This window comes from Homo sapiens, chromosome 17, assembly GCF_000001405.40.
Source record: "Homo sapiens chromosome 17, GRCh38.p14 Primary Assembly".
NCBI classification, from domain to species: Eukaryota; Metazoa; Chordata; class Mammalia; order Primates; family Hominidae; genus Homo; species Homo sapiens.
In genome coordinates this window covers 47687172-47806779 of record NC_000017.11, presented here as the reverse complement: position 1 = coordinate 47806779, position 119608 = coordinate 47687172, and the positions used below count along the sequence as shown (strand labels likewise).

The window sequence follows — 119608 nt, the reverse complement described above, 5'->3', positions numbered from 1 at the left end:
ACCCCAGGTGTCTCTCTGCACTGGCCCCTTCTCTCCATTGCACTGGCTAGGCTGGGCCCTCATCAACACTTGTCTGGACTATTGTGGTGGCCTCCAGGGTGGTATTTCTTCTTCTTCTTCTTTTTTTTTTTTTTTTTGAGACAGAGTTTTACTCTTGTTGCCCAGGCTGGCGTGCAATGGCGCGATCTCAGCTCACCGCAACTATGCCTCCCCGGCCCAAGCAGTCCTTCTGCCTCAGCTCCTGAGCAGCTGGGATTACAGGCATGCATGCCACCATGCTTGGCTAATTTTGTATTTTTAGTAGAGACGAGGTTTCTCCATGTTGGTCAGGCTGGTCTCAAACTCCCGACCTCAGGTGATCTGCCCGCCTAAGCCTCCCAAATGGCTGGGATTACAGGCATGAGCCACCGCGCCTGGCTTCCAGGGCGGTATTTCAAGAGAAAATGTGACACCTCATGTCTGCTTAAAATACATCCCCTGCTTCCCAGTGCCTAGAGGAAAATCCAAACTCTTCAACCGGTAGAAAAACCACATGGCCCCTGGCCCCCTGTCTGGCACAGAGTGCTGGCCCCCACACTCAGCACCCTAAGTCAGGTCTGTGCTAGTACTCCACTTTGACCCCCCAGGATCAATGAGTGTTCAAGGGCGGAAGGGAGGGAGGAAGAACAGGACCAGCTGCCTTTCCTCCCCGCTGCCCTCGCCCCTGGGGCCAGCTCTGATTCTGAAGCTGTGTGATCTTGGTCAGGTTGCCTTCCCCTTCTGTTTAGAGGCTTCAGTCTCTCATTTGGCTCCTTTTGTGTCTTAAAGAAGAACATCTGTGAGGTGACCCAGGCTCCTCATTTCATTCGTTCTCTCTTAACCCCTCTCCCCCACTCCCACCCCACCACCTGCAGCAACAGCGACCCCAGTCCTGCTCTGGTCCGATGAGTGTCCCAAGAGGAAGTCATGCTTTCTTTGGGGGGGTGGCAGAGTGGCAGGAACAGAGGGGACCCCTGAGCTACGACAGCCCTTCGCATTGTCATCTTTTTCTTCCTCCTCATCCCCTGCGGAGGAGCAGTGGTCCACATTTCCAGTTTATTTACAGAGAATGTCAAAGTTAAAATGAACACACTTGTCCTGTCACCACATGCCAGAAATAACCTCAACCCATTCCAAAAAAAGCCAAGGCCCTCACACATTCAGGATATTTTTAAATAGCATGTGCTGCCCTGCTCCGGGCCCTTTCCCCTCAGAGCACCACAGCACCTGACCGACCAGCCCGTAACAAACTGCCACGTATTTTAAGAACCAGAGTTTAGGCTGGGCACGGTGGCTCACACCTGTAATCCCAGCACTTTGGGAGGCAGAGGCGGGTGGATCACGAGGTCAGGAGTTCAAGACCAGCCTGGCCAAGATGGTGAAACCCCATCTCTACTAAAAATACAAAAATTACCCAGGTGTGGTGGTGCACACCTGTAATCCTAGCTACTCGGGAGGCTGAGATAGGAGAATTGCTTGAACCCAGGAGGCAGAGGTTGCAGTGAGTCGAGATCGTGCCAGTGCATTCCAGCCTGGGCAACACAGTGAAACTCCATCTAGAAAAAAAAAAAAAAAAAAAAAAAGAGAGAACCAGAGTTTAAAAGAGACCAAATTCCCAAGTTATTTTTTCAGAGGAGACAAAAAAAAAAAAAAAAAACTCAAAACTCCTCTGCCTCTGTGGCTGTGCCCTCTAGACCAGCATCCTCCCCCAAGTCCTTTCCCAGGCACAGCCCAGGTGCCACCTCAACAGCTGGAAGTGGTGGGTAAGGTTGTTTTTGCTTCTTCTGGGGCCCAGCAGATGAGGGGGCAGTCCCATCTGAAGGACTGTGGTCTCAGAAATGTTCCCCATCTGGCCAGGGCTTTGTGGGTCACCGCTGATGGGAGCTCAGGCCAGGCTGAGGGGAGCCTGGGGTTCTGGCCCCAGTCTGTGCTCCATGGACAGAGTGTGAGGGGCCCACACCAGCCAGGGGTTCAGGGAGCGGTGCCAGCTCCTGGCTGCCAAGAATCCCAGGGTGGGGTGCTCAAGTCACTGATCTGAGAAGGGAATGGTGGGCCCCCTTCTCAAGCCTGTCAGCCTAGTCCAGATGTCCCACAGGAGTACTCATTACCACTGGGTCGTGGGGAGCCAAGCACAGACCCAGATCTCCTGCCTTGGTTGGAGGACATGGTGGGCTTGGGACAAAGGGGAGAATTTGGGGGCTTAATGGCCCTTGACTAGGCTTGGAGTGCAGTAGTTTGGAGAACCAGGGATCCGCTTCCCTGGATGAGCAAAGGAGGATGGAGCTTGGACAGCAAGGGAAATGGTCAGGCCAAGCAATGCTGGCAGAGGGAGAGGAAGGTAGGCAGGAGGTGTCTCAGTCCTCATTTTGCCTCTTTGGACCCTCCACCCCCAAACTGCTCCACCCAGAGGGATTTAAGTAACTTTAAAAAATTTTATTAATCATTATTGAATAGCTGATAGGGACACCTAGGTTGGAAGGAGCAAAAAAAAAAAAGTCAAATATAAATAAAACCCCCAATTCCTTGCATCTTCTGAATAAAGTGTGTGTGTGTGTGTCTGTGTGTTTGTGTGTGTGTGTGTAATAAACAGAGAAGGGAAAGAGTGCTGAACCAGGTGAGAGGCCCAGGCATTCACATTCCCTCCATGAGGTCAAAGTGGAGGGGTGTTCAGGGCAGGAGGAGGCTGCTGGGCCAGCACTGTGACTCCCAGCTTCACCTGGATGGCATGCAGCCCAGGGGGATGTGTGCAGGGGAGTCCCACCCTCCCTGTTTCGGGGAAAATGAAGGTAGTGGGGACAGTGGTGGGGTAACCCCCAGCCCCTGACCAACACCTGCTGAGAATGCAGAGATCTTACGTCCGACCTCAATTCCACCGGCTCCAGTCTGCCCCTGGAATGGTGCACAGCTCTCCTATTCTACGCTGCCCTGGTCTAGTCCCAGTTCTGACACAGGCATTTTAAAGATCCTGGATTACATTGCCCGGCCATATCCAATCTCTTTAGGGAATGCTCAAGGGACCTTGCCATTGGGTCATTAGTTTAATGGTGTCTCCTTACTGCAAAGGACACGTTTTATAAGTGATTTCCCCTTTTAGAGACCCTCTAGTACTAGCAGGGGTAGAAAAGGAGGAGAGGCTTAGCACTCTCCCCCTGGGACCCATCTCTGTTCCCCTTAAGGTGGTCAGGGAGGGCAGTGTAGGACTTCAGAGAGACATTCACAGGCTGGCCTGGGCCAGGTCTCGCTCATCCAATGACCTATTTCTGGTACAGACACTTAACCAGATCACCTGGCCTTATGTGGTGGACCAGGGACTGGTCTTCCTGATTCTTGCCACACATACCCTCATCTTCTCCTCATCTGTACCTTAAGAGGCATTACCGTCAGAGGGGAACACTGAGAGTTATCAAGATCCCGACAGGCCAGAGTCAGGTCTGCATGGGACTCAGGCAGGTGGTTCCAGGGGCTGGGAGAGCATGGCTCCACGGTTGGGGGTTCTAGAGCACTACTCGTGTCTCTCTCTCTCTTCTTTTAGAGACAGGGTCTAACCCAGGCTGGAGTGCAGTGGCACGATCATAGCTCACTGCAACCTTGAATACCTGGGCTTCAGCAATCTTTCCGCCTCAGCCTCCCAATTAGCTAGGACTACAGGCGCACATTACCACATCTGGCTAGTTTTTTTTGTTTGTTTATTTAATTTTTAGTAGAGATAGGGTCTCACTATGTTGCCAAGTCTGGTCTCAAACTCCTGGGATCAAGCAACTTTCCAGCGTTGGCCTCCTAAAGTGCTGGGATTACAGGCGTGAGCCACCTTGCAGGGCCCACGTCTCATTAACACATGTCATCACATGGTGCAAAGTCTTCAGGTTGCTGAAAGATGCCTCCAGGCCCTAAGGTATGTGGAGGGGTGGCTTTGATGAGCAAGTCCAAACCATGGGCACTATGGTCCAGGATGCCAGGCCCCTGGGGATGTTGGGCCTTGCTGACCCCTAATATGAGAGGCCCCTCAAAATGAAGCATCTGTCCAGAGGAGGGTAGGTGGGTGGGCTGGGCTCTGGGAGGGGTGTGGGTGAAGAAGAGATTGGAAGGGCCGGGGCAGGAGCAGGAAGAAGAGAGAAAAGCCTGAGAGTCAGCCACAGTCTGTCTAGGACGAAGGTGGTGAGATTCTCCAGGCATCCTCAAGAGGGCACCCCGGGCTCTTGAAAGAACCAATTTAGTCTCATCCCAAGCCCCACCTGACAGCTGACAGGTGGCTGCACCACCATCTGCGTGGAGTATCAGGCCTCCAAGGATGTGGCCCTGGCTGGACCCAGCCCAGCAGTGATCAACAGCAGCAGCAGACACTGTTACAGCCGCATTCCTATGGACTGCCGGCCATCCCTGCCTGCCCATCTTCATCTTCAAAGAGAATGCACAAGTCAGGAAACCCCTGTTCTGGGAGACCCAGGTGTCCCTAGCCACTCCCAAAAGCTGCCCAGATGGTCTGGGGGAAGGAGGTCAGGCCCCCTTTGCTGGTGCCTCTTCACGTCCAGGTGACATCCCTCCCAAGGACAGCTGGCCAGGACACCCCTCCTCCAGAGCCCTCATAAGATGGTCTTTTCCCTAAGTTTCCACTAGAACCTCTCCTGCTTCTGTCACCCCAGAGCCCGTCACACACTGGGATGGGAAACCCTGCATTTAGTTCTGTAGGCTAACGTTGGGTGAAGTGTGTGTGTGTGTGTGTGTGTGTATGTGTGTGTGTGTGTGTGTGCGCGCACACATGGTTTGAAGGAGGGAGTGTCCACGGTGCCCTCCTGGGAGGGATGAGAATGAGGACAAGAAGGAAGGGAGCTATTGAGCCAGTGCCAGTTTAGCAGAGAAGCCTTGGGTTCTGTGGGAAGCCATCTGACCTAGGACCCTGAGGAGGGAGGGCGAAGGTGGGAGATGCGGAAGGCAGGTCACATTGGCCTTCCCTCCCTTCTCCTCCATTTAGCAAGATGTTACAGGCCCAAGAGAGACACTCTCCTCCAAGCTGGGCCTAGTGGGCCGCAGCCCTCACAGGCTGGCACATTCACCTCCCACCACCTCCCATGCAGCCTGGGCGGGGAAGAGCCCTGGACCAAGAGCTAGGAATCCTGAGTTTTGGCCCTGGCTCTGTCATTTATTCCTTTCACCTCCTGAGCCTCAGTCTCCTCCTTTGTAGCTTGGGGATGATGCTGCTGGCCTTACCCCTTCACCGGTGTCTTGTTTGTCATAGGACAGAGAGGACTGAGGGTTGTTTTAGCTGTGGAGCACAGGACAAGGGTAGCTTCAGATGACCTGGGCCAGGGTCACCACCAGCTCTGCCACTCCCACACCTGGGGGCCTTCCCAAGGCAGCAGCAATTCCCCCTGAGAGAGACAGAAGCAGAGTTTAGCGTGTGAACCTGCAGACACCAATTGGTGCCTTAACTCTCCTGAGACTTTTGCCAAAAATAGGAGGATGCAAAGTGTCTCCCCAGAAAGGCTGGGGGCTCTGCCATTGGTCAAAGGGGAGGGGACTGCACCCCTTATCTCTGTGGTCCCTCTCACCATCAATTCCTGAGACAACTGAGCATCCTGTGTCTGTCAGGTGACTGATCCCCCTCCCCAGTTAAGGAGGCTCAGGCTGTGGGAAGCTCACACACAGGAGAGACATCTCCAGCTACAAGGGGGCAGAAAGTTCTGGAAGGGCAGGAAGTCCCAGGCTGGCAAAAATACAGGTTGAGGGGGCAGAAATGGCACCTGCCCCCAAGTACCACACCTGGGACCGACATAGGGTGGCCCCAGGATGGGATGTGGCCGGGGGACACATGGGTCCCGAGGTGCCTGCAGGCAGGCGGGTGTGAAAGTCAGCCTCCCAGGAGCAGATGGGACAGAGCCCGGCCACCCAACCAGACTGGCTCAGGTGCAGCAGGCCCAGTGGCTGTGGGGCAGAGCCTGAGGACCAGAGATGCCCAAGCCGGAGGGACGTGCCATGCCGCAGCCTCGGTCGCCTGTGCCTGGAGCGGCGAAGGCCCCACAAGGGTATTTTATTTTCAAATACCTTTGCATTTCTTGAATAAACCCACCTGGTCATGAGGTATTATCGCTTTTATGTGTCACTGGAATCAATTTTCTAATAATTTACGTGGACTCTGCATCTATGCTTATGAAAGAAATTGGACACTAATTTTTCTTTCTTATAATATTAGATTTTTCTGTAAACGTTTTCCTGGCTTCACAAAAGAGTTCAGAGGAGTTCCCTCTTCTTTTTCTATTTTCTTGAAGACTTTGATTATATTGCTGATATTTCATTCTAAAATGTGAAAATATTCACACCTGTAATCCCAGCACGTCTGGAGGCTGAGGCGGGAGGATGGCTTGAAACCAGGAGTTCGAGACCAGCCTAGGCAACATAGTGAGACCTTGTCTTAATAAAAAAAGAAAAGAAAGAAAGAAAATATTCACTATAAATCAATCTGGGCCTTTATTTGAGGAAACACTTTGAATAACAGAGACAATTTGTTTAACAGATATTGAACTATTCAAGGCTTTTACCTTTTCTTCTGCCAGTTTTGGTAAGTTTTTGGTTTTTATTTGGAAGAGTGTGTCCATTCAAATTCAAATAGTCAAATTTGTTGTTAAGTTGAACTTCTTTTAATGCCTGTAGGATCTTTTGTGATTATCCTTTTTCATTCTTGATATTAACAGGGATTTTAAAAATCTCACACTTAACCTGAAATGAATTGATTTATAATATAATCTAAATCATAGTAACATTTGCACAGTGTAAAATCCTCTTCCTGTCAAAGAAAACTAGGACAAAACTCTTTTAAGGGTTTTCTATTTTTAAATTTACTTTTACATTTATCATACATATGTGTGTGTTTTAAAACTTATAAAATATGGCTGGCCACAGTGGTTAATACCTGTAATCCTAACACTCTGGGAGGCCAAGGTGTCAGGATTGATTGAAGCCAGGAGTTTGAGACCAGCCTGGGCAACATAGCAAGACCACTCTCAATGTAGTTGTTTTTTTTTTTTTTTTTTTTTGAGACAGAGTCTCACTCTGTCACTCAGGCTGGAGTCCAGTGGCACAATCTCGGGTCACCGCAACCTCCACCTCCTGGGTTCAAGTGATTCTGCCTCAGCCTCCCAAGTAGCTGGGATTACAGGCACTGCCAGCATGCCCAGCTAATTTTTGTATTTTTAGTAGAGACAGGGTTTCACCACGTTGGCCAGGCTAGTCTCGAACTCCTGACCTCGTGATCTGCCTGCCTCGGCCTCCCAAAGTGCTGGGGTTATAGGTGTGAGCCACTGAGCCTGGCCTATCAAGACTACTATCGATTAACTAAAAATAATTTTCAAAAAATGTTAAGTGTATAAATTGCTTATTATAAAAAACAATGGTTCTTTGCTTCATTCTTTCTCAGCCCCTTTGTCATTCACCCCAAACCCTTTCAGCTATTTTTTTCTGGTATTTCCTCCCTATATAGGAATACCACACTCCTCCTGATATTAATGTCTTGATTTATCAGTTTTAAGCAATATTATTAATAATTGATCTATTAAGGAAGATGAGGATTTAGCACTCTTACACTAGCCGTATGCTCGCTTCATCCCCATTTATCTTCTCCATATAATTATATGATAATTTTTGGTTAAAACAAAACTCAGGGCCAGGTGCAATGGCTCACGCCTGTAATCCCAGCACTTTGGGAGGCCGAGGTGGGTGGATCACCTGAGGTCATGAGTTTGAAGCCTGCCTGGCCAACATGATGAAACCCTGTCTCTGCTAAAAGTACAAAAAATTAGCTGGGCGTGGTGGCAGGCACCTGTAATCCCAGCTACTTAGGAGGCCGAGGCAGAAGAATTGCTTGAAGCCCAGAGATGGAGGTTGCAATGAGCTGAGAACACACCATTGCACTCCAGCCTGGGAGACAGAGTGAGACTGTGTCTCAAGAAACAAAAAAACAAAAAATAAAAACACAAAACAACATTCAGTGTTTATCTTACTGTGACTATGTATGAAAGTGCACTTCCAGCTTATCATTTACAATTATCACCGTATGCTGGAGGTGGCACCCATGCCTATGGTGTTGGGGAAGGCAGGAAAGCTTGAAAAAAGGAGGAGCAGGGCAAAGGTTGTGGTAATGATTTAGGTCAGATTTGGTGAGGACAGCCACCTAAACCAGTTAGGAGCTGGTTCAGCTTCCTATAACAGGAAGAGTAATTCCTGGGTGATAACGCTGACTGAGTTAATTTAGGGGAATAATCCATAATCCAGTGTCATAAAATTCCTCTTGCTTGAGCTCAAAAAAAATTTCTGCAGCCCAGAAATCTTCCTGAGACTTTGAGATATCCAGAGAAATACTCCATGGGAGAGATCCAGGCCTTGATAATGTTTCTGTTTATTCCCCTGATTGATTTTTTTTTAATTGAAAGAGGCCAGGTTGGGCTATAACTCTTCTGAGGATGTTGTTGGAAATACTTTTTTCCCACTATTTTCTCTCTGCCATTTGTGGTGAAGGGGTAACAATGAAAACTGGGATCTTTGTCCAGGATTGGGTGGAGAAGGAAGGCCTAATCACCCAAGCCCGGACCTAGTACAAATTCCTTGACTCTCACCTTGGGAAAAATCCAGAACCAGCAGAACCAACAGGTAAGGGCCTGGAACAGGGTTGCAGAATCCTGAGGCCAGGAAGGAGGAGAAATTATTTTGACCTCAGGGAAAGGGAAGGTAACAGAATACTTGAAATGACCGTGATCTGTCCAGGGTGCTGATTGGTTGGACCCATTTAAGGCTAATTATGAAATTGGCTCCCATGGCCTCTTGACTTCTGGTCTCAAGGAGAACTTAGGGTCCAGATTCTTCTCCTCCCAATTCAATTAACTCAAAGACAGCCTGTCTTGAACCCAGTAGACCAGGAACCCAGTAGACCATGTGTGTTAGTCCACTTTCATGTGGCTGATAAAGACATACCTGAGACTGGGCAATTTACAAAAAAAAGAGGTTTAATGTACAGTTCCACGTGGCTAGGGAGGCCTCACAATCATGGCGGAAGGCAAAAGACACTTCTTACATGGCAGTGGAAAGAGAAGAGAGCTTGTGCTGGGAAACTCCCCGTTTTAAAACCATCAGATCTTGTGAGACTTATTCACTATCATGAGAACAACATAGGGAAGACCTGCCTCAATGATTCAATTACCTCCCACCTGGTCCCTCCCACAACACGTGGGAATTCAAGATGAGATTTGGGTGGGGACACAGCCAAACCATATCACCAGGGAAACTTGAAAAGAGTTAACAAAGCTCAAAAAGAAGCACAACTAAATAATACTTTGTTGAAGGATATATGAATATTGGATTAAGAATTTTTTTTTTATTTTTTTGAGACAGGGTCTCATTCTGTCACCCAGACTGGAGGGCAGTGGCACTATCTCGGCTCACTGCAATCTCGGCTCACTGCAACCTCCGCTTCCTGGGTTCAAGCGATTCTCGTGCCTTGGTCTCTTGAGTAACTGGGATTACAGGCACCCACCACCATGCCCAGCTAATTTTTGTATTTTTAGTAGAGACAGAGTTTCACCATGTTGGCCAGGCTGGTCTGAAACTCTTGACTTCAAGTGATCAGCCTGCTTCGGCCTCCCAGAGTGCTGAGATTACAGGTGTGAGCCACTGCACCTGGCCGGATTAAGAATTTCTTAACAAAGAAATAACAAACTCAGGCCGGATGCAGTGGCTCACACCTGTAATCCCAGCACTCTGGAAGGCCGAGGTGGGTGGATCACGAGGTCAGGAGATCAAGACCATCCTGGCTAACACAGTGAAACCCCGTCTCTACTAAAAATACAAAAAGTTAGCCAGGAGTGGTGGCAGGCACCTGTAGTCCCAGCTACTCGGAAGGCTGAGGCAGGAGAATGGTGTGAACCCTGGAGGCGGAGCTTGCTGTGAGCTGAGATCGTGCCACTGCACTGCAGCCTGGGCAACACAGCGAGACTCCGTCTCAAAAAAAAAAAAGAAAGAAAGAAAGAAAAAAGAAATAACAAACTCACAATTCAGGATAGTAGTAAACTCTCGGGGAGACCTAGGGGAGACCAAGGGATTTGGAGAGGGAAGGAGTACACAGACAGATGCAGAATTATTGGTACCGTTTTGGTCTTAGGGTGTTTGATTCACAGGAATTTATTTTAATATTATAATTTATATCCCAAATATATGCCACAAATCTTATTTTATATGCATCAAAAATGCAAAATAAAAGATAATAAAGATATATAATATACCTCAAGGGAATCTCAAAAAGAATTAAACCTAGAAATGTGTTTATCTGGTACTGGAAAAATTGGGCCACCCAAAGAAATGAAAACTATCGCTCTCTAATCCTCACATCCTTGGTTTGTTACTGTTGAAAATATTTAGATTGGTTTTTGTTTTTTGTTTTTTGTTTTTGTTTTTGTTTTTGAGATGGAGTTTTGCTCTTGTTGCCCAGGCTGGAGTGCAATGGTGCGATCTTGGCTCACTGCAACCTCTGCCTCCCGGGTTCAAGCAATTCTCCTGCCTCAGCCTCCCGAGTAGCTGGGATTACAGGCATGTGCCACCACACCCGGCTAATTTTGTATTTTTAGTAGAGATGGGGTTTCTCCATGTTGGTCAGGCTGGTCTCGAACTCCCGACCTCAGGTGATCTGCCCGCCTCAGCCTCCCAAAGTGCTGGGATTACAGGCGTGAGCCACTGCGACAGGCCTATATTGTTAATTTTAGTAACACGTTCATATTGAAAGTGACATTTTGTAAAATAATATAGTACATTATAGACTAATCTAGAAATACAACTTTGTCACTCTCTCATTTTATGAAACTATTTGATCCAAATTTTTCCTTTCATATCCCTTTTATTTTCACTGCTAGGGCTGTTTAAGCTCTTCTATCTCAGCTATTTGAGAATAAGCAATTTTTACATCATGTATGGTGGTATCCCTGGAAATTTTATCCCAAGACACCCATTTGCTATCTGTAATCTTTATAACATAACCACCTACTGTATTTCTTTTAAATTTTTATGAAAACATTATAAAATAACATTATAGAGGGAACATATAATAAATCCTCATATTTCCATCTCCTAGAATGAGCAATCGTCAAACATTTGCCCCACTTGCCTAATCTGTTCATTCTGTTTTGTTGTTTTAAACTCCAGACCTCACATCTTTTCAACCCTACATATTTCACTATTCATCTCTAATATGTGGACATTTTCTTCAGAACCACAGTGCCAGTATCATGCCTTAAGAAAATAACATTCTTTGGCTTTCTCTAACATCTAAACCATTTTCAAATTTTCCCAAGTGTTCCAAGCATATCTTTTTATAGTCAGTTGGTTTGAATCTAGATCTGGTTAAGGTCTGCAGATTGTATTTGATGACGTCTCTTAAATATCTTTTAACCCAGACTATCTATCCTCTCCTCATCCTCCTTCAAACTATTGTCTTGTTGAAGAAACCAGGCCGGTTGTCCTGTGGAATGTCCCATAGTCTAGATTAGCCTGTTTATGCCTTTGTGATGGCATTCAACTTTTCCTTTACCCTCTGTATTTCCTGAGAACTGGAAGTTAGATCTAAAGGCTTGATTCGATTCAAGTTTAACTTTTCTTTTGGATAAGAACATTTCTTTCAGAGATAGTACTAAGTACTTCACATCATGCCACCAGAAGGCACTGAATGTCAGGTTGTCCCATTCTTAGTGATACCAAGAGTGACCTGTGGCTTCAGTTGGTAACATCTTGAAGCCTCCATTATAAAGCTACCCATCAACCTTTCTGTTGCCCAGGCTGGAGTGCAGTGGCACAATCTCTGCTCACTGCAGCCTCAACCTCCTGGGCTCAAGAGATCCTCCCACTTCAGCCTCCCAAGTAGCTGGGACTATAGGCATGCACCACCACACTCGGCTAATTTTTGTATTTTTTGTAGAGACAAGGTTTTGCCATGTTGCCCAGGCTGGTCTCAAACTCCCAGGCTCAAGCGATCCACCTGCCTGAACCTCTCAAAGTGCTGGGATTACAGGCATGAACCACTGCACCTGGCCCCAACCCTCTTAATATATAGAAAAATGCAGAAATGCGGAGAGGAGAAAATAATCACTCATATTCCTGCCACCAAAGACAATGATAAATGCTGTCTTTTGATGGGTTCCTCCCATTTAGTGCATTCAATTTTTTCCTTGCTGTGGTCATACTGATGCAAATTTTTATAAACCACATAAGCTCTTTCAGGCATGATTAAAACTTTATGAACATCAGTTTAATTGCAGCAAAGTACTGACTGTCAGCCATTAGTAAAACTTTTGAGCCTGAGGTAAGGTTGGCAGGTAATAGGAAATAGACTCGATTTCCTCCCGGATGGAGGGGTGGGTAAGCATGGAGGGCTCTGCTGCAGCGGGGCAGCTCCACTCACCCCTGCCGGTCCCTTGGGATTAAAGCCACACTCACTGCTTTCATCCGCTCATGGAGAGAATGGGGGCCCTTCGACACAGAATCCCAATTTTAGAACTGTATTTCATATAATAAATGCACAAATGAGAAGGAGGTATTTATTGTAGCATTGTTTGTTGTTGTTGTTGCTGTTGTTTTGAGATGGAGTCTTGCTCTGTCGCCAGGCTGGAGTGCAATGGTGCAATCTCGGCTCACTGCAACCTCCTCCTCCCAGGTTCAAGCGGTTCTCCCTGCCTCAGCCTCCCAAGTAGCTGGGACTACAGGCACCCACCACCACACCCGGCTAATTTTTGTATTTTTAGTAGAGATGGGGTTTCACTATCTTGGCCAGGCTGGTCTTGAACCCTTGACCTCAGGTGATCTGCCTGCCTCGGCCTCCCAAAGTGGTGGGATTACAGGCATGAGTCACCACACCTGGCCTAGCATTGGTTTTAATAGCAAAAACCTTAATATCCCATATGGGAATAAGCGAATAAATAACACAATGGAAATTCTAAAGCTACATTAAATATGCATAGAGAACGGTGTTCATATAAAAACTACAGATGGAACACATGCATGTACTTTTGTCTCCTGGCCAAACACAACTAAATAAGATCAAATGGATTAACTTTAGCATTATTTAGAGTACAGTGATCTTACAGCAAAATTCTTCCTTTTTAGAGGACAATTCTATTATTTTTGACAAATGCACACAGTTATAATCCACAATCACCCCCAAATTCTCTTGTGCCCTTTTGTTGTCAGCTCCCTTCCCCACCTCCAGTTGCTGACACCCACTGATCTGTTTTATGTCTCTAAAGTTTTCACTATTCCAGAATGTTACATAAATTGAATAACACAATATATAGCCTTTTGAGTCTGGCTTTGGTCAGTTATCATACTGCATTTGAGATCTATATCATCGTGTGTATCAATGGTTCATTTCTTTTTATTGTGGAATAGTTTTCCATTGTATGGTTGTATCATAGTTTGTGTATCCCTTCACCAGTTGAGGGACATTTGGATTATTTCCAGTTCTTGGCAATTATGAAAAAAGCCACTATAGACATCCATGTCCCAATTTTTTTTTCTCCCTCTGTCACCCAAGCTGGAGTGCAGTGGTGCAAATCTCAGCTTACTGCAATCTCTACCTCGCAGGCCCAAGCAATCCTCCCACCTCAGCCTCCCAAGTAGCTGGGACCACAGGCGTGAGCCACCATGACTAGTTAATTTTTGTATTTTTTGTAGAGTCGGGGTTTTGCCACGTTGCCCAGGCTGGTCTCGAGCTCCTGAGCTCAAGTGATCCGCCTGCCTCAGCCTCCTAAAGTGCTGGGATTACAGGTGTGAGCCACCAAGCCAGGTCCCATGTACCAATTCTTGAGTGAACCTGTTTTCTTTTACTTGGATAAATATCAAGGAGTGAAATTGCTGGGTCTTATGTTAGGTGTATATTTGACTCTATAAAAGTTGTTAAGTGTATGTTTAATTTTATTAGAGACTGCCAAACAGTTTCCTAAAGTGGCTGTACCATTTTGCATTCCCACTAAGAACATATGAGAGCTCCAATTGCTCCCCATCTTCATCATTACTTGTTATTGTCAGGGCTTTAGAGTGTTTGTGTGTTTGTTTTTACTCATTCTAATAGATGTATAGTAGTATCTCATTGTGGTTTTCATATGCATTTCTCTAAAGAGTAATGATCTTCGCATCTTTTCATGTGCTTATCATTAATGTATCTTTGCTGAACCACCTGTTCAAATCTTTTGTCCATTTATTATTGGATTGTTTGTTACTTATTACTGAGTTTTAAGCATTCTTTATATATTCTGGGTCCAAGTTCTTTATCAGATACATGTTTTGCAAATACTTCCTCCCAGCTTGTGGTTTGTCTTTTTATTCTCTTAATGTCATTTGAAGGGCAGAAATTTTTAATTTTGATGAAGTCCAATTTTATCAATAGTTTCTCTTAGGGCTCATGCCTTTGGTGTGGTATTCAAAAATTTTTTGCCTAACTGAAAGTAAAAAATATGTTATACGTTTTTTTCTAGAAGTTCTATAGTTTTACATTTAAGTCTATGATCCATTTGGAGTTAATTTTTATAGTAAATTATCCTTTAGATAAATACAAAATGTAAAAGATATAAATTTTATCTTGAATATCAGCCATTTTTACCACTCTTCATTTCTTTGGGTAGAGCCAAGGTTCTGTCTGGTTATCACATTCAAAGTGTCCTTTTAACAAGATCTTTGTAGACCTTAAAAGGAAAAGGAGGCCAGGTGCGGTGGCTCACACCTGTAATCCCAGCACTTTGGGAGGCTGAGGCAGGTGGATCACTTGAGGTCAGGAGTTCAAGACCAGCCTGGCAAACATGGTGAAACCCCATCTCTACTAAAAATACAAAAATTAGCCGGGCGTGGTGGTGTCACCTGTAGTCCCAGCTACTTGGGAGGCTGAGACAGGAGAACTGCTTGAACCCAGGAGGCGGAGGTTGCAGTGAGCCGAGATCACACCACTGCACTCCAGCCTGGGTGACAGAGAGAGACTCTGTCAAAAAAAAAAAAAAAAAAAAAAAAAGACAACGGCAAACACAGTGATTGAAATAGGAGGCTGTTGTGGAAGCTGGAAACAAACAGTGGGTGATAACAAACCTAAAATAACTGACTCTGACACGAGCAGTGGAGAAGGCACAGTCAGAACTCTGCTTTGCACATAACTCCCTAAAGACCCTGGTATATGAGGTACCAGGTACTTCTGGAAGTGGAGAAGAAGGTAGGGTTAAAAGAAAAAAAAAAAGATTGTTTAAAAGCCTATTTAAGAAACAGGTACATTCTCAGATTCTCTTCCACACTCAACACAGCTGGGCAACTTCCCCTTCCAATTCCCAAAAGATGAAGGTTTATTGTGGAGAGGTTAAAATAAACAGTCTCTAGGCTGCGAGATGCCAGATGCAGCCGAGGGTTGGGGCTACCATTCAGGAAACAGGGGGACAGGGAATCTTTACAAGTTAAAATTCGAGACCACCCTTCCCAAACCTCTTCTTCCACTCAGCACCCAGACCCTGCCCACATTATTAAACCCCATAGGGGAGGGGTTTAAGAGTCCTTCTTACAGAATCAGACCAGCTCATGAGGAAAAAACTCTGAAGGGTTCCCCCTAAAAGTTCCAGTCAGATCACTACAGTGACTCCATTGTGGGTAAGCCCAGCCATGAACTCAGCCAGCCTTGTAAGTGTTTAGTGCCTTGTTCTCAAACAGGGGCAGACAAGGCATTCCCAGAATGACAGCAGATCACCAAGTGTGGCTTGTGACATTTCAAATGGGAGCAGGCTAGAAGACTTCAGAAGAGATTTCTTCAGAGAAGTTAAAATTGACTGAAAACCTGAAACATCTAAAGAAACCTTATAATGTGAAAAATGGGACCCAAAATAAACACAGTGAAAAGAGCAACTTGGAGGAAACAGAGACATCCAGGGAAAAGAAAATCTCACTAACGCTGAGATTAGATCAAAGAGATTAGGTCAAATATGGCATTCAAGAAACAAGATAGAATGTTATTTTTAAAAAAGAATCTTCAGAGAATAAAAATATTCTCTTGGAAATTGAAAACAGGATAGCAGAAATTAAAATTTCAGTAGGAGTTGGAAGATAAAATTAAATCTCTTAGAAAGCAAATGAAACAAATGGAATGGAAATGGGAGAGAAAAGACAAGAAAATTACAGGACCAATCCAGAAAGTCCAACTCCTGACTTTCCCACCCCTTCTCCACTTAAGAAGCCCGGGGCTGTGGGGAGTTCCTGCCCCACCCATCTCAGACACAGGAGAGACATCTCCTTCTACCAGGGGCCCGAAAGTTCTGAAGAGCAGTAAGTCCCAGGATAGCAAAGATGCAGGTTGAGGGGGGCAAAAATAGGCACCTGCCCCCAGGCCTCACCTTGCGCGCACGCTCTGGGATGGACACAGGTGGCCCCAGGGTGGGATGTGGCCGGAGGACACGTGGGCCCCGAGGTGCCTGCAGGCCGGCGGGTGTGGACACCAGCTTCGCAGGAGCAGCGGGAGCAGAGCTCGGCGCGCTCGCGTGCAGCGGGCCCAGTGGCCGCGGAGCGGAGCCCGAGGACCAGAAGACGCCGGAACTGGAGAGACCCGGAGCGCCTTGGCCTCGGTCGCCTGTGCCCAGAGCGGCGTGGGTCCCCGGGCTCCCCCAGAGCTGGCGGTCTTTGAGTGCACAGGGAAGGCGCAGGGTCGGCGGCTGCGCTCAGACTCGGTCTCCTGCTGGCGGGAGAAACGCAGAGGCGACCGGGGAGGGAGGGCGCAGCGAGCCTGGGGCCGGGGCGAGGGGCAGCCGCATCACCGTGTCCGCGCTCCGGGCACACGTGCGGGGTCCCCTCCCCAGCACTGCTGGACCGGGGAGGTGGACCCCAGCCTGCACTCCTCCTCCTGGAGAGAGCAGGCCCGGGACACCTCCACTCTTGGACGGCCTCCCCACATCCTCTACCACTTCAGTATTTCCTCGGCAGCGTCCAGAGGGAGGGACGCGTTGAAGATGCCTGGACGGAACAAAGACGCGCCGGCTGCTGCGAGGAGGAAGCAGAGGAGGAACTGGCTTGAGGGAGGCGCAGAATTTTGGAGTGGGGGACGTGGTTGAAAGTACAAGTAAGGCCGGGCGCGGTGGCTCACGCCTGAAATCCCAGCACTTTGGGAGGCCAAGGCGGACGGATCACGAGGTCAGGAGATCCAGACCATCCTGGCTAACATGGTGAAACCCCGTCTCTACTAAAAATACAAAAAAATTAGCCGGGCATGGTAGCGGGTGCCTGTAGTCCCAGCTACTCGGGAGGCTGAGGCAGGAGAATGGCGTGAACCCAGGAGGCGGAGCTTGCAGTGAGCCGAGATCCCGCCACTGCACTCCAGCCTGGGCGACAGAGCGAGACTCCGTCTCAAAAAAAAAAAAAAAAAAAAAAAAGAAAAGAAAACTCACCCGTCGTAGTACAAAGACAGTAAGTAGCATCTCCGTTTATAGAAGGAGTTAGGATACAGAAGATAATGAGTAAAATGAGATTTAATAAGATAGAATAGACAAATATTGTTGAGCATCTTTTCATGTGCTAACTGCCATCTGAATAGTATGTCTTTTTTGGCGAAGTATTGTTCAAGTCTTCTGTCCATTTTGATGAAGCCCAATTTATTCATTTTTAAATTTTACAAATCAAGATTTTGGTGTTGTGTCTAATAAATCTTTGGCTAGCCTAAGACCACAAAGATTTTCTTCCAGGTTTGTAGTTTTACATGTATGTCTACGATCCATTTGAGGAAATTTTTGAATGTGGTTTTTCTTTTCTTTCGTTTGTTGCACGCAGATACCCACACTTTTTAGCATTTTTGATTAAAAAACTATCCTTTCCCCCCTCAGAATTGCCTTTATGCCTGTGGGGAGTTGATCTATGTCTGGATTCTCCAATCTGTTCCACTGATTTATTTGTTTATATTATGACACTATCACACAGTCTTGATTGTTGCAATTTTATGTATAATGTCTAATCAAGTAGTGTAATTCCTCCAACTTCATGTTTCTTTTTCAAAATTGTTTTGGCTAGTTTCGAGTACTTTGAATTTCTATATAAATTTTAGAATTGGCATGTGATTTTTTCTACCAAAAAAAATGCCTGCTGGGATTTTGGCTAGGATCACGTTGAATTTATAGTTCAATTTGAAGAGAATTAGTGTGGTAACAATATTGAGTCTTCTGATCCATATGCATGGCATATTTCTGTGTTTATTTAGGTCTTTAATTTTTTTCAGGAAGTTTTATAGGTTTCAGTGGTGTGTAGATCAAGCACATCTTTTGTTCCATTTCCCCAAGTATTTCATATTTTAATGCCATTGAAGATGGGATGGTGTTTTTGTTTTATTATTTATGTATTTATTTATTTATTTTGAGACAGACTCTTGCTCTTTTGCCCAGGCTGGAGTGCAGTGGCGCGACCTTGGCTTACCGCAACCTCCATCTCCCAGGTTCAAGCAATTCTCCTGCCTCAGCCTCCAGAGTAGCTGGGACTACAGGCACCTGCCACCACATCTGGCTAATTTTTGTATTTTTAGTAGAGATGGGGTTTCACCATGTTGGCCAGGCTGGTCTTGAACTCCGGGCTTCAGGTGATCTGCCTGCCTTGGCCTCCCAAAGTGCTGGGATTACAGGCATGAGCCACTGCACAAAGATGGTGTTTTAAAATTTTTCAACTTCCTTCCTTCCTTCTTTCCTTCCTTCCTTCTTTCCTTCCTTCCTTCTTTCCTTCCTTCCTTCCTTCCTTCCTTCCTTCCTTCCTTCCTTCTTCCTTCCTTCCTTCCTTCCTTCCTCCCTCCCTCCCTCTCTCTATCCCTTTCTTTCTTCTTTCTTTCTTTCATAGGGTCTCACTCTTGTCATTTAGGCTGAAGTACAGTGGTATGCTCTTGGCTCGCTGCAGCCTTATGGCAGCCTTGACTTCCCTCACTCAGGTTATCCTCACACCTCAGCCTCCCACAGGTGTGTGCCATGCCCAGCTAGTTTTTTGTATTTTTTGTAGACAGGGTTTCGCCATGTTGTCCAGGCTGGTCTCAAACCCCTGGACTCAAGCAATCGGGCTGCCTCGGCCTACCAAAGTGCTAGGATTACAGGTGTGAGCCACTGTGACCAGCCACAATTTTCAATTTCTGATAATTCATTGCTGGTCTATAGAAATACACTTAATTTTGGGGCTGGGTGCGGTGGCTCACACCTGTAATCCCAGCACTTTGGGAAGCCGGGGCAGGCAGATCACATGAGGCCAGAAGTTTGAGACCAGCCTGACGAACATGGCGAAACCCAGTCTCTACTAAAAATACAAAAATTAGCCAGGAGTAATAGCGCACACCTGTAATCCCACCACTTTGGGAAGCCAAGGTGGGTGGATCACCTGAGGTCAGGAGTTCGAGACCAGCCTGGCCAACATGATGAAACCCCATCTCTACTAAAAATACAAAAAATTAGCTGGGCATGGTGATGAGCACCTGTAATCCCAGCTACTCGGGAGGCTGAGGCAGGAGAATCGCCTGAACTTGGGAGGTAAGGTTGCGGTTAGCTGAAATCCCACCATTGCACTTCAGCCTGGGCAACAAGAGTGAAACTCCATCTTAAAACAAAAACAAAAACAAAAAACAAAAAAGAAACATTTTAACAAAAACAAAGCAAGATACCTTTGCTAATACCTTCATTTTTCTGTAACATATTTCATAAAGATAGCACAAATTTCTGAGGGTGTTTTAACATACTGTTCCATTCCAAAATTGATAAATTCAGGATTATATACTTTAAAATAGAGATTAGGTTTCTGGTTCCTGCCAAAATGTCAAATTAGCTTCACTAGCTCCTTCCACAACTTCATCAACCTTGGATTCTAAAGGGAATGCTTACATTTCCCCATGTAGGATGGCATTTATTATAGGATTTTTGTAGACATATTTTCTCAAGTTAAGAAAGTTCTCTTTTATTCTTAATCTTCTAAGGCTCGTTTTTTAAATCACAAATTAACATTGAACTTAATTTCTTTCTGCATCTATTGAGTTGATCATATGTTTTTTTTCTGTTAATCTGTTAAAAGGATGAATAACTTTTATACCATTTTATCATTTAATTAAGTTCTAAGTACTTTAAAATTTTCACTGTGCTTTCTTCTTTGACCTATGAATTATTATTATTATTATTTAGTGTCTCGCTCTGTCACCTAGACTGGAGTGCAATGACATGATCACAGTTCACTGCAATCTCAAACTCCTAGGCTCAAGGGATCCTCCCACCTCAGCCTCCCCAGTAGCTGGGACTACAGCATTATGCCACCACACCCAGCCAATTTTTAAATTTTTTTGTAGAGACAGGGTCCCACTTTGTTGCCCAGGCTGTTCTTGAACTCCTGGCCTCAAGCCATCCTCCCACCTTGGCCTCCCAAAGTGTTGGGATTACAGGCGTGAGCCACCATGCATGGCCCTGTGAATTATTTAGATCTGTTTTCATTTTCAAATATTAAATTTTAACATAATTGCATTATGGTCAGAAAGTAAAATGTATATAATTCCTGTTCTGTGAAGTTTGTTGTAACTTTCACTTTTTCCCCAATGTACAATTAGGTCACTGCCTATCAATCTCACTTTTTTGTTTGTTTGTTTGTTTTTTGTTTTTTCAAGCTTACTCTAAAATATGATTCCCAGGACCCTACATCCCAGTGGGAGATTCGAAAGGTTAGTGCAGCAGTCTAGCTGAGGTCAAGATGGGAGGCCTCCTCATGGAGTGATTTCACATGATCCTAATGGGGAACCTTCTCAAATTATTGACCACTAGGCCATATGTCATAATTAGCTCCCTATCAGTCTCCTCTGCTCCAAAACTCTTGCAGCCTCCAGCACCATGGACAGCGGAAAGCGCTGACCTGGGGTCTACAGTGCTTTGGATTCCTCACTGTTGTACTTGCTAGGACCTCATCCAAAATCTTTGCCTTTGAACCTGGGACTTCCTAGAGAAAGTTTCAGTAAAAGTTTCAATTATGGCCAGGACTATATTGCCTCTCCTGGAGCTGACTGTCTTCAAAGAGGTCTTGACTCAGCGTTTATTCTCCAAAACAGATTCTCAGTCCCATGGAACCTCCATGGGATATGGGAAGAGAACGGTGTTGGACATCTGGGACAGGGTGTTGATGCTCCACTTCTCTGTGCTGGGCCTGGTCTTCTGCAACAGCAAAGATGAGAGAAGCCTCTGTCTCATTTCTTCTACCCTCTTCCAGACAATTAGGTCACATGGTTCCTCTACCAGTCATGACTTTCCTGATGGGGTGTGAGCTATGCCTTATAAGGGTCTTTATAAACCTAGCACAGTTTAAGGGACATCTGTAGTCTGCTCTGATTAGTGATCCACTGGCCGAAAGGTAGGAATTCTAGGAAAGCTGCTAGCATAATACAGGGATGTCTAAACCCTTGTATTCCTAAAGTGATCAAAACTAAAAATAAAAACAAAATATGTCTCAGTACTGAAATGATGGAGGGTGACACCCACAAATCATACACAACCAGAGAGGAGCTCCTCATGGGTCGAATTCACATCAGACTGTGGTGTGTGGCAAAATCAACCTCCCTGCTTTATACAAGACACACACACACACACACACACACACACACTCACACACACCTTTACCAAGAAAATGTCAGAATATATAGGAATTAGAAAGAGGAAATTCTGGTTTATCTTCACTATCAGCTACTTGCTGGTAAGGCTGATGCTGATGAAATGGGCTTTTGAAGATTTACGAGCACTCTGGAACCCCTTTCTAATGCCATAGCTCATCTGTTTTCAGTGACAGATGCAAATTGGTGGTGTAAGATGGACCTACAGAGAAGGAAAGATATCTCTTGTCTATGCGCAGATCTTTCTCTGACCTTACATCTCATTAATATAGACACTGGGCATGGTGGCACACATCTGTAGTCCCAGCTACTCCAGGAGGCTGAAGAGGGCCAATTGCTTGAGCCCAGGAGTTAGAGGCCAGCCTTGGCATTTTAGCAAGACTCTGTGTCTCTCTCTTTTTTTTTTTTTTTTTTTTGAGATAGACTCTCGCTCTATTGCCCAGACTGGAATGCAGTGGCATGATCTTGGCTCACTGCAATTTCCGCCTCCTGGGTTCAAGCGATTCTCCTGTCTCAGCCTCCCAAGTAGCTGGGATTACAGGCATGCGCCACCACACCCCGCTATTTTTTTAAATATTTTTGACAGAGATGGGGTTTCACCATGTTGGCCAGGGTGGTCTCAAACTCCTGACCTCAAGTGATCTATCCGTCTTGGCCTCCCAAAGTGCTGGGATAACAGGCGTGAGCCGCTGCGCCCGGCCAAGATCCCATTTCTAAAAAAAAAAGAAAAAGAAAAAGAAAAGAAAGAAAAAAAGAAAGAATAGGGACTGACACTGGGCCACAGTTTCCTGAGGAGTTGTTAGAAGTGAAAATAAGAGCCAGAATAATCCCAAACCTCCCCCACTGTCCCTGTGGTATGAGGGGCTGGGGAAGATGCGAACCTCATCCAGAGAGGACCGTGAGGAAAGAAGTGTGTTCAAAGAGAAGTACATGTCAGATAAGTTACAGGGACAGCAGAAGGCCATTGTGTGTACAAGCTGGGGAAGGAAAAATTTTTTACATCTTAGAATGGAGGTTCTACCTGCCTCTGTGGAAAGGGGTGTTTGTATGAGATGGAAGAAGGATGTGTTGGGAAAATGGGAGCCAAGTGCAGTAGGATGGGAGTTGCTACTTGAGACAAGGAGAGATGTGATTTGGGGCATACTGAATGGGATGTGAAGAGGACATGGAAGAAATTCACCTGTTTTTATGGGGTCTGCACACTTGGGGATGGCAAGGGTGTGGCCTGTAAGGACCCTACCTCATGGGTCAGGAAGGGTACTCATGGCCAAGTTCAGGTCAGCTTACCATTCCATGACATTTTCTTACAAGACAACATGATGGTTTTTCCATTGAAGGAGGGGCTGGGAAAAGCCACAGGGAATGAAGTGATGTTCACAGAAGGCAGGTATCAGAAAATCTTGTCTTCAGTGTCTGTTCTGTATTTGCAGACCTGAGACTGGGGAATGGTATGAGCTGAAAATGATCTGCCCCTGGAAAGCTGGGGCAGGAGAAAGACCATCCTTCCAGAGACAGGGGATTGATAAAGAGGCTTAAAACGGTAGCAGGGATGATGGTCTGTTGGTTTGCTGGAGAGGCGGTGGGAGAGAGGGGTTGAGGAAGAATAAAGGTTTCAAAGCCAGGTACCATAGTACATGGCTGTAATCCCAAGTACTCGGGAGGCTGGGCAGGAGGATCACTTGACTGGCCTGGAGTTTAAGACTGGCCTGGGTATCATTGTAAGACTCTCAAAAAAAGAAAAAAAAGAAAGAAAGAAAAAGAAAAAAAAAGCCAGGCATGATGGCTCAAGCCTGTAATCTCAGCACTTTGGGAGGCCAAGGTGGAGTCTCGCCAGCATGGCGAAACCCTGTCTCTACTAAAAGTACAAAAATTAACCGGGTGTGGAAGTGCGCACCTGTGGTCCCAGCTACTAGGGGTGCTGAGGCAGAAGAATTGCTTGAACCCGGGAGGTGGAGGTTGCAGTGAGATGAGATCGCACCACTGTACTCCAGCCTGGGCGACAAAGTGAGACTCCATTTCAAAAAAAAAGAAAGAATCTTTTCATGTACACTTATATGGCAGTACGGTATAGACCAGCCCCATGAGTCTTCATCCTGGAGAAATCAGCCTCTCCCCAGATAAGGCAGAGAGAGAAAAAAGTCTCTTGTCGGGTCAGATAAAGGAATCCCCCAGGCTCTCCCTTCAAAACCACCCCCATCCTGACACCATCTTATGTGAGGTATTTTAGGGACCTTTTCTCAGAGCTCTAGCTTTGGTGACCTTGAGGATTGGCTTTTTTCCACTCATTGTAATGTCCTGGTGATTCATTGAGTTGTGTGTGTCACAGTAACCCGTTCTGGTGTGTGTGTGTGTGTGTGTGTGTGTGTGTGTGTGTGTTGTTTGTTTGTTTTTTGTTGTTCTTTGTTTTGTTTTGAGACAGCGTCTCACTCTGGTGTCCAGGCTGAAGTGCAGTCATGCGATTTCCGCTCACTGCAACCTCCACCTCCCCAGCTCAAGTGATTCTCCTGCCTCAGCCTGTTGAGTAGCTGGGATTACAGGCGCTTGCCACCACACCCGACTAACTTTTGTATTTTTAGTAGAGACAAGGTTTTGCCATGTTGGCCAGGCTGTTCTCAAACTCCTGACCTCAAGTGATCTGCCTGCCTCGGCCTCCTAAAGTGCCGGGATTACAGGCGTGAGCCACCTCACCTGCTGAACCCGTTCCTTTTTACTGGGAGTGGTATTCCATGGTGTAGATGAACCACAGTTTGTTCATCCATTCACTCATTGAAGGACGTTTGGGTTTTTCCTAATTTGGAGCTCTTATAAATAGAGCCACTATGAACATTTGTGTACAGGCTTTTTTGTGAACAGAAGTTTTCATTTCTCTGGGATAAATGCTGAGGAGTGGAATTGCTGGAGCATATGGTAAGGGTATGTTGAGTTTTATAAGAAACTGCACAACTGTTTTCCAGTCTTTGGGCTTTCTTATTTTTCTTTTTTGTTAATTTGTTCATTTCCTCTCAGGTGATTCCAGGGACAGTGATCTTTGATTTGATGATCACTGACAGCTCATCTCAGGGATGTAGTCAGTCTTAGAAGTGACAACCCACATGGAACTTTGTTCTGGTTTTTCCAGGTTTTCCAAGCAATTTGCTTTTGTTGTCATATTAGGGTAAAGTTATCCTTGTTATAATTTCACTTAAATGTAAAAAATATTATATAAGTCTTTCAAAAGTTTTAAGAACATAGAGAAATGAAAAACATGAGCCCCAGCCCATAATCTGCTACTGATTTTTTCTTGGTTAAGTTACTGAATTTCTTTGAACTTCACTTCTTCTTCAGTAAACCAGGGAAGAGTATTTACCTGGGAGGCAATTATAAACACTAAAAAAGTAAAAAGCGATGTAAAATGCCTGGGCCATTGTAGGCACCAAACAGAACATAATTGTTGTGATAATGATCAGCTTCCTCAGACTCCTGATTTAATTCTATCTCCATGTAACAGCTGAGCATTTAATTAGCAGCAGACTGAGCTGAGATGCGTGGTCACCTACCTAGAGTGAGTAAGACCTCACCCTAGGGGTTGGAAGGAGGATGTCAACCATAGCCTCAAGTGTCAGAGCAGAACTCCCGGGCAGGAAACCCACCCCATTGGACCCACAACTGTTAATATGCGACATGGAAAGCATCTCTACAGCACGGTCATGGGTATCATCTAAAAGTCCCTCAAGTGACAGCCCCTCACACAGGTCCTTGGGGACAGTCCAGGGTGCGATGGCCTGGGGGTATTGTCCTTCACGGGTGACCCATGCATGGTCCAGCCTTCCTCAGGTCCCGCTTCATGATCTCTCCTTTGAACCACAGTCATCTTAAATGGCCTGGGATCTTTGCCCACTCATGGTTCTTCTCAACTAGCTGCTTGGGTTGTTGGAATTTCCTCAGCTCTGGGGGTTGGCATAGAGGAGGGTCTTCTGCTTGAGGAGGGCAGAGGAGGCCTCTGGGCTCTCAGACTAGTAAGGGAGGGCCTGAAGGGTGGTGGCCCAGCTGTGTGCAGGAGAGCAGTTCAGCCCAACAGAGCCAGAGCTGTTCGGATCAGGTGGCCCATGTCCAGGCAGGGAGGGTCCCTTTAGTTTGCTGAGAGAGTTCCCTTGGCTTGGAAAGCCGTGCACCCCAGGCAGGCCGAGGACCTGCAAGTCTTTGTTCCAGGTTCTGCCAAAGAGGCCAGTCCTTCCCCTGCGACTTGGGTCCCCTGTCTCCCCAGAATCATGGACCTTAATGGCACTGAGATAATGACTTCCACCCAATCTACACGCCCCCCCCCCCCAACTCTGGGGTCTCCCCTCCAGCACTCCAGCCTCAGGAGTCTGGGGACCTCTCCTGATAGGCACTCACAGGGAGTATGCCAGGCTCGCATCACTGTGACCACTCCTACCGACACAGCGACACAGGGACACTGCAAGTCCGAAGAGGCCTTCAGTCCCCAGCTTTTCACACTCTACTCTCCTTCCCAGTTTGATCTGATTCGTTGTTGTTGTTGACAATTAATGTGTGTTTTTCTTTTTTTCTTTTTTTTTTTTTGAGACGGAGTCTTGCTCTGTCACCCAGGCTGAAGTGCAGTGGTGCAATCTCCACTCACTGCAACCTCTGCCTCCCAGATTCAAGCGATTCTCGTGCCTCAGCCTCCCGAGTAGCTGGCATTACAGGCACTCACCGCCACGCCCAGCTAATTTTTGTATTTTTAGTAGAGACGGAGTTTCACCACATTGGTCAGGCTGGTCTTGAACTCCTGACCTCAAGTGATCCACCCGCCTTGGCCTCCCAAAGTGCTGGGATTATAGGCATGAGCCACCACACCTGGCCAAATGTGTGTTTTTCACAAAATGATGTATTTAATTTTAAAAAGAGAAAGAAGGGGTTATAAGTGTGATCTGCTGTTCCTTGCCATATACATATATATACAAGAGTATGTCTACCTCACAATGCACACAGGAAAATCTTGACCTCTTCCTGGAAAAATGAGGGCTCTGTCACCTCCGGGGAGTTTACAAAGAGTGGAGAGAGACTTCAGTGTTCTTTTCTGGGTCCTTTAGGACTGGTTATATCATTTACAAGGAGCTGGTACTTCTTTTGGAATAAAAATAAATTTGAGAAAAAAAATTCATAATATTTCACCCAATGGTTCTTGTCTTAGTTCTTATCCTAAAAGAATAGGCATATGTTGGCACAGATTCATGTGCAAGGATGTTGGCTGTGGCAAAATTTAGAGACTATTTAGAGATTGACAATCTAACCTTCTATCAATAAGGAATTGACTAAATAAGTTGTCATCTACTCTTCCAATTAAATATAATATGGACTTTAAAAATCATGCTTTTATAAATTATTTGATGATATGGGAAAATGTTCTTGATATAATGTTGGTTTTTTTGTTTTTTTTTGTTTGTTTGTTTATTTTTGAGACAGGGTTTCACTCTGTCACCCAGGCTGGAGTGCAGTGGTGTGATCACAGCTCACTCACTACGGCCTCAACCTCCCAGGCTCAAGCGATCATCCCATCTCAGCCTCCCAAACAGCTAGGACTACAGGCACACACAACCACACCCGGCTAGTTTTTGTATGTTTTGTAGAGACGGAGTCTCCCTATGTTGCCCAGGCTGGTCTCAAATTCCTGGACTCAAGCGATCCTCCCTCCTTGGGCTCCCAAAGTGCTGGGATTACAGGCCTGAGCCACCGTGACCAGCCAAATTTAAATACAGTGTGATTTTGTATATATTAATTTAATATTAATAAAGACAATAAGATTGTCTCTTGGTGATAACATTAGGAGCAATTTATAATTTTCTTACTTTTGTTGTAAATTCTCAAATTTTCTAAAATTGACTTTCATCACTTTGATCTGCAAGAAAAAAACAACAGTGATCAAAAGAAATGCAAAGGAGCATTTGAGCCTGGAAAGAGGCCATTGGTCCTTGACCCCTCCTAGCCATAAAAAAGGATGAGTTCATGTCCTTTGCAGGGACTTGGATGAAGCTGGAAACCATCATTTTGAGCAAACTATCACAAGGACAGAAAACCAAACACTGCATGTTCTCACTCGTAGGTGGGAATTGAACAATGAGAACACTTGGACACAGGGCGGGGAACATCACACACCGCGGCCGGTCTTGGGGTGGGGGGCTGGGGAAAGGATAGCATTAGGAGAAATACCTAATGTAAATGACGAGTTAATAGGTGCAGCACACCAACGTGGCACATGTATACATATGTAACAAACCTGCACATTGTGCACATGTACCCTAGAACTTAAAAAGTAAAAAAAAAAAAAGGGTCTAACCCTCCTTCGTCTAATCCAACCACCTCTTGATCCTCAATACTTTAATTGAGGGGACCTGAGGTGCCTTTTCTGTGGCCATCCTATAGCCTCCTCAGCCTCTTCAGTAGCTAGGGTGGTAGAGGGCCACCAAGATGACGGCTGCCAGGGACCTGCTCTCTCTGCGGGTCCCGCCGCGCCCCTCGTCACTGTTGGTGAGCGGAACCCCGCTGTGTGCGGACGGACCACGAATAGACTCTGCTGCCTCCCTGGCCCCCGGCCCGGGTCCCAGCCGGTCTTCCCCGCCATTGGGGGACTGAGTCCGAGCGCTGCTGCGAACCCTGCGCCTTCTCCGCGTGCTCCGAGCCCGGCAGCCCCCAGGAAGCCGAGAAAGGCAGCGGACTGGTCCGCGCCGCTCAGGGCGCAGGCCATCGAGGCCAAGGCGCGCCGGGTCCCTCCCGCTCGGGCGTCTCTGGTCCTCCGGCTCTGCCCCGTGGCCACCCGGCCTGCTGCACCGAGAGCCCCGGGCTCTGCCCCGCGCTGCTCCTTCCTGCAAGGCTGCTGTCCACACCCGCCGGCCTGCAGGCGCCTCGGGGTCCACATGTCCCCGCCACATCCCACCCCTGGGCCACCCGGGTCGGTCCCAGAGTGTGCGCTGAAGGTGATGCCTGGGGGCAAGTGCCCATTTCTGTCCTCTCAACCTGCATCTTTGCCAGCTCTTCTAGAACTTTCTGGCCTCTTTTAACCACATTGTCTTCTGTATCTGAGGTGGGTGGGGCAAGACTCCCCACAGCCCAAGCCTCTGTAGCTGGAGAGGAGGATTAGTCAGATGGCAGACACGGGATGGTGCTCTGTCCCAGGAACTGATGGCGAAGTAACCCTGTCTTTTAAGAGAGTGATGGTGGACCTTAGACTCCACTAAGGGTCTGCTCTGCTCCTGCCGCAACTAAACTGGTAGGTAATTTTAGGAACTATGGTTCCCATCTACAGTTGGCAGGGCCCTTATCCCCGCTCCCTTCCAAACTCTGATTCCATCATCCATGAGAGCCAATCTGCCATTGCTGGGGCTGGATGGTGTCATATCCTTCCTTACAGATGAGGAACCTGAACCTCAGCGGGGCGATGACAGTGCATGACAGAGCAGGCCTAGAACCCAGGCCTCCTGAAGAATTCAGTGCTCTTTCCTCTGCCCCTCACTCCCTCTACGCATGTGAGAGCTGGGAAAGGAGGGTGAGGGGTCAGGAGTGACTCCGCTACGTCTGGATCCCTGCGGGCTGCATCCCCACAGAGCCCAGCTTCAGGGAGGTGGCCTGGGCCTGCATTGTAGGGAGGGAGGGTTGCGTGACCTCTCTTCTGATCTTCCACCTTCTCTCCCGCTTCCTAGGTACACGCCAGAGCAGTGGCGTCCCTTGTCACTCATGAGTTCTCTGCTGAATTGGGCAGTGGGCCTAATCACCACCCTGTTCTCACCCCAATCCTCACCCTCTCTGCAGGACACAGGGATGTCTCCCATCTCCCCACCTCACTCCCATCCCACTAACAACTCTCTCCCAAAAACCAGAGGTGAGGGCCAGAGCTAGACCCACATGACCTAGCCCAGACCATGGTCAGGCTCAGGTAGCTGGGGAGGCAGGAGTGGTTGGGGAGAGGTCTGTGGCTGCTTAGGGGCCAGATCACTATGAGGGCCCAGTGGGTGAGGCTGGTGGAGGGGCCTGACTCCCAGGGGTGGGCGTGGGGGAGGGAACAGGCATAGTTTTCCACAGAGAATGTGACTTTCCCTCTCCCCAGTGTCCTGGGGGACAGGGCTAAAGGTTGGGGATATCTGTGTCTCTGCGGGATAAGAGGTGGTGTGTATTGGGGTGCACACAGCCTGAGTTAGGAGATGCTTCTATATGGGTCATTTGCCATCACTAGGCGGCACCTTCAGCCATCATCACACATTTGTGGCCTGATTCTCACTGACCTGCTTCGATAGATACCCAAGTAGAAGAAAAGGCAATGAGTCCTACGAGGCTCTTCATCATAGTGAAGTGGGTGCTTTGGGGAGATTGGGGAGCCCTCTTGTGGATGCTTGAGGAATTTCACTATGTCTTTTCCATCTTCCATGCACAGTCATGCACCGCATAATATTTGTCAAGAATGGACCGCATAAATGACAGTCGTCCCATAAGATTATAATATGGTATTTTTACTGTGCATTTTATATGTTTAGATACACAAATACTTACCATTGTGTTACAATTGCCTACAGTATTCAGTGCAGTAACATGCTGTACACGTTTGTAGCCTAGGAGCAATAGGCTATGCCGCATAGCCTAGGTGTGAAGTGGGCTATACCATCCGGGTTTGTGGAAGTACACTCTGATGTTCCCACCACAATGAAATCACCTAACGACGCATCCCTACCCGTCATTAAGGGACACATGACTGCAGTTTCATAACCATTTCCATCCCACCCCCACTCTGCTCATGGGCCCATTGAGTGGTCTCTTTATTAAGGACAAAAAGAATTCATGGGTCCCAAGATTAAGTTTCAACACAGGAAACCCTATTATTGTATATATAAGCAACTAATAGCAGTCATTATGTGCTTTAGAAATAACTCTTCTTCCTCACAAGCTACCCTGTGAGGTAACTACTTTTATCATCCCTATTTTACAGATGAGGAAATTGTGGGACAGAGAAGTTAGGTGACTTGCCTAAAGCTGCACAGCTACTCTGGATTCCAGATTCTCTGCTGTTAAGCACTCCACTATACTGCCTCCCACTGGTGTGGGAAGGCTCATACAGTAACACAGTCACAGCCAGGGACTTGAGTGCATGCAACAGAGAGAATTTTCCCAGTCCTCTTCTCTGACTTCCCCAAAGCTCCTCCAGCACCTCCCCAGGATGTCTCTGTCCTGACACATGAATGGAGGGTCAGGAGACCTCCTAGAACCTCCCCTCTCTTTTTGTCACATCTGGTGGTGGAAAATGAGGGAGGAGACTGGGCTGCTCAAAGCTCAGAGACTCTCAGGGAGAATCAGGGTACTCTAAGTTAAATGGACCCATCATCAACTGTACCAGAAGCCAGTGTAGACACGGGCTAGTCCGATGAGGTCCACAGTGTCTTTCTGCTCTCCACCCTCTTGGCATGGAGTGGGTCCTGATGGATGATCATAAGACTTGCCTCTCTTCTGAAACCTGAAACCTGGGGGTGTGCAGGGTCAGAAGAACTCCCTTTCCACCATTTTATAGAGAAGGAAATGAAGTCTCTTCCCAAGACCAGTCACAACATGTGTTTGTTGACAATATACTATGAGTGCTGGGAGACAGGGCTACAAAGGCAGATAAAGAACATGCCTCTGCCCTTGAGGGACCCTGCATAGTAGAGGAAGGACAGATGAGTAAGCAATGACTGTGATTTCATGTGATGGGTTTGCAGTGGGGGGTGATTACTGCAGAAAAGGGGGCTGAACTATGCTTGGGTGGGGCAGGAAAGGCTTTTGAGGAGATGCCCTTGGGATTGGTCTTGGAGGGTGGGTCAGGATTAATCAGCTAGGATAAGAGCATCAATGTGAGGCACATGCAGCCATCTGAAACAACAGGGCAAGTTCAGTGACCTATGTGCAAGGAACTGGCTGGAACAGAGACTGCCTAGGAAGAGCATGGGAAATTTGCTGGGGAAGTTGAGGTCAGATCACAAAGGTCTCACTTGCCATGCTGCAGAGTTCAGACTGGAGACTGCAAGTGCAGGCAGGGGGTAGTATCAGCCTCTTCAAAGAGCATAGATGAGGAGGTCTTGCTGCACCACCTCAGAGGGTGGGAGAGAGGCGCCTGAGATGGTTCACTTAGTTTATGAGTGTTTTCATTAGATTTGTGTGGAGTCCTCTATTAGTCAGAACTCTTTTAGTTACAGGCAGCAGAAACCCACTCAAACCAACTTTAAGAGGGAACTTGCTGGCTCACACTGGGAGGACACTGTACTCTAAGAGTCTAAAGGGCTGAAGGAGGGCAACAGGCACCAACAGGACTGGAACTCAGGACACAAGGCCACCAGGGCTCCATCCTTGCCCATGTCTCATCTCCACTTGTGTCTGCTTGCCTTTTTTCTACACACCGACTCCCTCCAGAAGGCGGGAAGATGGCCACCTGCAGCCCCATGCCTATAACATCTCAACTAGCAATCCCAACATGAAAGGGACCTCCTTCCAGTGTCTGTAGGGTAATTCCAAAAAAGAATCTGATTGGTCCTGCTTGGGTCACTGATACCCATTGGTCTAACCACTGTTGCCAGGGACATGAAAAACTGATTAACCCAGCCTGGTCACATGCCCGCCTTTGCAGAGGAGGTGGAAGTAGAAGACAGCACCACAGCTCAGCTCCTCAGGACCATGTAGAGGGAGAGAGGCAGTTCCTCAAAGAAATGGGGGTGCAGTTATCAGGAGGTGCACAAAAAATGGGCTGGACAGCAAACCATAGAAGCTGCTACCTGTCGGGTGCCTGTAATCCCAGCTACTCGAGAAACTGAGGCAGAGAATTGCTTGAACCCAGGAGGCAGAGGTTGCAGTGAGCTGAGATCACACCACTGCACTCCAGCCTGGGCGGCAGAGCGAGACTCCGTCTCAAAACAAACAAACAAAAAAGAAGCTGCCACTTGTATGTGCCAGATGTCCCACTATAGCTGGAGATTCGAAAATGAGATCCAGTGTCTAACTTCACATAGTTCACAGTCCCAGTGAGGGTTCAGATGATTAGAAAGTATACAGTGATGGGCCGGGCACAGTGGTTCACACCTGTAATCCCAGCATTTTGGGAGGCCGAGGTGGGCGAATCACCTGAGGTCAGGAATTTGAGACCAGCCTGGCCAACATGGTGAAACCCTGACTCTACTAAAAATAAAAAACTAGCCAGGTGTGGTAGATGCCTATAATACCAGCTAGTCGGGAGGCTGAAGCAGGAGAATTGCTTGAACCCCGAAGGCGGAGGTTGCAGTGAGCCAAGATTGCGCCATCGCGCTCCAGCCTGGGTGACAAGAGAGAAACTCTGTCTCAAAAAAAAAAAAAAGGAAGTATACAGTGATGATGGGGCACAGGGACTCTCCAGACATTGGGAGCCCAAGAGAGGACACCCAACACAGACTGAGGCAGGAGGAAACCAGGAAACGCTTTCCTAAAAACATTGTCCCTCAACTGAGTTATGGAAGATGAATGAGAATTAGCAAAGGAAGAAGAAAGTTCAGGGAGGGACAGTAACATACAGAGGTATAGACCTCAGAAATGGTAGGTTCTGGCTTGGGATAAAGGGCAAACTTGCCCAGTTCCTTGAGACAGGGACAAATGGGAGGTTCAGCTTGAGGTGAGAGGCACTGGAGAGTTGAGATTGGCACATGGGGGGGATGGAGGTGCTTGTCGGTCAGTCGGGTGGAGATACCCAGTGGATGACTAGATAATTTTGTACCTTAGAGGTTGAGAAAAGGGATTAAGCTGTGGAGATAAATTTGGGATTCATCTCACGGGCGGTAGCTAAAGCCACAGGAGGATGCCATCACTCAGGGCGAGCCAGAGCTGGAGGACATCCACGTTCACTGAGCGGCAGACACAGAAGGCAGGCGAACGACGGAGTCTGGTGGGGAGGACAAGCACCACGAGTCAGTGGCGAATGGTGAGGAAATGGTTTGTGCTCCCGCATCCCAATTGCTCTGCATAAGTCATTCTCTCTCATTTGAAGACTTCTAGGAGGAAAAAGAGATGACCTACAAAGGTAAAATGAAAATCAGATTTTCAGTTGACATCTCATAAGCAACACCTGATGCAAGAAGAAGGAAGCGAGCTAGGCGTGATGGTGCACACCTGTAGTCCCACAGCTACTCGGGAGGCTGAGGTGGGAGGATCATTTAAGCCCAGGAGTTCCAGGCTGCACTGAGCTATGATTGCACCACTGCACTCCAGCCTGAGCAACAGAGCCAGACCTTGTCCAAAAAGAAAGAAGGTGGAGCAAAACCCTCAAAGAGTATAGGGTGCATTAAGACTGATAGTTGGCCAGGTGCAGTGGCTCACACCTGTAATCCCAGCAGTTTGGGAAGCCAAGTCAGGTGGATCACCTGAACTCAGGAGTTCGAGACCAGTCTGGCCAACATGGCCAAACCCCATCTCTACAAAAAATACAAAAATTAGCTGGGCATGGTGGTGCATGGCTGTAATCCCAGCTACTTAAGAAACTGAGGTAAGAAGCCCTTGAGCCCAGAAGGTGGAAGCTGCAGTGAGCAGAGATCAAGCCACTACATTCCAGCCTGGGTGACAGAGTGCGACCCTGTCTCAAAAAAACAAAGAAACACAAACACCTGATATTTGGCTGGGTGTAGTGGCTCACACCTGTAATCCCAGCACTTCAGGAGGCTGAGGCAGGAGGACTGCTTGAGCCTGAGAGTTCAAGACCACCCTGGGCAACATGGCAAGACCGTGTCTCTACAAAAAATAAAAATTAAAAATTAACTGGGTGTGGTGGTGTGCATTTGTATTCCCAGCTACTTGGAGGCTGAGGCAAGAGGATCACTTGAGCTCAGGAAGTTGAGGCTGCAGTGAGCCGTGATCAGGCCACTGTACTCCAGCCTGGGCAACAAAGTGAGACCATGTCTCAAAAAAAAAAAAAGAAAAAAATCAGCTGGGTGCATGGCCATCCAGAATGAAGGTTCCACATCCAGGCTTCCATGAAGCTAAGTGTGGCCATGTGACTAAGTTCCGGCTGTCCCTTCCTTCTTTGCACCTTCCTCCATCCTGCTGCCTAGAAAGCCAATATGAGGGCCGGATGCGGTGGCTCACGCCCATAATCCCAGCACTTTGGGAGGCCAAGGTGGGCAGATCATGAGGTCAGGAGTTCGAGACCAGCCTGACCAACATGGTGAAACCCTGTCTCTACTAAAAATACAAAAATTAGCTGGGCGTGGTGGTGCGCGCCTGTAATCCCAGCTACTCAGGAGGCAGAAGTGGGAGAATTGCTTGAACCCGGGAGGCAGAGGTTTCAGTGAGCCGAGATCACACCACTGCACTCCAGCCTGGGCAACAAAGCGAGATTCCGTCTCAAAAAAAAAAAAAAAAAAGCCAATATGAGGCCATCCTCTTGAACCATGAGGAGAAGGGCCACATCTTAAGTGTGACACACTGGAAAACTGGGAGGAAACTAGTCCCCTCCAGTCTTTCACAAAAGAAAGAAATAAACTTCAACTTGTTTAAGCCACTGCTATTTTGAGTCTCTTATTTATAGCTAACCTTAATCCTAACTGATATTGAGAGGAAATTATACCCAGCCAAACTATCAATCAAGTATGAGAATAAAACAAAATCATTTTTGTACAGGCAATGATCCAACAAGAAGTCAGGAAATAGATGTTGAAATATATTATTTAAATTTCTAAAAGTAAATAATAGAAGAAGAAGTAAATAAATATGTGACTGGCAGGGACTGAAAGAAGGAAGCAGAGAAAGCAAGCTAAATTCATCACCTTTCATTACATGGAGTCAGAAGCTACTGTTTAAACTTGATGGATTAAGCACAGAGATAGAAGCATATTTTCTAGCATCATGGAAGTACTATCAGGAAAGCCAAAAAGAGAAATAGTTAAAAATAATTACTTCTGGGAATGGGCCTCAGAATTGATAGAGGGAGACTTTTTCAATTTTACTCTCTTCTATGGTTTAGATGTATACTTGTATTTGTATGTATACAGGGAAAGCACTGGAAGATTCACACCTAATTCTTAAAGGTGTTACTCTCTAGAGAGTCAGAGTGGACCTAAAGAGGGAGGGTCTGGGGACAGACTCAGGTTTCACTTTGTAACTTTCTATGTTGTTTTGTTTTATAAAAATGAGCACTTAAGGCCGGGCACAGTGGTTCATGCCTGTAATCCCAGCACTTTGGGAGTCCGAGGTTGGTGGATCACTTGAGGCCAGGAGTTCAAAACCAGCCTGGGCAACATGGCAAAACCCCGTCTCTACTAAAAGTACAAAAAAATTAGCTGGGTATGGTGGCAGACACCTGCAGTCCCAGCTATTTGGGAGGCTGAGGCACAAGAATCACTTGAACCCGGGAGGCGGAGGTTGCAGTGAGCCAAGATCACGCCACTACACTTCAGCCTGCGTGACAGAGCAAGACTCTGTCTCAAAACAAACAAACAAACAGCACTTAGGATTTTTGTTTTAAAAAAAAAAGTAGTGTATATTTTTAAAAAGGAAGGGGAGAGGAGGGAAAGTAACAGTCGTCCACAGTCTAGAAAATTCACTCCAGGTGGGAGGATAGGACCTGCAAGAACTCACTTCCCTGGCAGTGAAATCAGTTGTTTCTTAGCAGATCAGATTGCCTTGATTGTGGCCACTGCCTAAATTTACCTCGTCCTTTGCCCTCCATGGCCAGACCTAGGAGGAGTTTCAAGTCCTCAAGTACCCCACTTCCTGCTGGCATAGAGTGGGAATGACCTCAGGGCTGAGCCATCGGAGGCCCCTATTTGCCAGGCCTGGGATTTCTCTAGTGACACAACTCCCTTAAATCCTAGCTGACTGTCTGCCATTTCAATTCCTGGGGATACCATGTTCAAGGAACCAATGCTAACAATTTTGCCCAGTTATGAAATTTGACTCTGAACCTGCCTATGGTGGTGCCTGTCTCCTAGAAATAGGCCTGGAGGCTCTGACGATGCCATCTAGGCCTTAGGTTCAGGTTCTTTCTTAGAACATCTGGGGTTCACTTCCCAGCATCCGTCTGGGATTGAGACCTTGAATTTCCTTTGGGGAACCATCTCCCCAGTCCCATTCTCAGACAGGATATTTAATCTGGGATTGTTTCCACTCCCAAATCTAGGATGTGCCACTCAATATATTCCCATCTCCCAGTCAAAATGATTGCTTAGGGATGGGCACTTGATCTACAACGGCCCGGAGTGAATCACAGGACTTTTGCTGGGTACACTGTGAAATGGACTTGCTCTTTCTTGCTGGTATCAAATAAGTCTATAGCCCCAGGAGCTGCTGAGACTCCAATAAGGGGAGGGCTGCTGGGACTGCAAGGCAGTTTATTCGACACTGTGCATGTAGAACAAAGAGATATAAAACAAAAAATAAAAACAAAACAAAAAATAGACTATGGGTATAATAGATCATTTCCTCTGATGACTCCTAACTTGAGCATAGAGAAGAAAATTCAGCTTTTGCAGTTACGCACAGCACACAATTGTCTCTTGGTGGTATTAGATCATTGGCCACAGATAGATTGAATCTTTCTTAACAAAGCTAATTATCCAACCTCCTTGGATGGTCCAGCTTAAAAGAAAGATTTTTATTATCTTGTAGCACTATATTGAAGACCACAGGAAGTAAATTATGTTCAATATCTAACATTTTCCATCAAGTCCACCAATAATTTCGGCACTTTTGGCCACATAATCTGACTCCCAAGGTACAACAGGAAATGGTTAACCCAGCTGATCCACTACCATGAGAATAGCTACCTTCCCAGGATGGAAAGAGGGAGTTTTCATTGCATTCCACACTACTTGTCCAGGTTCACTTTTCAAATTGCTTACATCACCCAACTTCTGGTACCAGTTCTGTATGGTCAAGATTCTTTTAGTTGCAAATAAACAACCCACTCAATTTAAACAAAAGGGGACTTACTGTGTCATGAGATGGGAAAGGCAGGAATATATTGGGAACAAGGACCAAATACTGCTAGTTTATCTCTCTCTCTATTATCTTGGTTTCCCACTTTGTGTTTCAACCTCATTGTCTCCTAAATGAGAATGGGTTTCTCCATGCAATTAGAGGACGCTGGCTACCAGTGGCATCCAGGATGGTACCTGAACACCATAACTAGGGGAAAAAATAAGCCTTTTTTTTTTATATCAACTGCAGCCATAAAAATCCCAAGAAGGGTTTTGATTGGTTTGTCTTGGGTCATGCGCCAACCTTTCATCCAGGAGCATGGGACGCTATGATTGACTTGTACTGTATTGTATATGCACTCCTGCAGCTGTTACCAGAAATGTGGGGGAAGAGGATGCTTAGTAGGGGGGAAAAAAGCGACTGGAAGAATTAATGAAAAGACATAGTAAAGTGGCCAGATATAAGATGAATATACAGAAACTAATGACTCTGTAGACATTGACAATTACTGATTAGAAATAGCTAGTTAATAATATCCCACTTCCAATTTAAAAAAAAAAAAAAACCTGTGATGATATAAGAATCTATCTAACAAGAAATTTAAAAAAACTATGACTTTTCAAAGTTGGACATAAAATACAGGAGTAATAAATATAAAGAGTCGTTGGTATTAAATGGAATGACTCAATATTCTAATGCAGTAGATATACTCCTCCAAGGCCTGGCACAGTGGCTCACGCCTGTAATCCCAGCACTTTGTGAGGCCAAGGTGGGCGGATCACCTGAGGTCAGGAGTTCAAGACTAGCCTGGGCAATGTGGTGAAACCCCGTCTTTACTAGAAATACAAAAACTAGCTGAGCATGGTGCTGGACGTCTGTAATCCCAGCTACTTGGGAGGCTGAGGCAGGAGAATTGCTTGAGCTGGGAGGCGGAGGTTGCAGTAAGCCAAGATCGTGCCACTGCATTCCAGCCCGAGTGGCAGAACAAGACTCCACCTCAAAAAAAAAATATACACTCCTCCAATTAATCTATAAATTCAATATATTCCTAATCAAAACTCTAATGGGATTTTCAAAAGGGGGATTTTAAATGCTGAGTCCAAAGTTCTTCTGGAAGATAAGTACGTGAGTATAACCAAGACCATTCTTTCTCTTTTTTTGGATGGAGTTTCACTCTTGTCGCCCAGGCTGGAGTGCAGTCGCGTGATCTTGGCTCACTGCAACCTCTGCTTCCCGGGTTCAAGCAATTCTCCTGCCTCAGCCTCCCAAGTAGCTGGGACTACAGGCGCATGCAACCATGCCTAGCTAATTTTTTTGTATTTTTAGTATAGACGGGGTTTCACCATGTGGGCCAGAATGGTCTCAATCTCTTGACCTCATGATCCACCCGCCTTGGCCTCCCAAAGTGCTGGGATTACAGGCGTGAGCCACTGTGCCTGGCCTACATCAAATTCCCAACTCCGGGTCCGTGGCCTGTTAGGAATCAGGCCACACAGCAGGAGGTGAGCAGTGGGCAAGCCAGCAAAACTTCATTTGTATTTACAGCTACTCCCCATCACTTGTTGATGCACCTCCTGAGCTCCGCCTCCTGTCAGATCAGCAGTGGCATTAGATTCTCATAAGAGCGACCTACATACGCGAGGGATCTAGGTTGCATGCTACTTATGAGAATCTAATGCCTGATGATCTGCCACTGCCTCCCATCACTCCCAGAGGGGACAGTCTAGTTGCAGAAAAACAAGCTCAGGGCTCCCACTGATTCTACATAACAGTGAGGTGCATAATTATTTCATTATATATTACAATGTAATAATAATAAAAATAAAGTATACAATAAACGTAATTTGCTTGGATCATCTTGAAACCATTCTCTGCCCCAGGTCTGTGGACAAATTGTCTTCAACGAAACAAGTCCCTGGTGTCAAAAAGTTTGGGGACCACTCTTTTAGACAATAGCCATTCTACTGTAGCTAAATATTACAGAAAAAAAACTATGGCTCAACTCCCAAACATGCCAGCAAAGACCAAGTGAGGAGTCTAGACTTCCATCTTTGCAAGGCTGTAGTGAGGAAATTGACCCTCCCTTCCCCCATTCATCCACCCAGTGGAGCAGTGTCAAGGGAAGGCAGAGTAAGGAGTAAGGACTTTCATCTCCAGTGAGGGTAGTTCTCCCCGCAGTGTCAATAAAAATGATGTGGAGGGCCTTGCCTTCTACCCCTGTCTGGCAGTAAAGAGGTGAAGGCACCCCTTTTCTTGCCTTGGTAGCATCAAAGAAAGCCAGCTAAAATAGAAGGTTTAAATAAGATCAAGAGTATCATATTACTCAAAATGTACACATTTTGGTAGAAAATCAATTGCCATATGAAGAACCAGGAAATTTTCAACTGAATGAAAAAAGAAAACTGATAGATGCCAACATTGAGACGACAGGCATATTAACATTATCTGACAAAGATTTTTATGCAGCTATGATAAAAATACTTCAGTGAACACACTTGAAACAAATGAAAAACTAGAAAGTTTCAGCAAAAAAATAGAAGACATAAAGAAGATCCAAATGAAAATTTTAGAACTGAGAAATATAACAATCAAAACAAAGAACTCGGTGGATGAGTTCAACAGTAAAAATGGAGAGAATAGAGGAAAAATAGTAAACTGAAAAAAAAAGGAAAATAGAAATTACCCAACTCGAGAACAGAGAGAAAATAGACTAAAACAAAAAAAAAATGAACACAGTCTCAGGGACCTGTGGAGCTATAACAAAAGATCTAACACTCTTGTCATCAGAAGTCCAGGAGAGGAGAAAGAAAGCAAGGTTTTAAAAGTACTTAAGGGCTGGATGTGGTGGCTCACACCTGTAATCTCAACACTTTGGGAGGTGAGTCTGGGGAAATCACTTGAGCCCAGGAGTTTGAGACCATCCTGGCCAACATGGCGAAACCCCGTCGCTAGTAAAAATACAAAAATTAGTCAGGGATGGTGGCGTGTACCTGTAGTCCCAGCTACTCTGTAGGCTGAGGCAGGAGAATCACTTGAACCCAGGAGGCAGAGTTTGCCGTGAGCCAAGATGTTGAAATTGCGCTACTGCACTCCAGCCTGGGTGACACAGAAAGACATACCCAGATCAACACATTCAATACAAACAATACCTTTAAAAAGAAAGAAAGAAAGAAAGAAATACCTGAGGCTAAGCTCAGTGGCTCATGCCTGTAACCCCAACACTCTGGGATGCCAAGGCAGGCGGATCTCCTTGAGCTCAGGAGTACCACACTGGCTGGGTAATATGGCCTGTAATCCCAGCACTTTGGGAAGCCAAGTGGGTGGATCACTTGAGGTCAGGAGTTCATACCAGCCTGGCCAACATGGTGAAACCCTGTCTCTACAAAAAATACAAAAATTAGCTGGGCGTGGCAGTGAGTGCCTGTGATCCCAGCTATTTAGGAGGCCGAGGTGGGAAGATCGTTTGAGCCTGGAAGGCAGTGGGAGGTTGCAGTGAACCATGTTTGTGCCACTGTACTCCAGCCTGGGCGATGAGACCCTGTAGGGGGAAAAAAAAAAAGTACTTGAAGAAATAGTGTCTGAAGACATCTCAAATTTGGCAAAAGACATAAACCTACAGGCTCAAGAAGTCAAGTGGATCCCAAATAGGCTAAACTCAAAGAAATCCACACCGAAACACATCACAAACTTCTGAAAACTAGGCAAAGCAAAAGACTTTAAAGCAGTGAGAGAGAAGTAGTATCTTACCTATAAGGGAGAAACAATTTAAATGACAGTGGATTTCTAATCAGAGACTAAGGAGGCTAGAAGGAAGTGGCATACTTTCCAGATGTTGATAGAAAATAACTTATCCGAGAATCCTACGTTCAGCAAAAATACCCTTCATGAATAAGAGGTTAATCAAGACATTTTCACATGAAGAAAAACTAAGAGACTTTGTTGCCAGCAGGTCTACCCTTAAAAATGGCTAAGGGAAATTCTTTAAACAGAATGGATATTATAATAGAACATCTTGGAACATCAGGAAGAAGGGAAGAACATGGTAAGCAAAAACATGAATATATTTAATAAACTAACTTATCCTCTTGATTTTTCTAAATTACATTTGATGGTTGAAGCAAAATTATAAGGCTACCTGGTGTGGTTCTAAATGAATATAAAGGAAATATTTAAGACAATTATACTAAAAATGGGGAGAGTAAAGGAACTTAAAGATAAGGGTTTTTTTTTTTTCAAGATGGAGTTTCACCCTTGTCATCCAGGCTGGAATGCAGTGGTGTGATATCAGCTCACTGCAACCTCCGCCTCCTGGGTTCAAGCGATTCTCCTGCCTCAGCCTCCTGAGTAGCTGGAATTACAGGCATGCACCACCATTCCTGGTTAAGTTTTTTTTGTTGTTGTATTTTTAGTATTTTGTATTTTTGTATTTTTTGTTTTAGGCTTTTGTCATGTTGGCCAGGCTGGTATCAAACTCCTGACCTTAGGTGATCCTCCCACCTCAGCCTCCCAAAGTGCTGGGATTACAGGGGTGAACCACCATGTCCAGCCAAGAAAGATAAGGTTTGTATGTTTCATTCTAACTGGGAAAAATTACATCAGTAGAATGTGATTAGATTGATAGATAGATAATATAATAGTGAGAGTGACTATTTTAAAAACTATACAAAAAGATATACTCAGAAACACTATCAAAATGGAATTCTAAAATATGTTCCATTGAGCCACAGGAAGGCAGGAAAAAGAACAAAAATGAGAAACAGAGAGAATAATCATAAAACAAGAACAAATACCCACAGGTTTAATTCCTAACATATCAGTAATTCCATTAAATGTAAATGGTCTAAATACACATATTAAAAAATGGAGATTGGCAGAGTTTATAGAAAATAGGACCAAATTATATGCTGTCTAAAAAAAACTTACTTCAAATATACAGTAGTCCCCGCTTATCTGCAGGGGATATGTTCCAAGATACCCAGTGGATGCCTGAAACTGAGGATAGTATCGAACCCTATATATATGATGTTTTTTCAGTCTGATAACCCTCAAGACTGACTACTAAGTGACTAACGGGCAGGTGGTGTATACAGCATAAATACACTGAACAAAGGGATGATTCACATCCTGGTGGAAGACAGAAGGATGGTGAGAGAGCTCATCATGCTACTCAGAATGATGAGCAATTTAGAATTTATTGTTTATTTCTGGAATTTTAAACTTAATATTTTTGGACCACAGAAAGAAAAACTACAGATAAGGGGGCACCACAGTAACTGTATAGGCAGGTTGAAAGTAAAGGGATTTTTTTAAAAAGATATATCATGCAAATATCCATCAAAATAAAGCAGGGGTGGCTATATTATTATCAGATAATGTAGACTTCATTTTTTTGTTGTTGTTTTTTGAGACAGAGTCTCACTCAGTCGCCCAGGCTAGAATGCAGTGGCATGATCTTGGCTCAGTGGAACCTCTGCCTTCCAGGATCAAGGGAATCTCATGCCTCAGCCTCCTGAGTATCTAGGATCATAGGCATGCACCACCACATCCAGCTAATTTTTATAATTTTAGTAGGGACAGAATTTCGCCATGTTGGCCAGACTGGTCTTAAACTCCTGGCCTCAAGGAATCCATCCGTCTTGGCCTCCCAAAGTGCTGGGACTACAGGTGTGAGCCACTGCACCTGGCATGGGTAAAGTAGACTTCAGAGCAAAGAAAAGTACCAGAAGCAGAGAAAATGAAAGTCAGTCTCTCAAGGAGACATAGCAATCCTAAATTGTATGCATCAAACAACAGAGCTACAAAATATGTAAATAAACTGATGTTCAGAGCTGTCCAACAGAGAGGGGAAAATTGATATAACTGAAAGGGGAAATAGACAAATCCACAATTATATTGGAAACTTCAACACCCCTCTCTCATCAATGAACAGGACAATTAGATAGAAAATTAGCAAGTGAGGCCAGGTGCAGTGGCTCATCCCTGTAATACCAGCACTTTGGGAGGCCAAGGCTGGCGGATGACAAGATCAGGAGTTCAGGACCAGCCTGGCCAATATGGTGAAACCCCATCTCTACTAAAAATACAAAAATTAGCTGGGCATGGTGGCATGTGGCTGTAGTCCCACCTACTCAGGCAGCTGAGGCAGGAGAAGGTGGGGGTTGCAGTAAGCCAAGATTGCACCACTGCACTCCAGCCTGAATGACAGAGCTAGACTCTGTCAAAAAAAAAAAAAAGAAAAGAAAATCAGTAAGTGTACAGAAAAACCTAACATCATCAACCAACAAGAACATTACAATTGAAAACAGCAGGATGAACATTATTTTCAAGTGCCCACAAGATACATACCACATCCTGGACCATAAAATTATCTCAATAATTTTTTTTTTTTGAAACAGAGTCTTGTTCTGTCACCCAGGTTGAAGTGCAATGAAGTGATCTCGGCTCACTGCAACCTCCGCCTCCCAGGTTCAAGCAATTCTCCTGCCTCAGGCTCCCAAGTAGCTGGGATTCTATGTGCCCACCACCATGCCCGGCTAATTTTTATATTTTTAGTAGAGATGGGGTTTCACCATGTTGGCCAGGCTGGTCTTGAACTCCTGACCTCAGGTGATCTGCCCACCTCGGCCTCCCAAAGTGCTGGGATTACAGGCTTGAGCCACTGAGCCTGACCAACAATGTTTAAATAATTAAAATTATATAGAATGTGTTCTTCAATCACAATGGAATCAAACTATAAACCAATAATAGAAAGATAACAAAAAAATCTCAAACACTTGGAACTAAACAATACACTTCTAAATAATCCACGGATCAAACAGAAAGTCTCAAGGGAAATTTAAAAATACATTCAACTAAATAAAAATGCAATATCAAAATATGTAGGACAGACATATGAAACAGTGCTTAGAGAGACTTTTTTTTTTTTTTTTTTTTTAAAGACAGGGTCTCACTCTGTCTCCCACACTGGAGTGCAATGGTGCAATCTCAGCTCACTGCAGCCTCCACTTCCTGGTCCCAAGCAATCCTCCCACCTCATTCTCCCGAGTAACTGAGACTACAGGTGCGTACCACCACACCTGGGTTATTTTAATATTTTTAGTAGATATAGAGTTTCACCATGTTGGCCAGGCTGGTCTTGAACTCATGACCCCAAGTGACCCACCCACCTCAACTTCCCAAAGTGCTCAGTTCACAGGTGTGAGCCATAGGGACTGGCCATGAGAAATAAATATATAGCACTAGATACATATATTAGAAAAAAGGAGGCTGGGTATGGTGGTTCGTAGCTGTAATCCCAGCACTTTGGGAGGCCAAGGCAAGCAGATGACCTGAGGTCATGAGTTCAAGACCAACCTGGCCAACATGGCAAAACCCCATCTCTACTAAAAATACAAAAATTAGCTGGTCGTGGTGGTGTGTGCCTGTAATCCCAGCTACTCGGGAGGCTGAGGCAGGAGAATTGCTTGAACCTGGGAGGCAGAGGTTGCAGAGAGATTATGCCATTGCACTCCAGCCTGAGGACAGAGCAAGACTCTGTCTCAAAAAAAAAAAAAAAAAAAAAAGGAAAAGTCTCAAATCAATAATCTAATCTTCCTCCTCAAGGGCCAGAAAAAGAAGAGCAGAATAAATGCAAAGCAAGCAGAAAGATAAGAGCAACTGTCTATTAAATTTAAAACAAAAACAAAAACAATAGAGAAAATAAATGAAACAAAGAGCTAGTTCTTTTAAAAATGAATAAAATTGACAAACCTCTAGCAAGACTGACAAAGAAAAAAGAAGACTCAAGTTACCAATTGCAGGACGAAAATGGGGTATTGCTACAGATCTCCAGACAATAAAAGGAGAATAAGGGAATGTTATGAATAATTATGCATATAAACTTAGTAACTTAGATGAAATGAACCAATTCCTCAAAAAGGAAAATCTACACCCAATATGAAACAGACAATTTGAATAGTCCTGCAACTATTAAGTAAATTGAGTTCATAATATAAAACTCCCAAAAATGAAATCTTCAGGCCCAGATGGTTTCATGGGAGAATTCTATCAAATGGTGAAAGAATTAACGCCAATTCTGGCTGGGTGTGGTGGCTCACACCTGTAATCCCAGCACTTTGGGAATCTGAGAAGGGCAGATCACCTGAGCTCAGGAGTTTGGGACCAGCCTGGGCAACATGGTGATATCCTGTCTCTACAAAAAAATACAAAAATTAGCTAAGTGTAGTGGTGTGTGCCTGTAGTCCCAACTACTCGGGAGGCTGAGGCAAGAGGATTGCTTGAGCCTGGGAGGTGGAGGTGGCAGCGAGCCAAGATTGTGCCACTGTACTCCAGTCTAGGTGACAGAGTGAGACCCCCCCGTCTTAAAAAACAAAAAAAAAAACCTAACACCAATTCTGTATAATCTCTTCCAGAAAGTAAAAGAGCAAGAAATACTTACCAATTCATTTCAAGCCCTAATATATCAGTAATTCCATTCTGATATGTTAAATATAACATGTCAGATATGTTATCAGATATCAGATCATCTGATATGGGCTAAATATAACAATTTTTAATTGGCAAATTAGCAGAGTGGATGAAAAGTCATGATTCATCTGTATGCTGTCTACAAGAGACTCACTTTAGATGTAAGAAAACAAAGAATTTGAAGGAAAAAATATTCCATGCAAGTCGTAACCAAAGGAGAGCTGGTGGTTATATTGTTGTCGAAGCAGACCTAACATTTTTTAAAAAGATTATAACAGACAAAGGACATTATATGTTGATAAAATCCTCAGTTACAATTATAAACATAAAAGCCCCTAATAACAGAGCCCCCAAATACATTAAGAAAAAATTTGATAGAAAACAGATTAATAGGTAACCTACAAGCATCAAAGAGGGGGTGAGATCTGGAGGGAAATGGGTGTCATTATAAATGGGCAATAGGATCCTTGTGGTGACGGAAATGTTTTGTATCTTGACTGCATTAATGTTGGTACCTATGTTGTAATATTATAGTTTTGTAAGTGTTACCACTGGGAAAACTGGATAAAGGGTACATGGGATTTCTGTATTATTTCTTAAAAAAAAATTTTTTCATTGATGTTGTTGTTGAGATGGAGTCTCTGTCTGTCGTCCAGGCTGGAGTGCAGTGGCGCAATATTGGCTCATTGAAACCTCCACCTTCCAGGTCCAAGCGATGCTCCTGCCTTAGCCTCCTGAGTAGCTGAAACTACAGGTGTGCACCACCATGCCCAGCTAACTTTTGTACTTTTAGTAGAGACAGAGTCTCTTACCTTGCCTCTCAAAGTGCTGGGATTACAGGCATGAGCCACTGTGCCCAGCCTCTGTATTATTTCTTACAACTTTTTGTGAATCTACAATTATCTCAAAGTAAAATGTGTCATTTAAAAAGTGTATAATTGGCATAGTAACAGACAAATGAATAAAAGGAAAAAATACAGACTCATACCTATGTATACCTTGGAATTCAAAATATAATAATGATGGCATTGTAAATAAATGGGTAATTAATGGACTAACCAATAAATGGTGTTACTAGAGGATAATGACACCTCTAGTAACACCATTTGTTGTTGATAGGATAATGACTATCCATTATCTCTAATGTAGATATTTTCCTTGACAACTTTGTGGGAAAGAAGACAGGTTAAGCTGCTGTAACAAACGGACCTCAAAATATAGAAGCTCAAATAAGAAATATGTGTACTTTTTTCCTTGGAGACTTTTAGACTTAGGGTGTGTAGGTGGCTCACCTGTGGGGACAAGCAGAGATTATTTATTAGTCAAGTGTCCCAATCTTTGAAGATATGACATGAGTCTCTGTCTGAATTTTGTTAACAATCCCTCTTACTATCAAGTTGGTCAGAAAGTTCTAGCTGGACAACAAGGCAGACTGTGCATTTTAATGTAACTGAACATTAGACCCTCAAACAACATGGGTTTCAACTGCATGAGTCCACTCATGCACAGATCTTTTCCAATAAAAATTATACCAAGTGTCCCAGCCTTTCCTGCCTCCCCTTCCACCTCCTCCAACTCTTCCACCTCTGCCACCCCTGAGACAGCAAGACCAACCCCTCCTCTTCCTCCATCTCCCCAGCCTACTCAACAGGAAGATGATGAGGTTGAAGACCTTTTTGATGATCCACTTTCACTTAATGAATAATAAATATATTTCCCCTTCCTTATGGTTTCCTTAAGGACATTTTCTTTTCTCCAGTTTACTTCATTGTAAGAATATAGTATATAATACATATAATATACAAAATATCTGTTAATCAACTGTTTATGTTATTGGTAAGGTTTCCAATCAACAGTAGATAAGTTTTTGGGCAGTCAAAAGTTTATGCAGATTTTCAACTACATGAGGGTTCAAGGGCCCACTGAGTGTGTATATAGATATATATGTAAATTTGTATGAAATAAAGAGTATAGACAAATTAAATGACATCATGAGAAAGCAATCAGCCAGATCCAGAAAATGGGATACTTCTCTACAGAACAGCTGATTTGGCTACTTAAAAAGTCAACAGCATTTAAGAAAAAGGAGAGGTAGAAGGACTATTCCCTATTAAAAGAAGGGGAATAACAATGAAATATCAGATATAGACTTTGTTTGGAATCTGGGCAAACAAATCAGTTGTGGAAGACATTTAGGGTACAGTGAGGTAAATATGGATAAGGACTCAATAAAAGAACATACTAGAAATTATTTTTGATTTTGTTAGGCATGATAGTGGCATTGTGGTTATGTAACAAAAATGCTCTTGCTTTTAAGAGATGCAGATTGAAATATTTGGCAGTGAAATATCATGATATTAACAACTTAGTTTAGAATGCCTGAAAAAATAGACAAAGCAATATGGCAAAATGTTAATAATTGTTAAATCTAGTGAATGTTTTGTATGCTCAAAATTTTTTATCATAAGTTTCAAAAGAATGAAGTTGTCACTGAGTACAGCACCCAGGAGAGACTCTGTGGCCCTGGTGATGTTCAAGGGCCTCCTTGGAGAGTGTTGTCGGCTCTCTGCCAGCTACTGTCGGCCTCACAGGCTTGGTTCCCATCTAGGTGAATCCATTTAGACATCTCCCTTTTTAAAAGACGGTCCACTGTTACTCCAAAGTCAAAGCATCCATCTAAAATATATGCCCACTGCTTCTTCACTGATCTGAAATCCTAGTATTGAACATGAGAAGCAAACAGGGCTTGGCTATGACCCTCCACTTCAGACTATGATTGTGGTCCTCACACCCGGCCAGAAGCTTCAATTGTTCCCTCCCACTTTGAACTCCACAATTGGAAATGGGCTATAGGCAGAGCTTTGTGAGCTTTTGCTACTCATGTGGAACCTACACCAATACTTCAGCAAGACCTAGGAATGGCAGGGTCAACCTTTGATAGGTCAGAAAATAATTTACACAGGGATAAAATGAGGATGTGATCTCTGTCTCTCCACCCCCACAGCTTTTCGTTTTGTTTCTTAACAGTGTGATATTAGTTTGGGATGAGCTGGATCCATGTCCTCCCACTATAGGAACAGACTGTGCAGCATCTTCATCCTCTTACTCACAATGATGTGATTTGCTTATTATGACTGGGAAGGGATGTCTTAATTGAGGTTCTCTTAGTAGTTCCAGACTCCCACTCCAAACTAAAGGAAAATTGTTATCACCACATGGAAGTGACTCAAGGGACAAAGAGAGGAAGTTAAGTAGAACTTTAAAGGGAACTGGAACCAGGAAATTCTCTTTCACCCTTACTCTCATCTTGCTATCACTCAATCTCTTCTTAAATTTTATTCCTCTGTCTCCTTGCATATCTTCTTCTACTCCAACTCCACGAACCGTATTCTCTGCCTCTTCATATACTTGGCTGACCTGTTGCAATGCAGTGCAGACAACTGAAACTCAAGCACCACCCCAAAGTAACTAATGACTCTCAGCCTCAATTATTTCATGTATCAATGCACTTTCAATCAGTTATGATGCGGATGAGGTGGGGCAGGGTCACGTCATATAAACATGGCCTTCCGAGCCTTACCCCTGGAGGGAGGAGGGTGTGGGTGAAGTTTTCAGAAAGGAGGAGTATGCCATATAATATCTATTATTTTGCCCAAAAAAGGTTACAGTTGGACTATTTTTTGAACTGATATATAGCTGGTAATCCCACATAGTCAGTTACCTCTTCAATTATATTGACATGTTTAAGACCCACCCAAAAAATTTCAGGTAACTATTCAGCATATTAAATGAAATAAAATAAATCTATTAGGAGAAAACTGAGATACAAAGATACAAGGCCAGGATGAAGGAAAAATAGATGAGATAAGACAAAATTGAAAACAAAACTAAAATCCAATGGCAGAGCTTAAACTTTCAATGAAGACTCTAAAGAGCACACTTGAACTGGGGGAAAAACCAAATCAGTGAGGTGAAAGGCCATTTTGATATTGTGTGTGGCTGAACATGATTCAGCCATGTATCCGTGCCACAATTTCTTTTTTTTTTTTTTTTTTTGAGACAGAGTCTCGCTCTGTCGCCCAGGCTGGAGTGCAGTGGCGTGATCTCGGCTCACTGCAAGCTCTGCCTTTCAGGTTCACACCATTCTGCTGCCTCAGCCTCCCAAGTAGCTGGGACCACAGTTGCCCGCCACCACGCCTGGCTAATTTTTTGTGTTTTTAGTAGAGACGGCGTTTCACCGTGTTAGCCAGGATGGTCTCGATCTCCTGATCTCGTGATCCACCCAACTCAGCATCCCAAAGTGCTGGGATTACAGGCGTGAGCCACCATGCCCGGCCCACAATTTCTCTTACATCACAGAAGAATACTTGTTATATTAGGATATGACCACAGTCAGTTGTGTTTTTTCAGATGTTTTCTGAAGCAGTTCCTGCATCCCTTTTCCCTATCTGGAAAAACCAGTGGTAATCTAGGTATAAGTAGCTTAGGCAGGCTGGGATTTTTTCTGTTTGTCTGACTGAGAGAGTCTCACTCTGTCTCTCAACTTTAGTGACACTAATGCTAATAAGTCCTGATAACCCAATACCATCAGACCAGCCCCCAACAGTTACTTTTATACCCAGCTGTTTATAACTCTTGCCATATAAACTCTTACAAAATATGGCATATTAAGAGATAGCTGTAACCACAGACACTCAGAAAGGCATTCATGTAAATCATAAGTACAGATATTTATCCTTCTGGATCACTCTCTCCTTAGAAATTAATCTTCAGCCATCCCCAAGTTAATATGCCACTACTAAGATAACTTTGGAAATCTCTCCCAGAGGACAGAATATAAAGTCAAAAAATGAAAACTAAGTAATAGGAAGAGAAACAAAGGCCGGGTGCAGTGGCACACGCCTGTAATCTCAACATTTAGAGAGGCCAAGGCGGGCAGATTGCTTGAGCCCAGGAATTTGAGACCAGCCTAGGTAAAATGATGAAATTTTGTCCCTACTAAAAACACAAAAATTTAGCTGGGCATGGTGGCATGTGCCTGTAATCCCAGCTACTTAGGAGGCTGAGGTGGGAGAATCACCTGAGCCTGGGAAGTCGAGGTGGCAGTGAGCTGTGATAGCGCCACTGCACCCCAGCCTGGGCAACAGGAGTGAGATCCTGTCTCAAAAAAAAAAAAAAAAAAAAATGTCGGGCGTGGTGGCTCACGCCTGTAATCCCAGCACTTTAGGAGGCCAAGGCAGGTGGATCACAAGGTCAGGAGATGGAGACCATCCTGGCTAACATGGTGAAACCCCATCTCTACTAAAAATACAAAAAATTAGCCAGGTGTGGTGGCGTGGCGGGAGCCTGTGATTCCAGCTACTTGGGAGGCTGAGGCAGGAGAATGGTGTGAACCCTGGAGGCAGAGCTTGCAGTGAGCCGAGATCGCGGCACTCCACTGCACTCCAGCCTGGGCAACAGAGTGAGACTCTGTCTCAAAAAAAAAAAAAAAGAAAGAAAGAAAGAAAGAAAATGGAGAGAAACAGAGGGTTGAGATCTAGTCGAAGAGTAATGAATGTCTCTGAAAAATAAATACTAGCTGGATAGGAGGTAATCGGAGACAAAATAGAAGAAAACTTGTCTGAAATTTGGGGGTGTGGGGTAGAGAAAGAAGAAGGCCAATCCATGAAGGCTGAAAAAATGTACCAAGTTCCATTCAAAATTGATGAAGAGTGTTTAGGTTAAAATTTGTATATTTGGGCCGGGCGCGGTGGCTCATGCCTGTAATCCCAGCACTTTGGGAGGCCGAGGCGGGCAGATGACAAGGTCAGGAGTTCGAGACCAGCCTGACCAACATGGTGAAACCCCGTCTCAGCTAAAACTACAAAAATTAGCCGGGCATGGTGGTGCGCACCTGTAATCCCAACTACTCAGGAGGCTGAGGCAGGAGAATCGCTTGAATTCAGGAGGCAGAGGCTGCAGTGAGCCGAGATTGCACCACTGCACTCTAGTCTGGGCGACAGAGCGAGACTCTGTCTCAAAAAAAAAAAATTGTGTATTGGTTACTAAAATGATAATATAGGAATTTTTCAAATGTATGAAACCACAGGAACAAAGAGAACAGCAGAGGAAAAGGAACCAGACAATACATTTCAACAAGTTTTTGGAAACTAGAAAGCAGACGGAGGAGTAGTGCATGATTAAGCAACATGGAGCTATAGCCCACAGTGTCTACAAACAGGATTAACAATGAGTGAACTGATTTAGCCCGAAAGAATGCTTAAGAGGCTCAGAACTTGGCACAGTGGAAGCTGGGATTGAGGCATGGTACTGACAATTGGTGGATTGGCTAAAAGTCTGAAATCAGATGTATCAAGATGCCCATGACTGCTTCCCGCCCTGAGCAACAAAATAACTATTTCACTACCACTACCACCTAGAAGTATAGAGTGTCATTCTAAAGAAAATGAAAGAAAAAGACATGGGACTTGGGGATACCAAAGACAGTGTCTAGGAAGGGTGAGGCAAAGCTGGAAGAAGAAAATGTAAGTGAAAGCTTGCAAAAGAAAAAAATTAGCCCCTCGGTTTCTCTTCTCATATTTCACTCCTACAATATTCTCCAGTCAGCTGGTAAGAAATTTGGAAAAGTCTCTTTAGGAGAACTCATATCTCTACACACTAACATTGTGGGGGCCCCAGCCTAATAAATCAGCTCCCAGTGGTGTGGTAGTAAACCAGCTCTCTGGGAGGAAGTATGCTCTTGCTTGAAGAATTTTTTGGCCAGGAGTTCAAGACCAACCTGACCAACATAGTGAGACTTCATCTCTAAAAAAAAAAAAAAAAAAAAAAAAAATTAAAAATATGAAAAATGTTTTTTAAAAAGGAAGAGAAACTTTCTTTCTTTTTGAGACAGTGTCTCACTCATTCGCCCAGGCTGGAGTGCAATGGTGCAATCTTGGCTCACTGGAACTTCCGCCTCCTGGGTTCAAGCGATTCTCCTGCCTCAGCCTCCTGAGTGACTGGGATTACAGGCATGCATCACCACGCCCGGCTAATTTTTGTACTTTTGTAGAGACAGAGTTTTGCCACGTTGGCCAGGCTGGTCTTGAACTCCTGACCTCAAGTGATCTGCTCGCCTCAGCCTCCCAAAGTGCTGGGATTACAGGCATGAGCCACTGAACCAGCAAGGAAGAGACACTTTCTAAGAATGAAGAACAGCGTTTCTGGGTTGATAGTTCTCATTGGGTGTGCCAGAATAGCAAATGAAAAAGGGCTTCAGACCAAGGTATATAATACAGAATGTTTAAAACACTGGGAAGCAAGAGAGGATCTAAAAACCTACCAAAAAGGATCATGAATCAAAATGGCATCAGACTTCTTAAGAGCAATACTAAAAACTAAGTGACAATGAAAAAAATGCTTTAAAAATTCTGTAAGTAGGGCAGGTGCGATGGTTCATGCCTGTAATCCCAGCACTCTGGGAGGCCAAGGCAGGTGGGTCACTTGAAGCCAGGAGTTCGAGACCAGCCTGGCCAGCATGGTGAAACCGCATCTCTACTAAAAATATAAAAATTAGCCAGGCGTGGTGGCGTACACCTCTAATCCCAGCTACTCCAGTGGCTGAGGCAGGAGAATCACTTGAACCCAGGAGGCAGTGGTTGCAGTGAGCCGAGAGGGCACCATTGCACTCTTGCCTGGGCAACAGAGCGACTGAGACTCCATCTCAGGAAAAAAAAAAATCTGAGAGTACTATCATACTGGTCTTTAAGAAAAAAAATTCTGAGAGAAAGTGATTTCAACCTAGACTTTTATACTGGGTCAAGCTATCACTCACATGTGTAAGTAAAATAAAGACATGTTAAATACTCAGAAGTGTTATTGCCTAAAGACTCCTTGAAGATTTTCTTTAGCAAAATTTAATAAACAAAGAAAGAAGACCACCAAGCAAGGAAGAAGGCAAACCCACTATCATTGAGAATCAGAAGAAACAACAGATTTAGACAACAACCCTATCATCACCCCCTACAAGGACAGCAGATGTTGAAAATACAGAATAGCTAGGTATAGAATGTTTACAAAAACAAATAATGCAATTATAAGGATAAACATGGTTCACACCTGTAATCCCAGCACTTTGGGAAACCAAAGTGGGAAGATCGCTTGAGCCCAGAGTTTAAGACCAACCTAGGCAACATAGCGAGACCCTGTCTCCACACACACACAAAAAATTTCTTTTAATTAGCTAGGTATGGTCGTGCATGCCTGTAGTCCCAGCTACTCAGGAGGTTGAGGTGGGAGGATGGCTTAAGCCCAGGAGGTGGAGGTTGCAGTGAGCCAAGAAAGTGCCACCGCACTCCAGCCTGGGCAACAGAGCCAGACCCTGTCAAAAAAAAAAAAAAAAAAGACACCCATCTGATTGGAGTCCTAAAGGATGAAATTGGAGAGAATAGAAAGAAGCAATATTTAAAGAGATGATGACTGAGAATTTTCAGAGCTCATGAAAATGATGAATGCAAAGATCCATGAAACACAATGTATCCCAAATAGGATAAGGAAAAATAAAATCATGCCTTCTCACATCGTAGTGAATCTTTAGGGCATGAATATAAATAGAAGATCTGGAAAGCAGAGAAAAAACACAGAAGACCTAACAAAGAATGATAATTAGAATAGCAGCAGATCTCACAACAATGAAGCCAGAAGACAGTGGAATTACTCATATAAAATGATAAGAAAAGGCTGGGTGCAGTGGCTCATGCCTGTAATCCCAGCACTTCAGGAGGCCAAGGCGAGCAGATCACTTGAGGTCGGGAGTTCAAGACCAGCCTGGCCAACATGGTGAAACCCCATCTCTACTAAAAATAAAAAAAAAAATAAAAAAAATTAGCCAGACATGGTGGTGGATGCCTGTAATCCCAGCTACTCAGGAGGCTGAGTCAGGAGAATCACTTGAACCTGGGAGGCAGAGGTTGCAGTGAGCCGAGATCGTGCCACTGCACTTCAACCTGGGTGACACAATGAGTACGACTTCACCTCAAAAAAAAAAATAAATAAATAAATAAAATACTATTCACCCAAAATTGTGTATTCAGCAAAACAATCACTCAATACCAATAGGGAAAATGATAACATTTATAAGAAACAAGCCCAGGGGAAGTTTACAAAGAGAACTTCTCTAAAAGAACTTATAAAGGATTTAAAGATATAGGTAAATGATCCCCCAAAAAAGAGAAATGCAAAAAAGGGAAAATGAACAAAAAGAATGGTAACATAAAGGTAAGTCCAGACAAAGCATAGTCTCAATAAAATAATAAAGGAGTCTAATTTTTAGGGGTTAAAAAAAGAAAGAACTGAAATGAGTAAGTTGAGAGGAGAAAAACATGAATGAAAAAAGGTTATTAGAATGGCTACTAAAATGATAATATAAGAGTTATCAATAAGTCAGAAGAAGGAAGTAAGTTTTTATTAGTAAGTCAGAAGGAGGAACAGTAAGTCAGAAGGAGGAAGATCAGAATTAAAGTGATCTAAAATTATCTTACTGACGAGAAGGGAGGATAAAACATCATTCATTATTAAATATACTTATTAAAATGTATAGATAAGCCACTAAAATAAATAAATTATAGAAATGCAAACAAGTAAAAGGAAAAAAAAGTGTAATAAATAGGGGAAAACTGAGCTGAGCATGGCAGCTCACTCTTCTAATCCCAGTGCTTTGGGAGGCCAATGCAGGAGGATCACTTGAAGCCAAGAGTTCAAGAGCAGCCTGGACAATATAACTAGGCCCTGTTTCTACAAAAAAAAAAAAAAAAAAAAAAATTTTAATTAGCTAGGCTTCATAATGTGCACATCTGTAGTCCTAGCTATTTGGGAGGCTGAGGCAGAAGCATCACTTGAACCCAGAAGTTCAATGCTGCAGTGAGCTATGATCACACCATTGTACTCCAACCTGAGTGACGGAGTGAGACCCCATCAGAGGTGGGGTCAAAAAATAGTGAAAGAAACCATCCCCCAAAAGACAAAAAACCAGCACTTGAGGTTATGACCAGTCGAATAAGATAAGGAAAATAAATTAGAAGCATAATGATTAGAAACAAGGAAATAAAACTCTCATTTTTTTTACTCTCTTTTTTTTTTTTTTTGAGACAGAGTCTCGCTCTGTCACCCAGGCTGTAGTGCAGCGGTGCGATCTTGGCTCACTGCAAGCTCCGCCTCCCGGGTTCATGCCATTCTCCTGCCTCAGCCTCCTGAGTAGCTGGGACTACAGGCGCCCGCCGTCATGCCCGGCTAAAACTCTCATTTTTTCAAATAATATGATTGGCCACAGAGATAGCTCTAAAGAAGTTATAGGAAATTCCCCCAAAATAATAAAAGACTTTAGCAACATGGCTGGATCTCATGATCAATATACAAAAATCAATTGTAATTCTGCAAACTAGTAACAAACAGCTAGGAAACATATATTTTAAAATATGCCTTTTACAGAGAAAAAAAGAAATACCCAAGAATAAATTTAACAAAAGATATAAAAGTCCTACACCTACAAATTGGAAAACTTTGCTAAAGAACCTTAAAGATGACCTAAATAAATGAAGAAATATCCCATGTTCATGCATAGAAAGACAATATCACAAAGTTATCTCTTCTCTCAAATCGAACAATAGATTTAGTCCAACCTCAATAAAAATCTCAGTCTGGTTGTTATGAAAATTTCCAAGTTATTATATATATCATATAGAAGGGCAAAGAGCTAGGCATAGTCAAAGCACTTCAGAAGAAGAAACTTTAAAAAGAGGACGTTGCTCTACCAGAAGTAGTATGTGAGACTACTACCATGGGCAAAAGAAAGACTATTCAACAAAAACAAACAGGAAAAATTGGAAAACGAAAACAAAAATGAATCCTTCACACCAAACACTAAAAGGAATTAAATGTCAAATGCAAAACTTCAAATCCTATGGAAAAAAAAATACAGATGAATATCTTTCTAACCCTCAAGCAGAAAAAGTTTTCTTAAATGAGACAAGGAAAAGTACTAACTATAAAATGTTGGCCAGGTGTGGTGGCTCATGCCACCCCAACACTTTGGGAGGTCAAGGCGAGAGGGTCACTTGAGGTCAGGAGTTCAAGATGAGCTTGGGTGACATAGCGAGACCTCATCGCTACAGAAAAAATTTAAATTAGCCATGCATGGTGGCATATGCCTGTAGTCCTAACTACTGGGGAGGCTGAGTGGAAGGATCACTTGAGGCCAGGAGTTTGCAGCTGCAGTGAGCTATAATGACACCACTGCATTCTAGCCTGGGTGACAGAACAAGACCCTGTCTCTTAAAAAAAAAAAAAAAAAGTAAAATTGTTAAATTTAGCTACATTAAAACTACAAATTTTTGTTCATCAGAAAACCACTTTAAAGAAAATGAAAAGAGGAACAATAATCTAGAGGAAGATAATTGCAATATAAATAACCAAATAATGGTTGATATCAAGTCAAGAATATATAAAGAACCAGAACCAATGAGAAAAAGACAAATACTCTAATAGCAATATGAGCGAAAGATATGAACAAATCATTTTACAAACCTATGATTAGAAAACATATGAAGAAAGGCTCAACCTTACTACTGCTGAAAGAAAGAAAGAAACTCAACATGTTCTCTTGTACATTACTGGTGAGAGTGTAAATTGGTAAAGTAATTTGGCATTCTCTTGTTAAATTGTACATTCACATACCCTACCCATTTCTAGATACAGACTTGACTTGAGAAATTTTAGCACTTGTGTGCCTGAAGACACATTAAAAATATTTTAAAAACTGTTCATAATAACAAAAATGTGTAAATTGTCAACAGGAAAATAGATAAGTAAATTATAGCAAACATACACATAGTGGAATATCATAAAATAGTGAAAAATGAATGAAATACATAGCTACCTGCCACAAATGGATGAATCTTAAAAACAGTGTTGAGTCAAAAATCAAAACATATATGTGTGTATGTATACATACACACACACACATATATATTATTTTATAAAGTTAAAAACAAGTAAAACTACATAGCATAGTAGTTAGACTTACATAAAGTGTTAACACTTAATTTTAAGAAGCAAGAAAGGGGCTGGATGCAATGGCTCATGACTGTAATCTCAGCACTTTGGAAGGCCAAGGTGGGAGGATCTCTTGAGCCCAAGAGTTCAAGACCAGCCTGGGCAACATAGCAAGACCCTATCTCTACAAAAATAAAAATAAAAAATATAACAAATAAAAGGCAAGAAAAGCAAAACACAAAATTAAAGATACTGGTTATCTATGAGGGAAAGGCAGGAGATTAGATGGAGGAAATATAGTTGTGATATTATTGGTGTTTAAATCTTGAAGAAATATCTTGAGTTGTGTGGTATTTAGGTTATATATATTATAGATATATGTGGTATGTGTATATATACACAGTATATACAGTAAAAGGTACATCTAATAGTGAAGAAATAATAGTAATGAACCTTTATGAGTCAAATAACACCACATCAAAACATGCAGTCAGACTTCTAGAAAAGATGGTAAAGTATGGCTTGATCACAAGTCACTTAACTTCATATCTAATGAAGGGAGCAAAAATCATTTTTAAATGGTGAGCGAAAAGAGTATTATAATTATCAACCACAGTTCCTCCAAGAAAGGAAATAGACCCAACCCATTAACTTTAGAAAGTGACAGCCACGGGGTAGGAGTAGGGGGACAAATAATCTGAACTCACAGAGCACAATGTGGCAGATCTCCTGTCATTTACAAAATTATGAGATTCCAAATTCAAAGGAAAGGGAGCCAAGTATGCCACCGTATTTTTTCCTTCTAACTAGAAGGTGCCTCTGAGTAGAGAGCAAAAAAGGATGGGATGTGAACTGTGACCAAAAAAAAAAAAAAAAAAAAAACAGGTTTTCCAGACCTTAAACAGAACTGGGAGAACTACCCAAAGCCCATGATGATGTTTCCCCATTAGAATGGGGTGCACCCTGGACTGTGGTGGGGCAACATAGTAACTCTAACTTCTTAATGTTTCCTATAAGCACCTGTCTTAGCCTGAGAGTGTTCTTTTAGAAACTATTTCTTGCCTGGGCACGGTGGCTCACGCCTATAATCCTAGCACTTTGGGAGGCCGAGGCAGACAGATCACGAGGTCAAGAGATCGAGACCATCCTGGCTAATATGGTGAAAACCCCGTCTCTACCAAAAACACAAAAAAAGCCGGGCGTGGTGGCACACGCCTGTAGTCTCAGCTACTCGGGAGGCTGAGGCAGGAGAACTGCTTGAACCCAGGAGGTGGAGGTTGCAGTGAGCTGAGATCGTGCCACTGCACTCCAGCCTGGGCAACAGAGCGAGACTCTGTCTCAAAAAAAAAAAAAACCAAGAAAATATTTCTTGTAGTGAAGAAAAATTTATCTTAAGTTTAGCAACTCCCTTCATTTCACTTGAGAGTTTGAGAGGTTTTGCTTGTCTTGATGTGTGTGTGTGTGTGTGTGTGTGTGTGTGTGACTAAATTCTATAAGCTAAAATTTAACCATTTTCATTAAGAAAAAGCCTTTTCAGTATGGTTCCAATTTATAAAACTATTTCTGTCTAACCCACCTAATGTTAATGATAATTCTTGATGGGTAAGATTTGAGATAATTTATTGTTGTCTTTATACTTTTCTTCCTTGCTTGAATTATTTAAAAGAAGCATGTATAGGCTGAGTGTGGTGACGCACGCCTGTAATCCCAGCACTTTGGGAAGCCAAGGTGGGTAGATCACCTGACGTCAGGAGTTCGAGACCAGCCTGGCCAATATGGCGAAACACCGTCTCTACTAAAAATACAAAAATTAGCCAGGCATGGTGGTGCACATCTGTAATCCCAGCTACTCAGGAGGGTGAGGCAGGAGAATCACTTGAACCTGGGAGGCGAAGGTTTCAGTGAGCTGAGATCGCACCATTGCATTCCAGCCTGGGCAACAAGAGCAAAACTCTGTCTCAAAAAAAAAAAAAAAAAGTATGTATTATTTTACAAACACAATTCAGTGTGTATAAAAAGACAGACAGAAACAGCTAGAAACTGTTGGTAACAGTAGCTTACACAGTGAGTGCTTACTGTTTGTCAGGCAATGTTCTTAAACCCTTTACATGTATTAGCTTGAGTCACATAAAATTGCTAATATTTGGCTTTTCGACCTACAAAAATGGTAATTTCACATGGCTCATTTTATATTTATTTCTTTAATCCTTGAATAACCCTAGAGATAAAGGTGGAGGGCTGCTAGAAATGCAAAGAAAAATCAAGTGCCACCGCCTCACAGCGCCCTGCACCCCCGCTCCCAGTCCAGCCCTTGGCCTTGCCCTCACACCCCTCCTTTCAATGTCAGGGTGCACACAGGGCAAGGGATTCTTCTCTGTCCGTCCCAAGATGCCTTAAGAGGTAGCATCAACCAACCCCCTGAGTGCTGAAGGTAGGACATGTGGCCTTGCTGTAACTCAGCTGGAGTCATTTCAGGGTCTTAGCAGGTTCCCCATAAATGAAAGCTGACAGAACACCTTGGGTACACCAGCTTGGGTACAACCCCAACTGAGTCCCCATCCATGTCCCCCCATGCTGGCACTGAGGCAGGCACATTCAACAGTTTTATGTTTATTTTCAGAAAGTGATGAAGACAAAAGGAATATATCCAGACACCACTCTCAGTACAATAAATAGCCTCCCCCATTCAAAAAAAATAAAAAGAAAGAAAAAGAAAAAACACACACCCACACACAACCACCACAAACAATATCTTGCTTCTTGAGATGTGGGCCATTCCCCCCTTTCCAGCCCCTTTTCTCTGATCCCCACTGTGTTTGAGCAGGGGGAGCCCAGGCCAGCTGTCCAAAGTCAGGTGAGTCCTTTCCCTGACCCTGGCGGGCTGATGGTTATAACATACGTGTATTTGTTCTTTTTGGATCAGGGATTAACACACATGCCAACGAAAAGGTTGAAAGTTACTGTACAAAGGAAGAAAGTGGAGTCTCCTGCTCCCATGTCCCACACCTGACCCCTCCCACCCACTAGATGCAAAAAGCTCCTTCATGCCCAAGACTTTCTTGTCTTCTTTTCTCCAGCTGGAAACCAAAAGCAAGACGCAGCACCAGGTAAACGACTGTAGTTAGGGCAGAGGATGGGGCAAGGGGACACCCCTCTCAGGTTTCATCGTGGGCCAGGAAGCATCTGGTGAACCCCAAAATCCTTCTTGAGCCCCACTTCCCCAACCAACTACTAAACAGAGAAGGGCCAGAGGGAGCGGGGGCCTTCTCAGTCCTTCATCCGTTTCCCAAATTAGTCGGTGTCCTCCAACCTAATAACACTGTTTCTGTTCCTTTCATCATGTCATCTGCTCAGTTGGGAAAATAGTTATAAAACTGTCCTTCAGCTTCCTTATCAAAAGGAGAAGGGGCCCCAGCAGGGGAGGAGCTGTCACCACTGGAAGGATAGGGGGACACGCGCCTCCTCTTAGAGTCTCCTTCGCCCAGTCCTGAATCACTGGATTCCGGCCGGATGGGGGCAATCTCAGTCCACACCAAGGGGGGACCCTGGTCCTCTGGTCCCCGTCCCTCTGAGCCTCCAGGGCCGGGTTCCATGGGCAGAGTCCGCATAGGGCGGAACCAGCTGGCCGGGCCCATCTTGGGAGGGTACTGGGGTGCCACAGGCCAGCCAGCTCCAGGTGCCAGGACCTCCTGGCCTCGGTAGTAGGACATGGTGGGCCCAGGGGCAGAGGGCAAGAATGCAGGCTTCATGCTGACTGCTCGAAACTCAGCCTCATAGCTGTGGTCCCGGGGGGCCCCCAGCCAGTAAGCCTGGGGAACCACATCCTTCGCCTGGCCAGGAAGGTCGGGGTAGAAGCGGCTGGGAACAGGATACTGGTTGGGTAGGAGAGGAGAGTAGTGATCTCCCCCAAGGAATTGACAGTTGGGTCCAGGCGGGGAGGGGATGCTGGTGTCAACAGATGTGTACATGCTAGAAAAAAATAGAAGGCAAGAAAACGGGTCACAAGCAGAACCAGTCACCTGTGAGCCTACCTGTTTCACACATTCCTTCTCCGACCCTCCTTCCCTGGCCTGCCCACCTGTAGCATCTGTCCCCCACCCTCCTGTTTTCAGGGGCAGGGAGAGGATGTGTCTCAGGAGGGACCAAAGCTGAGTTGAACCCAGTGGCACTTACGACTCAAAGTTCTCCCGGAATCCTTTGGCAAAGGGGTTATTATCAATTTTCAGCTGAGTAATCTAGAGAGAAGGGAAATAGAGTCACCTGAGTCCTGAGTCTGGGGCTCGGGAACTTTCCAAATCCCTCCCAAGGAAGACAGTGGGCCCCACTCTGCCCTCCTCCCCACCGGGGCTCAGGCAGCCCTCACCTCGGCATTCTGGTAGGCAGTCACGGCAATGAACTGGGTTTCTTGGAAAGTAAAGATATGCGTGTTGGAAGCGTTGCAGGCTGCCTCTGGCTCTCCGTCGTTCACCTCAACGATATGCAGCCGGGGCTGGTACTTATGGAGGGACTGGAGCACAATCATCTGTAGACAGAGCAAGACGGTTGTAGGGGTGGGGAGGAAGGATTTCGAGGATCCCATCACCCCCACCAACAGCTGGCCCCACGTGAGGCTAGCAAGCACCTTGAGGTCATCCTGTCCATTCCCCTGCTCTGCCACCATGTAACTTCCCCCAAGCTTTCCAACTCCAGTGTCCGGACTCTTTGGGGCACCAATTCTAGCCTCTTGCCCCCTCTTCTACCTCCAGATGTCAATTGAGACCAAGGTATCAGCACAAACAGGGCTTTAGGGCAAGGGCACTTTTTTTTCTTTTTTCTTTTTTCTTTTTTTTTTTTTTTTGAGACGGAGTCTCACTCTGTCACCCAGGCTGGAGTGCAATGGCATGATCTCAGCTCACTGTAACCTCTGCCTCCCGGGTTCAAGCGATTCTCCTGCCTCCGCCTCTTGAGTAGCTGGGATTACAGGCACCCGCCACCATGCTTGGCTAATTTTTGTATTTTTAGTAGAGACGGGGTTTCATCATCTTGGCCAGGCTGGTCTTGAACTCCTGACCTTGTGATCCACCCGCCTTGGCCTCCCAAAGTGCTGGGATTATGGGTGTGAGCCACCACACCCAGCCAGCAAGGGCACTTTTAACAGGATTGTTCAACCTAGAGAAACTCGGCATCTATTCCCTGGGACCACAGGGCCAACTCTGTGCCTTTCATGGTGCCGGAGCAATGGCAACCCATGATTTGGTGAAGAAACCCTGAGGCTGGGTTGGCCTGTGTGGCCTGAATATGACCCCCGTCCAAGATTCAGCTTCATCCCATCTCATCTTCCTCCCAAGGTGGGTGAGAAACAGCCAGAGTTTAGGAAGGAGGAAAAATGACCCTTCGTTTAGGACAGAAGAAAAACGAACCTTCCTTCCTGTAGGAAGGAAGAAAAAATGAACCAAACTGGCCCCGCAGGACCCTTGTGGCCTTGGAGGTCTCAGACCCAGGGTGGGGAGCAGGGCGAGGCTACCTTTTGAAGAGCAGGTCCTACCTGGGTCACATTGTTGGACGCCCCCTTGTTGTTTGTGAGCTTTAGTTTCCCAAATGAAACTTCCTGGCGCATCCAGTGCGCTCCTGTGTTGGGGGAGTCCGGGTGGACGTACAGGCGGTTTCCTGTGGACAGTTCACCTCTTTGACATGCAGCCCCCGGGACAGAACCCTGGTGATGTAGGGCTTTGCCTGTCCCGAGAGGGACGTAAGGAAGGACACAGGGGGAGGACCAGGCAGGGAAGGGCAGAGGACTCAGCAGAGGACAGGCTAGAGCAAAGCAGGAAGCCAGAAACAGGAGGGATGCAATGGCGTGGGATGGAGTGGGAGGGGGTTAAAGGTCTAGGAATTAGGGGTAGGGGCTTGGTGGGCCCACCAGGGGGCGCCCAGTCCCAGCGAAACAGAGCCCACCGCTCCCAGGGGCGCGCGCACCTGGCATGCTGCCCTCGGCCTTTCCACACTGCACCCACTTGCCGCTCTGGTACCGCCAGTGGTGCTGGTCCACCAAGACCACGTCCACAAACATCCTGTAGTGGCTGGTGGGCTCCAGCCCGGCCACAGTAAATGACAGGAATGGGAACATCCGCCTGGAGAGAAGAGAGAAAGCCCCCAGCACCCATCAGCTCCAGCTTGACAGCCAGTCCCCCCTGCAACAGTGCCCAGGCATCAGTGGTGTGCTGTAGCCGGCTTCCTCCCACTCACAAGAACCAGCTGGAAGGTGTTTAGGGAGTTTGCCAGCCAGTGGTTAAACACAGCCATAATTAAAAATTAAATTATATAAACTTGCAATTCAAGACATATTAACAGTCAAAGTAGGCCCGGCACAGTGGCTCATGCCTGTAATCCCAGCACTTTGAGAGGCCAAGGCGGGCGGATCACCTGAGGTCAGGAGTTCGAGACCAGCCTGGCCAACATGGCGAAACCCCGTCTCTACTAAAAAGTACAACAACAACAACAAAAATAGCTGGGTGTGGTCGTGGGCGCCTGTAATCCTAGCTACTCAGGAGGCTGAGGCAGGAGAATGGCTTGAACCCAGGAGGCAGAGGTTACAGTGAGCTGAGATCGCGCCACTGCCCTCCAGCCTGGATGACAAGAGCAAGTCTCCATCTCAAAAAAAAAAAAAAGGAGTAAAAACTAAAAAATCATCACTGCCCAGTTATTTTACGTTTTACTATTGTCTGCACTGTCGAGGTTACTTCCGTCTATCGCAGCTGCATGGAGGAGGTACTAAATCACAGTGCACTGTGAGTCTCTTCCCGGCTCTGTGTTCAATGACTCACATGAGTCGCTTGAAATCATCCATAGCAGGAGTATTTACACCACAGGGATCAGCAAACACTACAAATCAGAGTTTTTTAAAATGTTCTTTCAGAGGGTCAGTTGCTCGACATCTACCTGCACACCCCTGTCTCTAACCTTAGCTGCTTCCTAGGAGGGGGCACCACCAGCTCTCCACAGGCAGTTCCTGGAAGGTCCTCACGCCTCAGTTCCTCAGCCACCCTCTCTGCCGTGGCTCTCACAGTGCTAACACACTCCCAGACCCATGACACCCACTCACAGGCCCTCCCTCTCCCATGCTCCTGGGTCTGCCACCTGCGGTATAGTCTGCCCTCAGCCTTTAGAGAAGTTGCACACATCCTAGTTGAACAGGGAGCTTCCCATCCACCTGAAAGAAGGCTCTATTGAACACGGGGCTCATGTTCAAAGTCCTTGTTTCCAGGAAAAGTAGAGGAAGTTAGGGGGTGGGATGCTGTATGATTCCGCTGTTGTGCCAGAGTAACAGATTCAGAAAAGAAGCACTCTTCTACCATCACCATCTCCACCACTAACACCTTCACTAGCCCCGTCACCACCACCACTACAACCAGCACCATCACCACCAGTAGCACTGTAACCACCCATCACCACCATCACAACCACCGTCACTACAACTGCCCCCTCCACCATCACGATAACCACGATCTCCACCAGCACCAGCACGGGCACCACCATCTACAGCCACCACCTTCACCATCACAACCACCACCAGTAGTACCGTCACTACAACCACCACCTCCACCAGCACCAATTCCATCACCAGCTCCAATGGCTTAGCCTTTCTCTTCTAACACAAGCAGGAAGAGCAGAGTTTTCAGAATGGCAGAAGCTAATCCTCATCAGAATTATTTTTCATTTCCACACACTTCCCCCTCCTCTCATGAGAAGCCCTGAAGGATGAGGAAAAAGGGACCTATCTGAGTCAGGAAACCTGGAGGAGGGAGGGTTCCAGGGGCCTAGGAACTGTTTTTGAGGGACTTCTAATCCCCAGAGGTCCCCAGGACAACTTACCTAACAACCTTGGGAAGGTGTCCTAGAAGGGTGCTGTCACACGCCTGTCTTCCCCTGACTTTCCTGAGTTGAGAAAAATAGATTACTACCCTATGACCCTGGATAAGTTAATTCTCAAGCCAAATCTCAGTTTCTTTTTGAAATGGAGTTTCGCTCTGTCATGCAGGCTGGAGTGCAGTGGCGTGATCTCAGCTCACTCTAACCTCCACCTTCCAGGTTCAAGTGATTCTCCTGCCTCAGCCTCCCAAGAGCTGGGACTACAGGCATGTGCCACCATACCCGGCTAATTTTTGTATTTTTAGTAGAGATGGAGTTTCACGTTGGCCAAGCTGGTCTCGAACTCCTGACCTCAAGTGGTCTACCCGCCTCAGGTTTCCAAAGTGCTGGGATTATAGACATGGGCCACTGCACCCAGCCCAAATCTCAGTTTCTTCACATGTAAATGGAGAGTCTAACTCCTGTCCATCTTTCCTCTGAAAGCTGTTAAAAAGTTCGAAAGATGGCCCAGCACAGTGGCTCACACTCGTAATCCCAGCACTTTGTGAGGCCGAGGAGGGTGGATTTCCTGAGCTCAGGAGTTCGAGACCAGCCTGGCCAACATAGTGAAACCCCATATTTACTAAAAATACAGAAAATTAGCCTGGTGTGGTGGCATGCACCTGTAGTCCCAGCTACTTTGGAGGCTGAGGCAAGGAGAATCGCTTGAACCTGGGAGGCGAAGGTTGCGGTGACCCGAGATGGCGCCACTGCACTCCAGCCTGGGCAACAGTGTGAGACTCCATCTCAAAGAAAAAATAAAAAATAAAATGTTATTTCCAATTTTATATTTGAAGAAACTGACGCTCCGAGAGGTTTGGTGACGGTCCTCGGTGGGAGAGCAGAGGTGAGGTCTTCTGACTGCAGAGTGCATGCTGTGCTCTGTGGTCCCCATTTCTTCATATTCATTTTTTTCTTTCTTTTTTTTTAGACAGAGTCTCGCTCTGTCCCCCAGGCTGGAGTGCAGTGGTGTGATCTCGGCTCACTGCAACCTCTGCCTCCCAGGTTCAAGAGATTCTCCTTGACTACAGGCACCCAACACTGCGCCTGGCTAATTTTTTTTTTTTTTTTGAGACGGAGTCTCGCTCTGTTGCCCAGGCTGTAGTGCAGTGGTGTGATCTTGGCTCACTGCAAGCTCCGCCTCCAAGGTTCACGCCATTATTCTCCTGCCTCAGCCTCCCGAGTAGCTGGGACTACAGGCGCCCGCCACCACACCTGGCTAATTTTTGTACTTTTAGTAGAGACGGGGTTTCACCATGTTAATCAAGCTGGTCTCGAACTCCTGACCTCAGGTGATCCACTGGCCTCGACCTCCCAAAGTGCTGGGATTACAGGGGTGAGCCACCGCGCCAGGCCATACTGATTTTTTTTTAAGAGATGGAGTCTGCTATGCTGCACAGGCTCTGCTCAAATGCCTGGGCACAGGCAATCCTCCTGCCTTGGCCTCCCGAGTCACCCGAGCGGGGTTATAGGTGCTCACCACCATGCCCAGCTCATCCTGTTTTTATCACTAGTAGAGGGAAATGGAGACACAGGAAGAGGCTGGGGAAAAGGGAGAAGAGAAAGGAGATCTCGGTTTCTCCCTAAAAGTCTAGAATCACCACCAGCTGGAATCCCAAAATAGCCCCTGATTTACATGACACTTTGCTGGGAAGGAACCGAGAGTGGTGATGGGTCTGGTGTCAAATTGAGCGTCCCTAAAGGCCACTTACCATCCCACCCTCATAAGACAGGGTCCAAGACCCCAAATTCCTCTGCTGGCCCTAAGAACTAAGTAGCCTTGGGATGGTTCACAGGGTCGTCATACCTCTCCCAGATTCGGAGCTCCTGGCACAGGCTCTGCTTCACTGTAATTAAGTGCAAATTAAAATAGCAAGGAGATAGATAGTTCTTCTCAGTCATATTGGTCAATGTTTAAAAATTGATAATATTGGCCCGGCGTGGTGGCTCACGCCTGTAATCCCAGCACTTTGGGAGGCCGAGGCAGGTGGATCACCTGAGGTCAGGAGTTTGAGACCAGCCTGGGTAACATGGTGAAACCCCATCTCTATTAAAAATACAAAAATTAGCCAGGCGTGGTGGTGCATGCCGGTAATCCCAGCTACTTGGGAGGCTGAGGTGGGAGAATCGCTTGAACCTGGGAGGCGGAGGTTGCGGTGAGCAGAGATCATGCCACTGCACTTCAGCCTGGGCAACAGAACGAGACTTTGTCTCAAAAAAAAAAAAAATGTGATAATATCTACTGCTGATGAGGCTGTGAGAAAATGGGTCCTCTCATAGACTATTGGTGTGGGCGTAAATTGGTAGCACCTTTTGGGAGGGTATTCTGGCAATGTGTCGTACCTACCAAAGTACAAAATGTGCTTGGGCATCAAGGGAACTCCTCGTCTTACCAACCTCAGATCCACTTAATAGACTCAGACAGCCACTGGCAAACAGCCAGACAAAAAGCAAAGCTGCAGCCTGGGCAACATAGTGAGACCCCATCTCTACAAAAAATAGAAACAATTAGCCGGACATGGTGATGTGCGCCTATAGTCCCAGTTTCTCAGGAGGCTGGGATGGGAGGATTGCTTGAGCCCAGCAGGTTGAGGCTGCAGTGAGCCATAATCGCACCACTGCACTCCAGCGTGGGTGACAGAGCAAGACCATGTCTCATTTAAAAAAAATTTTTAATTAAAGTTGTTTTCACTTGCCCCAAGACAAATGAAACCAGTTAAGCATGCTTAAGCCTAAAAAAAATGTTTTTAGCTGGGCACAATGGCTCATGCCTGTAATCCCAGCACTTTGGGAGGCTGAGGCGGGAGATTGCTTGAGATCAGGGATTTGAGACCGCCTGGGCAACACAGTAATATTCTGTCTCCATAAAAAATAAATTAAAAAAAATTTTTTAAGATCTGAAAAGTTGGGCCAGGTGCGGTGGCTCACACCTGTAATCCCAGCACTTTGAGAGGCCGAGGCGGGGGATCACTTGAAGTCAGGTGTTTGGGACCAGCCTGGCCAACATGGCGAAACCCCGTCTCTACTAAAAATACATAAATTAGCTGGGCTTGGTGGCTTCTGCCTGTAATCCCAGCTACTTGGGAGGCTGAGGCAGGAGAATCACTTGAACCTGGGAGGTGCAGGTTGCAGTGAGCCAAGATTGAGCCACTGCACTCCAGCCTGGGGGACAGAGTGAGACTCCATCTCAAAAAAAAAAAAAGATGTAGAAAGTTATCGACTAAAGTTATCTATGTGGGAGGTTCAAGTCCACTTCCTGGCCCATGAAAAATATTACAAATAAAAAAATTAAAGTTCTTGGAGTTGGGAAAGTGGAGACAAAAAAAAATTGTAATGACTGTGAGGATAGCAAGGATAGTGTGGGACTGAAATTGTTGTTTTACCAACCTCTGTCTTCACATGCACAAATCCAAATGCAGATTGAGCTTAACACAACACAGCTACCCAAAGTTATCTTAATTATAATAATCAACCAATCACACCCAGAAAGTGGGGATTGCCAGCAATTAATACACACCCACACACCCACAGAGACACAGGCCTCTCTCTTCCTCTACTGAGAATGTCTACCATCAACTATTATATACTCGCCAACACATTCGCAACACACACACACTGCCACACAGAAACCCTCGCACAAGCCTGTGTGGGGCATTATCAGGCTGCCCCAAATCTCCAGACACAAACGTAGACACCAAAGTCTCCTACTGGGATAATCCACCGTTTTGTTCTCAGTTCCCCTCTCTCAGCCCCATCTGAGCTGCCTTGATCAATCTCCAGACCCAGGAATCACCCCCTGTGCCCTGCCCCATTTCTGCCCGTTGGGAAGAGCATGCCACTGGCGCTGGTCAATACCGAGGGATAGATCCAGGGTGGGTGGGAGAGGAAGAATCCGGGACGGCGTGAGTCAGCTCAAGGCAAAAAGCCGTGGGGCTGTAGGCTGTAGGTGGGCCTGAGGTGGGAGAACCTTTCAAAAAGGAAGAAGGTCATGGGTGATGTGGTGTGACTGGTGGGTCACTGGAACCCACGGAGGGATAGGCCAGCCCACAAAAGCAGGAAGACGGAAAGGAAGCTGTGCTATAAGCCCAAAAGCCTGTTTTGAGAGGAAATGGCCACTGATTTCCCAGATCTCAGGAGCCCAAGCTGAGAAGGTATGGAGGTAACCTGGGGCTAGTGGGACTGAATTGGGGTTGTGTGTCCTCTGTCCCCTCCATGGCAGCGTGGGGTCTATGAAGCCTGATCCAAGAAAAAGCACCAAAAGAAACAGTGAAGAGCCACTGCCTCCTTCAACAGGGACCCCGCGTATGGAGCCCCTCAGAATGGAGCAAAAAGTGTGAGGATTGGAAAACACACACACACACACATTTATGAAGCAATCAGAGAAGCTTGGTGATATTTAGGAAATTCTTTTCAGGTTTGCTAATGGTAATGCATTCATTTTAAAAAGTCATTTTTAGAGGTGCAGAGATAAAATAATATCTAGAATGTACTTAGTAATTACTATATTACTAATATAGTTGCAGACAGAAGAAGCGAAGTGAGGATGCAGAAACAAGATTGGACCCATATTGACAACTGTGGAAGCTGGGGATGGAAGTCTGTTACATTCTTCTGTCCATGTTTGTATGTAGTGGAATTTTTCATAATAAAAAAATGTAAGTGTATGTATCTAAAAGGGGGACAAAAAAACTTGTCAAGTGAGAATTACTCAGCAGGAACACCAAGGAAAGGAGGCCATGGGAGTAGAGATGGTGATACACACTTCGAGAATCATCCCCTCAAGTGCCTCCCTGAAGTGCTCTACAGCCTCCCTGAAGCTGGCTCTACAGGCAGAGAGGCAGCCCCCTAGCACTGGCCAACTCCCTAGAGTGCTGGCTGATGCTCCATCCACCCCATCCCTCAAGACTGGCAGGAGGAGGCAGAGGCCTGGCAGAGGCTGTGGGGAGACCCCAGCAAGGGCCCAGGGTGGGAAGTCCTCCTGACCACACAACAGAGTGGAAGGTTAAGAGGCCCCACTTCTGGTCTGCTGTGTGATGGAGTGCAAGCCCCTAGCTGACCCTGCAACTCAGTGACCTCAACTGTAAAATGGGGAGACTGCTTGGCCTACCTAACGCACAGTGAAATAATGGAAGTGAAAGCACTCTGAATGCATCAGGGCCTTCAGAGAGCGTGGGTGGCTGTTTTTACTGGTGGCCGTAGGGGGCCAGAGAAAGAAACCCAAGCAAATACTATCTGGGCTGTAGTGCCAGCTCTGCCTGCAATGAGTGTGTTGTGTGACCTTGGAAGAGTCTCTTGCTATCTCTGGGCCTGTTTCCCTGTCTGTGCAGTGAGAGGGACAGGATCTTCTGGGTCCCTTCCAATTCAGACACATTGGGACCAGAAGCTTGGGCTGTGTCTGGGTACACCCAAAGGGTGACTAGGGTTGGGGGGAGCAGAGAGAAATTATCAGAAGGCTTAAGAGATGAAGGCTGAGCCATCAAAGAACACGCCAACTTTCCTGGGTTCATCCCAGGGAAAGTGGAACAGCTCAGTAACTTGAAGCCAGTTGTGGCTGGCAACAGGTTCCCCAGTCCCAGGCTACCCCACAAAAATCATCTGGAGGGAAGAATGTTCCAGCAATGCCCAGATCGAATACCAACCTCTGGGGTCCAACATGGCCTTCTCCCTCTCCCCTCCACCCCAAGCCCCACGTTTGGTATCCACACCTCTCGGACCTGGGACCCAGCATCCCAGGTCCACCAATGACAACAGCCCTTCCACACTGGTCCTCGCTGGTCCCCTGCTCACATGGGCCGCACTGGGAAGGGTGGGTGCGCACAGCCCACATCAGACACAGTCCACTCCGGGGGTTGCTTACTAAACAAATACCACACAAGTCACAGGTTTCTGTTTCTTTCCTTGCGCAGGAGGCTCTATCCGGAAGCAGCACCCTCAGCCCCAAACTCTCCCCATCACGCACGGGGCTCAGGAACCCTGAGCCATGAAGCCATGGGACACCCCTTCCCCACTTCTCCAGGCTGAACCGGTGAATTTCTGGACAGGAGTGTGGGGAAGGTTTTCACTGGACCAGCCTCAAAGGGTGCAGTGTGGGGCTGGCTACCAGGCTGGACCCCTGGGTGAGCTTCATCTGCCCAGCCCGTGGGCATTTGTGCCTGGAAGGGATCTGTGCCCCCTACAAGCTTTACTGCACTAGCCCCCATACACACACACCCACACACACATACACACACACACACACACACACACACACACACACACACACACACACACACACACACCAGACATATGATCTCAAAGTAAGACCGGAAAGGAAACTTGGCGACTGCTTCTCCATGTCACCAAATCCCAATCTCCCCCCGTACACACACACCACCACCACCGCTACCACCACCACTACCACCACTAAAGCTGACCTGAGCACACCAGCAGCAAAGGAGCCGGGGGAGGTGGGCGCAGGGGGCCCGGAGATAAGGGGCTCCCTTCCCCTCCAGTTTCCCACACAGGAGGCCCAGGCGTCCTGTCCGCCCAGAGCACAGGCTTTCACTGCCCGCTGCGACTCCTCTACAGTAGAGAGTGGGGCAGGGGCGCACACCAATTCTAGGTGAAGCCACAGTCACCCTTCCCCTAAATCAAGGTGACTTCTCACTGTCCCGCACTCACCCGTCTCCCTTGTGAGTCCTCTGGCTGTTGGTGCAACAGCCTGGGCACAGACGCCCCTCCGGAGCTTTCCCTGTCCTCCTAACAACCCCATTCCCCTGTCTCCCTACGCTGAAGCCAAAGCAGTGAGGGACACGGAGTCAGAAGCATTGTCGAGCCAGAAAAACAGACGAGACGTTCTTGTTCCGGCGCGGGCACAGAGGCCCCAAGGGCCGGCGCGCCGCACTCACCGTCCCTGCTTGGTGATGATCATCTCTGTCTGGTGCTGATTAAACTTGGACCACAACAGGTGGTTGTTGAGCGCGACCCTCAGTTTCCCCGACACCTCCAGTCCCGCGGGTAGCGCGTAGTCCTCACGCGGCCCCGGGTAGAGCCCGGCGCGCGGGTCCGGGGCGGCGTAGCCCTCGCCCGGCTGGTAGCCCTCGGCGTCCGCGGGCGGCGGGAAGGACTCGCCCGCGCCGGGGAAGCCGGCCGCCTGGGGTCGCGGCGGGTAGGCGTAGGCTCCAAGGAAGCGGCTCGGCGGGGCGGGCACCAAGGCGCCCCCCGGGTAGGGAGACCCCAGGCTGCCGCCCCCGCGACGCTCGTCCGCGTCCTGCGCGCCCGGCTCCGGGTAGAAGTAGCGGTGCTGCGGGTCGGCGCCAGGCGCCCGGCCCTCGTCGCTCCCCGGCATCGGCTCGGTGCCCGTCAGCATGTCTCCGCAACCCGGCTCCACGATGCCCATCCGGGGCGGGCTGGCACCTTCCCGTAGCCGTCGAGGACCCGCCCCTCCGCGCGCGAGAGGGTCGCGTGGGCTGGGATGGGCAGGGAGCAGGGGGCGGGGGACCCGAGGGCCGGGTGGGGGACCCCACCGGAGCCCGGGCTCTGACGCCTGGCTTCTACGCCCTCGTCCGGCAGGCGCGCGGCAGCTCTCGGGCTTCCTCTCCAGCGGGCCGCTGTCACTAGAGTCGCAGCGCTTTGCTGTGGCTTTATGAAGCTCTCCGGCTCCCCCCCACTCCGCCACCTCGGCCCTGCTCCGCCTCGCCCCACCCCGCCCTCTCGTGGCTAATACTAGGCAAATTCTACGCTCTTGGCGAGTACTGCAGGGCCCCCCATGGTGGAGAGAAGCGAGAGCCTGCGCGCACCCTGTAGTTCGAAGATCTTGCTTTCTGGGAGTGTCAGCTCCGCTGCCTGACACACCAGCCCGTGGCTCTCTTCTGGACCCTCGGGGAAATTCAGCCCAGCTTTGAAGTCTCAGCTCAAAGGCCCTCTCCTACAGGAAGCCTTCCGAGATGGCCCAAGTGGGACTCGCTGGGCATTCTCCTGGCACTCAGAGGCTCGGAGCACGGGCACACTAGAAGCAACTTTGACCATGAACATTCAATCGATCTTTATTGATACCTACTGTGTGCCCAGACTCTGTGCTAAGTGACCTTTCGGGTTGCCCTCTTTCTCCCCACCAGAGGTCCACATGTGCTGAGTTGGCTGCATCTTGTAGCTCTAGCCCTGGGGGCAGACCTGGAACCTGATGGACAACAGGAAATGTTCCTTAAAGCGCACTGCATCAGCAGCAGCCAGGGGTTTGCAGGGCCCTGAGCTGGGCCTGGCAGGGCCCACAAAAGCTCCCCTACCCTGCATGGCAGTCATGGGCACTGGAAGTAGCATTGGGCTGCCAGTGCTGAGAGTCCCAGGTCTGGCTCTGCCTGCCAGGTATATGTGACCCAGGCAAGTCATTTTCCTTGCCTGAAAGTCAACCTCACGTGCCTCATCCATAGACTGGGGGAAATAAACAGATCTACTTTTCAGGGGGGCTGCAAGCCTTACATGAGAGGGTGTACGTGTGCAGCACTTTCCAATCTATTATTATACCTGGATGGAAAAGCTGCTTTGAACAGATTCAGAGCCGGCTGACAGGAAGGAAACCCACCACATGCTCTGAAGGGCTGCCTCGGAGATAGGACGATGGAGGCTTTTCTTTCTCCATTTTCCTTTTATGTTAACTAATGTATTAGACTCCTTTTATGATGAAAACTATCCGTTTCCCCCCCCCCAATTGAAAATAGCATCATTGGGAGTTTTCCTGTGTATAAAGATGAAACATACTTATATAGGAAATTTAAGCAGCACAGAAAAGTAAAAACAAGACTGTATAAATCACCCCAAATTCCACCCCCTAAAGCCAAACAGGATTAACATTTCAGTGAACACCCTCTGAGACCTCACTCCTTATATACTCTCTGTCTCTGTCTTTTGCACACATGCACAAATATATAATTTATATAAACACTACACATGCTGCTTTATAATGTGTACTTTTTTTTCACTCCACAAGGTGTCATGGAATATTTTGCATATCAGTATATAGATAAAGATTTACATTTTTAAGAGTACTTTGAAAAATACTTTAATATTTTTGTCATGTTAAAGTTTAACTTCTCCTCTCTCTACCTTCACCCCAGTCCTCCCCAGTTCTCCCCTGGGAACTGGCCCCAGCTCTACATTTCTGTCCCAGCCTGACAGGGCTTCACCCTTAGGGGCCTATGGGGACTCTCTGCTCCCAAATAGAGCTGAACCAAGAGGCAAGTTGGCAGGCAAAGGCAAAGCTGGGGACTCCAGGAGGTGGGCATGACCCAGGGAGGCTTGGGGGAGAGAGAATCAGCACATCTTTTGAGGTTGGAGACCGGATACATGACAGTACCAGAAACACAGGACTGGCCTCCTCCCCAACACCTTACCCACCATTTCTCCGTACCTTAAGGAACAGGGAAGTTTCTGCCTGATGTTCAAAGTGGGGCAGCATTGCTTGGAAGAGAGGGTGACCTTGGGATCCTTCACTACTTTTGGGGAAACATGAGAGCTTTCAGTAAGACCCTCCTGAATGACTGATTCCCTAGGAGATGTGAGACTGTTGAATGCTGACACCCCTTTGGGGGACATTTTTGCTCAGTGCTTGGCTGTTGAAGATCAAATGGAGTCTTGCTCCTCCCTCTCTCTCCCCCTCCTCTTTTCCACATTAATCCTCAGGTCAAGTGATTCATCCCCTTGCCTCTGAACAGGATGACATGAGCTCCCACCCAGCTTTCTGGGGCAGGTGGAATTATGAATCTCAGAATCAGGTGGCCCTGGGGCCATGCCTCTGGAGGAAGAGGAAGGCTGGGGGTGGTCTCTCTAGAACCTGACAGGCTGTTATAGGGTCTTACAGCCTGGTTCCTCAATCCCCGATTTCTCACCCCCTCTCTCCAATTTCTTCCACCCAAAAAAGAAAGTGCTTGTGAAAAGCGGGGGCTGAGTGGCCCTGGTGTCACTGCTGCCAGTCCCGCCCCTCTGCCAGCTTGGGTGAGAATAAGGGCCCTGGCAGTGACACCTTCTCCTCCAGCTGCCACCTCACCCTCCTCCCGGGCCCTGGGGCTGGAAAGGTGGGAGAAGAGGAGTGAGGAGATGAGGCCCCCTGGGATCCCCTCACTTCCCCATGGCTGCTCCTCCCAGCCCTCTCTATCCCATCAATACAGGGAGCATTATGAGGCTGGTCCTGGTGAGACCGGAGTGAAGAAACACAAGATAAGTGTCCAGGAATGAGAGAGACATGGCCTCCAACCAGCATCACATTTTATGAGACACGGTGGATGGTAACTATGCAAAATGGAATAAGACACCAAACTCACACAGTGCATTTGTGGCAGAGCTGAAGCTAGAACCCAGGTCTCTTGACTCCCAGGCCAGTGCTCTTCCCACAAGAATGAGGAAGAATCATACTAACACTGGAAAAGGTTTAGAAAACAGGCCGGGCGTGGTGGCTCATGCCTGTAATCCCAACACTTTGGGATGCCAAGGCCAGCAAATCACTTGAGGCCAGAAGTTCTAGACTACCCTGGCCAACATGACAAAACCCCATCTCTACTAAAAACACAAAAATTAGCTGGGCATGATGGGCGCCTGTAATCCCAGCTACTCAGGAGGCTGAGGCAGGAGAATCACTTGAACCCAGGAGGCAGAGGTTGCAGTGAGCCGAGATCGTGCCGCTGCACTCCAGCCCGGGAGACAGAGCAAGACTCCATCTCAAAACAAAAACAAAAACAAAAATAAAAATTAGCAGGTGTGGTGGCTGGCCCCTGTAATCCCAGCTACTCAGGAGGCTGAGGCAAGAGAATCACTTGACCCCAGGAGGAGGAGGTTGCAGTGAGCTGAGACTGTGCCACTGCACTCCAGCCTGAGTGACAGAGGGAGACTCGGTCTCAAAGAAACAAAAAGAAAAAGAAAAGAAAAGGTTTAGAAAACAGAAAAGAAAATCATGCCTAATCCCACAGCCTAGACACTGGTTCTCTCCACGCTGTTGTCCTCTGCAAACGTTCAGGGCTTCCTTTCAAACTGTTTCCCATGAAGACTCAAAATGAGAGAGGCTCCCCGAAGGTCACACAGCACTTGCTTCACCTGTGGGCTGCAGACTATGCCAGGAAGCCACAACGATGTGGATTTCTGGGACTTGCTTCTAGAGATTCTGAGGCCCAGGCCTGTGGCGGGTCTCTAGAATCTGTATGTTTAAGGACTCCAGGTGATGCGTTGGACTTCAGGGAGTCCATGCACCCCACTCTCAGGCTCCCTCCCATTTTGCTGTCCCATCTCCAAGTCCCATCCTGCGAGTCAGTGTGCCTTGAGCTTGCTGGGTATGCACACTGAGGGCGGTGGAGGAGGTTTCATGCCTGAGGAGGGTGGCTGCAGGCATTGAGATTTCCTTATTGATGCTCTAGGACCAGATGATTCCTCACCCCAGAGTCTACCAGCCACCTGGGTCCTCTCCTGAAAACGTATGGAGTGCTGAGCTCCCTAGGCACCTGGAAGGCTCTTGGATGGGTTTGGTGGGGCAGCTGGGGAGGAGCGGCTATTACTGGAAACTGTTTTTTTGTTTTGTTTTGTTTTGTTTTGTTTTTTGAGACAGAGTCACTTGCTCTGTCACCCAGGCTGGAGTGCAGTGGTGCGATCTCAGCTCACTGCAACCTCCACCTCCCGGGTTCAAGCAATTCTCCTGCCTCAGCCTCCCGTGGTGGGTGGGACTAGAGGCACATGCCACCACGACCGGCTAATTTTTTGTATTTTTAGTAGAGATGGGGTTTCACCATGTTGGCCAGGCTGGTCTCGATCTCCTGACCTCGTGATCTGCCCGCCTCAGCCTCCCAAAGTGTTGGGATTACAGGCATCAGCCACCACGCCCAGCCTACTGGAAACTGTTAGTGGAGCATGGCATGGCACCAGGACCCAGGATTTCCACCCTCCACCCTGCTGGGCAGAGCCTTAGAGGCTGTGAGAGGGTAGATAGTAAAAGAGAGGGGGCAGCGAGTTGGGGAGAAGGCGTGAAAAGAAAGAGAGAGCAAAGTGAGAGGCTTAGGGTGCATTTCTGAAAGAAAGATTTAGACCCAGAGAGGGACAGGGACCACAAAGTCAGGGACCCAGATCGTGACTCAGTGGGAAAGTCTCAGGCTGGGCCTGCGAGAGGGGCATGAAAGAAAGGAGACAGACAGAGATGGGCCAATGGGAGGAAAGTCTGCAGAGGCAGAGAGGCCTGGGGGTGCTGGAGCTGGGGCAGAGAGAAATGGGGTGGGGAGACTTAGTTGGGTGGCTGGGTTGGAACCTCAATCCCAACCCTTACTGGCTGTGCTACCTATTAAAGTATCTTAACCTCTCTGGGTTTTTTTTGTCAGTAAATGGAGCTATCAGACCTCTGCCAGGACTGACTGGGTCTGTCATGTGAAGGTTGAGGGATGCTGTCCTAAGGCTGAAACAAAACAGAGGCATAAACTGTGCTAAGCCCTCTTTCCTCTACTCCCAGCCACTTACACCTGCCCTTTCCTCCCTCTGGCTTAGTGGCTCATCCACAAAGTGTCCTTCAGGTCCATCCTCAGCCTCCACTCAGGGCCTGGGGCCAAAAGAGAGCCCCTCTGTTCATAAGACTCACATATTAGAAAGGGACAGGCTTCCCCTCCTGATACCCATATACCATTCCCTGGGTACCTGAGCGCTGGGATAAGCCAGGCCCTTGGAGATCTGGGATCACAAAGATAAATTAGGGTCAGTCCCTGCCCCCAAAGAGCTCCTAGCAAAGTGACCCCCTCAGCCCTCTTGCTCCTGGGGTGTAGACTCACAACACACCACGTGCACACACGCCATCATCCACGCATGTGCACACACACCCCATGCAGAGCTATGCTAGGGAAATCTCTGCGATCCAGTCCCTGCAGCCCCACCGCCTGCTCTTGCCCCACATCCAGCATCCCAGAGCTCCTTCAGCATCTGACTCTGCCCACCCCGCGTGCCCTGAATCCCCTCCCCCTCTGGGCCCAGACTGCCAGTCCTTCAGAGGGCATGGCCGGAACCATCAGATTAACAGCCAGAGAGGGGGGAAGGGGAGGGACAAGCACCTGTAGAACCCCCCCGCCCCGTGACAGCTGCAGGAGTTCCGAGTCCCCAGCACCCAGCACCAGGTGGTCAGTGTGAACACAGAACAGAGGGCTCCTCCCAAGGTCAAGGGCTCCAGGCTCTCATCTGCAGGCTGGGTCACCCTTCCCCACACACCCCCCACCAAGCCTGAGCGGCCCTTACCCCTGGGCTCCAGGCCAGGCCTGGGTGCCTTTCAGTCCTCCTTCTCCGTGGCATCTTATTTTGAATCATCTATCCTCTCTCTATCTCTAGCTGCTCTCACCCCTGCCAGCATTTCACATAAGACCCACACCCTCCATGCACACCCACGCATGCAGTAGGCCGCCCCCGCTGCACTCCCAGGCTAGGGCTCCTGCGCCCTCCTGAAGGGATATTCAGACATCAGGTACTTGGGTAACTCTGTTATCAGGAGGGCATGCCACAGTATGGATGGGCAAGCCCAAGCTTCAGGAGGCACTGGGGAGAGGCTGTGCCCCCACCCTTCCTGCCTCTCAGCAGACAGGCCCTTAATCTCAGGCAGGAAGCAGGGTCTGGTTACCAGGAGTTGGGCTGGGGAGGCGGGAAATATCCAGGGCTTTGGGTAAAAGGAGCTGGGAGAGGAGGGAAGAAAAAGAAGAGCCAAGGAAAAGGGACTTGGAGGGAGGGCACAGGCTGAGGGGTTAACCCCCACGCTGCCAAGCTCCTCTCTGCTTCCCATCTTGCCATCTTGGCATGACTTCCTGGCACAGTCAGGCTCTGCCAGGCCAGGCCTCGCTGTCCTTCAGAGGGCCACCCACCCCCTGGGGCCTCCTCTCTCCCCAAGGTTCTCTCTGGCTTCCTGGGATCTGTGGGCAGCCCTGTGTGCCCATGTCTCTCAGGGCTCCTGAGTGTCTGGGTTCCTCTGGTCTGATTCGGCCCCTCTCTGGGTCCCTGTGTTTTTGCCTGCGTCTTGTGTATCCTCTTTACGTCCACTCCTATCCCTGGGACCTGTGAGAGGTCTGCACGCTGGTCCTGAGTGTAGGTTCTGTGCCTCTGTCTGCGTCTCTGTGTCTGTCTGTTACCTGTGGGCCTCGGAACTTGCCTTGTCTCTGTAGCGTGTTTGTGTCTGTCTCTGCATCTTCATGTCACTGTCCGTGTCTCCAGGGCTATCCAGCGCTCCATGTATCTCCTGCATGTCTATCTGTCCATCTGGGACTAGGCCTCATCTGTGAGTTGGCTCTGGCCTTCCTGTGTCTGGCCTAGAGCTTTTTGCCTTGTCCACCTGGTTAATGTCTCAGGGTGCGGGTGAGACAGAGCAGACTTACGGACTTGGTTAGGGATGAATGAGAGAGGAAGAGGGAAAAGGGCATGGGTGGTATTGGGGGAAAGAGTCCCATTCCTAAATAGTGCCTGAAGCAAGCTGCCCAGCCCTGAAATGCCAGGGTGAAGCTCTGTGTGGCCAGGGGGCAAGGGAGAGAGGGCATGGCAGGGAACACACCTGCTCAGGGCTGGCAGCGGAGTTGCACAGAAACAGAAACAGACCTAGTTGGTATGTGGGGGTGGGCCCTCTACATACCAGAAACAGGACCCAGAAACAGGTGGAAAGACAAACATGGAACTCTAGGTTCTGATTCTGGCTCCGCCACTGGCGTAGATCACCTTGGGCTAGGCCCTTTCCCTCTGTGTGTCGCAGTTTTCTGCTCTGTAAAATGAGACAGCAAGGACCATCCCCTAGAATTCTGTTAGAGAGCCAGAGTGACAGAAGACATCCCTAAACCCAGGACAGAAGACTAGTTGCCCCTTTCTGTCCCTTAAGGAGGTATCCCAAAGACCCTTATAGTACCAACAGCCTCTGTGTCTGCGATTCAGCACCACTAGGGGCAGGACAGAGGGAAGAATGGAGGTTAGACAGCAGGAAGGACTTCCTGCCAAGCAGTGGGAGGGTGAGGAGGCCCCAGCTTCTCCCAGCAGTCCTCCAGGGCCCCTCTGTCAGGGCTAGGGGTGGAGGGGCAGGAGTGGGGGGCGTTCAGCAGCTGGGTAATTAGCCATCGCTCTCAGGCCCTGCGGGGAGGGGCTGGCTGGACTGAGAAACCAACGCAAAGTGACAGGGGTGGTTTTGACACGCGGTGGAGCTGACGGGCCCAGGGGGCTGGGGGTTTGGTTTGGGGGGGAAAAATCCCATCAAATGATTAAAAAATAGGTCAGAGGGAAGAAGCCACAGCCGGCACTGGGTCCGTGGTGAGAACGCCATGTCGCTTCCCCAGGGCTGTGGGCCAGAATGGGGTGGGGGAGCTGAGGAGTGTTTGCAGTGGGCGGGTGAGCTGGGAGTGGGGGCAAGAAGGCTGCAGGCCCAGCAGCTGGCCCTCTGCTTCCCTCAACCCTGTCTCACGGGGACATTTTACCTGCAGCCCACCTCCTGGCCTTCCTGTTGTACCATCTTCCTCCTCAAAGGCAGGATGCTGCAGCTCTTCTTCTGTTCCCCCTACCCCACCCACAACATATATACAAACTCCATTCCAGAAACACTGAGGCTACTGCCGCATGTGGAAGCCCTTCTTACCTTCTCACCTAGGGATCTCCTGCGCAAAGGCAGCTTGCTGACTTATCCTACATTTCTTGCCCATCTGAACTAATTCACCTGCCACTGCATCCCCTTTGCCATCTTGCCAACTCTGCAAGGGGTCCACTTTGGCCCTCCAGCTTGTTCTCAGATTGTCCTTTTCCCTCCTTCTCTCCTTTTCTGCCTTCCCAACTTCTGCCACAAATCATAACCACAGTAGCCTGGGAAAGGCAGAGAACAAGGAGGAGTGAGGTAATAGACTCAGGAGCCTGGGACAGGTTGGTGATCTCTAAGCACTTAGAGATCTAAGTAGGTGGAGGCTGATTGACTGTGTCTGCATTGTACAGCAATTTGAGATTCCTGGTAGTGTTCCCCCGATTTAGGCAGTTTACAGCCACCTCCCACCTCCTCTACTGAAGACTGGGACATTCTTTCAGCTGTCTTCCCACAACCCCTTAAATTGCAGCTTAATCCCATTTCCTTTTCTGAGGTCACTGAAACTCATGGAGAGATTAGCACCTGAAATTTGGGAGTAGAACGGAGGCCTGGGATCCACATGCCACAACTCCCTTCCTTATAAATCCTAGGCACAGGCAGAAATCAGGCAAGCAACCAGTGTGTGAAGCAGAGGGACAAACCAGGCATTAGGCTCCCAGCAGTGCTGTCTCCAGCTGAGTGGGCACCTGGGTCCCAGCCACTGGAATGGAGGACACCCAAGGCCATGTTGGCGCGAAAATGGATTGGCTAGGTCTGACCTTGAGTTTAACCCCACTTACCACCCCAGACACAGATCCGCTCTGACACACAAGTCTGAGATTTCCCCAGGAGCCTGCTGTTTGCTGCTTGCCCCGCTCAGTTACCCAGGAAGTGTCAGAAGGCGTCCAGCCTACCTCCTCCCACCAGGGCCATGGGCAGCTGGCTGGACCGAGCTGGGCACTGAGAAGGGCCCTGGACCCACGTCTCTGGCCACAGGGGACATAAAGGTGGCATGGCTGCCCAGCATTGCCCCCTCTCCTTGCTCACCGCCATTTCTTTCCAATCACTGGCATCAGAACCTGACATTCTGTGAGTTGGGAAAGGATGGTTATGGTCAGGCAAGTTCTTAGCAACTGGACCAGTAACTGGGAGTTGAGATACTGACCTCATCACCTTGCATTTCACACACATGCACACACTGAACTAGGGCCACCCAAGACCCAGGGCCCTGCAAATAGGCAGTGGGGCATGGGGCTCCCAGGTTCCCATGCATGACCCTGGATGTTGCCAAATCTAGCTTGTACTTTGTCTCAATCCTTGACTCCCAGTGAGTTTGGAAACTGTAAAAACCCCAGTTCTTCCTAATTAACCCCCTCCTCCTATCACCACTCTGGGTTGAGGGGTAAAGGATGAGATAAGAGAATATCCCGGCCAGGCATAGTGGCTCATGCCTGTAATCCTAGCACTTTGGGAGGCCGAAGTGGGCAGATCACTTGAGATCAGGAGTTCGAAACCAGCCTGACCAACATGGTGAAACCCCATCTCTACTAAAAATACAAAAAAACCTATCTGGTCGTGGTGGTAGGTGCCTGTAATCCCACCTACTAGGGAGGCTGAGGCAGGAGAATTGCTTGGACCCGGGAGGCGGAGGTTGCAGTGAGCTGAGGCTGTACCACTGCACTCCAGCCTGGGCAACAGAGAGAGACTGTCAAAAAAAAAAAAAAAAAGAACATCCCCAGGCAACTCGTACCCTTTATTTCCTTTCTTTCTTTCTCTCTCTCTCTCTTCTTTTTTTTTTTTTTTTTTTTGGTTAAGACTAGTCAATATACCTTTGATTTCATTAGACTTCACAATGGTGTGAAGGCAACTGGGTGGGAACCATTGTTCCCATTTTACAGACAAGGAAACTGAGATATAAAAAAGTTAAGTATCAGCCAGGCACAGTGGCTCATGTCTGTAATCCCAGCACTTTGGGAGGCCGAGGCGGGAGGATCACAGGGTCAGGAGATTGAGACCATCCTGGCCAACATGGTGAAACCCCGTCTCTACTAAAAATACAAAAATTACCTGGTGTGGTGGCACGCGCCTGTAGTCCCAGCTACTCAGGAGGCTGAGGCAGGAGAATTGCTTGAACGAGGGAGTTGGAGGTTGCAGTGATCTGGGATTGTGCCACTGCACTACAGCCTGGTGACAGAGCGAGACTCCATCTCAAAAAAAAAAAAGTTAAGTACCAGCTGGGCACAGTGGCTCATGCCTGTAATCCCAGCACTTTGGGAGGCTGAGATGGGTGTATCACTGGAGGTCAGGAGTTCGAGATCAGCCTGGCCAATATGGTGAAACTCCATCTCTACTAAAAACACAAAAATTAGCCGGGCGTGATGGCACATGCCTGTAATCCCAGATACTAAGAGGCTGAGACAGGATAATTGCTTGAACCCAGGAGGCAGAGGCTGCACTGAGCCGAGATCGTGCCATTGCTCTCCAGCCTGGGCAACAGACAGAGATTCTGTCTCAAAAAAAAAAAGAAAAGTTAAATACCTTGTCAAGATCACATGGCTGGTGACCTAATGAACACTTACTGTGCACTTTCCTGAGTGGAGCCTCCCACACCTGTGTGAAGAGGACACTATCGTTCCCATTTTGCAGATGAGAAGCTGGTGCTCAGAGAGGTGACACAATTTTCCCAGGCTCTCAGTTATTTTTATCCCCTGACCCTCTCTCCTTATAAGGTACCCAACCCAACCCGGGCTGAGTCCTTCTCCTTATTCCCTCTGGAGAAAGGCAAGATGGAAGGGCCCTCTATGTCACCCAGTGAGTGTTCCCCTATGTTTTGGGAAGTCATCCTGGTGTCCTAATTGACATTACCCTTCCCTCAACCCAGGCCTCTTCTCACCTCTCCTGGTGTCCTTTCTGTCTGATGACCCTGCAGAACCCGACCCCGTTACTCAGCAAATCCCATCCTGCTGATGGGGTAGGAGTGGGGAAGCAGGGCTGAGAGACCGAAAGGGGCAGGGACTAGCTTCGTCACACAGCAGCCACTGTGGCAGTGGAGGAAGATGAGTCCAGATGGGAAGGACCCAGGAGTCCTGGTTTCCAGGTGGAGTGAGAGGCAGGAGCCTTCCTCACTTCTCCAAACTCCCTGCCCCAGGCAACGGAGCCCACTGCCAGCCATCCAAGCTGTTAGGTGTTTCTGCCTGAGGAGGGAAGGGGCCTGGGCAGCTCCTAGAATGGGAAGAGAATGCCACTGGGCATGTGCCCTGCCAGGCAGTGCTTCCGTCTTTCTGCCCACGCCTAAGTTCATCACACCTTCTGCTCTGCCCTCCTGCTAATCGAACCTGCACTCTCCTCCCTCTTGCTTTTCACCTTGGGACACGTGAGCCAGTGGCCAAGAGTGAGGCAGCAGAGCCAAGTGGAGCCACCAGCTGCCTCATCCCCTCCATGCCAGCCAGACTGCCTGGGATTCTGGGGATCCCTGTATGCCCCTGCCGCAGCCTCAGCAGTAGCTCTGTCGACAGCTCTTAGGAGCTCCTGTTCCGGGCTGGAAGTGAGGAGGGGGCTTTCCTTGACAACAAACAGGGAAATGGGGGGCCCCACGCCCTGGCCCCAGGCTCTTCTTACGATCTAACCCCCTTGGGGCAGGCCCTTCTTCTCGAAGAAACCCAGGGAAGGCTTCCAAAAAAATCACCTGAGGCAGAGTCCCTTTCTTGCCCCGGGCTATAAGTTCTTCTTCTAGTCTAACCTTGATCCCTTGCAGAGGGGTGGAAGAGGGCAGAGATGAATTGCAGTTTCTTATAAACCTGGTGGCTTCTAGTTCCCCGACGACAATACAGCGGAGGAGCCCTGTGGTTCTGGCTCTGAGTCAGGCCCCATCGCCCGGGCGTCCCCAGTGCCATCTCCCTCCGCCCCTCCCCGGACTGGAAAATCAGGCTCATGCCTCTGCCGAGAGTCAGTGCTTCCCCTCCTTCCCCTCACCATCTCGCTTTCCCCTAAAGGGAGGTGTTTCCTCGAAGCAGGGAAAAGTCAAGGGGGCAGAGACCTCACCAGCCACCGGGAGGCGGCACTCGGTAGGCACGGGCACGGGGTGGGGGTGGGGCGACCCTGCCTTCCTCTCCCTTCCCCCTCCACCCCTCCAGCCCAGCTCCCCGGCCATGCTCTTCCAGACGGCTGCATGTGTGCGTGTGCACACACACTTAAAACACGTGTGTGGTTGGTATGTAGGGGGGCCCTCTAGCCCCCCGAGGGAGAGGGCGGGTGGAGGAGGGAAGGAAGGTGTCATGCCTCTGATGTGCCTATCAGTGACACAAACTTTTTCCACACGTATGTTCTTCACACGTTCTGGGTCTGCACGTGCTCATCATGCCTCCCGAGTCACATGTCTGATCGGCGTCCCGCTCCCCCGCTTGGCATTGATCCCTGGGTATTAAGCGGATTCCCTCCGCCTCCCTGTGAGGAGACCCGCCCACCTCGGGAGGGAAGGGTTGGGAATTCAGGAGTCTCTGAGGATACCGGCACCTCCCTCTCAGAAAACTGGCTCCTCCTCCCAGCAGAGGACCCTCGGCCTGGTGGGGGCAGGTCACAGACGTGCCATGCAGACCCTCAACCTTCCCATCTGTTTGAGGGCTCAAAGAGATATCAAAACTCCACCCCTAGACCCTGGATGTAGGTGGGAGAGTTTGGGGAGGGTCTCACCCCTTGGGGAAATTGAACCCAGCCGGGGAGTGGTTAGGAAGGTCTAGGTCAGCAATCAGAAGAACTCACGTGCACCTCGCTGTCAGGGGTGGGGGGAGTATGAGGGAGCCTAAACAGAAAGTGAGCAGGACAGAGGGAGAAAGAAAGAGAGGGAAAGAGAGAAACTGAGACCACGGGCAGTCACAAAGAGAGAGGAGGGCAGCGCTGGATGTGGGCAGGACCTTCTGGATAGCCGGGCAGTGTGGTGAGGGGGCCTGCGGGTCTACAAAGTGGTTGCCTTTTCCCTTTCTTCTCTAGCATCACAGATACGCGAAAGGTCAGTGCTGAGATAATCCAAGCCTTTCATCTCAAGGAGAAATCGAGTCAGAGCAAGACGGCTCAGAGCCACTAAAAGGGAATACAGAACCCTGTAGAGCCCACCCTCCTGCCTCCCAGGTTGTGAATTTTCTAACCCCATGGGGAATCAGGAGGACCCAGCACCTGGGATGTTCAGCACAGCAGGGGCAGTTCCAGCACTCTCTGCAGCTCAAGCAGCTGGGCTGCCTAGCTGGTGCCCAGGCCCTGCCAAGGGGACCCATGATACCCAGTCCCACTAGCAGCATCAGCAGCTTAGCTACCCCGAGAACTGGGACCAGAAGAGGCATGTTGAAAGGAGACTCTTTTGATGACCCAGGCGTCCTCCACCCCAACCCCTCCCCACTCCAAGCTGCTGGGTGTGCAAGCCCAGGGATACTGCTACCTCCACCTTGGTGACCCCCCAGCTCCTGAACCCACAGACATTGCGAGACACAGTGCGCGCAGGCCCTGCCACTTGGGAACTCAGACCCTAGCAAAAGCCTCCAAAGAAAACAATGTTCTGTCTTGGCCTCTGACTCCCCTGAAAATCTGGGGGGCTAATGGGAGGGACTTTTAACCCCCTTAGTCATCCTAGGAAGCCAAGCTGAATAGCAGTGACTGATAGTCACCCGACCACAAGCCAATTTTGCGGTTTCAGTTGTTTTCAGAAGGAGCAGCAAAGCAGTGGCAGGAGGCCCTGGGCAGAGGAGTGGGCTGACTCCCGGACCCCAGCCCCTGCCCAGAGCACTCTGCCCTAGCACGACCCAGCCCAAGGCTCAGCAAGACCCAGAACTGCACCCACTTTACAGATTCACACAGACAGGGTTTGCAACAACCAGAAACAGCCTTCTGTATCCCCTCCATGTACCCCTGGCTACTTTACTGGCAAGGCTGGCTGCTTTCTGCATCCACGATGAGCCCTTTTGCTTTGCTTTTCTCTTTTGTTTTCCTTCATTTCCCCTCCTTTCTTCTTTCATATCATTTCACTTCCTTTCTCTTTCCCTCTTTCATTTTTCTTTCCTTCCCTCTTTTCTTCCTTTCCTTTCTCTTCCTTCCTTATTCCCTCCTCTCTCTCTCCTTCTCTCTCTGCCCCTGCCCCATTACATGTGTGCCTGGCAGGAATAATCTAGGAGTCACAACCAAGAGCAGAGGCCCCTGAGTCCCCCAGGTATACTCCCGAACCACATCTGTCACCTCCCTCATGAGCTACAGGGAAAGAGATCAAGATTAGCTCTAAGGGAAGCTTCCTGCTGAGTGGAGTTTGGAGTAATCTCAGAAATATAGAATGCCAAAATGTCAGAGCCGTGATGGAAATTAAACCACCTAGTCCACTGAGGAACAGAAGCACTGAGAAACCGCACAGTGTTCACAGAGTGCGGCTAGAACCAGAGGTGCTCACTCTCAGAACAGGCTCTAAACGGCTTCCTTCGCTACCCTGCAAGCTGAGAATTCCCTCCCCTTCTCACAATTTTCAGTGTAAACCAGACCCCTTGTCCTCATGACCAGACAGAAGAAGAAAGTAAAGAGGAATGGACTTGGCTCAAGGATGTGGATACAGGTCAGTGGCAGCCCAGGCACAGACAGCTACAGCATTTTGGTAACATATGGCATTGCCGTGTCCTCTTCCTCCAGGAAGCCTACTAGAATTAGGAATGAGCCTGTCACCCTCCACACCTGGTGGCCTCAGCCATGGCAGAGAGAGAAAGGATGAACGAGATGTGCCTGAGTACCAGCCACAGCTCACAGCCCTGAGTGACAGAGAGGAAGGAGGAGGAATGAGAGGGGCAGGAAGTGGGGTCCAGACAGGAGTGGGGAGGTGCGTGAAGCTAGGGAAGGGGAGGCACTCCCACGGGGAAAAAAGCTGCCCTGATGAGTCACTGCTGCCCAGGTGCAGCCCTCCTTGGGGCTGCCCAGCTGCGTTTTAAGTTTTATCATGTGATTTCTATGAAGGATAATGGAGTGGTGGGCTGGAGCTGGCTCATGCCAGCTCTCAAGAGCCAATTATGAGTATCTCTTCCCAGTGCTCAGTGCTGAGGTAGCTTACATTGGAGAGCTGGTTGTTAAACATTTGCCAGCACACCACTGGATAATGAGGTCAGCTTCAGAGCCAGGAGTGTACGCGTCTGCATATGGGTGTGGGATTTCCATGCATGTGTTAGTGTGCACTATTCCTCGGTTCCTGTGGCACGTGGGACACACCTGTGTGGCACTGTGATCCTGGCTGTGTGTGTTGGGAGGAGTGTGTCCCTGCACGTGGGTGTCCCTGGAAGCCTGGTAGGTGGGGAAGGGATGAGCATGGAACTGGGTCGGTCCGTGTGCTTTGTGTATCTGGGGTGATGTGACAGGGTGAGTCTGGAGGGTGGTGTGGTGACAATGCAACTGCTTGACCATCCGTGGGAAGGAGACCCACCTGTGCCCACTGTGGGGGACTAGGGCAGCACCTGAGATCAGAGACACACACCTCTGAGCTCAGAGGACGCAGGGAGTCCTGAGACCCTGTGCGAAGTCTCACCTCTGCACTGCTTCTGTCCTCAGGCACAACCATTTGCCAGTCTGGGAAGGAGTGGAGTGTCCAGGTGGGCATAGGGCTCTCTGATCCCTCATGTGAGTTGTGTGTGTGTGCTGGGCACACACAGAGGCCAGCACCAGGGGGCACTGTCCTCTCCCTTCCCCCTCACCCATGCAGGGGTGAACTATTTCTTTCACACCATCTCCTGATCCTCCCCCTCACCTCCCATCCACAGTGTGCTTTTGCTGTCTGTGGGGAGAAGGGAGAGTTCGGCTCCTGCAACACCCACAAGGCCAAGGGCCCCATGAAAGGGGAGGGGCAAGATCATTATTCAGTCAGCCTGGCCACCTTCTCACCTCTGGGCTGGAGGCCTGGCATGGGCATCCCTTCAAAGTGACATGGTCCCCTGCCTCTCGCCTCATTGGCTGCCTCCAGCTGCTCTACCCCAGGGGACTTGGCTCCACTGTTGCATTGACCTTTGAGGCTCCAAATGAGGTTTCATCTCAGTCTCCCCACCAAGAAGTCCTGCAGGCCTCTTGCTCAAGGGAGGAACGGGTAGAAGGACCAGAGCCGTTTCTTCCCACCCCCTCTCTGCCCTGGCCCATAAGGCCAGAAGAAGAAAAGCAGGAAGACAGGACAGGTGAGAGGAGGTGCGGAGAGGTAGCCTTTCCTCCCTGTACTCTTCCACCTCAGATCCCTCAACGCAGGCTGTGGCCTGGGGACATGTGTGTTCTCACGCCTGGACCCACCCTCATCCCTCCTGCCTGGAGCCTTCTGCCACCCACTCCCCACCCGCAGTGGGTCTCTCTGTTCATCTCTCTGCCTCTGTTCCCAAGGCCAGGCCAAGCTCCCAGATCCCTCTAGGGATCTGCTGTGGGGAACATCCAGGGGACAGGATCCCTCAGTTCTTCTTTGGAAATGTGTCCGCAGGAAGTTCTTCCTAAAGTTTAACCGAAGGTTCCTTCTACTGCAGCCAGTGCCCAGCACCTCCCAGGCTGGAAGTTGGGTCTTCTTCCCACTCCAGCCAATGCTCTCCTTCAGGTGAAGCTGGATCAGGTGGAGAAACAACCCAGCTCCAAAAAAGAAAACAAAAGTCTTTGTTCATCCCCTACCCTCCCTGCCCACCCCTGTCCCCAGCCACCACAGAAACCCACAGGGCATTGGAGCCTTCATCCCAAAATGAGTCAGGGCCCTTCAGAGGGTTGAACTGGGGTGCAAGAATTTCCCTTCATGCCAAGCAAGGGTTCTATCTAATAGCAATCTCCACCCAGCCTCCTTGGGCCAAGGAGCAGGTCAGCCTCCCCATTGGGAGGGGTCCAACCACCTGTGGAAGCTCGGCTGGCCTGGATGCGCCTTTCGCCCTGGCCTCCTCTAACACCAAATTTCACTCCCCCTGCTTGACACTAAGGGAGGATCTGCGCAGAGTGCCTAAGTGTGGAGTTGGGTGCAAGAAGTACTCAGGCCTGCTGAACCGGGCTCCGTGCCTGCCTCACAGTCTGCCCTCCACACCCACCTTCCAAGGAAGCAACGGAAATAGAAACTTCCCCCTAGGTCTGAGGCCCCAGGGACCCTCACAGGGTACCAAGAGGCCAGCTCCAAATCTCCTGGCTCGTTCTTTCCACCCTCACACTCAAGGGAACAAGAAGACTTTCCCAGAGAGGAAGGAAGTGCTTAGGTGTCCCAGGGCCAAAGAAGATGCCTAGGAGGGCAGCAGTAGCCCAGCTGACCCCATGGAGAGCCTGCTCCCCCACCCCTGCCCCCTGCGCTGCATATATTTTCTCCCCCTAAAATAGCATCTCTGGAGGGAGGAGTGGGGGAGTTCTCAGTTCACTGTTCTCTCCTTCCCACAGTGCGTTCACAGCTCTCTCACTGTCTCTCACGACCTGGTTTCCCTGCCAGGCCCTTCTGCTCTGCCTCCACCTCGCCCTGCCAGGTGCCAGGACCTCTTGGCCAGAGAGGGGGCCTGCTCTCCATGGCCCATCATTTCCCACTTCCAAGCCGTGACTGTCACACCATTCCCTCCCCTCTTTGGGACAGAAGTAAATTCAATCCACACAGTTTGAGCATCAAATGTGTCTGTGAGTCTGTGCCTCAGTCACTGGGGCAGGGGATAGAAGTGTCGCGCTGCCACGGTCCTGATCCTTTTCTTCCAGGATCCCATTGCCTGACACTCAGAGGCCTCTAACAGAGCTGGGAGTCCCTGGGGTTGCGGGGACGGGGGTCTACCTTTGCCCCACCACACAGCCACAGTCTCACACCGGACCCGGATTTACCTCATGCCATTTTTAGAATCTCATCGCAAGCTCTTCTGCTCTATTGTGTGGCCTATTTCCCATGTAGAATGGTCCACTGAGCTGGTCCCAGATTGGCAGGGGAGGTTCAGACCTTGGCCCTGGGAAATGCCCAGTCTGATGGGGAAGGCAGGACACAGACTGAGAACACTGGCAGAGACAACTCCCCAGTTAGGTAGAGCTGGGGTCATTACCGCTGCCAGAGGGGCACCAGGGAGAGGGTTCCCAGAGGAAAAGACAGTGGGGAAGGCTCTGAAGAGGGAAAGGTCAGGGCTCAGGTGTTTGGGGTTGAGGGAAGTGGGAAGCTAGAAAGAGGTGTCTGCCCAACCTGGAGAGGGATGAGCCACAGCAGGTGCATTTCCCCTGCCCAGGGCCCTGCTGTGGGGCTGACCTCCTGTCCCCTGCACCGTGGGAGTGTTGGAGGCAAGGAAAGGGAACCTCAAAGTCCCCCTCAAGGGAACCGCCTCCCCCCTTGTTATTTCTGGCTCCATTTTCTTGGTCAAGAAGGGTGTCAGTGGTAATGCAAATTAGGAGGTGTTTGAGGTGCTGGCCGACACCCATCCTGTCCCCTCAGCCCTCCCCCTCCCCCATGCCCACACTCACATAGCCGAATGGGACATCTGTGAGATGCGCCTGGTGACTCTGCCCTTGGCTGAATTGGCATGCAGGATGGGTGAAGCTGTGGGCTGAGACTGGGTTCTCAGGGGCATCTGCCTCTGCCCCAAGGAAGGGCAGGTGCGAGAGGGCCTCTAGCTGATGCCCAGGTTCCCCCTGTGCAGCCCCTTTGTGCCCTCAGCCCTGCCAGACCTCCCTGGTCATGACAGAGCCACATGGCATCTACATGGCATCTGCATGAACAGTGAATGCACAAACCAGTAAGTGCCTCAAGCCAGAGCCTTCTGTCCTGGGCTGCGGTGTAAAGGGCACGGCTGGAGGCTCCTGAACAGCATGGCTCACGTGCTCACCGGGCTCCGGTGCAGCAGATGTGGGTTGGCTCTTAGAAGGCAACCAGGGGGCGCAGCCTTGAGCACTGAGAATGTCTCTGGGGTCAAAACAGAGAAAGTGGAGGAAGTGCAGGAATAGGGGCAGGTGCTGGAGGATTTCACACATTTTCCCCACATTACCTGGCCGCTGCCTCAGACACCTTGCCCGCCCCTTCCCAGCTAGGATGCCCGGCCCTTGTGGTTCATCCTTATATCTGACCTCTATTCTTCCTGTGGCCGCCAAAGTTGGTCTGTTCTTGTCCTTGCAGAGGGAGAGATGGGACTGGGGGAACTGTCCAGCTTTCCCTACTCTATAAAGACGTCACTGAGTGAGCCCCCCACCCACTCCATTCTTCATTAGTCCTAATCAGCTGGGTAAGGTGTTTCTGATTAACACGGCTGACTCACCCACACACCCCTCCCCTTGTTAGGATCCGATGCTCCCAACATACACTGTCCCGCACACATGTGCACGTACATGCACCACCAGCTGCTGAAAGGAGCTGTTGCTGCACTCAGCTGATCTCCTGACACAGCCTGCATGGGGACCCAGGCCAGGGGCAGGGGTCTCCATGGCCTAGTAGCACTGGCTGGGGAAACCCTGTGGGGAGAAGGGGCATAGCCGGAGAGACTGTGGGACACTGGCCTTTAATACAGCATGTGGCGATGCGCCCGAGGGTGGCTTGTTCCCTGTGAAGTTGTCTTCCCCCAACCCTGCATGTCTGGCTTTGGGAGAGTGAGTGGGTCCCCCACGTGTGTCTTTCCAGCCTCGACAGAGGTCTTCCCTCCCTCCGCCTTGCTCCTGCCGCAGTTTTCCCACCCCCTTCCCCTTTCCGGGAGCCTAGAGACCCCTTTGCCTCTGCATTTTCTCAGCCCCAGTGCCCTGCCTCCCTGTCTCCACAGAGTAATGCATATCAAGTGTCCTTCCATGATCACAGCCCTTGAGAGAAGGACTGGCAGGGCTCCCTAGCCCTTCCCCATCTCCCCACACCATGTCCTCTCCTTTTGGTGGCAGGGGTGAGGGGGAGGATTAGAGGAAAGGCTGGGGCACGCTAGCTTTCTCTCCTTCCCAGCCTTCCCTCCCAGCCCCCAGCAACTTTCCGCCCTGCACCTGAGCCGTCTCCCAGGCCCCTAGAAATCAAGGAGACAAGCTGCCAGAACCTGCGCCCTGTGTCCCCACACTCCCCCTCACCCTGGTGACAGGGGAATGTCCAGGTTGCAGGACACCTGGGTTCCCTCCCACCTTCAGACATACTCAAGGACCAGCAGTGGTTACCTGGGTCATCCCCCTGCCTCTGTGCTCTCATTCCCAGCCATCCTTTGTGCCTTTTCTCAACAGCAGGATTTCTCTTTGCCTCATGTGTCCCTAGACCACCCTTATTCATTCATGCACATCTCCTAAGTGCTTCCAAAGATCCAAATGGCACCCAGGTCCAGAAACTCGGGTGCTGCCTTCCTCCATGGAGGTGGAGAAATAGCAGGGGGCACTACACGGGCACCCATGTGCCAAAGGTTCCAGAACCTTCTTTCCCAGGGCTGTGAACCCATGTCACATAGGGAAGGCTGGTCAAACTTCTCCTGGCACTCAGAACTTGGCCACGGGCACAATTGAGCTTGGATGAACTTTGAGAGGGCAGCATAGTTGTTAACTGCAACAGAGAACCCAGGGCAGCTGGGAAGTCTTCCCATGGGGGTCTGGACTTTGGCACTGAATGGGAAGGCACATTTGCCCTGGGTCTAGAGCTGAACCTCACACCTTCAATGAGCAATTGCCTTTGTCCCCTTTTTGTTTTTAAGTGAACCATTGACCAAAAATGGCCACATGGAAGAGAAAGGCACCCAGTTGATGAACAAGTCACTGAAGCACTTTTTGCAGACACAGGGCACAGCCCCGGCTGGGGCAGAAGTCATGGGTTCATGACCCAGCTCTGACTTTTCAGGCTGTGGGACTTCCGAGGCAGCTGCTGAGCCTGGAACCCAGCCCCTCCCCTGTTCTTAGACCCATGAGGACATGGAACACGGATGTTCTTCCTCTTTGAGGCCCCAGCCTGGTTCCTGACAAGCAGAAATCATTTGATGAATACATAACTGTTACTGATAAACCCCAAGGCTTTAGAACCTTGACTGGCCAGACCTACTGGGTGGGAAATTCAAGAGGCCTGCTCAGGGCTGGGTGACTGCTTTGTATCTATCTGTTCTAATGACTGCCGTGCCACAAGTCATCTGCAACCACTTACACATCTGAACCTCCAGAACCGCTCTGAATGTGGGTGCCCCATGCATCCCCTACTTGCCCAGTGTCTACCTCCCATGGTCACAGTCCCTTGAGACACACTTTCCAAGACCTCCTGCTACCAAGGGCTCTACCCGTCCCCCGCCCTGCCCCCAGCCACAGAGGGCACAGATTGAGCACAGATGGAACAGGTAAGTTTTATTTGGACTTTCAACTTGTTCAGAGAGCACAGGGGCCCCTGCCTCCCCTCTCCAGGCCCCCTTCCCCATTTCCACTCCCTGGGGACGCTCAGGGTACAATGACGTGTCCTTGGCCCCTTCCCCGCCTGACATACCCCTTCACTCCCCTGCTCTATAGAGGGGAGGGGTGCAGGGAGGTGGGGCCTGGAAGAGTTGGATAAGAGCGGGACATGCGCTGTCGGTAGCGGCCACTGCTCCCCACCCAGAGCTGAGACCTGGGAGAGGCGCGCAGTGGAGCAGGGTGGATTCATTGTGGGGTGGCAGGCTTTCGCCGTAGAAGGCTCCCCACCTCAGCCCTGGGGACCCCCTGGCCTCCTGCTTACCCGTCCTTCTGAGGGTACAACTCTGAGGTAGATTTCACAGAGGAAATGTAGGTGGGTGGGTGGAGTGTGGGAAGGGGTTAGCTCTTTTGAAGTTGATCTCCACAGCACCCTGGGCCCGTTCTCAGGTTCTGGCCTGGGAGGCAGGGGCTGATGACACCCACCCAGCTAACAGAGGCTGAGTCACACAAGGGCTCCAGGGCACCTGTGGTGTCAGGGGCTCCAGTGGAAGAAGGGTTGAGGGGGTACCTGCCTTGACGATCTGTGCCTCAGTGCCAGGGGCACCAGGAGGGCATGGGCCTGGGAGGCTGGCAGACAGTCCCCTGGCCGTAGGGGCATGCTGTAGGGCCCTGGCCCTCAGAGAAGCCTCTTTAGGCTAGATCTTCCCAGTCCTCCAGGATCCTCCCTCTCCTCTCCTCTCCTCCCCTCCCTATTCCCCAGAGTGGGCAGAACAGGGAAAGGAGGACAGGACTGGCCTGCAGGGAACCACAAGAAACAAGATGCCTCCCTCCCCCAGTGGGGGCCCATGCCATGAGCCCTAGGCTGGCCACAGGATGGAGGAACTGGGGTCAGTGCACAGAGCAGGCTCTGGGACCCCAAAGGCAGCCTGTGGGTGCTCCCCAGACAGAGCCCCGTCTGAGAAAGATGGACATTTGGGGAGGGGTGCAGGAGCTCCTGGAGTCCTCTAACACCTTCCCCCCACCCCAGGCCCAAGCACTGGACACCTTCTTGGATCCAACCCTGATTAAGAACAGAAAGGCAGAGGGAGAGGCCTGGGAGGGGTATGCCGTCCCCATCCCAGCCCAAGTCCCCACCTCCTAAGCAGAAACCAGGAGCATGGGGGGAGCCTCGGCTGACCTCCCAGGAAGAGCCAGAGCTGAGTGGTGCCTGGACCAGGGAAGATGGCACACACGTTGACTCGGTAGCAAGTGGAGGTATCTGGGGGTCGCAAGGGCAGGGACCCCCCACGAGATTCATGCAGCATTCAAAGTGAGTGTTTGGGGGTGATAGGAGAGGACGGAGAAACAGCCAGTGGGTGGGGCTGGTGCCCTAGATCTTGCTGTTCTCCAGGTGGGAGTCAATGTGTTTGATGAGGGCATCATCCGGGTACCCGACAGGGAAACCCAGCTGGCAGAGGGGGCAGCTGCGGATGTCGGAGCCCACCGTCTCCATCAGCAACTGTCGAGAGAGAAGGAAGTCACTTATGGTCCCCAGCCCCCACCCATGGTCCCCACATCCCAGCCTGCCCTGTCCCAGGACCCAGGGCAGGGAGGGCTGTGGCATGCAGGAGGGGTCCAGCCACCCTTTCTTCAGCACCGTCCTCCCCCACACCAGCTCAGTGTCCACCCCCCTGCCCAGGGACAGGGTCCCCAGGAGGCAGGTATGAGAGAGTCACTGCTAAGCTTGCCAGGGCATCTGTGGTAATGAGAGAAGCCAAGACCCAGACATGCCCCCAGAGTGACTAAGACAGCTCCCGGATAACTCAAAGCAATGTACGATCCTAAACAAGGTACAACCCCAAAATAATTTTCTGTCTGGCTTTGGAGTATATTTTGGTCTTTCCAGGTTACAATGGGTGGCTCTGACATTCAGGGAACTCATTATTTCAGTGAAATGATTGAGCCCTGAGATAGGCTTCTGTCTTTCAGGACAGACAGAAAAGGGCAAGGGCTCTGAGGCCTGAAGAAGGGAGCTGGATAAACAGGCCTGTTCCTGTGTTGGCTGGTGGCCTGCTATGGTCAGTAGCCACCATCACCACAGCCAATATAATAGCAGGTGCTTGAGCCAGGCACTGTGCTGACCACTTTAGGCTCACTGCCTGCTTCTTAAGAACCCTGTAAGGTAGTCAGATACTATAATCATTGTCCCCATTTTGCAGATGAGAATATTGAGGATCAGAGAGGATAAGTAACTTGCACAAGGTCCCACAGCTATTAAGCGGTGGAGTTTGGAATCAAAGGCAGAACTGTCACTCACTCCAAAATCCATATCCTTATCCAAGGAAATGAACGAAATCTTAATGGGGCAGGCCCCAATTTCTGGTGACAGAAGACCACGGGAAAGGGAGGTGAAAGGACCTAGACTGTGGCCCGGGGTCCAAGGAGGGTGAATAGTTTGTGCGCTGACACCCGAAAGGGGCAAGGCCCTCAACGGAGGGTGAGGCGCTGGGGTCTCAATCTCAAGGCCCGGTCCGGGGTGGGCGGAACGCGGGCGCCCCACTCACGTTGATGGACGGCCAGGACTGCGCGTGCTCGGCGTGGGCGTAGGCGGTGGCGGCGGGCGACTCGGGGATGGGGAAGCCCGCGCAGAAGGAGGCGCAGCGGATGGTGCCCACCTCCGGGCTGGGCGGGCTGGTGGGCACAGCCCACTCGTCCTCCTCCGACGGCTGCTTCTCGAAGCGCAGCCGGATGCCCTCGAAGGCGCGCCGCGGGCTGAGGGGCCTGCCAGGGCCGTAGAGCTCGCTGCCGTAGGCCCGGGGCTTGGGGAGAGTGGCCGCTTCGGCCTGCAGCCAGGGCGGGGAGGCGCCCGCGTAGGCCGCGCCCTCCGCCAGCTCAGAGTAGCTGCGGCGGCCCTGGAAGCCGGCCTTCACGTGGTGGCTGGGCGGCTTGGCGTAGGCGCGCTCGGCCAGCGTCCTCTCGCCCGGCGGGGGCGGCGGCGGTGGCCGGGGCTGCGGGGCCGGGCAGCTGGGGGGCACCGGGGAACGGCGCTGCGGGCTGGGGGACTGGCACGACGGCGGCACCGGCGAGCGGCGCTGCGGGACGGGCGACGGGCAGGAGGGTGAGGCCGGAGAGCGGCGCTGCTGCGGCGAGGGGCACGGGGGCACGGGAGAGCGGCGCTGGGGGACGGGGGACTGGCACGGGGGGCACGGGGGAGCCGCTCGGGCAGGCGGGGAGGGGGAGGGGCACTGGGGGGCCGGGGAGTGGCGTTGTGACAGCGGCGAGTGCCTCTGGCCTGGAAGAGAAACCGGGACGGGGTGGGGGGACAAAGGTGCAGAGAGAAGACCTCAGAACTGGAGCGCCAGGGGCTTGCCCGGACCCATGCCCACCAACTCCAGGCCACAGGAAAGGAAATAAAGGGTGGTCCCCATGACCAAGATGGTTGCCATGGCTACCCGCTCCTTCCCGGGTCCCGCGGCTGCCTCCCCCTGCCCTGCCCCATCTCACCGCCACTCCGGGCCTGTTCCTGCAACAGAGTCCTCAAGATTCTCCCCTGTAGGGAACTCAACTCCCGAAGCCGGCCCAGCTCCTCCGTCAGCTCGGTGTAGGCCAGCGCCAAATTCACCCTGAAGTCAGAGGGCAGTGGGAAAGACGAGAAGGGCAGTGGGTCTACCGTCCCAGCTGTGGAGGAAGAACTGGCTCTACCCCAGCATCTGGCCCCACCATGCTCCCTCCCACCCGCAGGGCCCTCCTACCCCAATTGCAGAAATCCTCCCTACCTTTAAGGTCCAGCTCAAAAGCCACCTCTTCCAGGGAGACTCCCTCTGCATCCTGAGACCCATTCCCTGGGCTAGGGCAGTGGTTCCCAGCCTAAGTGCAGGGACAGGGAGCAGAGAGATTCCAAGGGCTCCCTGAATCCCTGCATCAGGCACTGTCCGTGGTCTGAACACAGCTCATACAGGTATGTGTGAATGTTTTTCTAATCTGTGCAAAAGCTGTGATGATGAATTAAAGCACCGATTCATCAAAAAGCTGTACTGAATTTATAGTAGCTTCTGTCACTGTGAATTTTCTCAAGCAATGCATACTAAAAGTGTTATAATCTGTGTACTGGGAGTGGGATCCATGAAGAGTCCTCACCTTTGAAAAGGTTGGGGACCCTGCTGCATAGAATAGCTCGTTCCATAAGTGAAGATGGTTTCCTGGCTGGTGGAGGTGCTAACTGATAAACTTAACCCCAAGCCAGCCCAATTCCATGTCCACTGCACCTGGCTCGACCTCAAAGCTGCCTCTGGGCTCTTTTCAGCTTTGCCCCTCCCAGGACCTCCTTGCTGTACAACTCCACCAGGGCCTTAACACTGAGATCTTTGTGAACAGCTGCTGTACACTGCACACTTGCAGTGAGTGCCAGTCACACCAGGCACTTCTCAAAGGCTGCCTTGTTCTAGAACTTTATGGGAAGTTTCTTGATGGTGAGGATTACGTCATTGTATTTATATTCCCACCACCTTGTCCAGGGCCTGGAACCCAGCAGATGTTCAGTAAGTGGATAATGCATTTGAGCCTCTCCCTCCATTTTTCTTTCTCCTTCCCTTTCTTCCTCCCTGCTTCCTGTTCAGGCATCTTGGGCACCCACCCTCATGGAGCTGGAACAGACTTGGCAAGGAACCTCACCCACTTCCTTTATCTCTAGGTCACTTGCAACCCAGAACCATGGAAGGTCATCACTCCACTGCTCTCTGCTTTCTCCCACTGTGGCCTGCACGGCCCCAGGAGCCCTCCCTGACCTCATGGGAAGCTCTGCCATGCCCTTGGGCCCTGCCTTCATCACTGTTCTGAGTGTGGACAGAGCCTTGAATCTCCCTGAAGGCAGAGATTTAGGTTTCTTTGGCTCTCCCCACCTCCAGCTCCAGAAGGGACTCGGGGAACTTAGTGGAAGATGGAGCTGGGAGAAAATACCAGGTGTCACTCCACACAGATCTCTTCCCAGGGGAGGTCTTGTCCCAGGACAAGGGGGCTCAAGTTCTTAAGCCTGGAGGGCCCTGTCCCCATCCCATAGTGATGGACATGTGGATGGGAGAGTGTGAAGAGAGGTGTGAGGCCAGGCTGATGAATGAGGAAAGGCGTGAATGAGCGTAGGGGTGTGTGCGTGTGTGTGTGTGTGTGTGTGTGTGTGTGTGTGTGTGTGTGTCTAAGTCTAACCCTAAAGGAGAGGAGGGGAAGTCGTGAGGTTAGGGCTTCAGAGGGCAGGAAAAGAGAGGTGGAGAGGGTAGATAATGACTAGGCTCCCTGCTGTCGCTCACTGGCTGTCTCTTACTAATCCTGGGGCAGAAACTGCCCCTCCCACAAGACTATTTTTAACCCACTTGGGCCAAAGCCAAATTACTGCAAATGGGCCAGGTCTCTGGGAGACAGCCCTCTTCTTAGGGAGGGAGTCCTCGCCACCCATCTGATGGTGAGCAGGGCTGGGCAGGCAGAGAGGAAGGAGTCCCAGAAGCTGCTGCTGAGACCCTGCAGCCTCCATCCCATCACATCTCAGCCCTTGTTTTTGTTAAATGTGTCCTGTGCCCCCTCATCCTCAGCTCATGGGTCTGTGGGAAGAAATGGCATCTCCCCCATCAGACTGGGAGGTCCAGGTGTGTCCCACGTCAAATTGGGGACTCCCCAAGGGAAGGCTTCCCCTTCAGACTGAGGACATCTGTGGGCAGGAGCTGTGTGTCCCCCATCAGACTGGCGGTTTTTGGAGGGCAGGATCGTGCTATCTCCTTGGCAGCAGGGGAAGGAGAGGGCTCTGGGCAGGGCACAGACAGAGTGTGGTCCTCTGTCCACATAGCCAAAGCTTCTCTCACCATCCATTTTCACTGCTGTATCTCAGGCGACAGATACAGGTCGTCGTCTTCACACCCCGCCTCAGAGATTTCACCTGCCACACTCAGTTCCCAGGTCCCTGTCACTCCCCTGCTTGCCTCCCTCCCCTTGTCAGGAGCTACCCCAGTTTCTACCACCCAGCCCCTGGCATCCTTCTCACAGTGAAACAGACAGGGTGGCTGAAAATGGAAGGAAGAAGCCCTGGCCCACAATGCCCAGCCCCTCTCCCAGCTCTGCCACCTGGGGCCTGAGGCAGGTGGGTTCTGTCCACCCAGAACTTCAGGCAACCCTCACAAAGACTGCTAAGTCCCCGGCAAGGTGATTGACTTGACCTCCTCCTGATGCCCCATGGCCTTTTGGGACCTCCCCCTTCATTGGGTGTCTCTCTCCATCTCAAGATGCACAGGCCTGGGCCGCTGAAGATGCTAACGACCTGAATGACTCACTGAAAACACTGCCAATTCAGTGGAAAAAAAAATCTCAACTTCACAACACAACCAAGAGTTGCACACGTGCACCGAAATACACATTCCATTTCCTGGCTTCCTGGCCCACACCTGAGTGCTTTTTCACCATCATGACTGCTTGGGAAGAATGGGTCAGGTAAGTGGCAGCAGATGGCTGCATTTGGATGCTGCTTTATTGCTTACATGACAGGAGAAAGTTCTGAGTCTTTCAAAACCTGGGAGGCACCCAGAGAGAAAAGAATCGGATGATCTGTTTGAGTGCTCACCCCGGGGCCAGGCACTCTGCTGAGAACTTTATTCATCTCCACAACAACCCTACGGCATTGCCACTGTTACCTTCATTTTACAGATGAGAAAACTGAGGCTTACAGAGGTTAAGTTACTTGACCAAAATCATAAAGCCTACTAGCAATGGAGTTGCTGGGATGGGAGCTCTGCCCCCTAGACTCCAAAGTCCAGGCTACTGACCATCATGCTATAACGTCCCCCAAAGAAGCGGGAAGGAGGGGAGAGGAAAGGCAAGGCAGCAACAGAAGGGAAAGACGAAGAGGAGGAGGGGACTGGGGACCTTGGCAGTGGCCTGGAAGCCCTGAGAATCACCACCCCTTCCCTGGGGGTGATAGGAAGGTGCTAGACACATGTGGAAGTAGAAAATCAGGGCGATTAAGAGGCTGGCTCAAGGTCACAGAGTGGCAGTGGCACACAGCAGATTCAAACACAGGTTCTTGGCACCTCAGCCTGCCAAGCTGGCAACTTCGGAGGAGCCAGAGAGCAAATGGCAGAGCTGGCAGGAAGGAGGGCCCCCTGGGCTGCAAATATTCCACGCTTCGCATCCTTTCATTCAGTCTTTCCACGAATAATTCACAGATCTCACACACTTCTGGAAACGATAAAGCTGGGGACTGCCTTGAGGACAGGATTAAAGGAGCCAGGGTCAGACTAGGAGTGGGGTTGATGTAGCACGTGGCCAAGATTGTGGACAGAGCTGAAGGTCAGGATCAGGGATAGGGTTAGAGTCAGGGACGGGAGCAGTAAAAGGGTTAGGATTAGGGTTAGGTTTAGAGCTGTCCATGTGGTCAGAATCATCGTCTGATTCAGAATTGGGAGGAAAACAGAAATCCAACCTTCCAGGGCCCTTCCATCCTTGCTCAAAGCTGCCCCCAGCTGCCCCAGCCACCTCACCCCTGTGGGATAATTTAGGGACCAAACTTTCCACCACCCACAGGCACACCCAGCATCAGTCTTCCCGCCCGACCCTCGGGGAGGGGACCACAGGCACCGGGCCGTGGAACGGACTTGAGGTTGCGGGCCGGCGGGGAGGAGGAAGTTGCTTTGCAACAACCCAGTGCTCCACCACTTCCTTTCGGGCGCCTTGAGCCCCTTCTCTCTCCTCGACCAGCTATGACTGGTGGGGTCCCCAGAGCCTGGCTCTTCATGGCAGCCCCTGCCACGAATCCACCAGAGCTGACATCCCGGGTCTAGAAAGCTTCCCAGATGCAGCTGATTGGAGCAGCTCAGGGGTAGGCCTGGAAACCAGGGTTCCTACATAGGTGGGGTGCCCAGAGATCCCAGTTTGCCTAGGACTGTCCCAGTTCACGCTAGTTGCCCCAGCATAATTATTAATAGTGCCCCCTTTCACTTTCAAAAGTGATCCAGTCTGGTCAACAAATCACACGGTTGCCCCTCATATAAGGGCTTTCTACCTGAAGAAGAACCTGAACCAGAAACACACCGCAGAGGTGCCATCACCCGATCTGCTCAGGACCCACTTGGCATCTGCACTGAATTTCTTACTGAACTCTCAGATTACTTCACTTCCCTGCACCTCAGTTTGCTCATCTGTAAAAGGGGGACAATACCTACATCACGTTTGTGAGAATGAAATGAGATTTTGTAGGTAAATCACCTCGCATAGTGTCTGGCATGGACAAAAAAAAAAAAAAATTTCAGGGGAGTGCCTAGCAGATAGGTGGAGAAGGGGGGAAACTTGTTTTGAGCCTTTTTTTGGAGACAGCAGCCTAGTGGCTTCGGTTTAAGGAGGGAAGATGGGCGTTTCCCATCGAGGGAGGGGGCGCTGGCATGAGCTGCTCCCCACCCTGCTGGCAGGCAAAGCACCAAGGACTGGGGCTGAAAGCCCACACATCCCTCAGACCCACCTAGCCTCTGGGAGCCCCCGAGGCTGCAAGTGCTCAGGGGTTAACTCCTGTGAGTGCAGCGCGGGTGCCCTGGCCGAAGGAGACTTGAAAGAAAGGAAGTAGGGAGGGTGAGAAGCGTGAAGGGGGAGGCCCTGGGCCTGCTGGTTCTGGGGCATGAGGCTACGCTCAGGGTATGCGGGGGTCTCCGACTTCCGTCCTGACCCACCCCACGCTGCCCTTGACCTCCGTGCAGAGTTTCCATCCTCTCTCTCGAGTTCACACTTCTTCCCACCACTAACCGCAGCCCACGCAGAGGCTTGTGGGTGGAGAGAGGGGTGGGGGGGGAGGTGGTGCGGAAAAGGGCCCGGGCTGCAGCGCTGAGCCCCCAACGTTGGGAAGAAAGAAAGGCCTATAGTTTTTTCCTCATCGCCCATACTGAGTCCCCATCTTCTCCCAGATGGACCCCGCACAGATGAGCCCACCCTCCCTTACCGGGCCCTTATTCCCCTCACAGACCCCCTGTCCCTTCGGAGCCCTCATCCCCTTCAAGAAGTTCCCCCCCCCGCATTTCCCCTCCCCCTCAGCACGGCCATACCCTCCAAAAGGCCCCACTCTGGAACCCCAGGCTGGGGAGCTGGGCCCAGAGAGAAGGGGGTTGTGGGTGCTGCGCCTTCCACCTGGGCTGGGAACCCCCCAAGGGTCAGGGTCTTTACCTCCCTGTGCATCCTCAGGAGCAGGGTGGGCTCTGCTCCCACCGCCTCCCTCATCACTGCCTTTGGCCTCTGCGTGACCCCCAGTGGCTCTTCCTCTGGGGCAATTTGTCTCCCTGGGCTCTGTCCCCAGGAGCTGGGCAAACCAAACCATGGGTTTCCCAGGGGGTCAGACCTGGAGGGTAGTAGTCTGCCTCGGTCTGGTCTGGGTGTCTGTTTTCGTGGGAACGTTAATGGCCAGAACTTGTGGGCCAGGGGCTGGGAGGGAAGGAACTGGGAAACCCTGGGGCTGGGGCTAGGATCCAGAGAAGGGAATTAATAGAGATGGGGGTGGGGGCGGTTAACCTTGAGGACTCCCGCAATAAAACTGGCTGCCCCGGAGGTGTCTAGACCAAGACAGGTGGGCATACATACATACAGAGTTCACCATACAGAAGACTCCCGCCTAAGAGTGGGCTGGACTCAGGAATTGGGTGTACCCCTCTTCAGCCTTCATATCCTGGTCCTCCTCACCCCAATCACACCCCAAACCTGGGTCATCCAGCCTCGACACTCACTCCACTCCCGGAAAAGCCTACTTGTAAAATTCCCACCAGCCTGGAAAGTCAGGTGGAAACAGAAGAAAGAGGGGCACTAGTGGGGGAAGAGGAGCTGAAAGCAAGTGACTGAGGCTTCCTTGGGTGGAAGGACAGGGGAGGGAGCACTCGGGAAGCAGCCTATTACCAAAAGGAGCTGAGTTTATAAGAAAATAAAACTATCGGGGTAGTGAGGACTTCCTCTGAGAATTAACGCTCGCCAAACTAGGGCTGTCCAGAGATGCTCGCTCGGCCTGAAAGGAAGCGTGTGGCTGGGCAGCAGAGCCTGGCTGGCTCCAGATGCAGAGATCTGGGAGGCTGGAGGCAGAGCCTAATCACAGGGAAGGAGGGGAGGAGCCAGGAGGTGGCCTCCAGTAAGCCTGTGGGGCCAGCCCCCAAGCAGAGGCCAGCTCCCTCCAGCCAAAGGGCCTGAGAAGGGCAGGAGCCTTGAGAGAGAGAGGGAAGGGGCTGCTCTTGCCAGAATGGGCAGCGTGGATGATACGGCCTCCTAGCCCCTTATAGGGTGGGCTTCCTTTCACTCACACAATACAACCTTGGCCCCTGGGAGCCCTGCCCCTTCTCTGCTTCTACCCACCGCCTCACCTTCCTCTCCCATCTCTCAGCAATGACTGGCCCCTGAGCCTGTGAGGGAAACTGGATCCAGAGAGGTAGAGTCCAAGTCAGTAAAGAAAGGCCCCTGGGATTCAAAACCTGAAGAGCCAGACTCCAGCCCCACCAAAATGTCCTCCCTTGGAGTTCTACCAATTCAGGGAGATTCACTGCTGGTCTGGTAAGAGGGGACTGGGTTCAGTGACCCATGAAGGGCCCTACATCATGACTTCTGGGGCAAGCTAGGATTGGAGAGTGTGAGAGAGAGAGAGAGAGAGTGTGTGTGTGTGTGTGTGTGTGTCTGTGTGTGTCTGTGTGTTCCAGGTCTGGGCACATGGGCTATGATGGGCCCCAAGCTCCAGCCACAAGCTAGGGTGGACCCTCTCCACAAAGGCCTAGCTGAGGGGTCCCACCCACCAGTCCCACAAACTGGGTTCTCACCACCTCCCCAGCTATCACAGCTCCACCCAAGCCCTCACTCTTAGGTAGGGAGGTAGGCGAGGGGTATCCCCAGTTGGCCAGAAGCTGGGAGGCAGATAAGGAAGAAGCCTGCTGGGCAGGAGACCTCCGGAGCCCCGGAGCTGGGTATGCTATGCGGTGGAGGGTTAGTTCCTGCCCCTCTCTGGGCCTCAGTCTTCTCCTCCAATTAGAGTAGGGAGTCTGTGCCACACAGCTCATCTTAGGGGAGAGGACTTAGGCGGAAAGAGGTTTGAGCTCTATTTCTCAGAAAGTGGGAGAGGGTGAGTTCAGTGCGGATGTGAAAGGCACCAGGTTCCACTGTTGCCGGGTGGCTGCTCACCCCTCCCTTGCTGTCCAGTGCCCCCCTGGAGGCCCCAGCACTGGGCCCCCCACCAACACAGCTCCCTTGCCGCTCTCTGCTGCCCCTTTCTTGGTAGGATTCAAGGGAGTACCCTAGCAGAGCAGATTCTAACTCCCCACCCCACGGCTGTGTGAACCCATGGAAACCTCTCCTGTCTCTAAGCCTCAGGCTTCTCTCTCCTGAGATCAGCAGACAAGGCCCAACAAATCCCAAGAAACACCACCTCCCTCTTCCTCACTAGGGAGGGGAGGGTGAACCCAACTGGCCGGGCCTTGTCACTGGAATAGAAAATGGGGCCCTACGGAGGCCCAAAAGCTCAGCAGGGGACATTACACTGGACACAGCGACAAAGCAGCCGAGTAAGTGTCACTTAGCCCTGGCATCTCCAGAAGAGATGGGTTTGGGCCCCAGAGGAAAGCAAAGGGAATGTCCCAGATCCCAAACACTCAAGAACCCCACCTCCCAGGAGTCGAGACCAGCCTGACCAACATGGAGAAACCCCATCTCTACTAAAAATCCAAAAAAAAAAAAAAAAAAAAAAAAAAAGGTCCGGGCGCAGTGGCTCACTCCTATAATCCCAGCACTTTGGGAGGCCGAGGCGGGCGGATCACAAGGTCAGGAGATCGAGACCATCCTGGCTAACGCAGTGAAACCCCATCTCTACTAAAAATACAAAAAAAAATTAGCCAGGCGTAGTGGCGAGCGCCTGTAGTCCTAGCTACTCAGGAGGCTGAGGCAGGAGAATGGCGTGAACCAGGACGCGGAGCTTGCAGTGAGCCGAGATTGCGCCACTGCACTCAAGCCTGGGTGACAGAGCAAGACTCCGTCTCAAAAAAAAAAAAAAAATTAGCTAGGCATGGTGGTGCATGCCTGTAATCCCAGCTACTCGGGAGGCTGAGGCAGGAGAATTGCTTGAACCCGAGAGGCAGAGGTTGCGGTGAGCCAAGATCACGCCATTGCACTCCAGCCTGGGCAACAAGAGCGAAACTCCATCTCAAAAAAAAAAAAAAAGAACCCCACCTCCTTCCTATGAAGGATGCACACAGAGCAACAGCAGCCCAGACACCACACCCCTGAGGGCTGGGAGGGGAGGTCTCCCAAACATCACGGAGGGACCAGGGTTACCAATGTGACTTACTGATCATCCCCAACTCTTTTCACCCACGCCATGTCTCGCTCCGACTGGTTGGAGGCCAGATCCTAAGGAAGAAGATGAAGAGGTCAGAGCCCAAGCTCACCCCTGCCAGGGCCCTTGTCTACAGTTCCCTGGGCCAGTCTGCACACAGTGGGGAAGGCCCAGCCCTGGACCTCCAGAAGCTGTTCCAGGCCCCTGCATTTACCTGGGCCCGGGTCTCCTGCAGCTGCTTCAGCTCCCCCTGCAGCCGCTCGCACTCGGCCTGGAGCTGCTCCTCCCGGAGCTGAGCCCCCCGGGCCTCTCCCTGCGCGGCCTCCAAAGCCTCTTCTAGCCGCCGCCGCTCCAGGTCACTCACACTGGGTGTGGAGCCCGGCCAGCCTGCTGTCGGTGGACAGGACAACGTCAGGCGAGCTCAGCTGCCTCCTCCAGCTCCCAGAGCCAGAGTGAAACAGGAGGATGCAGCATGGGGACTCCAAGAGAGAAGCCAGGACAGCTAGCCAAGGAGGGATGACTGCGACAAGGGCAGCGAGGAAAGATGGGCTGAGCCGCATTTCTAATTTTCCTGGAGGCCAGGAAAAAAATAAGATGGGCTCTTGAAGGCTTTACTGGCCAGACTCAAGTCTAGAGCATCTGCAAGGGCCTCTCCTAGTCACAGCCAGAGACGGGGCGGGGGGACTCTGGGTGGGGGCGCCCTCTGCTGGCAGGCACAGGAATTGCAACGAGGTGATCAGGAATGACCGAGTTAGAAGGGGAGAAATTAGGGTAACAGTGGGTGAGGTGAGGGGACAGCAGGTAAGGGAGGATGGGATGATTATGGAGAAATAGATTATATTACAAATGGGATGGTAAGTAAGTGCGAGGTGTCTAGGAATGTTGAAATGGGGGTTGGGGACTAGGAGGTAAGTCGGGGTCACTGAGATCTCACCATGACTCAAGCCAGATCCCCCTCTCAGTGCCAGGTAGTGCAGGTCTAAATCAGTGCAGGGAGGGGCGGGGGCTGGCGGTGGGCTCAGGTTGGAGAAGGCTGCATCCTGGAGGCCTTGCTGTTGCCGCAGCTGCTGCTCCAAACCACAGATCTGACGCAGGTGCGTCTCCACCAGGGCCCTCTGGAGAGAGAGACAGAGGGGAGGGTCTGCACAGGCCCAGGACTTCCCCATGTCTGGAGAGTCATCACCCCAGACTACAGCAGAGGCCCCAGGTCACACATCCCAAGCCCACTCTCCAAGTGGCTGTGAGTGCAAAGTCTCCTCTCAGCCACCGCAATGCAGCTGTTGCGGGCTGTTGCCCCTGGCGAGGTCAAGTTAATGCCCCTGCTCTGTCATTAACACACAGGGACACTTAAAAGAACACTCAGCCCCCTGTTTGGAGGCCAGCCCCCCTCAGGAGCATCAGAACTTCCATTTGCATACATGACAAGAGCTTCTGGACTTCACCCACCTGATCCATAAAATGGGGATAACAGTCCCACACTCACCTCTTAGGGTTGTTTTGAGAATTAAAATGAGCTAGTGTATGCCAGGTGAAAAGAACAGTGCCTGGCACACCCCGAGTGCCACATAAATATCTATGATTATGAAGGCAAAGCATCTATACATGAATGCCCCATCACCCTCACCACAACCTGGTGAGGGTGTTAATATTTGCCCCACTTTTCAGAGGAGGGATGGAGGCTAAGTGACTTAACTGAGGTCATAGCTTAGGGTTGGCTGAGACCATGTCTCCTGATTTTTTTTTTTTTTTTTTTTTTTTTTGGAGACAGGGTCTGGCTATGTCACCCAGGCTGGAGTGCAGTGGCTTGATCTTGGCTCACCAAAGCTTCGATCTCCTGGGCTAAAGCGATCCTCCCACCTCAGCCTCCTGAGTAGCTGGGACCACAGGTGTGCACCACCACACCTGGCTAACTTCTTTTTTGTATTTTTTGTAGAGATGGGGTTTCACTATGTTGCCCAGGCTGGTCTCAAACTCCTTAACCTCCCAAAGTGCTGAGATTATAGGCGTGAGCCACCATACCTGGCCTGTCTCTTGATTTTGACCTGCTCACCGGCACAGCCATACCCTGACTCGGAAGCACACCCAAGCACAGGCCCATCCTAGCAGTCACACACTCCTGGTCACCTCTGCCCTCACCCTCACAGCCTCCCAAGGGCAGTGCTCACAGGCACAGGGTCACCCCAGCGTGAGAGCCAGGGCAGTGCTCACAGGCACAGGGTCACCCCAGCGTGACAGCCAGGCATACACACAGAGACAGAGGTTCCCACGGGGCCACTGCATGGCCAGGATGCACACAGACACCGCAACATGGATAACACATGCAGTCTCCCTCACAAGGGCAAATGGGCGGGCACTCACAGATACACATGAACACAAGCAGGGCACAAACAAGTGATGTGTGACACATGGGACTGCACTGTCACAGGCTGGAATCCTCACACACAGAACTAAATGCACACATGCACACACACAACCAGCTACACATCCTCAAGCACCTCCGGCTCCCCAGGCCTCACCATCTCCCTCAGCTCTGTCTCCAAGTCACTCTTCTCCACGCAGAGTTTCTCGTAGGCCTGGATCATCTCTCCAAGCTGTTCTTCCTGCTCCTTGTTCTTCTGTAACTGGATGAGGCCCAGAGGGCCCCACCACAGGGTCAGTCCCACACTGGACTTGGAGTTGGAGAGCTCCCTGCACCTCCCCACCCCCACTCCCAGCACCCTATGGAGGGGCAGGAGGAGCTGCAGCTGGGCTTAGGGAGGACCTGGCCATCTCTAATCAAAGGGCAGAGGCCAGATGCTGGGGGGTGTGGAGGGAAGGGTATCAGAAACAGACTGGAGCAAGATGCTCAGGGGGTGCGCCCAGCCTGGTAGGCTCACCTCATGCTGGAACTGGTTGAGCCGTTGCTGCAGGCTGACCTTCTCCACCTCCAGCAGGGAGCCATCCTTGATTTCATACAGAGAAAAGCCATGCTCCTCTCCAAAGTCACTGATCAGTGGGTACTGCAGGTGGGGTGGAGCTTCAGGAGAGTGGATTCCCGGGTGCCCAGCCCAGGCCTCAGCCTGGCTGTGCCCCCAACCCACAACCTGCCTCAGACCTTTGACCCTCCTTCTCCTTGGCTAGTGGGATCCCAATTCCCATGGGTCTGTAGCCATCTCCCACCCACCGGATCTGTTTTAGATCCCAGATCCAGCCCTTCTGAAGCCAACAGGAGACAGTTCGCATCCGGAACAGCCACGTCTCTCATGGGAGACCCTCAAGTTCCCAAGAGTCTGCACAGTGACCCCTCTTTTGGATCCCTGGTATCTACCAGATTCCCAGTCCCCCTCCCCATCCCATACACTCTATCAGGCGCCCTCCTCTCCAAGTTCTGACCTTGATCTCGTAGACTTTGAGGCGGCGTCGGAGGGTGGCGTTCTCCCTCTCCAGGCCCCCCAGCCGTTCCTTGATGTCTCCGTAAGCAGTGATGAGGGCAAAGTGGGAGGCGGAGCACATGTCGCCCCCAAGCGAGGGGTCTCCGGGACTGTCCAGCCACACCTCACTAGGCCCCAGGGCCTCCTGCGTCAGGATGCTGATGTCGTCCTCGAACATGGACTCCATGGTGAGGGCCGGGCCGCGGCCCACACGGGGCCTCCTAGGAGAGCAGGAGCAACCGTGGACAGGGCCGTCTGTCTAGGGTTTGTCCCTGGTACCCCTCTCCCTGGCTCTGCACTCCCTGGGGCCGGCTAAGATGCAACCCAGAAACTTCCTGCCCCGAGCTCAGCAGGGACTCCCATGGCCCCTTCCCAGACTCCTCAGCCCCATCCTCTCTGCCGCCTTGGGGAAAAGGGGCTGGAACCAGGTGAAGACCCCGCTGCCAGGGTGTTGACAAGTAGGGACAAGTAAGCCAGGCCGGCAGCAGGGGCAGGCTCCTGCCAGAACCCAGGGAGACCTGTGGATGGGAGAGGGCTGCCTTCCCAGCCGGGCCCGGCCCATTCCTCCGCGCTTCTCCACCCCAGGCCTTACTTCCCCAAATACCTCGCCGCCAAGCTCCTCAGCCTGGGCCTCTGGCACCCCAGCTCCTCCCCAAGGAAGGCCCAGAGCTGCGCGAGGGTCGGCCCCTCCACAGTCGGCACGCCCTCGGCTGCACCCCCGCCCAACTTCCCCACTTCCTCCCGCAGGATCCCAGAGTTCAGGAAAAGGAAGCGCCTCCCCCGGGCGCACCGGGGCTGTGGCAGCGGTCCAGGACCCCTTGGCCCCTGACCTGGGACCCACAGGAAGTCCTTGGCTGAGTGTTACGGGGCGCAAACTGGGGAAGGGGACCCAGGTGGAAGGGGACGCGAACGAATTCCCAAGGCTGTCTCAGGGTGCCCGCGCACCGGGAAATGGGGAACCCTACGAGGGGGCAGGAATGACTCAGGCTCCCGAAAGCAGGAGTAGGCAGTGAGGGGGTGCGTGTGTACTTCTCTCGGGCCTGGTTATGAATGTGTGTCTGGGGTTGGCGTATGGGGGGAGTGTGCGTCTGTGAATGAGTGTAGGTGTGTCAGTCAATGAGTGCCTTCGGGGTCGCAGGGGCGTCGGGACGGAGTGGGGCAGCGACCAGGAGGCTGGTGTGTGCACGCGTGCGTGAGCGCGTGGGCAGGGTGGCACGTCCGGGCCGCGTGTCACGTGAGACGCGAGGGGACTGTCCGAGGTGTGTGCGCGCGCTGGAGCGTTATGTGCACCCCGGAGAGGGGGCTCGGCAGGGAGCTGTGAGTTCAGACAGCGGGGCCCCCAGGTCGGGCTGCAGGAGCTTGGGGTGCAAAGGGCTCCGGCGCAGGCTCCAATTCAATCCACCCCCCCCCCTCCGCCACCCACAGGCCCATCTAAGTGCCAGGGAAACGCGAGTGACTGGGTCTGAGTAAGGAGTGTGTGCGCGCGTTTGTAGGGCCGGCCCCACCTTTAACCCTCTCCTTCCCACGCCATCCCCTCCCCCCAGCTCCGCGCGCCAGCGCTTACCACACCCCCCCAGACCCCCGCCCGCCCCTCTGCGCCCACCCCGCTGGCGGGGCTCTGTCCCCGAGGCCGCACCACAAATGCCTCCTTCCTCCGCATTCCTCTCTGGGCCCAGCGCCCGGGTGAGCGCAATGGAAGGCGGCTGGGGAAGGGGTGAGTGCCTCTGTCGGCCCGGGCCCCTCCTGCGGCCCCTTTAAGAGCCGCCCTTTAAACCCCTTTCGCTCGGCCGACAGAAATTGTCGCCCCTCCCCTCTCGGGGGCCGAGACCACGCAGCCCCCTCCCCCACAACCGGCCGAGCCCTGGGCCCCCGGACACCCTCTCGGGGCCGGGGAAGGGGCTCCGGGAGTGGCGCGGCCTGAGGAACGGCGGCGGAGGGGGACGCGAGGGGATGAGGGCGGCCGACACCGGACCCCTTCCCTCCCAGCCATCCCGTGCGGCTGCCAGCCGCCCTCCTGCCGCCTCCTCCTGCCCACCCCGCGACCCCTGGGGCCCAGCCCGGGCGCCGCTCCCCTCCCCCAGCCCTAGCCCCAGCCGGGGACTCACAGCTGCTGCCGGTTCCTGCTTGTAATCGCAGCTTACCCCCTCCGCCTGCTCCCTCCCCAAACGGGCACCAGTGCCCCCACCCCCCTGGTACCGCGCTCTGCTCCTCGCCCTGTCGCCGCCGCCGGGTCTCTCCCCACCCCCCACCCCTCCCCCCAACCCCCTCCCTCCCGTCCGCCCCGCTCCTCCTCCGCCGCCGCCGCCTCCTCCGCCTCCTCCTCCCCGGCTGCTCCGGGTTTCTCCAGCTGGGAAGGCGCCCCGGACCCCGCCGCTGCCACCACCACGTGGCGAGAGGCGGCGGCCCCTACGGTGCGGCCCTTCCTGGCAGCGCGCCCGGAGCCCACCGGCTCCCTGCGGCGCCAGCGGCCCGCGCTGGCGCCCCCTCCCCGACGCCTCCCGGCGCAGTGTGGCGTGGTGGCGTGTGTTGGGGGCGTCTGCGGTCAGTGCAGGGGCCCGGCTGATGCTTTGGTTGTTTTGGTTGTTTAGTTATGGGCTGTATATTTGGGGAGGAAGTGGGGCTATTTATCTGGCTTTTTTTTTTTTTTTTTGGTCTTTGCGCTTTTGAGAAGGAAATCATTAGACCTGCTCTTCGTTGCTCTTGGTAAAAGGGGCATTGCTGCGATAAATACATTGAACATAGGGTACAGAGAGATTAAAGCTGTAACTTCTTTGGAAGTGAGAGTAAACTAAGGAGGTCAAAGATTCATTCATGAAGAAGGACAGCCATCTCCCTCCCCACACACCACTCCCCGGCCACCCTCAAGTACCCACAGGTCAGGGAAATGAAGAAACAACAGATGTCACCCTGTGCACAAAGATTATTTGAGCACCTGCCAAACTGCTGGGCAAGAGAAACAAGTTTTTTGCTACTTTCCTGCTGTGTGACCTTGGGCAAGTTACCTTAACCTTTCTAAGCTGGAGATCATGCCCCACCTAAGCACTCTCATGGAGGAAGAATGGGGATCAGAACTAAATACAGCAGCCTGCGAATGCTCAGGAAGTGTTAACGATGTCATTTTGAGTATTGCCTGGTGGATTAAATAATGTGGACAGAGGCATGGTCAGCCTAGCTGCAGGTAGAGAATGATCAGGGGAACCCTGGAGCACTCTGGCTGAAGAGCATCCTCTGTGGACAGGGAGGCAAAGCCCGGAAGCAGGGGATAAGCTGGGCGGGGGCTTTTGGCAGATTCAGCCTTAGCTGCGAAGACTGCTGGGAACCTGAGCCTACCTTTTTGGCTCCTGAGGTGGGATGGGGGTGGGAATCTCCGAGGGGGAGGATGGAAGGAAAAGGTTTCTTGCTCTCTCTGAGCTTTGAAAAGCAGCAGCTGCCATCTTTCCTCACTGCTGGGAGAAAATTGGACTGAGAGGTGAGCTTCTACCAGGAGAGCCAGCCAGAGCTCTAGACTCATTCTCTTCATAGAAGGGGGGATTCTCAGTGGCTTCCTTCCTCCTCCTCCTGCTGGGTTCCCTTTCAGTCTTTCCTGCCAGCACTGGCTCCCGTTTGTAGTCCAGAACAGGAAGGCAGGTCAGCCACTTGTTCTCTGAGGCACTAGCTTTCTCTGAACCATGTGGGATGACCTATCTACCCTCTAGATATGAAGGCAAACCAGTGGGGACATCTGTCACCCCACTAATCCCAAGGGCTAGGCAGATGTTCCTTTCCCTAGTACTCCCCAAGATCTCTTCTGAAGCAAGGGACCAGGCAAAAGATTGGAGGCTAGACTAGGAGGTGTAGGGTTGTCTCTGGGACCCTCGGTGACCTTGGACTTGGCCACAAACAGGACCCATAAGACCAACTGGCAAGCCCTCCCTCACTGGAAAAAGGGGTCCCAGGACCCTCTAAGCACACACTGTCTGGGATGAGTCATCAGCCCCCTGCTGCTGCTTGGATGCTCAGGGCCTAATTGAGTCACCTGGCAGGGTGCAGCCAAATGCTTCTATCCTTGGTTCTAGGTGGTTGGTGGCAAAAGTCCATTAGGCCTGGTTTAGGTGCCCTAAAATCCTCCCCCTCCCCCAATCTGGACCTGATCTCATTGCATTCTCCATTTCTAGTTCTGCTGCTCATACCAGGCAGTTCTGAGAGCAGAGATTATATCCCATCCATCCTTGTATTCTAAGGTGCCCTGAGGGTTGGTACCTGCTCGTTGTATATTTATTCGGCAAAGATTTCTTGAACATCTATTATGTGCTGGGTGCTGAGAATACAGTGCTGAACATGTCTCTGACAGGTATACATGTCTCTTGCTCTCTTAGAGCTTGCAGTATGGTAGAGAAGTCAGAAAAATAAAAAGATGAATAAGTAAAACCACTAGAAATTGTGATAAAGGACCAGGCACAGTGGCTCATGCCTGTAATCCCAGCACTTTGTGGGGCTGAGGCAGGCAGATCACCTGAGGTCAGGACTTTGAGACCAGCCTGACCAACATGGTGAAACCCGTCTCTACTAAACATGCAAAAATTAGCCAGGCATGACGGTGGGTCCCTGTAATCCCAGCTACTCGGGAGGCTGAGGCAGAAGAATTGCTTGAACCCAGGAGGTAGAGGTTGCAGTGAACCGAGGTGACCCCATTGCACTCCAGCCTGGGTGACAAGAGCGAAACTCCGTCTCAAAAAAAAGAAAGAAGGAAAGAAGGAAGGAAGGAAATTGTGATAAAGGATAAAAAGAAACACCAAGGGGCAGTACTAGAGAAGAATGGGAGGATGGGATCTGCTTCACAGTATTCAGAGAAGGTCTCCTTGATGAGCTCTTACAATTTTTTTTTTTTAAAAGACAGGGTCTTTCTCTGGCGCCCAGGCTGGAGTGCAGTGGTGCAATTTTGGCTCACTGCAGCTTCGCCCTCCTGGGCTAAGGTGATCCTCCCACCTCAGTCTCCAGGCGTGGTGGCTTGCGCCTCAGCTGGGACTACAGGCGTATGCCACACGCCCGGCTAATTTTTGTATTTTTTGTAGAGACAAGGTTTCACCATGTAGCCCAGGCTGCTCTCAAAATCCTGGGTTCAAGCCATCCACCTGCCTCGGCCTCCCAAAGTGCTGTGATTACAGGCATGAGCCACCGCACCTGGCTAAGCTAAATCTTAAAAGAGTAAGAAAGTATGTTCTTTGTTGAATGAATAAATAAATGAGGCAGTGTGACTTAAGACTACTTCACTTTTCTAGGCCTGTTTCCTCATCTGAGAAAGCTGAACATTGGTCTGAATACCCTTTTTATTTTTATTTTTATTTTTTTATGAGACGGAGTCTCGCTCTGTCACCCAGGCTGGAGTGCAGTGGCGTGGTCTCCGCTCACTGCAAGCTCCGCCTCCCAGGTTCATGCCATTCTCCTGCCTCAGCCTCCTGAGTAGCTGGAACTACAGGCGCCCGCCACCACGCCCAGCTAATTTTTTGTATTTTTAGTAGAGATGGGGTCTCGATCTCCTGACCTCGTGATCCGCCTGCCTCGGCATTCCAAAGTGCTGGGATTACAGGCGTGAGACACCATGCCCAGCTGGTCTGAATCCCTTTTAAGAGCCCCTGGTATTGGCAGGGCTCATCATGGTGGAGACAATAATAGGGGAGATGGTGAAGGGGATAGGAGCCACAGTGGGAGGACAGTGGGGAAAGTGGTGGACAGTGGTCAGGCATGAGTTGTAAAACATTTCTAAATGGCCTTCACAGGTGTGATAACAGAGGACCCACCTCCAATCGTTAAGGTAGGAGAGACAGTGCAAATGCAGGCCCCCAGAGCCAGGCCCTGCCAGTGTTTCCTCCTTGGAAACCACCAGGGAGACTCTCCCACTCCCATGACTCTTGCTCTGGAGGCTGTCTTTCCTGTCCCATTATTGCCTGAAAAGAGTAGGAGGAGGTGACATTAGCAGCCAGTTAAAGAGGCTGAATCAAAATAAAACCCAGATGACTCAAATGGAACCCTGGCGGGCAGGAAAATTGATTAGCCCCATGTGACTGCAGGATCTAGGTGCCACCTTCGCCCTCCAGTTCCAGACCCTAGAAAGTGGGCCATTCACCATGCAAGCATCCTGGGACTCCAACTGCAGCTGCAGGTGTTCCATCAGATGGGAGGGTAGGGCAGTGGTAGAAAGACATTCCTTCACCACGTCCCCAAATTCCTGTGGAGGTAATGCAGAGCCCCTAATTGAATTAGTAGGGTTTGGGAAGGAATAGAGTGGTTTTTTTTTTTTTTTTTTTTGAGACGGAGTTTCACTCTTGTTGCCCTGGCTGGAGTGCAATGGCACCATCGCGGCTCACCGCAGCCTCCACCTCCCGGGTTCAAGCAATTCTCCTGCCTCAGTCTCCCGAGTAGCTGGGATTACAGGCATGTGCCACCATGCCTGGCTAATTTTGTATTTTTAGTAGAGATGGGGTTTCTCCATGTTGGTCAGGCTGGTCTCAAACTCCCAACCTCAGGTGATCCCCCACCTCAGCCTCCCAAAGTGCTGGGATTACAGGCATGAGCCACCACGCCCAGATGTTTTTTGTTTTTTATAATTCCATATGTGCTTCATTTTTCTCCACAGCCATGTTCATTTCTGCTATCTCCCAAACAGAATTTTTAAAAGGTTATATTGAGGTCAGGCGCGGTGGCTTACGCCTGTAATCCCAGCACTTTGGGAGGCCGAAGCGGGTGGATCACAAGGTCAGGAGATCGAAACCATCCTGGCTAACACGGTGAAACCCCGTCTCTACTAAAAATACAAAAAATTACCCGGGCGTGGTGGCGGGCGCCTGTAGTCCCAGCTACTCAGGAGGCTGAGGCAGGAGAATGGCGTGAACCCGGGAGGCGGAGCTTGCAGTGAGCCGAGATCGCGCCACTGCACTCCAGCCTGGGTGACAGAGCAAGACTCCGTCTCAAAAAAAAAAAAAAAAAAGTTATATTGAATTATTGAATATTGATTATTTATCCATCAGAATGTGAGCTCCACAGGAAGATTTTGTTTGCTTATTCACTGCTATATCCCCAGTGTCTCCTGGCACGTAAACAGTTGTTTGGTAAGTGCAGTAGCGCAATCACATCTCACTGCAGACTTGATCGCCTGGGCCCAAGTGATCCTCCTGCCTCATCCTCCCACCACACCTGGCTAATGTGTTTTTTTGTTTTTGTTTTTGAGATGGAGTTTCGCTCTTGTCGTCCAGGCTGGAGTACAATGGCGCGATCTCAGCTCACCGCAACCTCCACCTCCCAGGTTCAAGTGATTCTCCTGCCTTGGCCTCCTGAGTAGCTGGGATTGTAGGCATGTGCCATCACGCCCAGCTAATTTTGTATTTTTAGTTGAGACGGGGTTTCACCATGTTGGTCAGGCTGGTCTTGAACTCCTGACCTCAGGTGATCCGCCTGCCTCGGCCTCCCAAAGTGATGGGATTACAGGCGTGAGCCACTGCGCCCAGCCTGTTTTTTGTTTTTGTTTTTGTTTTTGTTTTGTGAGACAGAGTCTTGCTTTGTTGCCCGGGCTGGAGTGCAGTGGCGCGATCTCAGCTCAATGCAACCTCCGCCTCCCAGGTTCAAGCGATTTTTCTGCCTCAGCCTCCTGAGTAGCTGGGACTACAGGCATGCACCACCATGCCCAGCTAATTTTTGTATTAGTAGTAGAGATGGGGTTTCACCATGTTGACCAGGCTGGTCTCAAACTCCTGACCTCAGGTGATCCGCCTGCCTCAGCCTCCCAAAGTGCTGGGATTACAGGCGTGAGCCACCACGCCCAGCCTAATGTTTTTTATTATTTGTAGAGACAAGGTCTTGCTATGTTGCCCAGGCTGGTCTCCAACTTCTAGGCGATCCTCCCACATCGGCCTCCCAAAGTGCTGGGATTACAGGCATACACCGCGCCTGGCCAGTAGTAGCTGATTGGTTAATCAATGTGAGTTCAAGGTCCTGTGCTAAAAACTTTGTATGCATTATCTTTCATTGGGATCCCTGTTTTACAGGAGGAAATCGAGAATCAGAAGAGTTGGAGAATTTGTCCAAGGTCATACTCGAAAGACTAAAATATTTTGAAGGGCAATGCCCAGAACATAGCAGGCATTGCTCATCGCTATGAAGAGCTTATTCACACAGAGCCATTTGTGAACTCTTTCCTTCGGAAATGGTGACAGGCTGCCCCTCTGCATCCAGAGCTAATGCCATATGCCAAAGCTGAGATGTACTTTCCTTTCAGACAAAAAGGTACATTTCACACTGAGGACAGCTCAGCTTGGTAACCTGTGGCCAAGGAGCACCTGGGAGAGGGAACAGCTCAGGCTTTGAAGGCCTCCTGCCTGTGCTGTGCATGCAATCAGCTGACAGAGCTGGGGTAATTCAGATGTGGAGCTTACTCAGCAGCCTAATGGCCTTTTTGGCCACTGAGCACCAACAACCACCCCTCCCCCAGCCCTGGTTCCCAAAAGCTTCCAGCTTAGAGAGAAAGGGAGCAGAAGTGCAGGGAGATGGTTTGGTTCAAACTCCAATTAGGAGGGAAGCTGATCACACACACATTCAAACTCCAATTAGGAGAGAAACTGATCTCACACACACACACTCAATTAAGAGTCTGGCAGTTGCCAAAGGTTAATAATGGAACTTATTGTAGAATTAAGACAAAATGGCTTTGTTATTGAATTCCAAAATCTCAACCAGGGTTCTCTCTGATTGATAACTATAAGCTCATTTACAACACTGGCACACAATGTAGGCTAGAGGTACAAATCCAGGTCAGGACTGCTTGCTAGCCCACATGACTTTGGGCAAGGTTCTTAGCCTGTTCACATTTCCTCCTGTAAAATGGGACTAAAATGGTGCCTTCCTTATAGTGTTGATAAAGTTTATTACTCTATGAAAGAACTTATTACAGGCCTAGCATCTTGTAAGCACATAAAAAGAACATCATGTAAATAATGACTATTCACTAATCCTGTTCCCATTCCATCAGTTAATCCAAGGTTGAGAAGTTAGCCTGAAGTCATCCAGCAGATAAGAGCTAGAAGTCTTCTGTGGCCCTGCCATTCCCAGGTTTCTGGATGCTTTGCCCTTCAAAGGCTAAGTGATGCCATCACAGGAAC

General features: G+C 49.6%; 2 protein-coding genes across 12 annotated transcripts, besides 21 other annotated features; both read right to left on the bottom strand.

Annotated features, from left to right (window-relative positions):
* Positions 15967-16767: an enhancer, noted in NCBI's record as "H3K4me1 hESC enhancer chr17:45867379-45868179 (GRCh37/hg19 assembly coordinates)". NCBI's record gives its function as "activates a minimal SCP1, AML or CMV promoter by ChIP-STARR-seq in naive H9 embryonic stem cells {active_cell/tissue: H9 hESC(naive)}" and the evidence as "EXISTENCE:reporter gene assay evidence [ECO:0000049][PMID:30033119]".
* Positions 16768-17570: an enhancer, noted in NCBI's record as "H3K4me1 hESC enhancer chr17:45866576-45867378 (GRCh37/hg19 assembly coordinates)". NCBI's record gives its function as "activates a minimal SCP1, AML or CMV promoter by ChIP-STARR-seq in naive H9 embryonic stem cells {active_cell/tissue: H9 hESC(naive)}" and the evidence as "EXISTENCE:reporter gene assay evidence [ECO:0000049][PMID:30033119]".
* Positions 28302-28815: an enhancer, noted in NCBI's record as "H3K27ac-H3K4me1 hESC enhancer chr17:45855331-45855844 (GRCh37/hg19 assembly coordinates)". NCBI's record gives its function as "activates a minimal SCP1, AML or CMV promoter by ChIP-STARR-seq in naive H9 embryonic stem cells {active_cell/tissue: H9 hESC(naive)}" and the evidence as "EXISTENCE:reporter gene assay evidence [ECO:0000049][PMID:30033119]".
* Positions 60658-73544, bottom strand: TBX21 (T-box transcription factor 21). The gene is made up of 6 exons (NM_013351.2): positions 72835-73544; positions 64016-64170; positions 63588-63709; positions 62427-62585; positions 62237-62298; positions 60658-62032 (listed from the first exon to the last, which is right to left on the bottom strand). Exons 1-6 carry the CDS (start codon positions 73323-73325, stop codon positions 61414-61416), a joined length of 1608 nt encoding a protein of 535 aa, NP_037483.1. The 5' UTR covers positions 73326-73544; the 3' UTR covers positions 60658-61413.
* Positions 72756-72805: an enhancer, noted in NCBI's record as "active region_12316". NCBI's record gives its function as "activates an Ori minimal core promoter by ATAC-STARR-seq in GM12878 lymphoblastoid cells {active_cell/tissue: GM12878}" and the evidence as "EXISTENCE:reporter gene assay evidence [ECO:0000049][PMID:35858748]".
* Positions 72986-73155: a silencer, noted in NCBI's record as "silent region_8640". NCBI's record gives its function as "represses an Ori minimal core promoter by ATAC-STARR-seq in GM12878 lymphoblastoid cells {active_cell/tissue: GM12878}" and the evidence as "EXISTENCE:reporter gene assay evidence [ECO:0000049][PMID:35858748]".
* Positions 73186-73725: a silencer, noted in NCBI's record as "silent region_8639". NCBI's record gives its function as "represses an Ori minimal core promoter by ATAC-STARR-seq in GM12878 lymphoblastoid cells {active_cell/tissue: GM12878}" and the evidence as "EXISTENCE:reporter gene assay evidence [ECO:0000049][PMID:35858748]".
* Positions 73186-75536: a biological region, named in NCBI's record as "TBX21 promoter region". NCBI's record gives its function as "regulatory_interactions: TBX21".
* Positions 73537-75536: a promoter, noted in NCBI's record as "2 kb promoter fragment". NCBI's record gives the evidence for it as "EXISTENCE:reporter gene assay evidence [ECO:0000049][PMID:16713975]".
* Positions 73581-73637: a protein binding site, noted in NCBI's record as "SP1 site cluster; -101 to -44". NCBI's record gives the evidence for it as "EXISTENCE:protein binding evidence [ECO:0000024][PMID:17705132]".
* Positions 74826-74852: a protein binding site, noted in NCBI's record as "-1514 site". NCBI's record gives the evidence for it as "EXISTENCE:protein binding evidence [ECO:0000024][PMID:22258560]".
* Positions 75305-75331: a protein binding site, noted in NCBI's record as "-1993 site". NCBI's record gives the evidence for it as "EXISTENCE:protein binding evidence [ECO:0000024][PMID:21272048]".
* Positions 91672-92171: an enhancer, noted in NCBI's record as "H3K4me1 hESC enhancer chr17:45791975-45792474 (GRCh37/hg19 assembly coordinates)". NCBI's record gives its function as "activates a minimal SCP1, AML or CMV promoter by ChIP-STARR-seq in naive H9 embryonic stem cells {active_cell/tissue: H9 hESC(naive)}" and the evidence as "EXISTENCE:reporter gene assay evidence [ECO:0000049][PMID:30033119]".
* Positions 92172-92673: an enhancer, noted in NCBI's record as "H3K4me1 hESC enhancer chr17:45791473-45791974 (GRCh37/hg19 assembly coordinates)". NCBI's record gives its function as "activates a minimal SCP1, AML or CMV promoter by ChIP-STARR-seq in naive H9 embryonic stem cells {active_cell/tissue: H9 hESC(naive)}" and the evidence as "EXISTENCE:reporter gene assay evidence [ECO:0000049][PMID:30033119]".
* Positions 94717-112717, bottom strand: TBKBP1 (TBK1 binding protein 1). Of its 11 annotated transcripts, none has more exons than XM_047437156.1 (10): positions 112677-112717; positions 110443-110701; positions 109947-110069; positions 109587-109691; positions 108005-108185; positions 107285-107457; positions 107083-107144; positions 98268-98386; positions 97328-98055; positions 94717-96282 (listed from the first exon to the last, which is right to left on the bottom strand). In XM_047437156.1, the coding sequence occupies exons 2-10, from the start codon at positions 110665-110667 to the stop codon at positions 96154-96156; spliced, it is 1845 nt and encodes a 614-aa protein (XP_047293112.1). In that variant the 5' UTR covers positions 110668-110701; positions 112677-112717; the 3' UTR covers positions 94717-96153. The 11 variants fall into 11 exon arrangements, with proteins under 11 accessions (XP_047293112.1, XP_005257918.1, XP_047293110.1 ...); XM_005257861.5 differs by lacking the exon at positions 112677-112717 and adding an exon at positions 112117-112619 and having other exon boundaries at positions 107285-107460; XM_047437154.1 differs by lacking the exon at positions 112677-112717 and adding an exon at positions 112117-112619.
* Positions 102377-102476: a silencer, noted in NCBI's record as "silent region_8638". NCBI's record gives its function as "represses an Ori minimal core promoter by ATAC-STARR-seq in GM12878 lymphoblastoid cells {active_cell/tissue: GM12878}" and the evidence as "EXISTENCE:reporter gene assay evidence [ECO:0000049][PMID:35858748]".
* Positions 103511-103630: an enhancer, noted in NCBI's record as "active region_12315". NCBI's record gives its function as "activates an Ori minimal core promoter by ATAC-STARR-seq in GM12878 lymphoblastoid cells {active_cell/tissue: GM12878}" and the evidence as "EXISTENCE:reporter gene assay evidence [ECO:0000049][PMID:35858748]".
* Positions 110823-111503: an enhancer, noted in NCBI's record as "H3K27ac-H3K4me1 hESC enhancer chr17:45772643-45773323 (GRCh37/hg19 assembly coordinates)". NCBI's record gives its function as "activates a minimal SCP1, AML or CMV promoter by ChIP-STARR-seq in naive and primed H9 embryonic stem cells {active_cell/tissue: H9 hESC(naive and primed)}" and the evidence as "EXISTENCE:reporter gene assay evidence [ECO:0000049][PMID:30033119]".
* Positions 111019-111178: a silencer, noted in NCBI's record as "fragment chr17:45772968-45773127 (GRCh37/hg19 assembly coordinates)". NCBI's record gives its function as "represses an EF-1alpha promoter that drives an FKBP-Casp9 reporter gene in an ReSE screen in K562 erythroleukemia cells {active_cell/tissue: K562}" and the evidence as "EXISTENCE:reporter gene assay evidence [ECO:0000049][PMID:32094911]".
* Positions 111504-112183: an enhancer, noted in NCBI's record as "H3K27ac-H3K4me1 hESC enhancer chr17:45771963-45772642 (GRCh37/hg19 assembly coordinates)". NCBI's record gives its function as "activates a minimal SCP1, AML or CMV promoter by ChIP-STARR-seq in naive H9 embryonic stem cells {active_cell/tissue: H9 hESC(naive)}" and the evidence as "EXISTENCE:reporter gene assay evidence [ECO:0000049][PMID:30033119]".
* Positions 111961-112020: a silencer, noted in NCBI's record as "silent region_8637". NCBI's record gives its function as "represses an Ori minimal core promoter by ATAC-STARR-seq in GM12878 lymphoblastoid cells {active_cell/tissue: GM12878}" and the evidence as "EXISTENCE:reporter gene assay evidence [ECO:0000049][PMID:35858748]".
* Positions 112184-112864: an enhancer, noted in NCBI's record as "H3K27ac hESC enhancer chr17:45771282-45771962 (GRCh37/hg19 assembly coordinates)". NCBI's record gives its function as "activates a minimal SCP1, AML or CMV promoter by ChIP-STARR-seq in naive H9 embryonic stem cells {active_cell/tissue: H9 hESC(naive)}" and the evidence as "EXISTENCE:reporter gene assay evidence [ECO:0000049][PMID:30033119]".
* Positions 112271-112400: a silencer, noted in NCBI's record as "silent region_8636". NCBI's record gives its function as "represses an Ori minimal core promoter by ATAC-STARR-seq in GM12878 lymphoblastoid cells {active_cell/tissue: GM12878}" and the evidence as "EXISTENCE:reporter gene assay evidence [ECO:0000049][PMID:35858748]".

Bases quoted from the DNA above. Each gene is read 5' to 3' on its own strand.
- TBKBP1 (NM_001394756.1), bottom strand. From the start codon at position 110,667: ATGGAGTCCATGTTCGAGGACGACATCAGCATCCTGACGCAGGAGGCC. The intron at 98,387-107,082 runs GTAAGTCACATT...CTCTGACTTCAG, and splicing joins AAAAGAGTTGGGGATGATCA to GGTGAATTTGGCGCTGGCCT. The intron at 96,283-97,327 runs GTGAGTGGGGCG...CTCTCTCGACAG, and splicing joins AGTCCTGGCCGTCCATCAAC to TTGCTGATGGAGACGGTGGG.
- TBX21 (NM_013351.2), bottom strand. From the start codon at position 73,325: ATGGGCATCGTGGAGCCGGGTTGCGGAGACATGCTGACGGGCACCGAG. The intron at 62,299-62,426 runs GTGAGGGCTGCC...CCTTCTCTCTAG, and splicing joins CTGCCTACCAGAATGCCGAG to ATTACTCAGCTGAAAATTGA. The intron at 62,033-62,236 runs GTAAGTGCCACT...ATTTTTTTCTAG, and splicing joins TTCCGGGAGAACTTTGAGTC to CATGTACACATCTGTTGACA.